The 133,451-nt window shown below is 62.5% G+C and overlaps 11 protein-coding genes across 13 annotated transcripts in view; 3 read left to right on the forward strand and 8 right to left on the reverse strand.

The window, feature by feature from the left end:
- Positions 1–4,298: 4,298 nt before the first annotated feature.
- C8G (complement C8 gamma chain) lies at positions 4,299–5,918 on the reverse strand. Its single transcript, XM_082842032.1, has 7 exons — positions 5,672–5,918; positions 5,455–5,591; positions 5,217–5,287; positions 5,038–5,145; positions 4,682–4,783; positions 4,557–4,595; positions 4,299–4,471 (listed from the first exon to the last, which is right to left on the reverse strand). Exons 1-7 carry the CDS (start codon positions 5,807–5,809, stop codon positions 4,458–4,460), a joined length of 609 nt encoding a protein of 202 aa, XP_082698158.1. The 5' UTR covers positions 5,810–5,918; the 3' UTR covers positions 4,299–4,457.
- Positions 5,919–6,481: 563 nt separating this feature from the next.
- Positions 6,482–10,885, forward strand: FBXW5 (F-box and WD repeat domain containing 5). The gene is made up of 9 exons (XM_082842956.1): positions 6,482–6,618; positions 7,453–7,668; positions 7,853–8,010; positions 8,365–8,539; positions 8,737–8,885; positions 8,958–9,363; positions 9,562–9,709; positions 9,777–9,989; positions 10,061–10,885. Exons 2-9 carry the CDS (start codon positions 7,476–7,478, stop codon positions 10,302–10,304), a joined length of 1,686 nt encoding a protein of 561 aa, XP_082699082.1. The 5' UTR covers positions 6,482–6,618; positions 7,453–7,475; the 3' UTR covers positions 10,305–10,885.
- Positions 10,886–17,979: 7,094 nt separating this feature from the next.
- TRAF2 (TNF receptor associated factor 2) lies at positions 17,980–30,765 on the reverse strand (the record flags this gene model as incomplete). Of its 2 annotated transcripts, none has more annotated exons than XM_082842483.1 (10): positions 17,980–19,320; positions 19,970–20,118; positions 20,666–20,843; positions 21,323–21,649; positions 23,084–23,158; positions 24,720–24,794; positions 25,537–25,698; positions 29,777–29,875; positions 30,040–30,118; positions 30,578–30,765. In XM_082842483.1, the coding sequence occupies 10 exons, from the start codon at positions 30,763–30,765 to the stop codon at positions 19,102–19,104; spliced, it is 1,551 nt and encodes a 516-aa protein (XP_082698609.1). In that variant the 3' UTR covers positions 17,980–19,101. The 2 variants fall into 2 exon arrangements, with proteins under 2 accessions (XP_082698609.1, XP_082698610.1); XM_082842484.1 differs by having other exon boundaries at positions 30,536–30,765.
- A 19,255-nt stretch (positions 30,766–50,020) lies between these two features.
- Positions 50,021–53,675, forward strand: EDF1 (endothelial differentiation related factor 1). Its single transcript, XM_082842424.1, has 5 exons — positions 50,021–50,193; positions 51,694–51,745; positions 52,118–52,278; positions 52,567–52,660; positions 53,222–53,675. The coding sequence occupies exons 1-5, from the start codon at positions 50,116–50,118 to the stop codon at positions 53,281–53,283; spliced, it is 447 nt and encodes a 148-aa protein (XP_082698550.1). The 5' UTR covers positions 50,021–50,115; the 3' UTR covers positions 53,284–53,675.
- A 1,070-nt stretch (positions 53,676–54,745) lies between these two features.
- Positions 54,746–62,744, reverse strand: MAMDC4 (MAM domain containing 4; the record flags this gene model as incomplete). Its single annotated transcript, XM_082843718.1, has 30 exons — positions 54,746–54,787; positions 54,916–55,094; positions 55,320–55,466; positions 55,618–55,726; positions 55,832–55,959; positions 56,059–56,193; positions 56,373–56,519; positions 56,673–56,763; positions 56,849–56,967; positions 57,074–57,211; positions 57,312–57,531; positions 57,602–57,738; positions 57,877–58,011; positions 58,178–58,294; positions 58,441–58,555; positions 58,641–58,765; positions 58,845–58,976; positions 59,137–59,262; positions 59,366–59,509; positions 59,601–59,715; positions 59,960–60,133; positions 60,219–60,307; positions 60,398–60,535; positions 60,708–60,833; positions 60,984–61,068; positions 61,152–61,282; positions 61,474–61,599; positions 61,679–61,852; positions 61,926–62,060; positions 62,699–62,744. The coding sequence occupies 30 exons, from the start codon at positions 62,742–62,744 to the stop codon at positions 54,746–54,748; spliced, it is 3,825 nt and encodes a 1,274-aa protein (XP_082699844.1).
- A 1,594-nt stretch (positions 62,745–64,338) lies between these two features.
- PHPT1 (phosphohistidine phosphatase 1) lies at positions 64,339–65,860 on the reverse strand. Its single transcript, XM_082842688.1, has 3 exons — positions 65,653–65,860; positions 65,158–65,282; positions 64,339–64,606 (listed from the first exon to the last, which is right to left on the reverse strand). The coding sequence occupies exons 1-3, from the start codon at positions 65,810–65,812 to the stop codon at positions 64,514–64,516; spliced, it is 378 nt and encodes a 125-aa protein (XP_082698814.1). The 5' UTR covers positions 65,813–65,860; the 3' UTR covers positions 64,339–64,513.
- Positions 65,861–68,172: 2,312 nt separating this feature from the next.
- AJM1 (apical junction component 1 homolog) lies at positions 68,173–71,103 on the reverse strand (the record flags this gene model as incomplete). The annotated part of the gene is made up of 1 exon (XM_082843320.1): positions 68,173–71,103. One exon carries the CDS (start codon positions 71,101–71,103, stop codon positions 68,173–68,175), a length of 2,931 nt encoding a protein of 976 aa, XP_082699446.1.
- Positions 71,104–74,384: 3,281 nt separating this feature from the next.
- RABL6 (RAB, member RAS oncogene family like 6) lies at positions 74,385–94,232 on the reverse strand. 2 transcript variants are annotated; one of them, XM_082842063.1, is made up of 16 exons: positions 93,901–94,232; positions 87,813–87,947; positions 86,559–86,606; positions 84,237–84,289; positions 83,204–83,295; positions 82,934–83,074; positions 82,277–82,382; positions 80,698–80,801; positions 78,290–78,609; positions 77,912–78,062; positions 77,239–77,292; positions 76,842–77,054; positions 76,538–76,760; positions 76,005–76,176; positions 75,168–75,226; positions 74,385–75,041 (listed from the first exon to the last, which is right to left on the reverse strand). In XM_082842063.1, the coding sequence occupies exons 1-16, from the start codon at positions 94,028–94,030 to the stop codon at positions 74,850–74,852; spliced, it is 2,193 nt and encodes a 730-aa protein (XP_082698189.1). In that variant the 5' UTR covers positions 94,031–94,232; the 3' UTR covers positions 74,385–74,849. The 2 variants fall into 2 exon arrangements, with proteins under 2 accessions (XP_082698189.1, XP_082698190.1); XM_082842064.1 differs by lacking the exon at positions 77,239–77,292.
- Positions 94,233–94,699: 467 nt separating this feature from the next.
- On the reverse strand, positions 94,700–103,537 carry CCDC183 (coiled-coil domain containing 183; the record flags this gene model as incomplete). The annotated part of the gene is given in 18 exon segments (XM_082843719.1): positions 94,700–94,810; positions 95,534–95,623; positions 95,694–95,804; positions 95,890–95,966; positions 95,969–96,125; positions 96,295–96,390; positions 97,001–97,030; positions 97,034–97,104; positions 97,595–97,599; positions 97,601–97,647; positions 97,726–97,836; positions 97,838–97,852; positions 98,959–99,081; positions 101,592–101,696; positions 101,894–102,061; positions 102,267–102,344; positions 102,810–102,931; positions 103,453–103,537. Coding segments are annotated over 18 exon segments (1,602 nt in total).
- Positions 103,538–105,714: 2,177 nt separating this feature from the next.
- On the reverse strand, positions 105,715–107,655 carry TMEM141 (transmembrane protein 141). The gene is made up of 5 exons (XM_082842225.1): positions 107,576–107,655; positions 107,232–107,298; positions 106,923–107,006; positions 106,555–106,662; positions 105,715–106,156 (listed from the first exon to the last, which is right to left on the reverse strand). Exons 1-5 carry the CDS (start codon positions 107,627–107,629, stop codon positions 106,143–106,145), a joined length of 327 nt encoding a protein of 108 aa, XP_082698351.1. The 5' UTR covers positions 107,630–107,655; the 3' UTR covers positions 105,715–106,142.
- A 25,576-nt stretch (positions 107,656–133,231) lies between these two features.
- LCN6 (lipocalin 6) overlaps positions 133,232–133,451 on the forward strand; it is a gene marked incomplete at both ends in the record, with an annotated part of 6,392 nt that continues 6,172 nt past the window's right edge. The window contains one exon of the mRNA XM_082843720.1: positions 133,232–133,321. Within this exon, the coding sequence (XP_082699846.1) occupies positions 133,232–133,321 (90 nt within the window). The remainder of the gene's footprint in view (positions 133,322–133,451) is intronic.

Raw genomic sequence — 133,451 nt, forward strand, 5'->3', positions numbered from 1 at the left:
TCATGTCTAAAACCCGCCCCTCTGCACTCCCCCCGGGCTGGGGGCGCTCTGCCCCCCTCAGGTGCTGCCCTCCCACTGGGTGCTCTGGGGAGATCTTGAGGGGCAGCAGTCGGCCCCTCCACAAGTACGCCCAGCCCTGCGACCACCTGGCCTTCCCTGGTCAGCACAGGCGCCTGCAGCAGCGGAGGCCAGGCGGGGTCCCCACCCCACCCGAGGCCTGAGTGGTGCCCTAGGCCCAGGGATCCCACCTCCAGGCCCTGTTCATCTCCCTGGTGTGGGGCCAGCAGAGCAGGGCAGTGCTGGGTGAGCGCAGGCAGCGTGGGATGACCCCCCGAAGGCCCCCCACGTGCTGGGGGAGCTGGAGGTCCCCTCTGCAGTGAGGGAAGTCTGGCCCCGTCCCCACATTCAGGGGCCTGGCCCGCCTGTCCACTGGAGCTGCTGTGTGGACAGGTGCCCAGCAAGAAGGGCCAAGCAGGGGCTTCCCTGGTGGCGCAGTGGTTGGGAGTCCGCCTGCCGATGCGGGGGACACGGGTTCGTGCCCCGGTCCGGGAAGATCCCACATGCTGCGGAGCGGCTGGGCCCGTGAGCCATGGCCGCTGAGCCTGCGCGTCCGGAGCCTGTGCTCCGCAACGGGAGAGGCCATAACAGTGAGAGGCCCGCGTACTGTAAAAAAAAAAAACAAAAAAAGAAGGGCCAGGCACAGGGAGTTCCCTGGTGGCCTAGTGGTTAGGATTCGGGACTTTCACTGCCGCGGCCCAGGTTCAATCCCTGGACTGGGAACTCCCGCAAGCCACGTGGCAAGAAAAAAAAAGAGAGAGAGAGAGAAGGGCTAAGCACAGAGCACCTGGTGGTCCCATGACAGGGCCAGCGATGCACCTGCTGTGGGACCACGGCGCCGGGGGCCTCGGACACGGCAGCCTCACGTCTGGGCGAGGCCAGTGTGCTCCAGGTCAGTGCTCCTTGGGCGTGAGCGGCCCCTCCACATTCCCCGACTAAGACTGCCAGTTAGAGAGTAGTTTCCATAGAGTTTTCAAGGTTTTTCTTTCTTCTAAGATATTAAAAACCACCTCTCATAATTAAAAGGCCCAAACAAATTATAATTAATAAATACCTTTACATAAAAATGATTCATCTGGGGCTTCTCTGGTGGCGCAGTGGTTAAGAATCCGCCTGACAATGCAGGGGACACGGGTTTGAGCCCTGGTCCGGGAAGATCCCACATGCCTCAGAGCAACTGAGCCCGTGTGCCACAACTACTGAGCCTGCGCTCTAGAGCCTGCGAGCCACAACTACTGAGCCCGCGAGCCACAACTACTGAAGCCCGCGTGCCTAGAGCCCGTGCTCTGCAACAAGAGAAGCCACCGCAATGAGAAGCCCACACATAACAAGGAAGAGTAGTCCCCACTCACCACAACTAGAGAAAGCCCACACGCAGCAACAAAGACCCAACGCAGCCAAAAATAAAAACAAATAAATAAATACATTTAAAACAAAAACGATTCATCTAGAGCTACAATTGTTTCACCCAGTTTTTGAAAATTTAATTAGAGCTTGTTAAACATTTTAGCAAAAGCAAAATGCGTCGCGACGGTAGCCCTCCGTTCCCCACCGCCCCCTCCCATGGAAGGAGCCAGCTGCGGGTGGGGCTGGCCTGCTCTGTGGCCTCGGCCCTTTGATCCCTTGAGAGGTCCTGGCGTGGTCCCTGGGATGCTCAGCTCTGCTGGAAGGACCCTTTCTTCCCCAGAAGCTCTGAGAGGGGCCTCTAAGGAGCCTGGCCTGCCCACACCCCAGAGCAGAGGCCCTCCTTTCTGTCTGGGGGATGCGGGGCCAGGCATACAGTGGTCTCTCTGGGGCCCGGCCAGCTCTGCGCTGCAGCCCATGTGACACAGGTGCCCGTGTGGCCTCCAGCTCTGCTCTGCGGGGTCTTTGTCTTCCCCTCTTCCCACCAGCCCTGTCTGCCCTTCTGGGAGTCTGGCGCCGAGGGACACCAGGTGGGCACGGCCCAGACTGGGGTGTCGGGCACAGTCCCTGCCCGCTGTGGACACACCAAGCCCTCCAGGGCTGCGGGCTCCTGCCAGCAACCGCCACCCCAGGCCTCCTGGTCCGGACTGGGCCAGCGGGTGCGGAGGGCAGGTGGGCATGCAGAGGTGGGGCCAGGGGCCTCTGACCCTGCTCTCCGGGGACCAGACGGTGGTCCCTCCCGTTCTGTGGCCTACGGCTCACCCACGGAGGCCTGGTCCTCCCCGCAGCCCAGGGAAAGAGGCTGCTGGGGGCCATGAAGTGGGGCTGGGGTGGGGGTCTCAGCCTCGCCATCGTCAGGGAACGGTGAGCACTGGACCTCAAGCTCCCAGGGGCAGGAACCTGCCACCTGTGTGCCCAGAGGCTGGCATGCAGTGGGCGTTTCAGGAATGCTCATCAGACAGACCCTAAGGCTCCCCAAACAGGGCGACTTGGGCCCTTCTCCCAGGCCCGGCTTTGGCCAAGCCAATGACACGCTCCCTGACCCTCCAGCCCCGGTCCGGCCCAAGCCGGGGGCTGCCATTTGCCCGGAAGCTCTCCCCAGGTTCTCTTGAGGGAGGCTGCCCCTTCTCCTGATTAGGGGGGCACAGTGGGAGGGGGACAGGCAGGCACACAGTGGTCTGGCCGGGCAGTGCGTGTACCAGGCACAGGCGTCCACAACGTCCCGGAGACAGCGCTGACTGGCCGTGGCTCTCGCCCAGCAGGGGCGGGGGCGGGGTGAGGGAGGGAGCGGGGCGGGCGTCCTGGGACCCAACAGGGCGCTGGGTGGGTGGGCGTGCGTGGGGGGCAGCACCCTCCCACGTCCCCAGCGCTGTGGGAATTGGCCGATGTCGTCAGCTGTTTAACAGGACAGGTCTGGACAGGCGAGCTCTCGTGGGCAGGGGCTGGAGCTGAGCCCACGTGGACCCTGGCACCGCAGACGAGAGCACTTCCCTCCCTACGGCCCCCGGCAGCTGTCCCTGCCGGTGGGAGCCCCGGGCAGACCCTGGCTGGAGGGACGGAAGGACAGCTGGATCCCAGAGTGATTTGCTCTGTACTCGCGCCCTTTGGTCTCTGTTTCTCGGGCATCGGATGGTTGCAACCACGGATTTTCTCTTTGGCGTTTCTTCCACTGTCAGGGACCCTTGGCGAGGGATGGGCGGGTCGGCCAGGACATTGGTGTGTGGAAGGGACGCGCAGTCTACGGGGGGTTGGGGGTGTGTGTGGACCTGTCCCAGCACTCGACCCCCTCCCAACGGTCCACAGTCACTCGGAGGGGCCCCTCCAGGCAGCGGTTGGGGGGGCGAGGACATCGTTTCCAGTCCCCGCCTGCCTCTCCCTGGGCCTCGGAGCTCCCACGTTCCAGAAAGGTCTTCTCTACAGGCCAGAGGTCATCTTGTGGGCCCTCATGGCTGGTGACCTTGGGCTGACACTGGGTGTGGGCTCCTGGGGGCAACCCAGTCTATCCAGGGGTCCCTCCCTCTGCACCTAGAGCCCCCGTGCTCACCCCAGTACTGGCAGGCCTGCTTCCCCCAGATTGGGGTACAGATCCCCCCACCTCTCTTTGTGCTTCCTGGCCGCTCACCCACATGATCTCCCCTCAGGGGCACCTGATGCCCGATGCCAGGAGTGGACTCAGCGCCGGGGGGGTCGGTCCCAATCGCGGGCCAGTCTTGTGCCCTGTCTGGCCCTGCCAGCCCCCGTGGTGGCTGTGAGGGGCAGCTCAGCCTCACGTCCTCCTAAGACAGATGCCAGCTCACCCCAGGCCCAGACACGACCCAGGAAATGGAACGGAGCCTCCCTGCCTGCCCCCTTGAAACTGCCTACCCTCCCCAAGGGCCTTTCCTGCCTTGGCCACAGGGCCCCCTGGGACTCTGGGCCCCTGCCTCCCAGGAGGGCGCTCAGTGGTCAGCAGGCGACAAAAAGGACCTGAGGGGCGGGTTCCGCATCCCTCTAGAAAAGGCCGACATGTCTGGACAAGGCGAGTTCAGGTCCTGGGCCCACCCGGGGCAGCCCAGCGAGGCCAGCAGGGCAGGCGTGCACAGAGTCAGGGAGCAGGAAAGACACGGACAACCACAGCGCGATGGCCAGAGGAGGGGACACTGGGGACAGGGAGTCTGGGCACTCTAGGCCTTGAGGAGGAGCCACTCCCCACCCCCACCTCCCTGGGGAGGGCTCTTCACCAGGAGACAAGCCGATGCCCTCCTGGCCCACCCGGGAAGCAGCCCCACGTGTCCGTGAGATGACAGGTGGGCAGAGACCCCGGCCGGGTCCAGCGTGGAAAGGAAGAATCCAGGAGCTGAGACTGACAGCGTTTAATGAAGGCAGCCCCCCGAGCTCCTGGCGGCGAGGCGCAGCTTCGGGGGCGGACGGGAGAGAGCCCCCCACTCAGCAAGGGGGCGGCGAGTGCCGCACCTCCAGGGCCCTGGTTGCTTGCTGGTGCAGGGCTGCCGCCGGCCTCACCTCCTCACTTCTGCAGCACAGACGAGACCCATCCAGGAGGGAGCCGCGCGCTGCCAGGCCCCTGCCACACCGCCCCACCGGCGCTGCCCACTCACCATCCAGGATGTGAAACTGGTCCGCGGCCTCGCAAAAACCTGGGGGCCGGGGCTGGGGTCAGGGGTGGCGGGGCCGGGGCGCGGGGGAGGGCGAGGTGGACCGCGGGAGACGCAGGGACACTCACCATACTTGGGGAAGAACAGGATGTGATCCTCGGTCAGGTTGGCACCCTGCACCCGCTGCTCAAACACACTCAGGAATGATTCGCTCACAGGGAGCGAGCGGGCTGTGTGCGGGACACACGGGGCTCCTGGGCGCCCGCTGGGTGGGTGCGGGCTGGGCGGGCAGGGCGCTCTGGGAGCTGGGCTGTGTGCCGGGGGCTGTGATCTGACCCCTGCCCCCCACCCCCGGTCTCCTCTCTGTCCCCACATCTGGGCCTAACGGCAAGGGCAGGGGAAAGGGAGGAGAGCGTCCATGTGCCCATCCGGGCCCACCCAGACGGCCCTGCGGGTGTGCAAACCCGGTCCCGCGGGGACGTACCATACAGCTTCACCGACAGCTGCCGCGCCCGCTCCAGGTACAGGATGGCGAAGCCCTGGTAGTCCGTCTCCCCAACGACCACGTCCACCGGCCCTCGGGCGCCTCGGGCTGGGCAGAGCCAGGTCAGGGTCAGCCTCACCCCCAGCCCTGAACCCTTGTCCCCATGGCCCGCACCTCACCTTGGAGCAGAAAGCGACCTGGGAGCCCCGTGTCACCGTAGAGCTGCCGCACCTGCCAGCAGATCCCATCCCTGGGGGTTGGGGGTGGGAGGAGGCACAGCAGGCTTGGGGACCCCAAACTGGGTGGGGCCTGCCGGGATCCTGGTCGCAGGGCCGCAGGCCGCAGCAGGGGTAAGGTTGGGGGCCGGGGTGGGAGTCGGGAGGCTGGGTGGGTGTGGGGCTCCGTGCCGGGACTCACAGCTTCCGCAAGGTGCTGACAGCCATGGCGGCACCCTGAGGAGTCACGTGCAGTGTGCTGGCCTCAGCCCGGTGGCCCTGCTCCTGCAGGGAGCGGCACGCAGAGGCCACGGCCACAAGGAACCAGGTCCCTGAAAACTGGAACAGGCCCCGTGAGGGCACGCGGGGACGGGGGCTGCAAAGCTGGGCGCGCGCCGCTCCAGCTCCCCCAAGCCTACCCGCTGCGCGTCGAAGTTGGCCTTGGGCTGGATGGCGCTGATGGGGGACGGGGGCCGAGGGGGTCTCTGAACCCTCTGACCCAAGGAGCCGACGGCCAGGAGCAGAGTCAGGAGGGATGCCGTCCTGGGGGGCAGCATGGCGACAGCAGCGACGGTGACAGGCCTGGGGGAGGCGCAGGGCAGGATGGTCAAGTCCCGGGTCGGAGTCCACTGCCCACTGCTGCCCAGCCGTCCGGCCCGGGAAGTCTGTGTGCATCCCCCACCCCCCCGGCCCTGGGCCAAGCAAACGGACCGCCCCCACCCCGGCCCTGCCCCTGCCCCGGCCTCCTCACGAACTCACCCTCACCCTGCACATCTGACCTCGGCCCTGCACTTCCCGGCAGGGCCCTGTCGCCATGTCCTGTGTACAAAGTCCGAGTTGACCTCTGGCTTCTTGCCCACAAGCCCCCACGTGACTTCCAGTGGGGCTGGTGCTCATCCCTTTGCACATTCATCTCCCTTAAACCGCCAACGGCTCCTTGAAGTACGGACTAGTCTCATCCCCACAGCGAAGAACACTTGTCCCCGACACTGGCAAGCGCCGGAGCCTAGTCTCGAACCGGAGATCTAGAGCCTCGCCCGCAGCCCCGCCCACGACCCACGGCGCTCGGCCGCCGCCCCTCCCGGCCGCCAGGGGCGCTGTTTCTGGAGAGACCGAGCAAACACAGGCGCACAAAGAAGCATCGCCCCGGGACGCGGGGCCTGAAGCGCAGGCGCAGTAACAGCCAACGCGGGCTGCTGGGCTCGGCCCTCGACGGCCATCGATGCGTCGGGGCTCGTGACGTTGGCCTGGCGGGTTCGGTCATAGAGACGCGACGGCCGGAGCGGCGACGGAGGGCGGAAGCGGGTCTGCGGGCAGAGGCCTGGCGCCGGGGCGGGGGCAGCGCAGCCGGGCGGAGGCGGCCGCGGTGAGTGGGGCCGGCCCGGGGAGCGTCGACACCAGCCATGTCCGAACCCCGGCCCGGACCCCAGCGCCCTGGCCCCGGGGAGCGTCGTCACCCCGCCCCGATCCCGGGCCCGGCCCCCCGGCCCCCGGCCCCAGCTCAGCCGGCAGTGGCCGCACTGGCCCGTCGCCCACCTGGCAGGGCTCTCCTAGGCCAGAGGGCAGAGCCCAGGGCCGGCTGGCGTCCCTGGCGGCGTCTGGGGCAGGCGGGCTGGCCCTCGTCCCGCCGCCCCAGGTCCCTCCCGAGAAGGATCCCTGTCCCATGTTGACAGCTCCGAAGCCTGGGGCAGCAAGGTCAGAGCGGCAGGGTGCCCAGGGGCCACCGACCCTGCGTTTCTCGGCCTCAGAGCGGTCACCAGCCCTGCCAGCCAGACGACTCCCTGGGATCCTGTGGGGGGCGGTCAGAGGGACCCGCCCAGGGCCCCACTCCGGACAGAAGGCCTGTCCCGAGGAGGGGGCTTTTGGGGTGAGGGTGGGTCTGGGGTCTCAGGGCCCGCCGCCAGTTCCGCCTCCGGCTGGACCAGGCCCGGAAGCTGCCTGTTCCGGGGATGACTTGGCCTTTCCGGGGACCCTCAGGAGTGCGGGGTCCAAGCAGCGTGGCTGTCCAGGGGGCTTGATGAAGCTCTTGGATCCTCGGCCGCGGGGGTTCTCCGCACAGGCTTAGCCCCTGGAATTCCCAGCGGGGCAGTCGGCGGGCTGCCTCAGCTCAGCCGCAGGCCCCTGCGCCTCTCCTTGGGCCTGGGGGCTGGTGTCCTCCCTGGTCCCGCTGGTGGCTAAGGGGACCGTGCATGGGTTTCAGGGCCGCCTGGGCAGAATGTCACGATGGACGAGGGGGGCCTACCCCTGCTCCCCGACAGCCTCGTTTACCAGATCTTCCTGAACTTGGGCCCGGCCGACGTGCTGGCCGCGGGGCTGGTGTGCCACCAGTGGCAGGCCGTGTCCCGGGATGAGTTCCTGTGGAGGGAGCAGTTCTACCGCTACTACCAGGTGGCCCGCAACGTGCCCCGACACCCAGGTCAGCACCTGCACTCCGCCCTGAAGCCCACTGGTCCTCGTGCTGGTCGAGGACAGCCAGGCTGTGCCTCAAAACACAGGGCCTGGGAGGGAGGCCGAAGGGTGGGCAGGGCTGGCCCCTGGCTGTCAGGGGCCTGGCCCTGAGGCGTGGGGCCCCAGTGTGACACGCCCGTACACACACACAGCGGCCACATCCTGGTACGAGGAGTTTCGGCGGCTCTATGACACAGTGCCCTGCGTGGAGGTGCAGACTCTCGAGGAGCACACCGACCAGGTCCTGCACCTTAGCTTCTCCCACTCAGGCTACCAGTTTGCTTCCTGCTCCAAGGACTGCACCGTGAAGGTGAGGGCGGCTAACCCTGTAGGGAGAGAGGGCCAGGCCACGAGCGACAGCTGGTCCGTTTGCTGCATCCGCATGGGGAGGCCCGGGACCTGGACCACTGGCCTGGGTCACCCGGGCTGGGAGGCTGGGGCTGGGCGGCCCTAACTGCCTACAGAGAGGAGAGGGTCCTGCTCGCAGCTGCTCCAGAGCCGGCCCCAAGCTCCACGTACTCACATCCCTCCGGCGGTCTGACAGCCAAAGACAAGGGGCCCGCACCGGATGGCGGTTTCCAAGACTGGCTCAGCCGAGCCGACCAGGAGAGGGGCCCCGTGCAGGGCGGGATCACGAGGTGCGCCTGCTCGGCTCCCCATGCAGATCTGGAACAATGACCTGACCATCTCGCTGCTGCACAGCGCAGACATGCGGCCCTACAACTGGAGCTACACCCAGTTCTCCCAGTTCAACCAGGACGATTCTCTGCTGCTGGCGTCCGGGGTGTTCCTGGGGCCCCACAACTCCTCCTCGGGCGAGATCGCCGTCATCAGCCTAGGTGAGAGTGGGCCGAGGGTGGGCGGCCCTCGCACCGGGGCTGTCCCACCCAGGCCCCTGCTCCATCTCCATCTCTGCCCCGACACCCCCGCCCCTAATGCCCAGCTCCGCCCCCCGCCTGGACAACCCCCCCATCCCTCCAGCCCCCAGCCCCGCCCCCCCCCACCCCGCCTCGCCCCATCCTGCTGCTCCCCGCAGACACCTTCGCCTTGCTGTCCCGCGTGCGCAACAAGCCCTACGACGTGTTCGGTTGCTGGCTCACGGACACCAGCCTGATCTCGGGAAACTTGCACCGCATCGGGGACATCACGTCGTGCTCTGTGCTCTGGCTTAACAACGCCTTCCAGGTGCGCGGGGGGGCCCTGCGGCCGGCGGCGGCCCCCAGCAGCCCGTGCCCACCCCTGCGCTCCTGCCCCCAGGACGTGGAGTCGGAGAACGTGAACGTGGTGAAGCGGCTCTTCAAGATCCAGAACCTGAACGCGAGCACCATCCGCACCGTCATGGTGGCTGACTGCAGCCGCTTCGACAGCCCGGAGCTCCTGCTGGACGCCGGCGCGCCTGGCGCAGGCCCCGGCCGTGTCTTTGACCTGAGCAGCGACAGCGAGGACCAGGCGGTCGACCCGGGCCCGGCCCGCGCCAAGGGCTTGCGGCGCGTCCTGGAGGGCCGGGCCCAGCCCCAGCCGTCAGAGTGCGCGCTGGAGACCAAGGCGGCCGAGCTGCTGGCCCAGGGCCACACCAAGCCCCCCGAGCGCAGCACGGCCGCCGCTGGCAACAAACTCCTCATCTTCACCACGGGCTGCTTCACCTACTCGCCGCACCAGATCGGTGAGGGGCCCGGGCGAGGCTTCCCGGGGCGGGGCGGGGCCCGTCTGTGCGCAGAGTGCCTTCCTCCCTTTGCCCTGGGGGTGAGCGCTTGTGCAGCCCCCCGGGGCGCACATTCGGATCCAGGGGCACAGGGCCGGTGGCGCCGCAGGCGTCTGGGCGCTCCCAGGCACCAAGGCGCTGCCCACCCGGCCCCCACAGGCATCAAGCAGATCCTGCCGCACCAGATGACCACGGCGGGGCCCGTGCTGGGCGAGGGCCGGGGCTCCGACGCTTTCTTCGACGCGCTCGACCACGTCATCGACGTGCACGGACACATCATTGGCATGGGCCTGTCCCCCGACAACAGGTGGGCGTCTGTTGGCAGCCCGGGTGGGGGCGTCCGCAGGCCCTTGCTGAGCAGCGTGCCCGTGCAGGTACCTGTACGTAAACAGCCGCGCCTGGCCCAGCGGCTCGGTGGTGGCCGACCCCATGCAGCCGCCACCGATCGCGGAGGAGATCGACCTGCTGGTGTTTGACCTCAAGACCATGCGGGAGGTGAAGCGGGCCCTGCGCGCCCACCGCGCCTACACGCCCAACGACGAGTGCTTCTTCATCTTCCTGGACGTCAGCAGGGACTTCGTGGCCAGGTCCGGGGGCGGAGCCGGGTGGGGAGGGGCCCCAGTGGGCGGTCGGGGGCTCATCCCAGGCGCTCTCGCAGTGGGGCAGAGGATCGGCACGGCTACATCTGGGACCGCCACTACAACATCTGCCTGGCCAAGCTGCGGCACCAGGACGTGGTCAACTCGGTGGTCTTCAGCCCCCAGGAGCAGGAGCTCCTGCTGACGGCCAGCGACGACGCCACCATCAAAGCCTGGCGCTCGCCACGCACGGTGCGTGTCCACCAGGCCCCGCGCCCGCGCCCACGCCCCTTCTTCTCCTGGTTCGCCAGCCAGAGGCGCTGAGGGGCGCCGGGACCCACCGAGGAGGCCACGGAGGCCCATGGCCCTTTTTCGGGGGTTGAGCTGCTGCCCAGAGCGCACGGGGGCAGAGAAGCTTGCTGCAGAAATGCCTTAGGAGGGGGGCCCCGCGAGGCCACGGCGGGGGACGGCCTGGCCCCCACCACGCTCGTGCACGCACACCGCCTCCCACAGCTGTGACGCTCAGCCTTGGGCAGCCGGGGCCGTCTCTGGCTGGCTTGGGCTGCACAGGACACTGGGCCCCCGCTCTTCACCCACCCCCTTCCCCTGGGCCTGGGCTCTGGGACAGTCTGCACAACACGTTCCCCTTGGCCAGCCCTGTGGGGCCCTGGCGGTGTTTGCTGGGCCCAGCCTTACCCAGGGAGCCCAGGCTCCCTCTTCTGGGAACTTCCCAGCGTCAGGGTCGAGATGCGGGTCAGGCTGCCGTGGGCCAGGCTGCCATGGGCCCAGGGGACCTGCATGTCACCGGTTCAAGGTCTGAATAAAAAGTTGGCAACAGCACAGCACCGACCAGTCTGTGCGGGGAGGGGCGTGGCATCCAGTGTGTGCAGGGAGGGCGTGGCATCTATACGGGCTCTCGTCGTGCCTGCTGGACGGAGCGGGTGCCCTAGGCCACATGCTAGGAGCTGCCCTGAACTGGGCAGCGGGACGCGAGTCTGCGTCCCCAGCCGCTGCCCCCGCTGCCTCTGTGGACAAGTTCCTGAGCGCAGACTCTGGAGCACGTCCGGCTCGTGTGCGCTCCCCGCCAGCAGGGGGCGCAGAGGGACACGGCCTGGCAAGTGCCAGGCACCGGGGACGGCAGGCGGGGCGGCGGCGGGGGCTGGGCCGGTTTCAGGGCTTGGAGTTCTCAAGGGGGTGCCCTGGCTGGGGCAGGGGCAGGGGCATACCTCTGGGGCCTGGCACGTGACAACGTGGACACAGCAGAGGTGGCAGCAGAGGGGCAGGGGTGGCCCCAACTGTACCCTCAGGCCTGGCCCAGGCCCATCCTGGGGGCTCACCTGGCCCACTTGTTCAGCTCGGGACACCCCGGGGTGGAGGTGCAGCCCGGCTGCACGTGGAGCGATGGTGCTGAACTGCCATCGGCTCCACACTTGGCACGCGCCAACGTGACGGTCGAGAAGACACGTGGATGGGCCTTGGGGGACAGCGTGTTTCTCCAGGCCAGAGGCAGCAGTGAGCAGAGGCTGTCCCGGTCGCCTGCAGGGTCGGAGCCAAGCTGGCCGCAGGCAGACGGGCTGGGCAGGGCCGGGTACAGACACGAGGTCGGGGAAGCTGACCCAGGAGGAGTTCGGAGGGCAAGGTGCCCGGAGGAGCCAGCCAGTGGCACAGCTGCGCCCCGAGGACAGAGCCCCAGCCCCACGGCTGCAGCGGGGAAGCCTGAGCCCCTGGGTCTGTCTCCAAACAACTGGACGGGTGAGAACAGGGAAGGGAGCCCAACAGCAGCGGAGCCCGAGCGCTCTGCCTGGGACCTGCCTGGAGCCGCAGCCCGGAGACCAAGCTCGGCCTCAGACAGGAGCCAGGAAACCCCACGGGTAGCTGCGAGGTGACGCGGTTTCTGGAAAAGACTGGAGATATGTTTAATTTAAAGCCATCAAGGAAACCTACAAAATCTATAAAACAAAAGCAGCTGAATCGGAATCAAAAACATGCAGAAATCGAAAAATTAGAAGGGAGCCAACAGAGGAGAGGGTGATTGGAACTAAATGCTTAACACACGGAAAGAAGGCTGGACCAGGCCCACCTGGTGTGAGGACTGGGAAGCGGGTGACAAAAAGCAGAGAAACAGAAACGTGCCAGAGGAGCGGGGAGGCCCGGGAGGCGGGGGTGGGGGTGGGGAGAGCAGGTGGAGGCGGGGTTGGAAGAGGACACCCATCCCCAGAGCACGCGAGCTGAGGTCTGATTGAGGGCAGCAGGCAGGCTCGAGCCTCCAAGCTCCATGGGAGGCGGGTGCAGGTGGGGAGGCGGGTGCAGGTGGGGAGGCGGGTGCAGGTAGGGAGCTGGCTCGGGGCCCTGCCCCTCCGGAGGTGTGGCCAGAAACCTGAGCAGAGGCTCAGGGCAGCTGAGGGCTCCGACAAGGGTGCCATGGCAGGCGGGGCAGGGGCAGTGGCAGCACTGGGGCCCCCAGCACTGGCACCTCTCACCGGTGCCCACCCTCAGTTCCTGGGCCTGCACACGGCACAGCCGCCAGCCTGCCATGGGGTCGGGAAAGGGGACTTGTGAAGCTGAGTGAGTGCAGAGAGGCCGGGTGATCCCCGGGGGCTGTGTGGCCCCAGGCACAGCCAGACTAAGGAGGGGCACGACAGAGCAGGGTTAACGGGAGTGCCAGCTTGCAGGCTGGAGGCCAGACGGGGTGCCAACAACCAGACCAGAGGGAGCAGCTTGAGAAACAGCCCGTGAAGTGGCTGTGACGCCCAAGACCACCCGTGAGCTGCCCGTGTGCTCCTCGGGCTCAGGCCAAGGCTCGGTGAGCTTGCAGAGCAGCACGCAGGAGCGGCCGGAAGAGCGTGGCTTTTGGGGCTGGGCTGACGTGGGGTCCAGCCCGCGGGTGGCAGTGGGAACGTGAGCCTGGGCCTAACCAGACCCACACCTGTAAGGTCAACGTCCAGAATCTAATCTACAGTTACCCAGTACACGAAGAGCTGGGAAACGTTCAACTCAAGGGAAGCCAAGGACGCTGAAGTTACCTGACACAGAGTGAGTGGCTATTGTAGAATGCCTGAGTGAGCAAACACATTCTGCAGTGGATGTTAAGATATAAACAAAAAAGGGAAATAACCCAAAATTTAAAACTCTAGACAAACTCCATAGCAGGATGGAGAAGTCAGAGGAAAGAGTCAGCGAACTTGACTGAAGACAGGACAACAGAGATGGTCCAACCTGAACAGGCGCGCAAAGGTCTAAGCGCAAAAGGAGAGGAGGAAGCGAGTTGAAGAAATGAGGGCTGAAAACGTCCCCAAATTTGGATATAAACCTACAGATTCAAGAGGTTGAGCAAAAGGACAAACTCAAGGACATCCACACCTGGACACATCTAAATCGGTGCTGAAAACCGAAGACAAAAGAAACCTGAAAGCAGCAGATGCACCTCGGCCCCCGGGGAACAGCCTGTGGTGACTACAGATTCCTCATTAGAAACCACGGAAGCCACAGGAAGTAGCACTTTTTTTTTTTTTTTTGGGGGTGCGCTGAGGGATCTTAGTTCCCTGACCAGGGATTGAACCTGGGCCCCGGCAGTGAAAGCCTGGCGTCCTACCCACTAGGCCACCAGGGAACTCCCAGAAGTAGCACATGTTTTAAGCGCTGGGGAAAAGGAAAGACTCAGCCCGGAGTTCTATATCCAGTGAAAATGATCTGCTCTAACAGAAATGCCGATGGGAACTCTTCCGACAGGAGGGAGATGGTGTCAGGAAACCTGGACGGTCAGCAGGGAGGGGACAGCAACAGAAACGGTGAACGCTCTCCTCTTGAGTTCTCCAAACACATTCGGCTGCTGAAAGGAAGTTTGTTATGGTGTCGTCTGGTGACGTGTCCAGCACACAGAGGTAAGGGGGGAACCACAAAGGGGCCTCCAGGGTGGTAAGGTTTCTATATCCCAGTTAAAGAGCAAACTACTGATTCCAGGTAGACTGGAACAACCACTAAAACCATAAAGAGAGAGAGTCAGTATCACAACAGATGAACTAAAACTGAATACTGGGACTTCCCTGGCAGTCCAGTGGTTAGGACTCCGCACTCCCAACGCAGGGGGCACGGGTTCGATCCCTGGTTGGGGAACTAAGATCCTGCATGCTGCATGGTCAAAAAAACAAAACAAGACAAGCAAACAAAAAACCCAGAGAGAACCAACAGAAAACAAACACAAAATGGTCAACTTATATCTAGCATATCAATAATTACATTATTGTCAACGTGAAACTTAAAAACAAAAAAACCTACAACCCAACTATGCCATCTTTAAGAAACTCAAATATAGTGTAGGTTAGTTAAAAGTAAAAGGATGGGAAAATGTATACCACAAAAATACCAATGAAAAGAAACAGGATGTTAATATCAGACAAAGTAAAGCACATTTCAGAAAAAGTCTGTTACCAAGAAAAAAGAGGGACATTACACACCGATACAAGAGTAAATTCACCAAGAAGATACAACAATCCTACATGTGTGTGCGCCTAACAACAGAGCCTCAGAATACACAAAGCAAGAAGTGACAGAATGAGAGGAGAAATAGATGCATCTGAAGTTACAGTTGGAGACTAGGTGCTCCTCTCTCAGTGAAGGTCAAACTAGTCACAGAGGCAGCAAAGTGCAGGCGAACTGAGCCCTCCCCTGTGTTAGCTTCCTGGGTGGCTGGAACAAAGTACCACAAACTGGGAAGTTTAAAACAACAGAAATGTATTGTCTCAAAGTTCTGGAGGCCGGAAGTCCAAGGTCAAGGTGCTGGCAGGGCCACTCTCTCTGGGGGAAGCCCTTCCTGGCCTCTTCCTGGGTTCTGGCGTTTGCCAGACATCAGGCGCTCCTGACCTGTAGACGCATCACTGCAGCCTTCTGTCTTCACGTGGCATCCGCCTCCGTGGGCCTGTTCACGTGCTCTTCCCTCTGTGCACGTCTGTGTCCACGTTTCCCCTTTTCAGAAGGACACCAGTCATATTGGATTGAGCCCACCCTAATGACCTCATTTTAACTTATCTCTGTAAAGACCGTATTTCCAAATAAGGTCACAGTCTGAGTTACTGAGGGTTAGCACTTCATATCTTTTGGGGAGTCACAATTCAATACATGACAACTATGAGCCAACTGAATCTAATCGATACGTGTGGAACACTCCCCTCACCGACAGCAGAAGACACGTTCTTTTCTCTTTTTATTTAATTAATTAATTAATTTATTTTTGGCTGCGTTGGGTCTTCGTTGCTGCGCGTGGGCTTTCTCTAGTTGCAGCGGGCGGGGGCTACTCTTCGTTGCGGTGCGCAGGCTTCTCATTGCGGTGGCTTCTCTTGTTGCGGAGCACGGGCTCCAGGCGCGTGGGCTTCAGTAGTTGTGGCACGCGGGTTCAGTAGTTGTGGCTCACGGGCTTAGTTGCTCCTCAGCATGTGGGATATTCCCGGACCAGGGCTCAAACCCGTGTCCCCTGCACCGGCAGGCGGATTCTTAACCACCGCGCCTCCAGGGAAGCCCTGACATGTTCTTTTCAAGTGCACATGAAACAGCCACCAACGTGGACCACAGCCTGCACCACAGAACGAGCCTCAGACACAGGAAGACGAGGGGGCACAAGTCAGCTGGGAGCAGACAGCACACATGATGCTGTCCCTCTACTTGAAGGTTTGTGGTTTTTTTGCCGCACTGCATCCATGCGGGATCTTAGTTCCCCAACCAGGGATCGAACTCGTCGTGCCCCCTTCAGTGGAAGCGCAGAGTCTTAACCATTGGACCACCAGGGAAGTCCCTACTTGATGTTTCTAAATGATTATTTTGTGCGTTGAAAAAATAAGATGGAACTAAAATTCTAGATAACATGGAAGACAAGGGAGTAGGAGGTCAAATAAAGGCATAAATTAAAACTCACATCCCAGTGGGAATGCCAGATGGTGCGGCCACTTCGGAAGGTAACTTGACAGCTCCTCCGATAGTTAAACACACGCCCCACAGCTCCCCTCGGAGGCATCTTCCAGGAGAGAGGGAAACACACGTCCATGCTAAGACTCGTACACAGTGCTCACAGCAGCCAAAGGCGGCCGCACCCACGAGTCCATTACTGCGTGTCCGTCCACACCGGAACGGCCATTCAGCTTGAGACTTCAGAACCTTGAAAACCTCATGCTTCAGGAAGCAGACGTCAAGGGCCAGGTTGTGCGACTCTGCTGATACGAGTGTCCAGCACAGGCAAATTGGTGGAGACGTGGGTCAGGGGTTGCCAGGGGCAGGGGGCGGGGGACGCGAACGTCCTAAACCAGGTTACAAGGCAGCGGCCCGCCCCCGGGTTCCTCCTCTGGAGCTCAGTTTCCCCCTGGAACCCTGGTTCCCTGGCAGAGGTGACTCCACAGCAGCTCACACTCCTCGAGGGCAGGGCCGGCGCCTGCAGTCCTGGCCGCAGACGCCCACTCCTCGCTCCATCGCAGGGCGGGCACCTGTCCCGAGCTCCTCTGGCAAGTCCCCCAGATGGAGACCCTTCCCGCTGCAGTCTCTGAGTCCACGCCCTTCCAGCGCTACCTTCTCCGGACCCTGGGCACCTCGGGGCAGCCACTCCCGTGCCCACGTCCCACCTTCCCAACGAACGGGCTCAAGTCTTCCTTCTGCTGTCACCTTCTTCCCGCTCCCTGTCCTTGTGGCTGAAGAGTACCTTTCTACGCCTCTCATTTTACTGTTCTGTTTCATTTTAAGGGTAAGGAAACAAACTCATTAATCTACTTGGTTTAACCTGAAGTGACCTGATGGAAACACACACACAAACACCATATATAAACAAACTTCAGACGTAAAAACCCAGTATGTTAAAAACAAACAGTATGTTTAAAACTATCAGAAGAGGACTTCCCTGGTGGTGCAGGGGTTAAGAATCCGCCTGCCAATGCAGGGCACACGGGTTCGAGCCCTGGTCCGGGAAGATCCCATGTGCCGCAGAGCAACTAAGCCTGTGCACCGTAACTACTGAGCCTGCGCTCTAGAGCCTGCAAGCCACAACTACTGAGCCTGTGAGCCACAGCTACTAAAGCCCACGCGCCTAGAGCCCGTGCTCCGCAACAAGAGAAGCCACCACGATGAGAAACCCACGCACCGCAACGAAGAGTAGCCCCCACTCCCTACAACTAGGGAAAGCCGGTGTGCAGCAATGAAGACTCAACGCAGCCATAAACAAATAAATAAATTTATTTATTTTACAAAACCCCAACCATCAGAAGAAAACAGTATTTGTCAGGCCGGTGGGGGCAGGGGGCTGGGACTTCTTGACTAAGGGGCCAGCGGCACTGTCCATGACCCGCGTGTGTACAAGCGCTCCATTTCTGTGCACACCTGCACACGCAGCCCGCACGTGCTCCACGGCCAGTTTCCGGGAATACCGGGAGCTCTCTCCGACCAGGAGGAAAACAGGACCAACACCCCAGCAGGCAGGCGGGCGGCAGGCAGGGGCCCTGGAGGAGCAACGAGCCTGCGCGCACGAGCAGCAGGGCTGGACGGGATGGGACAGGCGGCGGGATGCTCGGGACAGGCGGCGGCGGGATGCTCGGGACAGGCGGCGGCGGGATGCTCGGGACTGGCGGCGGCGGGATGCTCGGGACAGGCGGCGGGATGCTCGGGACAGGCGGCGGGATGCTCGGGACAGGCGGCGGGATGCTCGGGACAGGCGGCGGCGGGATGCTCGGGACAGGCGGCGGCGGGATGCTCGGGACAGGTTAGGGGGGCAGGGCAGGGAGGCATGTGCCCGAGGGAACGTGGAGGAGGGACACCGTCTGTGTCTGCGCCTCGCCGCCGTGCCATGCTCAGCACACCAGGCGTTCCCCTGGGGGAGGGGAAGAGGGATCTGCAGAGGACTGGGTACACGAGCCTTGCTTGTGGGTGACCGCAGAGACAGAAACTCAAACAGAAAAGGATCCGGACCCATGAGGGCGGAGCCTTGGCCAGTGAAGGAGGTGGTGAGAGGGAAAGGAAGAAGGACTTCAACTTTTCCGCAATGTTTCTCTTTAATTAAAATACAGAATTCAAAACGTGTACACGTGTTAATCCTGGACACACGGAGCTTATTACTCTGTGCCTTTCAATTCTTTAACTTCTCAAAACAGAGAAGCGACAACGTTGTCACGGTCCTCCGTAAGGACTCCAATCGAGCACCCAGTCCCGGTCACTAGTGCACCTGGGTGTGGCCAGCTCCCGGCCAGGACGCCGTGCCCATCCTGCAGCCCCGGGCTGAAGCCCTGACCGGGTCCAGCCGAGGTGCAAGCCTGTGCTCAGGCTGCCCGGGCTCTGCTGCTGTCGAGGAAACACCTGGAGGCCGGGCAAGTCCTGGTCCTGGGGAGATGCCACCTGTCAGGTCCCAAATGCAGACAAAGCCGTCGGCCACCCTTCCAGGCCCGTGGGCCCTGCACAGAGGGGCGGGGCAGGCCCAGAATCGGGGGCACGCACGTGGCACTGCTCTCCAGGGCAGACCCTGGGGAGCCTGAGGGACGAGGAGCTGCCCAGCTAGTAACATCACAGAAAAGAGAATGGCTGGCTTTACTGAGGCCCGCACCAGCCAGCCTGCAGTGTCAGGGAGCCCACGGAACCACTCAAGGAGCTGGCGACACACGGGGCGTGCAGGCCAGCAGGCCAGGAGGCCCTGGCCAAAGTCACTGATGGCCAGGACGAGAGCCAGATGGACACCACTCACCGCAGAGATTCAAGGGTTTAACAGCAACTCCTCCACACCCAACAGGGAAGCCAACGTGTCTTGCGGAGGCTGGGCAGGGGGGTGCTGGACGTGCGCCCTGCACGCGCCACGGGGCAGGGGACATGGGATGCCCTCCCCGCCTGCCGGCCTGATCAGACTGGCCCAGCAGGGCTCTCCCTGGAGTGGCAGCCGGGCCCGAGACCGTCCCTCCTCTCCAGCAGCTCCTCACTGTGGCCCCGGCCGCCCCGCTGCAGGCTGAGGGCTCCACACCTGCACAGCCCACCTGCTGGGGACACACGGGCCTACAGCCCACCCCGATGGCCTTGGGCTGCACCCCTTCCCGGGAGGCGGCCCCTGCCTCTGGGACGTGAGCTCGCAGGTGCCCGCCCAGCACAGTGGCCCTGCTCCCGTGGGCAGCAGCTAGAGCCCTGTCAGGTCCACTATGGCCTTGATGAAGATGGCGTCATCACGCACGTAGGAATTCTTGGCCTCCATCTTGGAGACGGGGCAGAAAAGCGGGCAGCCGCTCGCGATGTTCATGTCGCTGACCGGCCTCTGGAACGAGGATGAGGTCACGTCGGGCCTGAAGGCGTCAATCACATGCTCCCGGTTGTTCTGGTCCAGCAACATCAGGGTCACCTGGGAGGAGAGCGCCCAGGGGACAGCACGTGAGTCACAGCCTGCCCAGCCGGCGGGAGCCCGGTCTGCAGTCGCGTGCCAGGAGCACAGCCGCCACGGGTCTGCCCGGTCTGTCCGTCTGTGCCCGTCCCGGCGTCTTCTGTCCACTGACACCAGGATCCGAGGCTGAAGCCCAGGACCCCGCGCCACGTCCATTTGTGCTTTTTTCTGACAACACTTGTCTAAGGGACGTTTTCTCACCAAAGAGCTCACGCAGCTGTCCCCGCCCCCAGGAACAGCACCCCTCAGGGAGAAGCACGAGCCAGCCCCGCGCTCAGTGACGCCACCTCCTCCACGAGGGCCACGGGGCTGCCCAGCGTCGTCATGGCGTCTGTCCTGACTAGTGCCTGGGTCTCCGATTCCTCCCCCACGTGGGCTCTGGCTTCCCAAGGGTTGGGCCATGCCCTCAGATCAAGGCCCCCTGGCGGCCCCCCTTCCTTGGGACAAACTCTGAGGCAGCACCACCACTAACTGCTGGTCCCGAGTGGCTGACCAGCGGCATGGCCCAGGAGACAATGGACACTGCCCGAGCACTGAGGCGTGGTGACGCCGACACCTGTCACCCACGGGCTCCCGCGTGCCCGCACAGCCGGGGCAGGGCCTTGCGCACCTTCTGGTTGAAGGGCCAGTGCAGGAGGGCGTCGTGGGGGCCCTTCATCAGAACGAAGAAGAGGGACAGGTGCGTCCCGCGCCCAGTGCCATCTCCGTTCAGGTAGGCGCGCAGACACATCTTGTAGCCGTACCTGCTGGTGTAGAAGGCTGTGGGGAGGTGCTGGTGAGCGCCCAGGGCTCAGCCCATGCGGCCACCTCCCCCGGAAACACACACGCGCCACTCAGGGTGGAGGGCACAAGGAGGGAACGTTCTCCTCCAGGCACGCAGTTAGCTGCTCGTGCAAACAGACTTCTCTTGAAAATGGAAGTAGTAATCAGACACAGCACTTTTAAGAAACCCTAAATGCGACCCCGCACTGGCCCTGCTACCAACCGGGAAGGAACCTCAGGGGCTGGACTGAGACTTGAGCACCAGGCAGGGGCTCTGGGCAGAGGGGCTGCGGTTGGACTGAGCCCGACCTGGACAAGTCTCATGTCCAACGGGGAGCAGAGGGGGCGACCACGGACACGGTGGGCCTGCCGTTTAAGGAACGAGATGTGACCCTGACGTGAGGCTGGTGACTGTGGGCTGAGGAGCTGGCTCCGCCGGGGGGCCCTGCTGCTCCCGGCCGCAGCAGGGGGCAGACCCCAGCCCAGACATGCGGGGGCCCAGGGTGGCAGCAGCTCAGGGGGAGGGCAAGTTCCGGAAGAACACCTGGGGAGAAGATGGCGGGCGTGCGGCCAGCCACGGCTTCCTGGCGCTTCCTGGCGAAGTCCGGGATCTTCCAGATGAACACCCCGTCGAAGGTGGACGCCTCCATCTCGTGGACCTTCTGCTCCAGGTCGGCCATGGCCAGGTCCTTCAGGCCGATGCTCCTCTCCAGCTGCTGCACCTGGGGGCACGGGGCCCGTCAGGACGCGCCCCTGGGGCGCCGGGCCAGAGGGGCCTGGGGCTCACCCGCCTCCACAGAGACCAGCTTCCCTCTGGGAGGAACATGCTATGAAACGACCCCCGTGCCCAGTGCCTCAGCCTTGCTGGGTCAGCTGCTCTCGGATGGGCTCCATGCCCACGAGACCCCCGACCCCAGGAGGAAACGTGCTCGCTCGTGGGAGCCGCGTGAAGCTCCAGGCACGCTCCCCACGGCCGCCTCTGCCCCCAGTCAGAGGAGAGGCTCCACCAGCGGCCTCGCTGAGCCCCGCGTCGGGCCCTGCGGGAAGGGGCTCAGAGAAGAGCTCCGTTCAGGCCCAGCACGGAGAGCCGAGTGCCCGCTGGAAATGCAGGCGCTGTCCTCAAACTCCTGGCTCTGCAGCCCCCTGAGCCCCTGGCACCCGCCCGACGAGGCCTGGGCACCGCGGGCGAGCGGGCACAAACCTTATTACTCAGGGCTTCGATCCTGTCTTGGTCCAGCCGGTGCTGCCGGCCGCAGGCCTCGGCAGTCACGGCCACCCGCTCCACCTCCCGGTTCAGCACGCAGACGATGTTCTCGAAGGTGGCCGTCTTCCGCTCCAGGGCCTCGCACCTCTGCAGCAGCTCCGCCGCCTGGGAGGGCGCTGCCCCCGGGCCTGGCGTGCTGGCCCCCCAGCCCTGCTCGCCCTGGCTGAGGAGGGGGGGCCCGGCCTCCAGGAGGGCGCCCAGAAGCAGGGCCAGGTGCTCCCGGAGACGCTGCGCCTCGTGCTCCTGCAGCCTCTCGCCCTCCACCTGCCGAGGCACGACGCCCGCTTTCAGTCCCGGGGGCCCGCGGCCGCACACCTCGCTAGAGCACCGGAGCCCGGCGCGCGGCGGCGACACATGGGTGACCTGCCCTCTCGCTCACCTGCCAGCACTGCGTCTGTCACTGTCTGAACTCAACCACGTCTGCGAAACACAGACCTCCCTACGTGACTCACTCGTGTTTCAGGTGATGGGAGAAACACCGCGGCTGGGCGGGGGGAGGGGGATAGAACCATCTTAAATAGTCCCTACGGATCTGGCTTTGCAGCCACATCCCTTCCAAAGCTCCACGAGTTTGGAGGGTCAGACAGCCTCAAAAAGCCTAAAGTGGAAAGAAAGGGACGAACCTCCGTGTGAGGCCCAGCGCCCGGGAGCGCCCTGGGATGGCCGGGCACCTGAGGCTTCCGGAAGCTGGGCCGAGGCCAGCTGGATCCACAGGGTCAATAGGACACTCGTCCTCACTGGGACGTGAAGAGGCCGTGGCAGCGTGTGCCCTAGGCCCTTCCTCTGGCCTCTAACGTCCCCCACGCCAGGGATCCCCGGACCTGAGCGGGAAATGACCACACCGTGTTGCCCAGAAGCAGGATGTCAAACACAAACCCAGGAAACGGGAGGGGCACTGCCCTTGTTCACCCTCATTAGAAAAAACAAAGCAGGACACCGAGACCAAGTGTTGTGAAGTCACCAAGTGACAACACCGCCAGGACTGCTGCCACCGGAAATGCTGCTGGGGTGTCGCTGAGAGCAGAAGGCTGGTGTGCCGTATCTATAGAGCCAGCCTCCGCTTGCAGGGCCTGCACACGCCCAGCCCTCGGGGGCACAGAATAGGTGGGAAAGGAGGGCAAGGGCACATAAGCAGGGAGCTGCCCAGGCCCGAGGGAGCCGCACAGAAGCTGGTAGGTGCGGCGGGCAGACAGGAGGTGGGTCAGGGCCCGGGGCAAGTCAGCGTGCTGGAGGACAGCCAGGCCGGTGACCGGGGTGTGGTGACGCAGGAGGGCCACGCAGGCCACAGAGGTGAGGCGGGGAGGCAGAGAGGCTCCAGGACCCGTCTGCAGGCAGAACGGAGGCTCTTCTGGGAGACTGGATGTGATGGGAGAGACAGGAGGCAGCTCCAGAACGACCACTGCGCTTTTGGCCAGAAGAGCCGGGTGGAGCAAGGTGTGCTTTTTGGGTGAGGTGAGAGGACGGGCAGAGAGGCATCGCTAGACCTCAGGGGGCAGCGACACGCTGGGGGTTCCCAGCAGCTGGGCGGTCAAGGCTGGGCACCAGGGATCACCTGGGGGACGAGCGGACAGAGCCGGGACACCTGAGGGCCGGATTGGAGGTGGAGTGGAGACCGTGTCCGCACGGCGCGGTCACGTCCGCCGGCCTCTGCTTGGGAACCAGGAGCTCCCGGTGGTCCCGCCGCAGACCTGGACTCACCATCTCGGGGCAGCCGACAGCGTGGAACCTGCAGGGGACTCGGCATCTGCCACATGTCCTGACGTGGTCCTGAAACTGACGGGCCTGACATCAGACACCGGTCCCCCTCTGCTCCAGCCGCTCCCACACCGACTGGGTCAGCGTCCCATCAAAGGACCCTTGCACCCGCCCCACTGGCCTCTGCACGCTCGGGCCAGACAAAACCCCACAACCTGCTCCCAAAGCTGCGGTGCACACTCACGCACACACGCAAACACGTGTACGTGTGTGTTTGAGGCACGTGGGCCATCTGGGATCGCCTGCAGAGCCCGTCCCGCGCGTGGGCCTCTGCGTCCCAGAGAGCAGCCCTGCCCACCCCCTCCCTCACAGGCCGGTCTGAGGCCCTGGGGCCTGGGGGCCGACAGCCTGGGTTCCAAACGGAGCCAGGAGTGAGACCAGCAGCCTGACCAGGGATCAGACCCCACTGCTGACCCGGCGTGGCGCTGGCCCATGGCCACACTCAGCAGAGCAGAACCCATGACCCAGAGCGTGGCCAGGTGACCCAGCAGTGCCTGGGCCGAGGGAGACACAGCCAGACCGGCATTGCCAGGAGTGGGGGGAGGGGAAGGGGCAGCCACTGGCCTCCACCTGCCAGGGACCCAAAATGTGGGAAATCAGACTTACGCCTGCAGGAAACAGAATTTCCTCTGCACCTGGGAGCGGAGAACAATCCCAACTCTGGATCAAAATCCAGAGACAATGAGAAAAACCTTGCAAAGTGCCCCCAACACAGAAGCAAACCAAAAGCACCGTTAACTAAAAGGACAAACAACTGCAACTTACAGCCCTGATAGACAAAGAGCTCCAAAAACAGAGAAAACAGGACAAGTGCCCTGCCAAGAAACGCACGGGAGTCACAACTGCTCCCCAGGAAAGAAACGCAGGTGAAGTTCAGGCAGAAAGCTCGCGGTCACGCTCACAGCTTGAGAAATGCCGCCTAAACTAGCCTGGGTGCTGTTTTCACCCATCACGTGGGAGAGGCGTGCGCGACCGAGGACAGCTCGGGAGGGGTCCGCGCCCCACCAGCTTCCGGAAGCACCCTCTTCCCAGCTCTTGCCCTGGAGCACTGTAACCGTTGCACAAATCCACGAGGGCGCAACCTCAGAAGCTCAAAAGAAGAGACGAAGGGGCCTCATGGAACAAACTGCAGCTGCCTCCCCGGGGACCAGGCGCGGGCTTCCCACAGGCATGTGAGCATACGCCCTCCCTCTCTCCCAGAGCATGGAGGCCGCCTGGCCGCCACCACCACCACCGACTCAGCTCCCAGCACAGCCAGGGCGGGCCTGGGGGCCTGCCTGTGGAACCAGCGCCACAGCAGGAGCACAGACAAGCCACCGCCCTGTCCTCAGGGACAGAGTCCTCAGGGACAGAGACCTCCCGCAGCGAGAAGAGCCAGGTAAACAGTCCAACTGCCCAGATCCCCGCTCCCTGGGGCCAAGTGGCTCAGACGCAAGGCTGCGCAGCCGGAGGGGGGGGAGGGGGGTGGCGGGAAGAGGAGGAGCCTGCGACCCCACCCCTGGGAACCCCACCCCCAGAGCCGAGGTGTGGCCTGTCCTTTGAACACCACGCTGCTCAGGGGCACCAGGGGAGCGCTTACTTTCTCGCGTGTGATCTTCTTCTTGCCGCAGCCCTCGCAGGTCAAGGGGAACTTGGGGCAGACCTGGTGGTGCGCCTGGAAGAGACGGGGCAGCCGTCAGAGCTAGGGCCAGGCCAGCAACGCTCCTGAGCCCCGAGGTGGAGACGGCATGCGACACGGGGCTCTGCAGATTCAGGACCTGCCCTCGCCTGGCAGCCGCTGGGGCAACACCAGGAGGAGGAGCGCCCCAGCGCCCCGAGAGTACTGCCACCCGGGTGCCAGGCTGGCGGACTTCCTGGTGGTGGGGGACCCAAGCGGCCAGAGCACCTCCGAGACCCCTGACGAGATGCGCAGCGTGGGCGCCCCGAAGTCTCGGGCCCTGGGCTGCCTCTAGAGCTGAGCTTCCCGGGCGTGAAAAACACCTCAAGGACCCGACCAGCCAAATGCAGACTAACGGCCGGCTTCTTCAACAAACAAACGGCAGAGAGAAAAAGACACCCACAGGGAAAGGCTGAAGGTGAAGAGACCTGCAGACACCAGGGGGGCGTCTGGGTCCCGACCCAGCAGATCCACGTGACCCACACGGACAGACTCCAGAAACGTGGGCACCGAGCTCACTTGTGACCTCAGGAAGCGGGAAGGTGGCCCGCCCTTCACAAACAAGCGACGACTTCCAGATAAAGCCCCACGGCGTTCGGGGCCTGTTCAGCGTGAACCCAGGGAGGCTGCTGCCGAGCGAGAGAGAGGGTGGCGTGGCCGCACGCTGCCATCCCCCTGTGCAAGCGTGCCCCCGAGCCGGGGCCGCCAGGAGCCTCCGAGCCGCCAGGCGCGCGCTCACCTTCATGTCGGCCGAGCAGCAGGGCGCCCTGCAGTGCCGGCAGCTGAGGCTTCGCTCCGGGCACGCGTGCTCCAGGTGGTGTTCCTTCTCGCCCAGGCGCACCAGGCCTTTACACGCCGGGCACTCGGTCAGCACGAACGGGCAGTGTCCTTCGTGGCAGCTCTGGCAACGAAGGGAGCGAGGCGTCGGCGGAGCGCCCGTGGGGTTCTGGGCCACTGCCCCGCCGGCCGTGGACCGGTCTGGGTTCGTTCTTGGCGCTAGGCCACGGGGGCCACCGCGTTCACTCCACTACCCCTGCTCCAGCGCAGAGATCAGAACCCAGATCCAGCAGGCGGCACCCCGCCCTCGGGACACAGAGGGGACAATGAGAGGGGCTGCGGGAACAGGTTCTAAACGGACGGAGGGCAGAGAAGTGATGCCGTGGGGACCAGAGCGAGAAGCGGATGCAAACGCAGGCGCCCACCCGTCCCGACGCCCAGGCTGAGAGTCCCCGTTCCTGCCCTCCTGGAGCTGAGGACGTGCAGGGTGACGTGGCCAGGGAGGCAGGGGCCCAGCCTGGGCTTCCGAAGGGTCAGGCGGGGCCCAGGCGGAGCCCAGTAAAGCCAGCAGCGCGGGGAGGCCCCGACCCGGACAGGCGTGGCCCTGAGCAGCGCAGCACTTGGGGGGCCGCGGCAGCGGGCTGAGCGGAGGTGGCAGCGGCTGAAGAGGTGAGAAAGGGTGGGACCCGGAAACAGGGCTGCAAGCCTAGGGGACAGACAGAAGCTGTGCGCAGCTCTCAGGAAACGCACAGAGGGCGGGCCGGTAAGCAGAGAACGGGAGATGACGGTTTGTTTGCTGTTTTTTAAAAACTGTGGTCAAGTACGCATCACACAAAATCGACCCCTGGTGCCTGGGCACCGAGCACATCCACGCCGTGGGGTCAGCACCTCCACCAAGATTCAGGCTGGGCGCCTGACAAGCTGGGGCAGCTCAGGGCCCCCGCAGAGCTCGTAGAGCTCCGCCGCAGTGACCTTGAGGAAGGAGGAGCCTCACGCGGGCTCTGTCTCCACGTGGCCCACAGTCCGAGGCCGAGCGAACAGGCCGGCTGAGTCTCCACCCCATGCAGCAGGCTTGGCTGCCAGGGCCAAAGCTCACCATTCGGGGAGTGAGCAGTGCTGCCAGGTGAACCCCAGAGACATGGCACGTGTGGTGCTCTCCCAGCAGCCGGGGTGTGGAGACTTCAGATGTGGTGCCCGTGGCACTCCCACCTCCTCACAGGAACCCGGGCTCCACGTCTCCGCAGGGACACACGTCAGATGGAACTCGGCCTTCTCAGCAAGACTCCCCCGTGACCCCCCTCAACCCGACGGGGCTCTGTGGACGCTGCCGCAGAGGCCCGGCCCCAGGACACAGACCGGCCGTGCGGGTGGGCAGGACGCCACTAGGTACAGGGAGCAGAGGGGACACCTTCCCCGAGGGCTCCTGCTCCAGCGACAGCTCCTTAAAGGCTCCACGGCGGCCACGCCCGCGAGGAGCTTCCCTCGACCGCCAGGGCACCCCCAGCTTCCCCAGACAGGGCCCTGGTGTGGCCACACTGAGCACAGCCCGAACAACCACACCGAGCCACAGGGGAGCCCCGGAAACAACCAGGCTCGTGAAACAGAAACGACAGCACCCAGAGGGCACCTGGATCTGATCAGAGCCAAAGAACACGCTCAAGGTGAGCCCCGGGGCCACTGCACAACTGGAGAGCGACGCCCACGGCCAGCGCTGAGCGCCCGGCCCCACACGGCTCGCCACTCAGCGGGTGCCCCTGGGATTCAGAGCCCCGAAGCGCGCACCTGGCGCAGGAGCAGCAGCGCCCTCACAGGCTGGCACGGGCTCCGCGGGCTCCCACTGCCACCAGATGGCTCAGGGAATCAACACTTCAACCAGAGTTCAACCTAAATGCTCAGGCATTTCAACTTTGGATTCCCTGACACGTGAGCACATCCGACTGCTCACCTTTCAGCTGCAAAATGTCCCCATCAGCTGGTCCTCCCTCAGGTCCACGCGGACCCCTCCTCTGAAGCCCGAGGCCCCTTCTCCCTGCTGTTCCTTCCACGTAGCCCCTGCTTCTCGCTTCCAGAAAAGCAGTCCCCAGGGCTGCTATGTGTACTTGGCAGGCACTTCTAACACCTTCTAACTGAACTGGAGTCTTAATTCCCTGAGTTTTTAGAAAATACTAGACGTGGCTGCAAAGGAAAAGCTTATTCAAAGGCTGACCAGGATTTGCCCCACCTCGCCACACTCTCAGGAGCTCAGCCGCAGCCTCAGCATTTCCCAGCACCGCCCCAATTCTGAGCAACCCAAAGGGCAAACGTGTTGGTTCCGGGCTGGGAGCAGGGCCACCGCTGCAGCAAGGTGGCCACCCCACGCCCCGAGGTGGGGTCTCACCCCAGCTAGAAAGAGGTTTACCCGACGTCAAAGGCTGCACCGAGAGACCCAGAGCAGTGCCCGTCTCCCACGTGACCAACCCCAGGGACTTTCCTGAGTTCCCTGGGTGCAGCCAGGGACTTTCCAGCCCGCATGCCTGCAGGGCCGGCGCAGGGCCCACGGGCTGGCTGCAGTCCCAGGCCCTCGGCCAGGGGCCTGCGAAGCCACCACCCGCGCCAGCGGCCTGGAGACGGCAGAAACCCCAGAGGACGCGGGAGCTGGGGTTATTCCGCCTGTCCCTGGGGGTCTTTGGTCCCCTCAAAAGGCGACACAGTACCCGCTGCACTCCCTGCTGGGGCTCCCCACCCGCCCAGGAGAGACCCTGCCTTGAGGCCGGCTCTCCGGACAGCGCTGGGCAACGACAGCTCAGGCCCGTCTGCTGAGCAGGGCCTCGGTGGCAGCACCCCCTGCCTGCGCCCCTGCCCCACGGTGGCCCCTGGGCGTCGGAGGCCTCTGTCCACGGACTGCAGTCCTACTCCCCGGAAGGGCAGAGAGGCCTCTGCTTCCAGGCCCAGGCGCCCGTCAGAGGAAAGCCCAGCTTCTGTCCACCCGGCCACTGGCTCCTCCCCAGAGGCGGCCAAGCAGCTCCTCTGGCAAAACGCAACCGAGAGCCTGAAGCCCACGAAGTCGAGTCGGTCAAGACCAGAGGATGCCGCCGCGCAGCGCCCGGGACGGGAGGCGGGAGGAGCCCCAGGAACCCAGGACCCAGTTCCAGAGCCGACAGGCTCTCCCGTGTCGTGACTCAGTCGCAGCCCGGCGCCCACCCCATGGCAGGGAGGCTGCTCTGTGGCCTGGGCAGCCCTGGGCGTAGGCAAGCCGGGTCCCCTGCAAACAGCCCCTCCAGCCTCGCCAGCCTCGCCGCATGGGACAGCAACAAGGCCTCCCCACCTTAAGGACCCCGCCCATTACTCTGCACCACTGCACACGACCTCCCGGCCCGGGCAGCCTCCACTCCACCTCCTGTCTCACAGGGCTGGTTCCCGCACGTTCTGTCCTCCTCTGCTGGGCTCATCTCCCTGAGACCCCAAAGCTGATTGAGAGTGGCCTCAGCGTGATGTCCCCAAGGTCCGTCCCCGCTGTAGCCTGGGGCGGGGCTCCCTTCCTCTCATGACTGGACACTATTCCGCGGCACGACCAGCCCACATCTTGTGTGTCCCGCCCTCTGCCAGGGACACTTGGCTGCCGGGAACAGTGCTACTGGGAACACTCATGCGCAGGCACCTTGGAAACGGAAGTTTTTAAGGGCGTTTGATCACCAGGAAGAGTGTCCGGAGGGGCTCACAGCCGCAGGTTCAGCTGCCGGAGGCCCAGCACACAGGGACCCCAACTTGCCAGCCTTGCACGGCAGAGACAGGCCTGCAAGATACGCACCCGGCCACTGCCCTTGTCCCTGGCCAGATGCCTTCCTGTGACCCCAGAACGGACGTGCAAGCTACTCCCGCGTCTTCCAGTGGCAGCGCTATCCAAGTGAGGAAAGACAACGAAGTCCCGTCGGCGAGAAAGCTAGTTTCCTGCCTGCGCGGCGCTCTCAGGGCCGGACCAGGGTCCCCGCACACACCCCTGCTCACCGCCACCGCACTGTGGCTGGAGGACCGCGTCCACGGACACACCAGGAAACAGCCCAGACGGGGTGAGCACCCCACCCTGGGCCACACGCCCGGCTCCCCCGGCTCCAGAGTCTAGGTGGGCACGTCCGGAGCAGCAGCTGCACCCCCTTCCGCGGGACTCAGGCGGGCTTGAAGCTGCTCTGCGGGAGGGGCTTCAGCCAGCGCAGGGCAGCCCCTACCTCGTACTCCTTCAGGGTCCCCTTCCAGGTGCAGCCCTCGCTGGAACAGACGGCTGGCAGGCTCTCTACCTCCCTGCGGGCAGCATTGTCCGGGAAAGCCTGGGGAGAGAGCGTACCTTGGGTAAGCCCCCTCCCAGACGCCCACTCGCCTGGCGCCCCACACCACGAGCCTTGCGGGGAGGCTCGGGACCAGGGCGCCTCTCCCACGGCCGTTCCCAGGTTCCCTCTCCCCTCGACACCGTCAGCGTGGACGGCTCACTCACCGAGCTGCTCTCCAGGATAGAGACGCCTTCCTCGTAAATGCCCTCGTTCACGCAGGCGGCACAGTTCTGGGGCCCGGAGCTGGTGGGGAGAGGGGGAGGCCGCACTGTGAAACCCGCCATGGAGGGTGGGAGGCCCGCGGCCTCGCCAACACAGGCCCACGCCACGGCTCGGGCTCTGGAGCCTCTGTCGGCCACCGGCGTGGCCAGCAGACACGACGCACCGTGCGAGACACTCGGGGCCCAGCCCCAAACCCCGGCCCGTCTGAACGCGACCCGCGCAGACGGATGCCAGGACCAGGGGCTGCTGTCCTCCTGCTGACGGGCCGGAGGCCCCACCTCCCGACCCCGCAGGGACTCGGGCGCCCAGCGCAAAGGGAGCGGGAGCCTCCAGGCAATTTTAAACTGTCCACTTCCCACCAGAGACAAGGAGAAGCAGGGCAAACAGACTCTAAGGAGATGCTTGGCTTCACCCCACACCAAAGCAGCCCTGGGCCACGCGGGCGTCAGCGCCCGCTCCTGGCAGCCCCCGGCGCCCCACCTCAAGATGCTGCTCAGGCAGAAGGAACAGTAGCGGTGGCCACACTGGGCCTGGAAGGGCCTGCGCAGGACGTTCCTGCAGGCCGAGCACAGGTACTTGTCCTCTAGCTTGGTCCCCAGGAGGGTCTTGGAGAAGCCAGGCTGCAGCAGGTCCAGGGAGGCGGGAGGGGTCGCGCTGGCTGCAGCCATGAGCACCGCAGCCCCACCAAGGCCAAGCCCTAAGGGAGAGCACAGCGTGTCACGGCGGGTCCAGGGATGTGCAAGGCCTGGACCATTAGGCCTCTGAGAGGCAGGACGTCAGCGCTCCGGGGAGCCCAGCGCAGGCGGGGCTAAGGCTGAGACAGCGGGCACCCGCACGCCCGCCGCAGCCCTGGGCCCAGCGGGCTGTCCTTGTGGCCGCCCGGCCCGGGCCTCTGCTCCCAGGCCAGCTGGCCGGGCTCGCATCTGACCGTGATCGCGGACCCCAATCCTTGCGCCCTGCCATCTCCCCAAGGCTCCAGGTGCGAATGTGTCCTTAGAACATTGGACAGCTTGGCAGGCGACGGCCCCGGGCAGGCCCAAGGAGACAGCCGTACCAACCCTCAGCCCCAGGACAGGGGTGCGGCCTGCGTGCAGCTGCTGCTCTGCTTCCGTCCCCACAGCCAGGGTCCCTCTCGCTTCAGAGCTGCCCTTTGCCGTCCACCAGGCCTTGGTAAGGCCGCCACGCAAGGTACCCAGGATGGGCGAGCGGGCGGAGGGCCCCCCACAGCGCTCAGAGGCCTGCTCTTCGTCCGCTACCCTGGCAGGCCACCCCAGCCCTTCGTGCAAATCCCCGAAGAGCCATCCCTGCCCCCGCACGCCCCCAGCACACACGCCCACGTCTGCTCTGGGGTCTGGGCATGGTCAAGTCAGGACGCTATGAAACTCTGCCCCTTTCTGGGGCGCGGAGGCGGGGGGGTCTGCTTGGGCAGTGACCGTGCACAGGAGGCCACGTGCACTGTCCTAAGCTGGCCCGACACCGAGGGGACAGCACAGACGGTGTCGTCCCCTAGCTGCTGGGCAAAGCCACTCTCAATCAGCTGTGGGGTCTGTAACACAGGAGGCCTTACTCGGAGGGCCCTCCGCAGCTCCCAGGACGTTTCACAACCGACATTCTTGCCTCCAGCCACCAACAGAAGGGATGCTGTGCCCGGGCACCTCAGGAGGGCACACCTCTGCCTCTCTTGCGTTCTCTTCACACTGGCAGGCCTGGCCCCTGGAGGGGCCATCTGTCAATTCGACAGCTGGGGGATCTCATTCCTTCAAGCCCTCACAACACAGACGTGCAAGCATGAGAGGTGCCTTTATTAGTAAAACCTTTTGGTCGACGATGTGAACAAAAAGTCCCAAGAGCTCACGGACACGCCCCCAGTGTGGGCCAGGGCAGCTCAAGGTCAGGCTGTGGTGGCCACACGCGTGTGTGCGTCTGGAACACAGGCCCGTGAAGGTGCACTCCCTCCCGCGTGAGAGGCATCACGTTCCTAGCTTCCCTCTTTTTCTGGTCATGCTAACTAAATTGATTTCGTAACCTTGATGGTTTAAAATATCATGGCTCCAAACTACATGAGAAAGAGTTTTTATTTTTGAATATAACATGAAAAAAAAAAAGCCACCTTCTTTCAGTCGAAACTCTGTATTTGTTATAAGGTGTTAAATAAAATGAAATGTGGGAATTCCCTGGCGGTCCACTCATCAGGGCTTCACACCTTCATTGCCGAGGGCGCGGGTTCAATCCCTGGTTGGGGAAACTAAGATCCCACGAGCCGAGCCGCGCGCGGCCATAAATAAATAAATAGACAAACAAAATAAACAAGATGAAACGCAAAGGCCTCTGTGGCTGCAGCCATGTTTTACACAGGCAGGACCAGAAAGCAAAATAAAAAATGGAGCTCGTGCAAGGCGTAAGGATGAGGGTGACGCTTTTCTCGCTGCCAACCTCAAGCACAGTCTCCAGCGGACCTGTCAGGAGAGACTTTCTTCTTTTGCGATGACTTTCCGCCCGAATGTGGCCGGCCTGGGGGAAACACTTTCTGGCCGACTGACCACACCTTCTGTGGCAGATTGAGCCCATTTTATTAATCCATGGACCTTTACTCCTGTTGGACATAAAAGAACCACAAACGGTCTCTTTCTTGAGCAATAAAGAAGGAAAAGGCCCCAACACACAGCAGGCCTCGTCTTCCCCGCTCAGCGGTCACAGCTACCTGGCGCAGCAGGAGGGTGGGCGGCCACGCGGTCAGAGGGCGCCCCCGCCACGCCCTAGGAGGTCTCAGTGCTTAAGGCCTTAAATGTCTTATTCAAGTCACAGTTATACACTTGAACCCTCAAGAACCGTAATGGAAAACATCATACAGACTCTAAAGTGCCGTGCCCAAACTCAGCGCTGAAAGCCACCCGACCTGCCCGAACATCAGAAGAAACCTCCGCGTCTCTGGCCCTTTCGGACCCTCCTGGCACCACACACTCCACCCACCTGCAGTCACACAGGGCTGGGGGCTGGGCGACCGGCAGCCTTTGTACTTAGGGGTCAGATGTTACAAGCCTCCAATATGGAACCAAACCCCCCTACTGGTCCTTCCAAGCTTCCAGTTTATCTTCCAAATCCTGACTCTCAGGTGACGTGGTAAAAAGCAAGAACTACATCCATTCACACGACTCACCAGGGAGTGTGAACGAGTATTCCCACACGGCCGGCCCTGGTCTCACACTTACCTCACTCCCCAAATACGCTCCAGACGGGAATGCACTAACTTTATACAACAAACTTGCATTTTGTTGAAACGACATTTCTACTAGACACAAAACATCATTTACAGGATAATTTCAGTTACGTGAAGCTCGAGGATAGGCGAAACTAACCTATGACAATAGAAGTTAGAACAGCAGTTACCCTTGGGGTTGGGAACTGGGATACAACAGACGTTGGGTCTTCGTCCTGGTTCTTGGCGCAAAGCACCCAGAACCCCTGGGGCTTCCTGAGCCATGGGGACAGAGGAGCATCTCCGCGGTGGGGGGCGGGGGCGGCGACACTGGCCATTGACTTAATCACCAGTGATTCAATCAATCCTGCCTTCAGAACCGAGCCCCGGTGAAAACCCGAAACGACCGGGTTTGGAGAGCTTCTGGGTTGAACACGTGGAGATGCTGGGAAGGGGGGGCTGGAGAGGGCATGGAGGCTCCGCGTCCCTCCCTGTACCTGGCCCTGTGTCTCTCCCCCAGCGGGCTGTTACGCATGTTTCTCTGAGCCCTTCTAGCAAATTACTGACCCCAAGGAGGGGGTCATGGGGACCCTCAATTTACAGTCTGTCAGTCAGAAGTATGGGAGGTCCCGCCTCCCCACTGGCATCTGAAGTGGGGTGGGGGCAGCCTTGTGCAACCAAACCCTTAACACAAGGGGTCTGTGCTAACTCCAGACGGCCAGTGTCAGAACTGAATTAAACTGCAGGATGCCCAGTCAGCATCTATCAAGAAAGGTAGGGCTTCCCTGGTGGCGCGGTGGTTGAGAGTCTGCCTGCCAATGCAGGGGACGCGGGTTCGTGCCCCGGTCCGGGAGGATCCCGTGTGCCACGGAGCGGCTGGGCCCGTGAGCCATGGCCGCTGAGCCTGCGCGTCCGGAGCCTGTGCTCCGCAATGGGAGAGCGGGAGAGGCCACAGCAGTGAGAGGCCCGCGTACTGCAAAGAAAAAAAAACAAAAGCCAGGCAGAACTGCTTGGTGTGGGGAAACCCACACATCTGGAGTCAGAAATCCCGTGAGACGCGAAACAGAGAAGCTTTCCATGTGGGAGGGTCAGTGCTGCCTGAGGGATGTGAGGGCTTCCGGAAGGCAAGGCACGACTGTATATGTGGACACAGGCGCATCTGCCTGTACATTTAGGACTTGTGCATTTTGCTGTATGTATGCCTCATTTTAAAAAGAAAGAGATGGGGTTTCTATTCCCGAGAGTCGAAAGAAAGATGGTGAAATCCCTAATTATGGTACACCCATGCACGTTTATCCAGAATAACCCTGCTTCATAGTATTAACAATGGCAGAATAACCTCAAAAACCGGTTTTAACACAAAAGAAGCCCCCCAGGTGGGGCTGCATCTCCCTCCTGCCTCCCCACCCCCAGGAGAGTGGGGGGCATCTGGCACCCCACCGCTGTTCTGCCATTTCCTGTGCCCCCTTCCCAAGCCCAGGTCCCGCCTGGGTACACATCAGGAGGACCCCGGGAAAGAGCCGTCCCTGTGAGAAATCACAGAGACCCCCGACTGAGCCGGAGGCCGCTGGGCAGCTGGGCTCCATCGTCCTCAGCCTGGTGTGTGGGGGTCAGGGACTAATTCTCAGAAGGCTACGTTGCTGCCCAAACCAACATCACATCAGGTGTCGGAGCACTTGGCTGCCGGGGGCCACCTGTTGCCAGCAGACACACGGGTTCAACCCAGGAGCTTCCCTCTGGGATGCCCCAATGCAAGGACCAAACTCCCCCAAATCCACGCTCCACTGAAAGCTGCCCCTGCTGCACGCCACGCTGGGCCCCCAGGTCCGAGACTCCTGAAGCAACTCCCGGGGACCTGCGACCGCACACAGCGTGTGTCCTCATCCACGTGAACGTTAGCGCTGACACTACCTTCAACTTCGTTCAAGCTCAACGTGATGCCAAGCGGTCTGGTACCAACTTAACGCCCAACAACCGTTTACACTAAAGCACACAGCAAACGCTGCGCCGTCCCTCCCGCCCGCGCCCACTCACGGCTACTCGTGCCACCAACACACCCAGATTCTTATGAAAACCTGGGGCCATCAACAGGGAGACGCTGATCAATGACGCAGCGCTTCGGCCCCTTTGAGGCCTCAGCCCCACCTCACGCCCACCTCAAACGGGCCAGGAAATCCACTGGCTCTACCCGCTACAAACATCCAGGACCTGACCACACTGCTACCACTGGGCCCGGCCACCGTCCACTGTGACCTGACTCACCGCAGGAGCCTCCCGAGGCCCTTAAGTACGAGCTGGGGACTTGGGCTCCTCCCTCAGACCCCCAGGCTTCCAGGGCCTCTGCTGCACGGCTTCCTGAACAACCCTCGCCTCCCCGCACCGTTCCTCGGCCCGGGCAGCATCGCGGGCCTGGAGGCAGGGAGGAGGGACCCGGGCCCATGGGAGGCGCAGGGTGCCCTCCGTGCTCCCAAGGCTCCCGCCGGTCACTGGCTCCTACACCCGTGTCTGACCCTTCCTCCGTGCTGCACCACTGGCCCAGCCGGGCACCACCCCACCACAAAGCAGGGCACCCCAATCCTGGAGCCCGCACTGTAGTCACCTCCACTACTCACCTCCTACCCCCACCGCTGCTGTGTCCTCGCCTCCCTAAATCACAGCCAGTCCCCAAGAACACCTGCCCCAAACGCCATCTCCACCGCCTGCTGGCCCTGCAGGGAACACGGTGGCCACTCTGTTCCTGCTCAGAGCCAGGGGACAGCTTCCGCGGAGCCTGCCCCCCTCACTCCCCGAGGCTCAGCCGCCCAGGCCTTTGGGGGTGATCCTCACCCACCTCCGTGAAGGAGCAGGCCCAGGACACAGGGAGGACAGCTGTGGACACAGGAACAGACGGAAGGGGTGCACCCCATTCTTGGCATGATCTGTGGAACCTGTGGGTCATTTTTTCTGGGTTTTCTTCTCTGGACCTTCCTCCCCTTGCCCGTGTGTGCGCTGCCCTGTGGTGGAAACCCACCTGCCGGACCGTGCCCAGTCCACGCTGGTGTGCTGACCGTGCGGGCGGGCGGGCAGGCGGGCTGGCGTCTCTCACTGCCAGAGGGGGGCCCACACCTGGCTCAGAACTAAGTCAGAAGGCCTTTTCTTCCCAGAGAAAACATTTTCTCCAGCACCAAGTGATGGCTGTAAATTCCGTGCTCTAGTCCACAGTTTACGACCACTGTTGAAACAACCCATTTCTTCAGGTCCCCAGAGGAATGATGTGTGTGTTTGTCTCCCCAGAGGGCGCGAGCCTGTGATGTACATACGGGACCTGCGCTCTGTCGCTCCGCATGGATGTTTCCAGGCCCCTGCTGTGCATCACGCGTGGAGCTGGGGAGACTGGGCAGCACCGTTACCGATGCGGCCAACAGGCGAGGGCCACAGGGCACAACGCAACCGCAGGTGGCACAGGTCTGGGACGCAGGGGGGACACCGGAAGGGCCCATGGCGCGGCCTGGGTGTGTCAGGAGGTGCGCTCAGGGCTGTCCCAGGCCAAAGGACCAGAGAGCACAGAGGCCCAAATCACAGCTCCGGCCTTTGGGAGCTGCAGCCTCACGGGGGCTGGGCTGTGTCCCCAGGCGTGGGCTGAGGTGGGGGACCGGCCAGGCTGGGGCCTGGAATCAGAGACAGCGGCTGCTCGAATGTGTGAAGATGCTACTGCTGAAAGCACTGAAAGCTGCTACTCCTCAGAAAAGCTTTCAAAAAACCACTGCTTAGGATTTTGTTTGTTTGAAATTCAAGGCTGAGTTCTGCGGTATGTAAATTACACTGCAATAAAGCTGTTAAAAATAACTCAAACAACAATTCTGGGCTCTTGGGACCCCCACCTAGAGCCAGTAACTGAGTGGCTAAACGCTGTGGTCCTCGCCGGGGACATGTGGTCCCTGAGTCACGCGCGGCCCGGCGTCAGGCCTGGCACGCCCCCTGCTCTGCTAGACTCAAGGCCGGGCGGAGCGGCTGCTGTCACAGGCGCAGCTGTCCCCACCGTCCAGTCCACGAGGAGCCCGCTCTGCCTCCAAGGAGCGTCTGGCCCGCACACACAGCAGTTTCCCGAGTCCCCACGCCAGGCTCCGTCCGCCCCGGCAGCTCCCTGGACCCCTGCATCCTCCCCATCCACCTCGGGGCTCGGTGTCACCGTCGGACAAGGCCCAAGCTCGGGGGGTCGGAGACACGGGGACAGGGCCCGGGGCAGCAAGCGACAAGCGGCGACCCCCGAGGTCCAGGCCGCCCGCGGAGCCCGTCCGGACCCCGAGCGGGGCAGGAAGCCCCTCGGGGGCAAGAAGGGGTGGGGCACCGCAGCCGAGGCTCGGGGGCGGCCCGGGGGGCGTGGACCCCGCGCGGACCCGGGCCGGCCGCCGTGGACGCCCCGCCGTTCGCGAACTTTCCTGTGAGGGGCCCGCTCCGACTTTCAGTTTCCGGCTCCGAGAAATCCCCTCAGGCCCGCGCGCCGCGGCGGCCGTGCCTCCCGCCGGACCTCCTGGCACCGCGCGCCCCCCCGCCCCCGCCCCTCGACCTAGACCCCGAGCCCCAACCCCAATCCCCGCGGCGCGACTCACCAACCGCCGCCGCGCGCCCGGAACTGCCTGCCCGCCTGCCGCCGCCGCCGCCGCCGCCGCCGCCGCCCCGCCCACGAGCCCGCCTGATGGACTGATGTGGAGACCTACCAGGAGAGAGCAGGAAGCCACACAGGGCCCCGATTGACCAGCTTTCTCCCCCGCCCCCTGCTTCGGGCCCTCCCTCCTGACGGACTGACACAAAAGCCTACCAAGTGCCCGCAGAGAGCCACAGCGGGCGTCGATTGGTCAGCTTTCTCCCCCGCCCCTCCCACCTGGGCCCTCACTACTGACTGACTGACACAACAGCCTACCAAAAGCGCGCAGGGAGCCGCAGCGGGCGCCGATTGGGCGGAGCTGACGCGGCTAGGGTACTTAAGTCGCCCGCGGACGCTCTCTAGGCAGAGTCCGCCTTCGCGGGCGCGGCTCACTGGCTGGAGGGTGTGGTCCCGCTGTTCCCGCAGAGGGTTAGCTCCAGGCGCAGGGCACCACGGCGATACCCGGCGCAGGGCTGGGCCCCAGTGTGGGTTACATTTATGAGAAAAAGTACAAATAGACGCCGCTCACCTAAAGGGTAGGAAGGCCTTAGAGGTCTCCTTTCGGAGTAAATGTTCTAGATCTAGGTAGTGGCGACGGTTGCCCGACATTACAAAGTACAAATGACACTGAATTGTAAGCTTTAAAACGGTTTAAACGGTGAATTTTATCTTATGTGAATTTCACCACCAAACAAAACAATATGCACAGCCTATGGCACATGGACACACACAAGTGGAAATATTTAGAAAGGAAGCGCTGGTCTTGACCAGAAAAAAGGGGCGGCACCCTGCCGCTAAGTGTGTGACCTGAGGACAAGCCGTTTCTCATCTGCTAAAGGAGAGTGGGGACAATTTGGATTCTCTCCTGTGGAATACAGCTTTCTAAATACCTGAGAACAGCGTCTCATCTGATACCAGCACCCGGAAATGGGGACGGCCCTCCCCATTTTGCAGAAAAGGAAAGATTACGAGAGGCAAGATTCCTTACCCAGGTCACACAGCACACTGGGCACCCCCGCTCCAGCGGGAGCATCTGAAGCCACGCAGACTGTTCAAGGACAGAGTAAACGACACAGGCAGGCTGTGAAGCCACATGATGTAAAGGGTCCACGCTGTGTCCAGAAGTACTCACATCACACTGCATAAATCATTACTAGGTTTGGAGTCAGAATTCCCCGATCGCAAACGCCACATCCCCGGAATACAGCAGCAAGGCCCCTAGGCCTCCATTACAAGTTCCGTGAACTTCAAGGCTGAGTTTGCCACCAGCAGCCGTGGAAACCTCCTCAGTCCCCACCTACGCGTTCCATGAGGTTTCCCTCAAGGCCCATAACTAACCGAGCTCTCAGGTGTAAGGAGGTTTCTCCTCCCGGGGTCTGGGGGGCCGAGGCCATCCTGTGAACCCACTGGCAGCACGGAAGGAAGTGGCTCTTGCTGCAGAGAGGAGGTCCCCCCTCAGCAGCACCCCTCTTTCTTCAGGGTAAAGTGGAAGTTGTTTGCCGGCCTTCTGCACTGATTCCCTGGGGAGGGTCAGACCTCACTCACCCTTCCAGCATCGGGGACAGCACAGGAGCGCTGGGCTCAGGGCCCCCTCAGCCCACCCTGCATCCCGAAGAGATTTCCTGGACGAAGGTCTTGCTTCCCGGGAAGGAGGCTGCCTGCAGCCCTCGGCACTGACAGGGCTGAGCCCATCTCGAAGGACCTGGCGATGCTTCCAGCATGAAAATGATTTCATCTCTCTCAGACTGCCAGTTTCAGAGGATTTTCCTGAATACATTGTGTGTGTGTGTGTGTGTGTGTGTGTGTGAGAGAGAGAGAGAGAGAGAGAGAGAGAGAGAGATTCTGACAACAGGCCCCCGAGTTGAGACTGGGTAGAGGGAGCCTCGGCAGGGAGGGGCTGCTGACTGAGACGCGGCCAGCCCACCCCCGCCTGCCAGCTCAGAAGGGTGACACCTCGATCCAGGCGGGCTGGAAAAGGGATGACTCACTCTGGTCGTCGGGCAACTCAGGGGATTCCCACGCGGGTTCCTTCCTGCCAAAAAGAAAGCAAAACTCAGCCTCTGAGGCAGCCATGCGGGGAGGTGGCTGGGACAGCCCCGAGCAGACCCTAGAGGGGGCCTGCGTCATCCACCTGCTCCCTGAGGGCTGGGGTCTAGGGCCTCTGTCCTGTGCCTCAGTGCCCCCCAGAGAGAGGCGTGGGCCTGGCTACAGATCCGGGTCGATGCTGCGGTGGACGCTGGCTTTTCACAGCTCGCCGGCCAGGCAGGAGAGGCCCCAGCAGCTGCCCACTGGGCCTGCAGACCCCGGGGGAGGTGCTGCCGCGGCCACGCACTCTGCCCCAAGGCCCCCTCTCCCGGGCCCCTGGCGCCTGCCCCGCCCCCTTGGCTTTCCTCCCTCGGGTCCTGGTCTGCGCCCAGGACATTTCTGAATGCTGGCGGTACCTCCGCTCCCCACTGGCATGGCCAGTCCCCTTGGACATCTCACCTCCCATCCTTTACTCACCCAGGCCTCTGGGAGACAGCACTCAGGGCCAGGAGGCAGGAAGGCCAACATGGGCCCCCACTTAGGACCCTGGCCATGGGCTGCCCCTCCTGTGCCGGTGCTGTCCCCAGAGCAGAGGCCGGCACTGAGCAGAGCCAGCCTCCCAGTACAGCCCACTTCCCGTCCTGAGAGCTCGGCCCCGCTTCTTTTCTCGCTTTTCAGACATTTGAAGGTCAACCGCGGGCTGCAGCTTCTGAAAGGAGCTGGTTTCACTCTCACTGTGTAATCACCTGATGGATGCGTTTCCAGAAAGGCCGGCCTCCAGCTCTGCCCAGAATTCCCCTGCCCGGGAGTCAGCCACAAGGGGCTCCCCCACTCCCCCTCCTGGAACTGCACAGCCAGCACCGTCCCTCCCCAAGAAAAGGAGAAAGACGAGGCTGGTGAGACCCCGCAGCTGACTTCATGGCAGCAGCCAGTGCTCTGGGACCAGGACCGCCCACGCCCAGGCCCTAATGAGGTGCAGAGAGCACGGTGGTGACAGCGTGCACATAGCGCTGCGTCCTCTGTAAGCAAAGGTGGAAAAGAATGGTTTCCGTGTCTGTTTGTACTCTCTGTAGACTTGGGAAGGGTGCAGGAGAAAGTAATCAACGTGATGGGGGCCAAGGAGCAGGCCGTGGTCACTGTACACCATCCCACAGTGTTTAAACCACCTGATGATACCACCGATTCAAAAGCATTTGGTTTTAAACAACAGAAGGTCATTTCGGAAGCTCTGGAAAACACAGAAAAGTACCAGGAAGAAGGCAAAGATCACCCCAAATTCCCCCACCCTGCCCAGATTCCCCACTCAACACCCACCTCCCTTCAGCCGATCTCAGAAAACGGACGCCACCCCACACCCGGAACCAAAGGCCTGGGGGACAACCTCACATGCAGAATCACAGGTGCCCGGGCTTCCCTGGCCAACCCTGGCCTCCGATCGCCAGGCCGACCCGGCCCCAGGGCCTTTACACCGGCCAGTGCCTTGCCGGGACCAGCTCCCTCACTCCCCGGGGCGGGGCTCAGCCTGGGCCCTCTGCAGGTCCTAGGGTCTCAGATAGAGAAGGTCTCTCCTGCTGGCCCTGTGTTAAGTGGGTCCCCCCACACACACAGCCCGTGGGACTAGACTCGGTTTGTGTGCCCGTGTCCTCTGCCAGCTGGGTCATTGAAGGGCAGCGGCCTTTTCGGCCTCATTGGGGAGCAGCGGCGGGTCCGCGCGCGCCCTCTGCCGGCCACATCCGGAACTGCCGCTCTGGCCCCTTGACTCCGGCCGGACCTCCCGCCCAGGCACCGCGCCCCTGCTCCCTGTGGGGACCTTGCTCCACCGCCTCACTTCGGACCCGCAAACCGTAAGATGGCTCTGCTCACACTCGGACCCAGCAAGTGATCACCTGGCCAAGGTCCGCAACTCTGTGTCGGAGAGGCTCGGGGTGGCCCTCAGGGGTCTCCCAGCACCCCACCGCAGCAGGCATTCCCCGCCACACCACTGCCACCCTCTTCCATGGGGCTCCCACCTGTCCAGGACCCAGCATTCTTCAGCTCAGCTGGGACCTCTGACCCTGGTTCTGCCAGCTGTCAACCGTACCTCCTTGCTTCCCCAAACCCCAGGCCCATCCTTGGCAGCCCCCACTCTCCAGCCGGCCCCCTCCCCTCCCGTGGCCATCTGTAGAGGCCCTGCACCCGGCTCAGTCTAAGTGGTCCTGCTTTCTGCAGCTGAAGGAAGTGGCCACCAGTGCGCAGGAGAAGCTGGCAGCCTCCTCCACTGCCCAGTCCAGCCACTCACCCTCCTGGACCACAGCCCATCCTCTCCTCCCGCACACCTGGCCTTTCCAGTGCTCGCTGGGGACGCCCAGTGGATCTTTTAACTCCCCTTCTCCATGGGACCAAGTGTTTTCGGTGACAACGGCAATGGCTGAGAAGAAAAGCAAGCTGTGAAAATATTTTCTTGCTGAACTTCATGTACACAATCATGTGAATAAAAAGTAAATACATTCGATAAACAGTACAAAAAAGGGGAAAGTGATGGATCAAAACTTGCTTTACATTATGTATTTTCTCAAAAACAAGGGGAATACTTACACCGACATATCCATTTTTCACATTAATGAATAACAGTATAGACCAGTTTCTGTTTTTGAGTCTTAATATCTGCAAATTTCACAGTGCTTTTGTCACCATCAGTCTTTTTTCTTCTTGTCATGTTCAATAGAGTATCCAGCCATATTTGTCCATCTATTTTCACTCGTAGTTGATCAAAGAATACTTTTTATTGACCTTAATAAACTCGTGGTACTTTTCTCTCACTTGAAACCACAGACGCACCAAGTTAGGAAGAACCGTACGTTACCTCCTGCAAATTGTGATCCTCTTAGTGGCTTTGGTCAAAGCCGATCCCTGGTGCCTTTCAGACATCCCCGCAGTTGAAAAATTGTGAATTCCAATGGAAACTCTGAGTGGCTGTATAGAACGACAGGGTTGAAGTAAGTCGGGCGCAGTGGCGGTGCTAATGTCACCTGCTTTGCTGTTTAAATGCAAGAGCGCAGAGTTCTGCCAGGGCTGGAAGTACACATGACACCCAAATGTTAGGAACATCCCCCCCGAAACACAGGGTGTAGCTGATTTCCAGGTAGGATACAAAGTGTGCTGGAGTTTGCCGGTGCCAGCAGCCGACAGGAGACATTTTGAGGAGGAGTATTTGTATTTTATCACTGACATCATTTAGGATCACTACATGAACCTTCAGCTAATTGCATCATATACGATCTACCCTTTGGGTCCCAGAGTGAGGGGGGTCATCAGAGGCTAGCTGCGCTGGCTCCAGGCAAACCCAGAGGCCCCGGCCCCTGAGCAGGCTGGGCTGCAGGGAGGGGCTGAACACTGTGTAGGGACGGCTGGACCCCAGATCCCGTCTCCAACCCACACAGCCAGGAAACTTCCCTCTCCTCACTGCTATGGAAGGCAGGAGGTGATGAATCCAAGGGCTCTCTAGCCTAGGGACGCCGGGCTCAGTTCTTCCCCTTGGCGGCCACCTGGCTGGCAGTCAGGCTAAGGAGGAAACAGTGGGTTGGCCACGTGTTGCTCTTTGGGACCCTCAGACGAAATGGCTCTGTCCCACCCTGATCACCCCAAAGAGAAGCCCACCCTGGCAAGTCCTGCCATGCACGTGAGGCTCCCAGCTGCTCCCAAGGGCCACCCTCTTGGATGAGACAGACAGCCAAGGGTTGGGACAGTTGCGCGAAAGAGATCAAAACAGATGAAAGGAGGGGGAGGGAGGGTGCAGGTACCTGAAAAAAAAACATGACCAGAACTAAACTTGGTAACCTCAGAGGGACAGAGAGAAGAATATGTGGAACAGGGTGCTATAAATTTCAGTGCCGTAGAAGGAGCAGATAGACTGGAGCAGGGAGCACTTAGAAAATAAAAATGTGACACCAAATTAAAGAAGAAAGTCAGTGAAAGGGTGGTAAGTTGAGGAAATCTCCCAAAAGTGGAGCAGAAAGAAAAGGAGTTAAAAATAGAAAAGATAAGGACATTCACAGCCCCAGGAGGGAATCTAAGATCTTAGTGATAGGAATTCTAGAAAGTGGAAACAAGCAACGAAGGGAGTTAGTTATTGAGGAAAGAGCACAAGAAAACATTCTCAAACTGAAGGGCCTTATTGTCCAAACTTAGGGGGTCTAGAGTGTGGAGCACATGGTGGGGAAGCACACCAAGGCCATCACCCTGAGGTTGCAGAGAAAGGAGGGCAAGTAGAAGGTCCTAAAACTTCCAGATGGGGGGAGGGGGGAGGGAAGGGAGAGGAGAAGGAGGGAGAGACAGAGACAGAGGCAAAGAGAGAGAGGAGGAAGCCCACACAAAGCAGGTCATAAATAAAGGACTGACAACAAGAAAGACATGGGACTTCTCAACAGTAATATGGAAACTAGAAGACAATAGAGGCTGACTTTGAAATTCTAAGAGAAAACATATTCCAACCTGTAATTTGTTGCTCTAAGTATCAATCAATCACCCTGAGAGTTGATGATGGGATAAAGACATTTTCAAACATGCTGTCTCAAAAAATTTTCCTCCCATGTAGTCTTGGTCTGAAAGTTACTAGAGCCTGTCCACCAAGATAACAGTGAAAGGAAAGAAGATGCTGGCATTGGCTCCAGGAGACAGAAGAAACTCCTCAAAAGACAGTTCCAGGCTCGGGTCTGGACGAAGCCCACCCAACTTTGCTGGGGAGAACAGGCTGCAGAGGATGAGGCTTGGGAAACACAGGGATGGCCAGTCACCTGATGGGTGGAGAGGAGATCTGCAGCCCCGACAGACAGTCTGGGGCTGAATTAATGGGGGTAAATAAAAATGAAGTGAATTAACATGCAGCTAATCAAAAAAATTAGAGACACTTGTCAACACAAGGAAAAAGTGATGGGGGAAAGGAAGTAGAATCCTAATGCATTATGTAGATCTGCTGTGAACAATACTTGTACAGTCATATTCATCAGAATACTAACAAAGGATGTAACCAATAACTTTTAAGTTAACAATGAGTAACAAGTAGCTTGTTGGTCTGTTGATCCAACCTGACATAGTTAGCTTCCATAGGGTGTTCAGCCCCTCTCAGCCCCCTGACCACTCCTTTTGCCCTGGTCAGTCCAATTCACTGCCCATACTCCCCTGAGCACTGCCTTCACCCCATGTTCAGACCCCCATCCTCCACACTGGCCAGAGGGCTCTTCCCCAAAGGAAAACCTCAGTGGGTTACTCCTAATCCCCAAAGGCTCCTTCTTTTCAGAAAGTGCCTGTCCAGGGACTTCCATGGTGGTGCAGTGGTTAAGAATCCTCCTGTCAATGCAGGGGACACGGGTTCGAGCCCTGGTCTGGGAAGATCCCAAATACTGCAGAGCAGCTAAGCCCGTGCACCACAACTACTGAGCCTGTGCTGTAGAGCCCGCGAGCCACAACTACTAAGCCTGCATGCCACAAGTTCTGAAGCCCACGTACCTAGAGCCCCTGCTCTGCAACGAGAAGCCACCGCAATGAGAAGCCTGCGCACCGCAACAAAGAGTAGCCCCTGCTCGTCGCAACTAGAGAAAGCCCGTGCACACAGCAACGAAGACCCAATGCAGCCATAAATAAATAAATAAATAAAATATTTGACTACTAGTGAAATTTTTCCCAATTTTTTTTTTTTTTGCCACACCTTGTGTCATGTGGGATCTTAGTTCCCTGAGCAGGGATCGAACCTGCACCCCCTGCATTGGAAGTGCATTGTCTTAACCACTGGACCACCAGGGAAGTCCCAAATTTTTCCCAATTTGATGAAAAATATTAATATATAGATCCAAGAAGCTCAGCAAACCCAAGGAGGATAAATATGAAGAATGGTATAATTGGGCACATAATAGGAACCCCCTCCCCCCACCCCCCAAAAAAGAGAAAATCTTGAAACAGCCAGAGAACATGTCACATTACATGCAGGGCACAATGATCAAAATAGATATGAACGACGGATGATTTATCATTGGAAACAATGGAGGTCAGAACACAATGGGACAATATTTATAAAAGACATCCTTCAAAAATAAACACGGCAATTCCTCAAAAAATTAAAACTAGAGTCACCACATGATCGACAATTCCATTTCTGGGTACATATCCAAATAACTGAAATCAGGGTCTAGAAAAGATACGTGTACATCCACGTTCACAGTAGCACTACTCACAGTAGCTAAATACGGAAGCAACCTGTGTTCATCAATGGCTGAATGGATAAGCAAAATGTGGTATGTACGTGCAATGGACTATTATTCAGCCTTGAAAAAGAAAGTTCTGACACAGGCTACAACATGGAGGAAACTTGAGGACGTCATGCTGAATGAAATAAGCTAGTCACAGAAGGACAAATATTGTAGGATTCCATTTATATGAGGTTCCTAGAATAGTTAAAGTCAGAAAGTCCAAAAGTAGAGTGGTGGGTGCCGAGGGCTGGGGGAGAGGAGGAATAGGGAATTAGTGTTTCATGGGAACAGAGTTTCAGTTTTACAAAATAAAGAGTTCTGGAGATGGATTATGGGTGATGGTTTCACAGTATCATAAATGTATTTAATGCCACTGAACTCTACACTTTAAAAATGGCTAAGATGGTAATTTTTATGTTAAGTGTATTTTTATCACAATAAAAAATGCTTTTTTACAGAGGGGAAAGGGATGACACAAAAGCTGGGCTGCCAGGAAGTGCGATCCTTGGGGCCACCTCAAGGGCTGTTGGCCATGGTAATCATGAGCTGCCTTTAAATGTGTGAGTAACCCCTCCTTCGTGAGGTGTACAGACCTTTACGTTTACTAGATTTTACTGGATAGTATTTAGTTGATAACTTTTAATGCTAATTTTCACCAGGGAGGGACTTCCCTGGCAGTCCAGTGGTTAAGACTTCGCCTTCCAATGCAAGGGTTGCGGGTTCGAGCCCTGCTCAGGGAGCTAAGATCCCACATGCCTCACGTCCAAAAAACCAAAACGTAAAACAGAAGCAATATTGTAACAAATTCAATAAAGACTTTAAAAATGGTCCACATCAAAAAAAAATCTAATTTTCATCAGGGATACAATATTCAAGTTAATATCTTTATTTGGGAAATAGAGAAATAGCCATGTTTTATCTTTGTTTTCCAGAAGGCTACAGAATTCTCTTTTCCCTTCTCCATGAATGGAGATGTGTGACACTGGTTACTTTAGTGAAGGCAAGCAGGGGATTCATTAAACAGCAGTGGTGTGGCGCCTCAGAGATGTGAGCTGCTCACCTGGCCTCTTGAAGCTGATTCTCCATGCCACCTGCTGCAGCTTCGCCCCCAAAGCTACTCTCCCGTGGACCCTGAGTAAATCAGGAGCACCCAGAGCCAGGAGGGGGTGCGCACGGGTGACCCGACAGGGAATGGGTCGGGGGGAGGGGCACAGACACCTGTACCACCTGTGCCCTGGTGGTAGCTCATGCCACAAGGACGGGGGCTGCAGAGGTCTCTGTGGCATCAGACCTGGACTCCTGACCAAGGGCCAGATGTGATGATGGCTATCCTGGCAGACACCTGCATGGACAGAAGACACCAGGGTCTAGGATGCCCCCTCTCTGGGCTGAGCCAACCAGGGCAGATGCAACACCACGGAGCTGATGCAACTTCTCCTTTGGGGATCACAGCCCTCAAGAGAGGGCCTCACTCGAGGGTTCACATGGCCGGGTGTTGCTTAAGTTCCAGGAGTAGGAGATCTTGACTTAAAGAGGTTAAGACCGCCGTCTCTTTCTAAGCAGCCTCCTCTCTCTTCGCACTCTTCCTGGGCCCACTGCAGTGACCACAGGCATTTTTGGGACCCCACTAAGAGGAGCTTGAGTTGGGATGCACTTAGTTGGGGTACATGGGATATTTTTATGCTGTTCACAGTCTTGCTGGCCTGTCCTGGGGGAGGTACATCTTCTACATCTGCCAACTACTACCCGCACAGTGCCCGGAACTGGAAGTACGTGGAGCAAAGGAGAAACAAGGTTTGTCGTATGAACCAAAAGGGAGTCTGTGCAAAATTGTTAGCAGAGGACTCGGCTGTCCTGACTCCTGGAGAGAACGTGTGGATTTAATTACAGAAAACTCAGCCAAAGTTGGAATCGTTCCGGGACTGGCCTGTACGGTGTGCCCTCATGCCTGCCATGCATGTCAATTACCCCAAACAGGAAGAGATCTCTGCCTACATCTTGGGCAGGAAGGTGCCTCTACTTACCGTCAGGCAGGAGGAAGGAAACTTCCCTCCACCCCCCAACAGCCCAGCCAATCAGAGACTGCAGCAGTCCAGCAAACAAGAAGCCTCCATTGGACCCCCAGCTCCCCAAACTCTTTGGTTATCACAGCCTGTCCCAACTCCCCCTTCTCCCTATAAAAGCAAGTTCTTCCTGTTCTCCCGATTTGCCTATGGTCTGCCACAGTTTTACTATTCTGAACTGTAATTCCTAAATATACTTGCTTTTGCTGGTAAGATAACTAGATGTTATATTATTAAAGTGTACACATTTATCAGAATTCCTGTGTTGTGGAGCATAAACCTGTAAGAATGCTACAAAGAGTGAGCACATCTGTGCGAAGCGCTAGTATTACCCAAACCGAGGTCAACGCTAACAATCAGAGACAAATTTGATCACACAGGTTAGAAAAATGTCTGAATTGTCTTCCTGTTCTTTCCGTAAAACAATTCTGCAAAGTCATGATGTGGCATTCAATGAGGATACAGCCAAAAATGTAAGCAAAAGCATTAGAGATGCATTCATTAATTCATACAAACGTTATTTTTCTGAATTTTGTGATGTGTGGAGTTTGTCAGTTTTTTTAAATTTATAATTTATTGACTTATTTTCTCATTATACAAGATTATCACAGGGCTTCCCTGGTGGCGCAGTAGTTGAGAGTCCGCCTGCAGATGCAGGGGACGTGGGTTAGTGTCCCCGTCCGGGAAGATCCCACATGCCACGGAGCGGCTGGGCCCGTGAGCCATGGCCGCTGGGCCTGCACGTCCGGAGCCTGTGCTCCGCAACGGGAGAGGCCACAACAGTGCGAGGCCCGCGTACCGGAAAAAAAAAAAAAAAAAAAAAAAAGATTATCATAAAATAACTATAAAATATTACAAAGTTATTGTAAAATAACTTATTCACGTTATATTATGTATACATATATTACATATTGTAAAATTATGTATATATTATATTATTCAAAATATACATGTCATACAAAAACATTCTCTTTTGTAACTAATTTTTTTTATAATTTTATATATTTCCTTGGAGTCCTCCCACAAAATATATTTGCTTCAGGCCCCACCTAACCCGCACTCTGGCCCCCATCATCTTTGCATCACGTGAGCAGAACTCCAGAGAAACAGAACTTCCATTTGCGTGCCAGGTGACCAAAAAAGGCATGAAACAGAAACTAACCTCAACTACAGGAAGATCGATGAGGCTACCTTTCCCTTGCATCCAGTCTGCGCGCCCACCTTGCCCGCGAGGGGCCAGGCCAGGCCGGGGCTGCTCGATCCCCATCCCCAAAGCTGCGACCAGGAAGCCAGGTGTGGACCCCAGTCTCCCTCCCCCTACCTGCTCCTCCCCCGAGTCCCCTCTTCTCCCCTTCTCGCCCCGGCGCACAGCACCCGCTACTCGCATTTCCCCTTCCCCTCCCAGTACCCCTCTTCACGTCCTGCGCCCCGACCCCGTTCCAGAGCCACCCTGCGCCGCCTCCCCAAGCCGGGTTCCCCTTCCTCCCACCCCCTCATCCTCTCGCCTCCCCGCCCACGGCCCCTGTACCTCTCATTGCCCCACATGCCCCTCATCACCCCCCAGCGCTCCCAAGCGCCCCTCCAGCTGCCCCTGGCGCCCCCCCCCCGGCCACCCCCACACACAACGCCCCCCAGCGGCCGCACGCCCCGGCCGCGACTTCTCCCGCCCCACGTCACGCACCTCTGGCGTTTCCACAGACGAGCCGGGCACGGATTGGCCCCGAGCCGCGGGAAGTGCCCGCCCCCAGAGCCGCCGGCCAATGGGAGGAGGGGGAGGGCCCGAGGCGGGCGCCGGAAGCGCTCGAGCGACTAGGGGGTCATCGCGTCGCCGGGTTTCGAGCAGCTGCCGCGGAGCCGCCGGACGGACCGCCAGCGTCGCCTGCCCCGCCATGGCTGAGAGTGACTGGGACACGGTAACGGTGCTGCGCAAAAAGGGCCCCACGGCCGCCCAGGCCAAGTCCAAGCAGGTGCGGGCTCAGCGCGGGCCTCGGGGCCCAGGAGCGGCCGGGCGGGCGGGGCGGACGCGGGGCCGGGGGCGGGGAGGACGCGGGGCTGGGGGCGGGGAGTGGGGACTGGAGCTGGGACCGGGTGGGAGCGGAGCGGGGACAGGGGGCGGCGACGGGGCGGGGGCCGGGGGCAGGAGTGGGAGACAGGGGCGGGGCGGGGGTGGAAGGGTCCGGATGGTCTTAGGGCAGTGACACAGGCCTGCGGGCGAGGCGCTGGACCTCTTGGTGGGGACAGGTACATAGGGACTGGAGGGGAGCGGGGCGAGGTTAGCGGGGTGGACCTCGGGGCGCAGATGGGGGATGGAGCGCAGATAGGTGGTGGGTCGAGGGAAGGGATGGGACAGGGGCACGGTTGCCTGGCACCCCCGCCCCAGGGTCTCCTTCCCGCTTCTGCGGGCTGCCGGGTGCCTGGCCAGTCCGCTGCCGCCTGTGGAGCCCACTGAAGCACATTGCCGGTCATAGGGAGTCCCTGGCCCCAGGCTGAGGTGGCCTAGGACCCTGCGTCCCCAGCTTGCAAGGGTAGCTGGCATGCCCTGAGGGGTACTTGGGGCAGAAGGTTCCCTGGCTAGTCCGTCCGGGGTTCATCTGTGAGTCGATGTGAGGGAAAAGGGGAAGGGCAGTTTAGTCCCCACCCCTGCTTGATTCTGCTCTCAGGCCGCCTTGGGCCAGCCTTAGACACGCAGTGCCAGGTCTGGGCCAGGACTAGCTTTGGCACTGGTGATCAGCATTCATTGACCTGCCCAGGACTTCTCAGCTAGTCAAAACCAAACTCACTCTTTTTTTTTTTCCCCAAAGGAAACTTAATAGCCACAAGCTAGGAATCATGTGAACAGCTCTAGAAAGCATCTGTGCACCTGTCACACTGAGAATGTCGCACAGTCATGTCTCTGAGGTGTCAGAAGCTTCAAGAAATACACTACATTAATACTCGGGGACTGTAGATCAGGGGGTGTCGCTGTCTTTGCTGATGCTGGGGACGGGGGCTGCAGGCTTTGTGCGACGTACTGTCTTTTATCAGGAGCCGGATTGGCTGAGGAAGGCCAGACCAGGTCCTCACTTGACGTTCCTTCCTGCTTTTGCAGGAGAGTGTACTAGAGAGGTAAATCTATTTCAAGTGTGGGTTTCCGAAAGGAATCCATTAGCACGTTGTTTTCAGCAGCCAAGACGTGAGCTCTTTCTGTTTTCCTTAGCAGGAGTTTATTGAGAGTTGCCTGGATATTTGGTTGTAGAGGGATTTGTATAACGGGCTTTGGTTTAAACCCAGCATTTGCTTGTCAGTGCTTGGAAAAGCATCAGGTACTAAGCACGTAGCACTGCGCTTAGGGGCATGAGCTCGGAGCTCACGGGCTCAAAAAGCGCCAGGCGTTAGCAGTGCGCTGACTGGCTGACAGCAGCCTAAACCGGTGTTTGCCAAATACTGCAAAGCTAATTTTGACCGAAAAACACTTGCTAATTTTCCAGGCCATCTTAGCAGCTCAGAGACGAGGAGAAGATGTGGAGACTTCCAAGAAATGTAGGTACTCGTGTGTCCACTCGCAAGACCGGGGGGGGGGGGTGCTCTTGGGGTTCGTACCTGCAGACGCGTGAGTGCTGCCCCCGGGCTGTCGGGTGGCTGCTGGCGGCTGAAGCCGCCGCAGAGCTGGGCGACGTCAGGGATCTTGTGAGAGCAGCTGTGGTTGGCGTAGGTCAGGAGAGATTGTTCTCCTCCTTAGTCCACAGATTCTGGACTTGTCCTTTGCGTGCTCTTGTCCCCACTTTGGGTGGCCTGGCCTAGCACGTCACCCTGGGCACAGGGCGCCTCTTGGGCCTGGTTCCCGCTCTGAAACGGCTCTCCTTCGACTTCATTGCAAACCCTCTCCTCTGCTCTTGCCTCATGCCGGTCCAGGGGCCGCCGGCCAGAACAAACAGCATTCGATCACCAAGAACACAGCCAAGCTGGACCGGGAGACCGAGGAGCTGCACCACGACCGGGTGACCCTGGAGGTGGGCAAGGTGATCCAGCAGGGCCGGCAGGGCAAAGGACTGACGCAGAAGGACCTGGCGACGGTGAGCGCGGCGGGTCCCCTCCTCCCGGGCCGTGGTCGGGCAGGCGGGAGGCGTGGGCTCCGCTCGCCTGGTGACTTGAGGGCTTCAGTTCGCTCTTGCCCCGGGAGCCCTGAGCCCTCTCGGGGGGGCCCCACGAGTCAGCTGTAGCTTCCTGAGCTGCTATCCGCTCAGACCCTCGGCCTGCACAGTGCCCCGGGGGTCGGTGCCTGAGGCGCCTCGCCTGGATGTGTTCTAGTCTCCCAGCATCTCCTTCTGGAACTGACGTGTGCAAATACACGTTCTCTTTAGAAAATCAACGAAAAGCCACAGGTCATCGCGGACTATGAGAGTGGCCGGGCCATTCCTAACAACCAGGTTCTGGGCAAGATCGAGAGAGCCATCGGTGAGTGTCCCGCCATCCTTCAGTGGGTCTCGGCTGCCGCTGCCTGACCGCGCGCGGTACGGCCGCCCCTCCTGGGTGGGCTTGGTGAGGAGGGGCGCAGGAAGGCCCCTGGGGCCCTGGAATTCTCCGGCGCCTGAAGAAAATTCCCACGAGCATGTAGCGTCTGGGCGCCTCCCCCTCTGGCATCTCCCCGAGCCCCCTGTGCTGTGGGCCTCGCTCTCCCTGCCCCGCCCCCAGCATTGGCGGCAGCGTGGCTCCCAGAGCGAGGAGGCCTGGTTCTGGGGAGGGGCGTCCTCTGTCCCCATGAAGACGGGCAGGCACGTGCTGTTCAGAGTCAGGCGTGGAAGCTAGCGTGGTGGGCGTGGTGCTCATCGGTTTCCCGCCCCTCCACACACGCGCCCACTGCCCCCCGCCTCCGGTGGAGCCTGGGAGCTGCGCTCAAGGGTCGGTGCTGGTGCCGCTGCCCCCTCCGGGGCAGTGGGTAGTGGTGCTGTGGAGCTGCCCTGTGCCTTGGAGACCCAGGGGCGAGCTGCAGTGGTCATGGGCCGGTGGCTCTTTCAGGCCTCAAGCTCCGGGGGAGAGACATTGGGAAGCCGATCGAGAAGGGGCCGAGGGCGAAATGAGCACGAAGCCTCGAAATCGGTGCGTCCGGCTGGCCCCGGCTGGCCGGCTCCCCTTGGCCACCAGCGCCAGCGCCAGCGCGGGTCTCCTCACCGGCCGTGCGGAACACAGGGCGGCAGCCTGCCCGGGGACCCCCTCTACCCGCACCTGCTGTCAAACTAACAAAACCTTGCAGCGTGTTTGCTTCTCCTGATTGTTTTCCTTCCTGTCCCGTCCCTCACGTGGGGTGCAGAGCGCTGCCTTCCTCTCCCCCGGGCTCTGCCCTGTCACGGCTGTGGCTCCAGGGAGCTCGGAGGGGGGACCGCCTCGCACGCGGTGGGCAGCCACCGTCTGGGAGAGGAGCTGCGTGTCCGGCCCGGCTCGTAGAGAAGCTAATAAACGTTTGTCGCCCTTCCTGCTGGTGCTGAATCCTTGCTGTCCGGCCTCGCCTCTTGTGCCCGCAGCTCCCCCTCCCTCTGGCCCCCAGTGTGGCGAAGGGCTGTTTGCATGCAGCACTGTGGGGGAGTCTGCGGGCCAGGAGGGTCGCTCTGCAGGCTGTTGCTCGTCACCTCTGCTGGGACGGTTAGTGGGCGTCCATCAGCTTCTTGGCGCCAAACCCTGGCCCTCCCCGGCACTGAGTCCCTGGTCACATCGTTCCGTGCAGAGCCCAGTGGGCCGGGGTGGCAAGGTGGAGCCACCTGGGCTGGAGTCCAGGGTACCTGGCCATGCAGGTGTGGCCGTCACCCCCTCCCCTAGGACAGCCATGCCCGGGGGGCCTTCCAGACCTGGCGGGTGGTGTCTGAATCTCCCTCATGGAAGACCAGAGCCTGGGACTGTCCCTAGGTCAGAAAGACTCAGCTCCATTTTATTAGATGAGGGTGGCGTGTGGGCGGGGACCTTGACCATGGGAGGGTGGACACGGTGACCTTTATTTGGGACAGGGGACATCAGGGCATTCCTCCTACAAGTCCAGCTCCATGCCACCTTGGTTGGACCCAGTTAAGTGTCTGCTCCTAAGTCTGTCACCGGCAGCTCTGGGGATTTCTCACTGTCTTAAATCAGATGCAGAATCGCCCGGTGAGGTGGGGCCCCTGATGGGCCTGGGTCGGAGTCCCACTAGGCTGGCCAGAGGCTCGCTCGGCCTGGGGCAGGGGCTTCTCAGGTCCCGCTGCGCCTCCCTCCTGGTGCCCCTAGCCCCTGGCGCCGTCTCCGGGGACTGCCTGTTTCCAGTCTCCTGAGCCACTGAGGCACGTGGGAGGGGCCCCCAAGCACATCCTCTTGGGCAGGTCGGGGAGCCCGGGGAGCCCCCGCTTCCTGCTGGCCTCAACCTTGGCTGGCCAGCGGGGGGTCCCTTGTGGGCCGGGCCACTTATTGCTGGGGTATGTAGCTGCGGCCCCTGTGAGGGTGAGGGATGCAGGGGCTCGACGCGTCCTGGGGGGTGGGAAAGGTGTTGGTCCCTGGGCCACGGGGTCTTCTCTGCGTCATCTACTGGTCATTGGTGACCGATGCTGGCAGGGTGACATGGCCCTAGGAGGAAGGAGGAGATCTGTGGCCACCGGGCAGCGGTGGCCCCGCGTGTGGGAGGGTCCTGTTCACCGTCCAGCTGAGTGCAGGGCTCAGGGGCTCCTGCCCGCCACCCCCCCCAGGGCTCCTACCGCGTTGAAGAGAATGTTGTCAAAGCTGGGGGCCACGGTGTCCGTCTCCCCCCAGAAGGGGCAGCCCCCCCTGTTCTGCAGCCAGCGCCGTCCCGCAAGTCCAAGCAACACCAGCAGCATGAGGAGGAGGAGGGTGCCACCAACCACCGCTGGCACTGACGTGGCCACTGCTGTGTCTCCTGTGGGTGTGGGGCACGTGACCCGGGATCCGAGCCCTCCCTGTCAGCCCCACGCCCGGGCACGGCCGTCCCCACAGCCCTGAGGACTTCTGCGCCCCCCCGCTAAAGGAGGGGCGCCGGTCGTGCCCACACAAGGCTCCCAGCTGAGGCCGGGCCCTGGTGGGCAGGTGGCTGCCAGCTGCGGAGCTGGGGGAATCGAAGCCCCAGGCTAGGGCCCCACCCCGCCTTTGTCACGGAACACCAGCAACCGCAGGTGCTGCAGCAAGAGGCTGGCTGTGGCCTCTGGCCTGACCGGAAGTGGGGGCGCGGAGTGCAGAGGCCGGGGAGGGGCACCCCAGTCCTGAGCGAACAGGGGCCAGGGGCGGCCCAGCCCTGCATGGGGCACAGCGGGCGAGCGAGGGGACGGTGCAGGGCCCGGCCCGGTGGCTCTCCTGGTCTCTTGGGCCAGGAGCAGGCCGCTGGCAGCCACGTGGGTCATGAATCACCGAAGCTGGTGGAGGCCCAGACCCGGGGCAGGGCTTACCCTGGCTGGGTGTAGGCAGCTCGCAACGTTGTCCGGCCAGGTACTCAACGTCATCCAGGGCAATGGGCCCCAGGGCTGGCTGGCCGCCCAGAGTGGCTTCAAACACGATCTGACCGGGAGGGAGAAGAGGCTGGGTGGGCCCGAGGAGGAGGATGGCCCCTCCTGAGCTCCTGAGCCCCCTGAGGTCCCCCGGCTCTGGGCGGTCCGGCCTCACCTGGAACTCCTCGGCGCTGGCCACTTCCACCTGGCCTTCCAGCCACTGGTGCCGCAGGCGCCCGCCCGCGCCCCACACGGCCAGCTGACCCCGGGCGCTGCTCAGGAGTACCCTCAGCTCACCCTTGTCTGAGAGCAGGGGGCCAGGTGTCAGACCCCCGACCCGGCGGGAGGCGGGGCTGCCCCCGTGCCCGGTGCCCCCACCACCTCGCTGCCGGCCCGACTCACAGAAATGCTCAGGAAAGCCCATGTGGTACCAGAAGCAGAGGCAGGAGGCCTCGGTGGCGGGCAGTGGCTGGCTGCGCAGCCAGGCCGCTCGGCCCCCCGGGCCCAGCACGCCCGTTTCGAAGAGAGCAAAGTGGCCTGGCAACGAGAGAGGGCACGGTGCCCCGTGGACCGGATGGAGCCAGGCCCCCCTGACCTTTGGCCTCTGACCCTGGCGGGAGCCTGGCTGGGCTGGCCGGTTGGCCCGGACTGGGGTGAGTGAGGTGTGTGGCCGGGGGTGTGTATGGCGCTGGGGTCCCTTCCCGACTCAGACCCACCTGCCTCTGTGCCCAGGGTGTGGTCCACAGGCGGCTGGGGGTAGCGGGAGGGCGTGGCTCCACTGCTCCAGTCCCAGCTGTACCCGCCCAGGCCAGGCCAGGGCAGATGGTTCCAGCCACACAGACCAGCCTCAAAGTCACAGGAAGCTGCAAGGGACTTGGGCAATAAGCGGTGCTGCCCCCGTCCCCGGGGCACCACTGCTGCGGGGGATAGAGGTCAGGCCAGGCGTCTCGGGGGAGGCACGGAGCTGGTACCACCAGGAGCCAGGCAGGTCCCAGAGCCAGGCCACGGGCTCCCACCTGGCCGAGGGCAGGGCCCGTCCTGGAGGAGCAGGTCGTCCAGCGCGATGTAGGAGCGCTCCACGCCGGCAGCCACGGCCTCAAACACCACCTGGGCGGGCACAGGGCGGGGGGGCTCGCTTCCGGTCGGCACTGGATGGCCCTTGGGGGTGAGGAAGGCCCTCCACCCCGCTTACCCTCCAGGCCCGCTCGGCCTGCAAGTCCACGCTGCCCAGGCGCCAGGCAAACCCTCCATCGGTGCCGATGCTGAGCACCTGCCTCCTCCCAGCCTCCTCCACGTGGACCCTCAGCGTGCCTGCCGCCCAAGCAGCCACAGCCCCGGTCAGCGGCAGGGCGGCTCCCGAGCGGCCGCCAGCAGGGGCCTGAGGGACCCACGGGCCCCGCTCCCGGCAGCCCCTCACCTGGGTTGCGGAGGCTCAGGTGGTACCAGAAGGTCAGGCAGGCGACCTGGGCCAGGGGCCTGTGCTCCTCCGAAATCAGGGAAGCCACGTGGCCACGGGGCAGGGCCTGCGGGCTCATGTCCACCACCATGTAGTGCCCTGGGGGGTGCCAGCGTCAGCCTGCCGGCCCCCCCGCCCCGCCCCTGCCCCCCAGCTCCCCACCCCCACCCCACGCCTCTGCCCCACTCCCTGCCGGCACCCTGAGCCGTCTCTGTGGTGTGGTCTGCAGGGGGGCCCCGGGCCGCCTGGCCCGTGGCATTGGCCTGGCGTGTCCAGAGGCCCCAGCCCCCCGTGGAGAAGCCGCAGGCCGAGTCCTCGAAGGAGCAGCGCTTGGGGGCCCAGCAGGGCCCGGGCCGCACAGTCATGTCGTCCAGCGCCATGGTGCCGTGGTACCCGTCCCGGAGGCCCTCGAACAGCAGCTGGGGGACAGCGGGGGGTCAGCTGTCTGGGGCCTTGCCCTGCCCACCTCTGCCGGGCACCGGGCCTCACTTGGTACTTGGCGCTGGAGTCCTGCGGGTGGTGGAGGGTGGCCCAGGCCTCATGCCAGCGGTTGCCGTGGGTGCCAGACCGCGACCACAGGTGCCTTTCTCTCTCCCCTTCTCGCCTCATTGCCAGGCGCAGAGTCCCTAGGGGGAGGCAGGGTTTGGAGGGGACAAGACCCCGACTCCTGCCTCTCACCCCTCCTAGAGCCCCGACGGGCCCAGAGACAGAACTCGGGCCCCCCGTGGGCCTCCACCGCGGCCCCGCCCAGCACGGGGTCTCACCGATCTGGGGCCCATAGAGGTGGTACCAGAAGGAGAGGCACTCCTGAGCGGCCGCGGGTGACTGGGGCCAGGTGAGCAGGTGAGCACCGGGGCCCTGGGCTGGGGGTTCCGTGGGGTCTAGGAGCATGAAGTGGCCTGCAGGCGGGCCGTGGGGCTGAGCCGCAGAGACGCCAGGCTGGGGACACTCAGCCCAGAGCTCCCCTCTGCCCCCTGGGAGTCCGGTCTGGGAGGCCCCCGGGGTGGGTATGGGAGGCCGCTCCGAGTCTGAGAGCTGCCCCCAGGTCGGGGCGCCCCGCCTCACCTTGGCCTGTGGTGTGGTCGTACCCAGGGCCACGGCTCTCGACTCGGTGCCAGTGGGCATCGGTGAGGTGGCCAGTGTGCCAGCCGCAGGTGCCCCGCTCAAAGTTACAGGAGATCTCTGGGGGTAAGGCACTGGGGGGTCAGCAGCCCCCGCACCCCTCCTGAGCCCCGAGAGGGTGGGAGAGACTTGCTCCTGGACTGGGGACTCCCGGGGGTTCCTCGAGGAGGCCTGGGTGGGAGGCCCCTGGGTGGGGACTGGGCCACGGTGGTCACCTTTCTCGGTGACCGCCGCAGGGCTGCAGTCCTTCAGGGTCACGCCGTCCACCCCAGCGCCCTGCTGGCCAGGGCCATCCAGGTCCAGCAGCCCAACGAACTCCAGCTTTACGGGGGCGCAGGGGACGGGCCGGTAAGTCAGGGCCGGCTCCGCGTGCCCCTCGCCCCCCGCCCCAGGCTGCCCGCCTCACCCGGAAGGGCCGGTGGCGAGCCCCGAGAAGGACTGTGTCCACTTTCCAGCCCCCGGAGCTGCTGCCCGCGGCCCGCCACACCAGCTCACGGCTGCTGCCTTCCACCACGACCAGCTCCAGGAAGCCTGGTAAGGGGTCACTGTGGGCTGGCCCGCCCCACCTCCGCCCCAGGGCTGGGCAGAGGGCCTGGAGGGACAGCGGTACCTTGGGGGTGACTCTGAAAATAGTAAGCCATGTGGAGTTCACAGCGGGGGCCAGAGGGGCCCAGGGTGGGTGTGAGGACGCGGGCCTGCTCTGCCAGCTGCCCCCAGGCCCTCTGCACGGACAGGAAGTGCCCTGGGGAAGAGCAGGCGTCTCAGAGCTGATTCCTGAGAATGGGGGACACCCCCCAATTCAGAGACCCTCCCCGGTGAAAAGAAGCAGAGCGGGGACCCTTGTGCGGGTGCAGTTGGAAGGCAGGCTGCAGGCTGCCCTGGGCGGGGCACTCGGGCCTCACCAGCGGCCCCGCTGGCGTCCATGCCAGGGCTCCCGCTGTCCGGGGCCGGGAGACGCACCCACTGCAGCCGCCCCACACTGGCATCCTCCCAGCCCCCGGCCGAGGGGAACTCGAAGTCCGTGGTGCCTGCAATGGCAGCCGGTGTGAACGGTCCCGCCCGCCACTGCGAGCGGGGCTGGTCTGGGGGAAGGGAGGTGAGGGCTCCCCCGCACCCAGCTCCGCCTCTTACCGCATTCCTGCTCGTCCTCGCCCCCAGGGCACTGCTGCTGGAAGTCACACAGCTGCTCCGGGGGGACACACAGCTCCCCACACAAGAGATGTCCGGGCTCGCAGAAATTCCAGGGCTGCAGGCTGGACAGCTGGGACCGGGGACCTGGAGCCCAGAGCCCAGGAGGTGGGCCAGCCACCTCTGTGGGGGCAGAGCAGGGATCAGGCAGGTGGGTGGGGGCTGTGCCTCTCCTCACGGGGGGCGGGGGGGTGCCCAGCAGGCTCACCTGGGACTGGTTTGCAGTGGTCAGACAGGATGAGGTCATCCAGGCCCACGACGCCCCCCGGGCCCGTCTGCCCGGCCAGGAGGATCTGAGGGCGGGGGCGGCTCTGTCATCCCTGGGTCTGCTCCCTCGAGCCCTCTCCCCACGACCCACACCTCGTACCTGTCTATCGCTGGACGCTCCCTCCCGTCACCACCCCAGCCCTGCAGAAGGGCCTCGGCGGGCAGCCCCTCCTCCCCTCTGGCTTGCCTTCCTGCTGAGACAGACCGGCCTCCCTGAGGGCCCCTGGACCTCCCCACGCCCCTGCATGGTGCTGCCCTCGCCAGCCTCACCCGAAAGGGATGCTTGCTCTGGATGTCAACGCGGTCCCGGACCCAGGCGGCCCCCAGTTCCCCGTGGCGCCTGCGCAGCAGGACAGCGGCCTGGGGGGCGCCAGCGCTCCGCGTCTGCAGGAACACCTGGAGGCAGCCGGCCTCGGACCCGTGCAGGTAGTGATAGAAGGTGAGCTGGAAGGGGAGTGAGCATGTCAGGGGAGGCTCTCCAGGGCCTGGGCGATCAGGGTGGCCACCCTGTGTCCTCCACCCGCCTCACCGAGCACTTCTCGGGGGCCGAGGCCTGGAACTCGGGGCTGGAGAGGATGGCTGGGGCGCCGGGCTCTGCCACGGCCACCAGGAAGGAGCCTGGGGAGACAGCAGGCGTGAGCCGGGCTGGCAGGGGTGCTGTGGCCGAGCGTGGCCCGGGTGGCGGCCGGGGTCCCCGGGGGGCCTCACCCTGCGCGCTGTTCCGGCTGTGGTCACGGTGCGGCCAGGCGGGGTGCTGCGGGCCGCCTGCGCTGTGGTTCCGGGCCCAGCCCTCTGAGCGGTTCCACAGGCCCAGGCCCCTCTCAAAGTCGGTGGCCATGTGGTGGTCTAGGGCGGGAAGCGGGGCTCCGGCTACCACGCGGGGCCTCCTCCCTGGGCCCCCCGCCTCCCCGGGCCTGTGCTGATGGCCCCAGCTCCAGGTGGACAGGAGCTGCCTCACCCCCAGAAGGACCGTGCCAAGGGACAACCCCCGCCCGTGGCCCCGCCAGCCCCGGCTCACTGCAGGTGGGCGTGTCTTCATCTGAACCGTCGCCGCAGTTGTCCTCCCCGTCGCACAGCTGGTGGGGCTCCACGCAGGCCTTGTTCTGGCAATGGTGATGCCCAAGGGGGCAGTGCGCCTGCGGGGCTAGGGTGGGGGAGGGTTAACCCACCACCCCACCCCAAGGCTCCGGGTCAGGGCAGCTTGGGGAGAGGCTCAAGGCCGGAATGAGGGGACCACGGGCTCCTGCTAACCCCTCCCCCACCCAGGGGTGTGTTCACGGCCTGGGGACCTTACTGGGCAACCCACAGCTCCAGAAGGCCACGTCGTCCAAGGCCACAGCACCCCTGCGGGTGGCGTTTCGGGTGGCAGAGAAGGTCACCTGAAGAGAGCGAGGTCCCTGGGATCTCAGGCAGAGCTCAGACCCTCCTCGCTGCCCCCACCATGCGACCGTCCCCGTCTCACCCTGAAGTCACCCTGGATGCGGCCGGTGGGCACCACCAGCTCCTGCCAGCCTGGGACCCAGGGCCCCGAGCTCCGCCACAGGGTCAGTGTCTCCACACCGTGGGTCAGCTCCAGCCGCAGCTCGGCCACACCTGCAGTGGGGCGTCCCAGGCATCTCAGGCCCCGGGACCCCTCCCCCTGCCCGGTGGCTGCTGCGCCCTGCCCCAGGACCCCTGCCCGTCCCGTCCTGGGGGCGCCCTCCCGTCTCTGCGGCAGCTCCCCTTCCTTTCCCGGTCCCTCCCCTCGGGACCCACACGCGGGGCGCACGGTCCTGGGCCCGCACCTCCAGAGGCCACGTGGTACCAGAGGCTCAGCTCACAGGAGGGGGCTGCCTCACGCAGGGTTGGGGAGCGCAGGGCTGCGGTGGCCACCTCTCTCCCACGGTGTGTGCCAGCAGCCGCGTACCAGCCTGGCCGGGCCGAGAGGTCAGGAGACCGGGCAGGAAGCACAGAGGGGAGGGCTAGTGTGGAGACCCGCCCAGGCCTCACCGAGGTCAGTGCCCAGAGTGTGGTCCGAGCGCGGCCCTGGACCCTCCGGCGTGGCCCCTGCCCGGTCTCGGAGCCAGCTGTAGCCCGAGGTGCTTATGTCCCGCCAGCCACAGGAGTCCTGCTCGAAGTCGCAGGCGAAGGGGGCGCCCAGGGTGGGTGAGGCCCCATGGTAACCTGCAGGGCAGGTGGTCAGGTGGGGTGCCTGCAGGCGCCGGCCCTGCCCGCTCCCCGCCCGGCCCCGGCTCACCGCACTGGGCCTCGTCGGGGCAGCCCCTGCAGTCACACACAAAGTTGCACACGGCCTCGCGGGGGGGTCTGCAGCGGCTGGGGCCCCAGGCCCAGCCCGGGGACCTTGCTGCCAGCAGAGAGCCAGCCAGGTGGCCTGGGGTAGGGAGACACCACATCCCAGTTTGCCTGGGACTGTTCCATGGCCCAGAAACTGCTCAGACTCGGGCGTCCCGGGACATAGGTCACACTGCTTTGGGGTCCAGGCCAGGAAGTCATGCAGGGAGGGGGCTGGGTCTGTGTCTGGGGGCCTGGAACCCAGAGAACTGCCACCTGGGGGGTCCCTGTCAGGGCCAAGCAGAGAATGACTGAACCTGGGGAGGCTGCCTGCGTGCCAGGATGGGGGGTGCATGGGCGAGCGAGGGACCAAGGACCCCTGATGTGGGACACTCCCTGGGGAAGAGAACAGGAGCCCAGCAAGAAACCGGAGGGGCTGCCAGCAGGGGGCCCCCTCAGGGGCTGCATCGACGGGTGGCCCAGGCCCCCCAGAGCTCTGTCCAGGTCAAGAGTGGCTGACTACCATCTGCCTTCAGGGTCCTCTCACCTGGGAGCCCAGGTGGACATGGAGGCCAGGGAGAGCAGCTCCCTTCCCCGGCGGGGCCATCCCCAGGACCCCAAGGGCTCGCCTGCGTCCCCCACTGCAGGCCGTCCAGGGCCTGAACCCCTCCTTCTCTGTAGGCCCAGCACCCGAGCCCCCGGACACTCCTGCTTCGGGAGCCAGACCCGACGACTCACCCAGGAGCAGGACCAAGACGGGCAGGAGGTGGCCGGGCAGAGACATGGTCAGGCCAGAGGAAGGGAGACCAAGGGGCAGTGTGTGCACCGGCCAGCCTGGTGGGCACTTTTCCTGGTCATCAGCCCGAGGCCCCACCGGCTGACTCTGCTCTAATCGGAGAGTGGGGCTCAGCCCCATCTGTACCTGCGGCCCCTCGCCTGGCCCCGCCCTGCGCTGACAAGGACGGGCACCCGGCTGTAAAAGCATCCAGGAGAGGGGCCCCTGGCCTAGGTGGGCTCCCACCTGCCTGGCTCCTTCAGGCCAAAGGTCAGGCTCCGACCATCATGCCCACTGCTGCCCAGCCCTGCCGGGTGGAGGCCCCACTGGAGACAGCACCGAGTGACACCGGCCTCGGCCGCTTCTCCTGGGGTCTCTGACCCCACACCTGCTGGGAATTCAACTCAGCCTGGCCCGGGTCGCCAGTAGGAAGCCAGCTTGTGCAACGCCCCATCCAGCCCCTGAGTTCCCTGCACGGGTTGGGGCAGCCCTAGCAACCCGGGGCGTTGGCCTCCATAGCTCAGCCTGTGGGTTCCTCTTCACTTGCTCTTACAAACGATGGACAGACTATTCGTCAGCAAGTGTCCTGAACGGTGTGGGCTGGACGCTGCCAGGCACAGGGTCCAGAGGAACCTAGAGACTCTGGGGCTTGTGGCACCGACCCCCCTGGAGGATTTGGAGCCAGGCTCCACCCGCAGTTTACTACCGTGCAGCCTGGGGAGCTTGTCTCACCTGAGCCTCAGTTTCCTCATCTTTGTTTTAAAATTTATTTATTTATTGGCTGCGTCAGGTCTTAGTTGCTGCACGTGGGATCTTTTGTTATGGCGCACGGGCTCAGTAGTTGCGGTGCGTGGGCTTAGCTGCCCTGCAGCACGTGGGATCTTAGCTCCCCGACCAGGGGTCGAACCCGCTTTCCCTGCATTGCAAGACGGATTCTTAACCACTGGACCACCGGGGAAGTCTTTCCTCGTTTTCAAACGCGGCCACAATGGTGCCTGCCTGGACAGGCTCCCGTGAGGGCCCTGGAGGCTCACAGGAGGCTGGCACGGCAGGGTCACAGCCTCGGCAAGGGGCACCTCCGCTCCCCACAGCCCTGCGCCAAGAGAAGGGTCTTGGGAGAGGGGCTCCCAGCTCCAAGTCTGAAGCCCTGCCTGTTTACTTGGAGCAGAGCCTGTGGCTGCGGCGCAGTGCCGTGGGACCTGACCTTGGAGTCGAGGGGTCGTAGACTGCCTGACTCATGACCTCAGTTGGCAGCTGGCCAGGAGGGTGGTTGCTGGCGCCTGCCCTCCCTGCACACTGGGATGGGTCCCCGCCTCGGCAGGCCCGAGGGACTCAGCCCTAGCTCCTTGCGTAAGGGCTCGTCAGGCCTCCTCCCAGATGTCCTTGGGGATAGCAGGTGCGTGGAGAAGCAATCAGGCCATAAACGGGGGCAGCAGCCCAGGGGCCCCCTTATCAGGCCCCAAAGGGCTGAGTGTGCACTGCCACTCCCGGGGCCCCCAGGGGTGGAGCGGGGTGAGGGGCAGCCAGGAGTGACCCGCTGCCCCAACTCTAGTCAGGGGTACAGAGAGGTGACCTAGGAACAGAGAAGCCAAGACACACAGCATTCAGGGACCAGCAGAGGTGACGATGCTTTTAATTCTCCCCAGAGAGGTAACCCCGGGCACTGAGGCCTGGCCAGGGTGGCAAAGTGCCAGGGGGTGCAGCCCAGCCTCTTGGGAGGTGGCCTTGAGAACAGAGTTCCAAGTGGGTCGCTGGAGGTGGCTGGTCTCAGGTGGGCCTCAGTAGCCGTCGTCGGCCCAGGTGACCTCGTAGTCAGGGTACCTGGCTTTGATCTTCCCAGTGGAGACGGAGTGCTGGGCGCGACCGTAACCCTGAAGGGAGAAGGCAGCTCTCACAGCCCTGTCCTGGCTCTGGGCGCCCGGTCAGCAGGGACACCAGGGGCCAGCTCAGGAGGGGGCTGTCATCCCCTCCGACCACACCAGGGCGCTCTCCTGTGGAAGCGTGGCCACCAGGGTGAGCAGATCTTGAGGGAGGTTCCTTTAGCTGGAGGCCCAGACCCCTCTAGGTGCCCCCGTGTATCTGCTGGTAGCTTGGTGAAGGGAGGGACAGGGGCCTCTTAGTTTCACCCCAGCACTGATGGCCTCAAAGCACTAAAGGATGACGGCCAGTCAGGCTTTTGGACCAGGAACAGCACGCAGACCGTCAGAGCAGAGGGGCAGGGGGCGGCTCCCTCCCACCCTGTGTGCTTCCTGTGTCATGCCACGTGAGAAATGGGGAGCCTACAGGCCCCGGATGGGGGGGGTTCTGCCGCCGAGAAGGGCCGGAAAACTGAGCACCCCAGGTCAGGCAGCTTGGAGGGCCAGGTCTCCCCAAGCCAGGACTGGGGCCCTCGGCCCACCCAGGCCCGAGGCTGTGGGCTCACCATGGAGTAGCCGTACACATGGATCTTCTTGTCCTGGCTCTGGTGGGAGATGCGCCCGCCCCCCAGGCACACGCAGTCATAGCCTTTCTTCTGCATCTCGCCTGATACCTTGTCATAGATGTCCGCTGGGATAGGAAGGGGGGCTCAGCACGCGCCCTGGCTGCCCTTGAAGGCTGAAGGGGTCTGAAGCCCCGCTCTGAGCAGCTCCCTCCCCAGGAGAGGAGACCCTCTGGGAAGGGATGAAATGGAGGAGGGGGTGCACCCGGGCAGGGGCGCTGGGACTAGGAGGGAGGAGTCGGGCCATGACAGCCCCTCGTCTCCAGAACCATCTGGGTACTCCAGACTCTGGGTACTCCACGCTCCTCTGGGCCAGCCAGGGATGAAACCGGGTACAGGATCACCTCCCACTACGCCCCTCGGCCCCGCCCTCACCGTGGCTAGTCCCGCCCACAGACGCCGGAGACCCCGCCCCCTGGCCCTCCGCCCCGCCCTCACCGTGGTACTCGGCCCACTTGTAGCCGCGAACGATCTCTTTGCTCTCCCCCGCCGGGGCCCCGGAGGGCGGCACCGCGTGGACTCGAATCAGCACATACTTGAAGACGCCGTCGGAGTCGATGTCCACGTCGGGAATCTGGGAGAGGTCCGCCGCCGTCATGTTCCCGGAGCGCACTCACCCCCTGCGGCCCGCGGCCCTTCCCCCACGCGACCCGGGGCTGCGCCGACAGTGCGGGAGGCGGGGCCTGGGAGCCCGTGACCAATCCTGCGGGGTCATGCTGCCCGAGCCCAGTGCCTCAGCCAACCACGCGGCAACCCGCGGCACAGACTGGCCAATCGCGATCCAGCTCCTTGCAGCCCAGACACCACGCCGGCTCCACTTAAAGAGGAACTTGGGACCGGGAGTAGGTGGTGACTCAATCCAGCCCCCGTAAAAGTTCCTTTCCAGGGAGCTTGCGGGGAGGAGGGGGGTGTGACAGGCCCCTTTGGTGGGGGTTAGGAGGCCCATGAGGCCCAAGGGACGCGCGCCGGCCCTGGCGCCGTCCCCCACGTGACCGAAGGCCTCCCTTCCCCTACACCGATCCTGCTGTCCGCTCCCGCTGTCCCTTGGCTTCCCTCCGGGTTCCCCCCACCCCGTGCCCGAGGGCCTCCCTCCCCAGTCCCCCACCGAGGCCGAGGGCCTCTCTCTCCTGCTTCCCACTCCGTGTTGCTCCATGGTGTCCCTCCCAGGTTTCCGAAGGCCCCCCCCCCCCACGCCTCCGAAAGTTTCCGTCCCCCGTGCCACCCACTCCCCCGCACAAAGAATGAGGCAGCAATGGCTACATTCGAGTTTTATTTTCCTTGGTTCGAAAGCGCTCGCCCTCTGGAAATAATCCCGGCCCAGGGTCCTTCCTGGAGGGCCGGCCCTCAGGCGCGGGGCAGAAGGCGGAGGCACCCAGGCCGGGGGGCGCGGCGGCCAGTTTGGGAGGCCGCGAAGGCGGGTGGGGCAAGCGGGGCGCGTGGCCGGTGCAAATGCGCGGAGCCGAGGTGGGCGCACAGGCATTTAGGGGAGGGAGATGGGCGCGGGTGCACGGTCAGGGGCGAGGGCCGGGAACAGAGGCGGGGTTTGGGGGGGGGAGGTCCACAATTTAATTCAGTCGATGCCCCACCTGGCCCCAATGGGGGACTGGGGGCTACAGGAGGGCCCTTCCGGGCTCCCGGCCTTGCCCCCTCTCCAGGTTACTCGCCATCCTTGGAGCCCGGGCCAGGGCCAGCGGGCACCCCGGGGTAGGGCGGGGAAGGACGGACACTCGAGCGTGCGCTCCCGAGGGCCGGAGCCGGGCCCCCTGGCCGCACCACAGGGCACGGCTAGAGCGAGCGTTCGGGGGCGTTTGTTTAATCGCGCCCCCACCCCTCCGGTGGACCACCGCCCTGGCGAACCTGCTCCCATCCACGCTTTCCCCGCCCTGCTCCAAACTGGGAACGCCCCTCTTCTTTGGTCCTCCCTGTGCCTAGGAATAGGGTCCCTGCTGGACGGCCTCCTCGGCCCCTCCCGCAAATCCATCCTGTGCACCTGCTTCCTGCCTCCCTGTATACCTGCTTCCTGCCTCCCTGTGTGGTTAGGGCCTGCGCTGCCGTTTGCACCCCGGGTCTGCCCTGGCACACGCCTAGGGCCATCCTGTCGGGTGAGGGCAGGCAGCCCGACTCACGCCCAGCCAGGTCTCAGGTCTGGCCAGCGGCCCTACCCATACGTCCGCTCTGCTTCCCCCACCCAGGACTCCCTTCCCTCTGGCTGGGTGTCTTGCACCTTGGCTGAGGACCCCCGAGTACCCCTTCACTGCTGCTTGCCCAACCCCTGCAGCAGGGCGGGCAGCGCCGTCAGTTTGCCATGGTCCGGCACAGCAGGGATGGGGGCCAGCGGAGACACCACGCGCAGGTCCCCGCCGGCCCTGCCCATCAGGCCAGGACGTGCTTGGGATGCGGACACACCGAGGCCAATCAGGGTGTCCTCTAGAGGGGAAAGGCCTCTGAGCAGGACGCATCCCAGACCACAGGAGGCGGGTGGGGAGTGTGTTTAAAGGGACGGGACTAGGCTTTGGTCGACTCGGGCTCCTGGACCAGGGCGAGCCGGGGTTGGAGAGGTTCCAGGGAGGCCCTGCAGACGGACAGGGGTCGGACGAACCGATTATGCGCGGTGGGATCTGCAGCAGTGACCCCTCCGCGTAAAGGCAGGGCGGGCTGGTCCTCAGACCCACCCCGCCTCCCAGCGGGGAGCACCAAGTGGCCGAGGACCGGCCCTTGGGGAGGCCCGAAGGCGAGCTGGGGGAGAGGGAGCCGGGCGGGACTGGTCTGGGGGTTGGGGGGGAAGGGGGTTCGCAGGAAGGCGGAGGGAAAGGCGGAGCCTGTGGAGAACGCAATGGGGCGGAGCTTTTGGCGAGCTGGGCGGGGCCTGAGTGGACTGGGCAGGGCTCGGGTGGACTGGATGGGGTTCGAGGGTGGGCCCTGGGTGGACTGGGCGGGCCCCGGGCGCGCCCTCGCAGCTCACATAATGTCATCCAACAGGTTGGCACTGGCCACCCAGTCTAGCGCGCGTGGCTCGGAGGCGGCCATGATCATGCACATGAAGGGACGGCCTGTGCGCCGGTCCGTGGGGTAGATGGTGGTGGGTGTGAAGCGCCGGTTGGCTTCGACGAACTCGCAGAGCTGCTCGTAGACGCGCGGGAACTCGTGGCGTAGGAAGACGCCGCGGAGCCGCAGCTCTCGCTGGATGTGGATGAAGGCCACCTCGCGTGCTCGCCGGCCCGCCTCGCCGTCCTGGTCCAGGCCCGCAGTGCCGGGCGGCGGCGTCAGGATCAACGTCTCCATGTCGGGTTCGCGGCCCCGCGCCGGGGGCGGCCGTGCTGGGCTGCCGGCCGCCAGCGCCACTTTGGCGAACTTGCGCACCGTGGGTCCGGGGCTGCGCGGCGCGGGAGCTGGCCGGGCAGGGGCGCCGGGTGGCACAGCGCCGGGGCCCACGGCCACGGACACGCTGAGCAGGAAGCACTCCGCCGGCTCGTAGAGGCGGCCGGCGGCCGCCAGCTCCCGAGCATAGCTGCCCAGTGGCGCCGCGTGCATGGCCAGCTCGCGCAGCGACAGGTAGGTGGGCGACAGCAGCAGCCCCTCGAGGCCGAAGCGCAGGAAGTTGTCTGCGGAGCCGGGACTCGGGAAGCCCAGGAAGAGAACGCCGCGGCCGCGCGACAAGAAGCCGACGCGCGCGATGCGCGAGAAGGCGCGGTGCACTGGGCCGCTGTCGCGGCAGAATTGCAACACGTGGCGGCACACGCTGCCCACGCGGCCGTACACGCAGCGCACCTTGTGCGCGTCCCAATCCTCGCGGCGACAGAGGCGCGAGCAGTAGTAGGTGTAGCAGCTATGGCAGGACTTGAAGTAGAGGCAGGCGTTGAACATGGTCTCGGTGCGCCCGCAGCGCGCATTGGAGCACGTCATCAGGTCATCCTCGTCGGCGCTGGGCTCCGGGGACGCGTCGGCCGCCTGACCCGGGCCCGCGGGCTCCTCAGCGCTGCCGGCAGACAGGGGTGGCGAGCGCGGTGCCCGCGTCGGGACCCCGGCGCCCGAGGGTCGCGAGTCTAGCAGGCGCCGCAGCTGGCGGCCCAGGCCGTCGGACGCGGGCTCGGGCGCTTGGCCGGCTGGGGGCCGCGAGTCGATGACCAGATCGGTGATGAGCTCGTCCAGCTGTTCGAGGCTGCGCTGGCGGCCAGAGGCGGGGCCATCGGGGACGGCGGGCGGAGGCGGCCGCGGGCGACTCCCCAGCAGCTCCCAGCTCCTGGCGCTCGGGCGCTCAGCCGCGCGCAGGTCGTTGTCGGTGATGGTGATCTCCGGCGTGACGTACCAGTTTCGGGCCAGGCCCTCGCCCATACGGCCCTTCTCCGACAGCGACGTCTCGGACAGCGACAGCGCCGCGTAGCGTCTGGGCGAGGTGGACAGGTTCACTATGACGGGCGGACGCCGGCCTTCGGGGGATGTGCCCCGCGGCTCCCGTGCCTCGCGCCCCAGCAGGTTCTCGTAGCTGCGGCCGCGGCCCAGTGGGTCTTCGCGGCGCGGCGCGGGCGCCAGGATGTTGTCCCAGGAGCGCGAGTAGTGGCGGCTGTCGGTCGCTAGCCGGGGTGGGCTGGTGCCGGTGCCGCCGTGCCACGAGGCGAGCAACGGGCCGGGGTCCGGGGGAGGAGGCGCCACCTGCAGGGTGCGGTAAGGCCTCGGGCCCCAGTCGCCCCAGGCCGGGCTGCTGCGCGGGTGCGGGTAAGTCCGCGTCAGGGCGTCTCGATTGCGGTACCGCCCGAAGTCCTCAGTGTAAAAGGGGCGGGCGGCGGGGTGAGCCCGGGGCTCTTCGGGGGCGTAGCGGGGGCCGCAGGGCGGGCCGTAGGCTCGGGGGGCCTCCCCGTAGTAGGAACGGGAGGGTGGTTCTTGGACGGGGAAGGTGCGAACTTCCCCCGCATAGTAGATGCCCCCGTGTCTTGGACTGGGCCCGGGTGGCTCTTCGGACAGAAAGGGCCTGGGGTAGTAGCTGTCGAAGGGCGGTCCAGGGCTGGCCATGAAGCCACCGGGGTGGCCCTCGGGTTCCTCGGTGTAGAAGAATTGGGTGGGGCCCGGCGGGGTGGTGAAGGGCAGACTCCGGCGCTCCGCGTAGTCTCGCGGCCCGAGAAGGGGCCCATCGCAGTACAGCGCCCGGGGGTCGGCGCAGTATGAGTCACTGGGGGTGGGGGTGAGCGAAAGCCCCACGTGGCGAGGCCCGGGCACCGTGAGGCCGTGGAGCTGCGGGGCGGCGCGGGGCCAGGGCGCGGTCTCGGTGGGCCCGCAGGGCCTCGAACTCCGGGCGGCATGCTGCAGCACCGCGTCGTCGGGCTTGACGTCCAGGCGGCAGCGGACGTGGGGGGCCGGCCCCGCGGGTGGCTCGGCCGGGGCACAGCGGTTGGCGGCGGCGCACAGGGGTGCCATGCGGCCCGGGCCGCCCCGCTGAGGCTGCAGCTTGATGGGGTGCAGCTCGTTGGCGAGCGCGCGCAGCGCGGGGTACGCGGGCTCCCGGCGGGGCGATGCGTCGGCCGGCGCCGCCCGCTGGGCCTCCCGGCCTCGGCGCGGCGGCACAGGCGGCGAGGCGGGTGCGGGCGCCAGGCCCGGGGCCGCACGGGGTGCGCTCTTGGAGCGGGCGCGGCGCCGTGGCTCGCCGTCGCGGGATCGGGCGCGCGGCGCGGCGGGCTCCGGAGGCGGCGGCTCCGGACGGGCCTCCATGGCCTCCCGGTCCAGTGCCTCCAGGAAATCGAAACTGCGGCAGTGGCGCTTGTTGAAAGGCGCGGGCGCAGCAGGCCGGGCCATTGGGCGCTCACATGGCGGGGGCCTCGACACGGGCCCCGGGGCCGCCACCTTGATGTCCTGGTACACGGTCGACACCAGCAGGTCCGGCGGGTCCGTGCGGGTCATCTTAAAAGAGGCCTCCAGGCTGCAGCTCACTCGGCCTTTTGGGGCTTTCGCCCTGAGGGGAGACGCGGGTCAGGGCGGCCCCTCTGTAGCCCAGGCCCCGCTAACCCCCAGCGCTGGCCCGGCTTACCTGGGGCACAGTGGGTGGGGCAGCCCTGGCCACGGGCCTTGGCCGAGGCCGCAGGGACTTGCTCCATGCTGGCGTCAGAAGCACCTGCAGGAGGAAGCCAGCTGTCCGGCCACTCAGGTCCCGCCCCCTCATCCAGACCATCCTTTCTGTGCCACTTTCTGTTGGGATGAGGCGGGTCAGCCAGAACAGGGATGTCATTGCAGTGGTTCCCGAACTTCTGCGCCCACTAGTGACCACTGGGCAGGCTTGGGTAGACCCCCTTTCCTGGGACAGGCCAGCAGCGGGGTAGGAAGAGCGGGGGTGTGATCCCAGGACCACCACCGTGGTGCCCACTGCTGGAGCAACTGGGTACTCCTTTGGGGCCTTCACAGACTTCTCCACAGAGCAGGAGGCTGAAGCCCCCTCCTTAAGACCCAGTGCAGAGCGAGCCCTCCACTGCTGCAGTGTGAGGTCCCGGCCCCGGCCTTCAGCAGCTCCACTCAGTCACCTGATCGTCCCGCCCCACCTGCTGGCTAGGCTGGACAGGCAGTCCTCCCCCAGCGCTGTGTCAGGCCCCAGGTGCTGAAGCGGCCCCACCGGGTCCAGGCATCTCGGCTCGTGGACTTGCCGGCCCCACCCTCAACTCTCCGTGTGGCCCAGGCCAGAGTAATGCTTCCAAAGGTCACAGTGGACCCTAAAGCTCCCTTTCCTTTGCAGAAACATCCTTTGACTCTCCCTCATCTTGGGGTGGCGAAACCCACTAAGATCTTTGGGGCTGTCACGAAAAGCCCGGGAGAGCGACCCCCCATCTTTGCAGTGAGTACACTGCAGCCGGCGACCGGGCCCTGGTTGCAGGACCACGTGGGGGCTTGTGACCAGGAGCTCAAGGCTGCCCCTGGGCCCCTGAGCAAAGCACCAGGCCAGGAGGCTGCCAGCCGGGGAAGCAGGGCGGTGGGTGGGTAAAGCCCCCGCCGCCCCCGGTTCTCAGGCAGGCCCTCCCCACAGCCGCTCGGGAAGGCGCCATGGAAACCTGAGGTTCCGTGCCCCCGCATGCAGGCTGAGCTGGGGTCCAGCCCTCCGTACCAGGCTCACGTTCAGACCTGAGCCACCGGCTTCACTGGGTACCCAGAGCCTGGACAGGCTGGGAGGAGCTCAGACAGCGGTACAGGTCCCCACTTCCTCACACAGGCTGGGGGAGCGTGCTCCAGGGTGAGCTGGGTCCTCACCTGGTAGGACCTCTGGTCTGGTTGACCCTCTGTGTCCCGGGTGTGCCAGGGGCTTCCTGCCGGCAGGGCTGCCCTCCTGGGTCAAGGCCACCCAGGCCCAGTGCCTGCCCCCAGCTCGGCCTCAGGCGCACCCCAACTGCCCCTGGTTTGCAGGACCACCCCCTCCCACTCCCTTCCATCTTAAAGCTAGGCCGGAATTGGGGGCTGGATGACGGGGTGTGAGGCTCCGCCCCAGGGAGGTGACAGCCAGGCCTTGGTGCTGCTGTGATGAGGAGCTAGACCGGGCGACACCCCTGCCCGTGGGGATGGGACAGTCCGCCCTCGCCGGGGTCCTAGGCCTAATGAGCCCGGCGGGTGGCCTCCCCGCCAAGCAGCCCGGCCCCTGCCCCGAGCGCCCGGGTGGGGGGCCGGCGTCCTCCAGGGGCGGCACCCCCATCCTTGCAGGTGCCGCACCTGCGAAAGACCCGCGGGGCAGCGGCCTCGACCCCTTACCTGGGCGGTGCTCCCCCACCTTGCCCGGTGGGCTGCGCAGGCCCGGCGAGCTCTGCCGTCCCCCGCGCTGCCGCCGCGTCCCCGGCACCAGCAGAAGCTTCCAGGCAGCGGCGCGAGGCCGCCGGGCCGCTCAGTGCTGCCCCCAATGGCGACTGGCAGGACTGCACTTAAAGGGGCCGCGCCGTGGGCCTGGGACGCGTGTGCCCCGCTGGCTCCAGGTTGGGGCTGTGGCTGGGCGCGAGGTGACGGGTTCTCTGCAGCCTCAAGGGCAGGCCTGGGGTCTAACGAGGGGATCCGGGTCCAGGGGGCACCTGGCCGGTCCTGCCAGCCCCCATCTCCAGGACACCTGCCCAAGGGCAGCTGGTGGCCTGGCAGGCCTTGGAGCTGAAGCCTGGAGAAAGCCCAAGCCCTGGCCCGCACAGCAGACAGCTCCCGGAATTCAAGCCTCGGTTCAGCCCGGGCAGGAGCAGATGGGCGGCTCCCCGCCCTGCTGGCCTCTGTGCTGCAGTGCTGGAGGTGCCAAGCCCTCCCCAGGTACCTGGGTCCAGATGGGCACCACCTGAGTGCCTGCAGCCTCCTGTCCCCAGGATGTCCAGCTTCGCTTCCCCATGCAAGGGCACGCTCTTGCGCTCCCCACCTCCAATGTCCAGAGGCTGCTGCTGCTGCTCTGGGCAGCTCTGCACACCCATGAACTGCATGGTGACAGCCTCCCTCCAGGCCCCTCCCACACACGATGCTGAGCAGGAAATATTCTAGCTTGGCAGAGGGGCAGGTCACCTGGCAGAGGAGCAGGTCACCGATGCCCTTGGCTCTGAAGGCCGGGACCTGCCACACTGTGGGTCCGTCAGATGAGGGGCCCTGGGCAGTATGGTCAGTATGGTCCCCACGTTAGCAGGTACTACAGGGACAGTCGACCTCACAAACTCTGGGCTAAAGGGAGCCCCTAAGGTATCTGGGGTCCAGCCCCCAACACCTGCCCAGTGACCGATGGCCCACGGCCTCGTGGATGCGAAGCTCTCTAGGCACAGCAACTGGGGAGGGGGAGGCCCGGCCACCAGGCCCCGCTTCCGCCCGCACGCCCTCGGAGGGAGCAGTCCTCTGGGCACCTGTGGGGTTGGGGGCGGGGCAGGGCCCTGCTGACAGCTGGCGGGGAGTGGCCTGTGGGGTTAGGGTTGGGTGTCAGGTGGGAGCAGGGACACACAGCTGCCCTCAGAGGGCTGGACCGGGCACACAGGATGGTGGCCGTGCTGGTCCCACCTGGATAGGGCATGGCACACGGAGGGCTGGGCCTGCTGGAGGCTTCCTACCCCCAAGGGTAGTCATCCCTCAGGGGAAAAGGGCTCCGGGGCCTGAAGGTAGGGTGCTAGGACCTTCCTGCCCACCCACGCCGACCGGGGGCTGGGGGCAGGTGGGCCCGTCCCAGCCGGGCAGGGGCCCCGCAGCAGCATACACAGATGCGCAGTAAAACAGGAGAGCTTTATGGTCCGAGTGGTGCGCAAGGACAACAAAAGAACACGAGTGTCGTGGGCCTCCCCGCTTGGCCCGCGCACGCCCGAGCTCAGGTGCGGGTGCAAAGCCGGTCGCCGTGCCTGGAAAGAGCTGCCCCCAGAGACGCGCCAGCGCCGCCTGCCCTCTGCGCACAGGTGCCCCAAGGGTCTGGGGACCAGAGGTCTGCAGAGCCGGCGCAGCTGAAGCGGAGGCCGCTGCATGCAGCGGGCCTGGGTGAGTGCGTGCGGCGGGCCGAGGGCAAGCAGGGGCCGGGCGGGCGACGGGAACATTGCCCCAACCCTGCAAACAGCCTCACGGGCTTCCTCGGCCTCAGTCCCGTCCCTGAGAAGCGCTGGGGGCCGGCTGCCCCTCCCCGCAGGGCAGGCCCAGCGCCCCCAGCACACGCGGAGCGCCCTGCGGCCTGCGCGCCAGGCCTAGAGCTCCTCGTAATCGCCGCCCCCGCGGAGGTGGCCGCCCGGGGCCCCGCCCCCCAGGAAGGCCTCCAGCTCGTCGACCGCAGGCCTCTCTGTGCCCCGCCGCCGCCGCCGCTCCTCCCGACCCTTGTCCTCCGCCTGGTCCCTGCTCTTCTTCCGCCGGCTCTTTTTCTTTGCGGCCTTCTCTTCCTCCTGGGGGCGGGGGGGGGGGGGGGGGGGGGGAGGCGTGCAGCGTCACCCGGGGGCTGGGAGAGCTGGGCCCGCCCTGGGGCCCACGCTGCCCAGGAGCACCCGGGAGGGCTCAGGGAGCATGTGTACCTCTCTGGCCTTCTTCTTCTTTTTCTTCTTCTCCTTCGAGGGAGGCCTGCCCTCCTTATCTGCACGGATGAGACACAGCCTCAGCTCCCCGTGGACCAGAGGCCAGGCCCTCCCCGGGCCTCCCGGACTGGTGTGAGCCTGGGAGTGGGCGGGTCTAGCAGAGGCCCTGAGCCGGGGTCCCAGTGTGAGCACAGCCCCGAGTGAACACCCAGCACCTCAAGCCTCTGCCCTGGGTCTGGGTGGGGCCCTGGCTACAAAGGCAACAGGAGCCGCTCCTGTGGACGGGCCGACACTTCAGCACCAGGACAGGCCCAGGAAGGTCCTTTCCTCCCCACTTTGGGGACGAGGCAGTTCCAGGACCGGCCCAGGTGACGCTGCTGGGCTCGAGCTGCCCAGGGTGGAGGCTGGGGATGAGGCAGGGAGCGGCGGAGCTGGCCAGGGTCGTCACGGAGCACATGGGGGCTCAGTAACGCAGGGCCGGACTGAGGGTTCAGAAGAGCTTGTGGCCGCGCTGCCCACGCCGCCAAACGCCTCCCCCGTGGCCGCTCGGTCAGCTGCCTCAGCTGCCCATCCTTCCAGCCTGGTCCTGGCCTGAAAGCCTGGGATGTTGTCAGAACACAGCCGGACCCCAAGCAGGACAGAGAAAAAAGGAGGGACTGGGCTTCCGGCCCCGCGGGATGGCCTCGCTGCTTGTGCTCCTGTGCTCTGGGGCCCCCAGGTTCAAACGCACAGGTAAGGGGGTCAGAAACATGGCCCCTGGCTGGGACACAGTACAAGTCACCAGTGCCGACGCTGTTGGATGGGGAGGGAGGGACAGGCGTGTCGCCCCGCAGCTACCTTCCTCGCTGCTCTCCTTGCGGCCTGTGTTCTCCAGCCCCAACCCAAAGAGATCCGAGTCGTTCTTCAGTCTGAAGGAGGGGGCAGGGGGTTTGGGGGGTGGGGGCGGCTGGACAGGGCCGGCTTCCTCATCCGTCACGTCCGAGAGGTCCTCTCGCACCGGGAACTCACCCTGGAGAAGGAGCGGGCAGGTGGGCCGCTGAGCCCCTCCCCAGTTCCCTGTCACGTGACTCCGTAAGGAGGCTCCTGCGCCGGCCCCGCACCACGGGCTCACCCAGAGTGACGACAGCCCGAGTGGGGCAGCCCAGCCGTGACGCCGAGGCCCTCCACCACACCCTCCCCAGAACGGGGGCAGCCTGGGCCTGGCACACGCAGCCCCCTGCGGGGCAGCCCTCCCGGCTCAGCCAGGCTGCCCTGACTCACGCCCCGCGAGACCCCTGCTGCGTTCTCGTGCCTCCCGTGCCTTTCTGCCATTCCCCACCCACCACTCGCCCTGGACTCGGAGGCAGCGTGGTGCCAAGATCGGTCCTCACCACTCTCCGCTGAGCATCTGAGTCACTCTCAAAGTCAGGGTCGTCCATGACAAAGGAGAGCATCTGGGCGGCAATAGGCCCCTCGGGGTCACTCTCTGACGACACCGGCTTGTCCCCCCCGTCCTCCAGCCCCGGAGAGGAGCCCTCAGTGCCGCCTGGCCAGTGGGGCTCTGTGGCCTTGGGAGCTGCGTCCTGGTGTGGCCTCGAGGCCTTCGTGGAGGAACTGCAGGACACACAGGAGGGTCACGGAGCCTGAGGCTGCCCTCCCCCGCGGGACACCCCTCCCTTCCCACCCCCAAAATACCGTTTGGTCCCTGGTTCAGAGCACTTCTGGGGGGCCAGGACGGTGGCCTCGTGGCGCCCTGCCGCCACCTCTTCCTCCTCGCTCGACAGAGTGATGTGCTCCCTGGGGATGGGGCCCATGGGGGGCAGGGGCCTACTAGGCGGCTTATCTTCAAGGTCCACGTCGTCCTGGAAACCCGCCACCATTGGGTTCCCCCCTGGGGCCTCCCCATCACTGCAAAGAACAGGCAGGGCAGTCAGAGGTCACGAGTGGGGTACGGAGCACCCACCCTGATCACCAGGCCGCTCTGTGCCAGGCAAGGGCCCTGACGGTGGGGTTGTCCACCCTTGCATGGATGCAGCAAAGGGGGATGCACTTCGAGGGTGGCCTTGGGGGCTGTCCCGTGTAGGGGACCCACCACACTGCAGCAGAGCTGTGGCAGAGGTCGACAGGAGAGCAGGCGTGAGGTGGGCTGAGGAGAGGACAGAGATGCCCCTGTGCGGCGGGAAGCCACGGCGGGGCCCGCGGGTGGACACCTGAAGTGGGTGCCCTCCCGTGGGGCGGTGGGGTGAGGGGTTTGGGGCCCAGGGTGATGAGGGGCTCAGTGATGCCGGGGCCCTCCCTTGGCAGGGGCACAGTGCTGGCTTCGGCCTGGTATTTTGCACTTTGGGACACGCGGTGATGGTGGAGGCGGAGCGGCGGGCCTCACTCGGGCTCAGCACCGGGAAGGGAGAGTGTGCGCCGGGCCTCGAGCCTCTCCCGTGCGGCCCTGACCGGCCGCCTGCTGCGGGAGAAGCTGACAGCAGCTCTTTGGCCCCAGGGTTCCTCCTTCCACCCGGCCAAGGCTCTCAAGTGGCATCAGCCCGAGGAAGTCACTGACAGGAAGATGCCGCAGACAGGCGGGTCACCGGCTCCCTGCTCCCTCCCTGCAGGTGTGAGGCTGCCCTTCCCTCAGCTCCTCAGGCCCAGCTCTGCTTCTGTCCCCTCCGCCCGCCCAGTGCCAGGGAGGCAGGAGTCCACACCTGACGGGCCGAGGGCCAAGGCTGAGGACGGCAGCAGCTACCCGCCTGCCTTCCAGGCCCCGCCCTTACCTGTCACTGTCCTGCGGGACCTTGGCTCCAACTTTCTTTTCATCCTTTGGGGGGGCTACGTCCTCCAGGAAGCTGCGGTCAAGACTGTCGTCAGGAACAAAGTCCTCCACGTTCTGGACTCTTGCCGGGGCCTCTGAAGCTGGGGCCGGCTCTGTGGACAGCACGCACCAACTCTTGCCCAGCGCCCAGCCCAGCCGGGTCCACCCCAGGCTGGGCCACAAGCAGGATGCTGTGTGGCTAGGCTGTGGGGCTGCCTGCCCAGCAGGAAGAAGGGGGACCCCATCGTGGCCGGCAAGGGCTCCCAGGGCCAGGGAGACAGGGCTGTGCCCCACTTGGGATGCCTGTGCCCACCTCCCGAGGGCTGCTTCTGGGGCCTACCTGGGGGTGAAGGGGCCACCTCGGCCGCCGGCGAGGTCCCGAACAGCCGCGAGATGATGCTGCGCCGCGGGGGTGCGGCGGGGACCAGGGGGTGCGCAGGGGCTGGCGGCGCCTCCGAGGGGCAGGGGGGCCCCGGGCAAGCCGAGGGGGCCTGGAGGGGTGGCTGCGGAGCTGGCTGGGGTGTGCTGGGGCTGGAGCTCCCCGTGGACACTGCACTCAGAGGCACCACAGGAGATGGGGAGCCCGAGGATGGACTCTGCCCGTTGGTGGCCAGCGGGGACGCGTGACCACGGCTGCGGGCCTCCATCATCTCGAGGAAGCTGGGGGCAAACAGGGCAAGGGGTGAGAAAGCCACCTCCCCGCGCCTCCTCCTCTGAGGCTCCTCAGAGGCTGCTGCTGCTGTGCTGGTGGGGACGGGGTGTCCCCGCTCTCAGGCTCAGAGCCCCTACCTGCCTTCCCAGGTTTCCCAGCGCAGGCTGGTGGCAAACACTGCAAGCGCCCCCAGGGCGGGGAGTGACAGGTGCGAACACAAACACTGGCTGGGAGTCTCTTCCCTCAAGGGGAAGGGTGCGTGTGTGCAGACAGGCAGGCTTTGCTGTGCCCCCGCCCTATGCCCCCGACCCTGTTTCTAGAACCCACCTACAGGGACAGGCTGCAACCCTCCCAGACAGGGAGGGGCCTAGACCCGGGCAGCCTGGGCCCGACCGTCCCACTGGCTGAGGACCCTGGTGTCACCTAGGCCTGTAGCAGGGCCCTCCTCCCGTGGGGTGGGCTTTCAAACAGAAGGTGTGGAATGGAGAGCCGGCCTGTGCTTGTGGGCCGGGGTCCCGGGGGGCTGGGGTGTCCGGGCCGGCCGGCCTCACCTCTAGGTTGGTATTTGGGTGAGGGGGTGGGGGGTGGAAGGACGGGCAAGGCACTGGGTCCTGGGGCAGGCTGGGAGCGGATCCGCCCCAGACCTCGTCCGGTCCCCCAGCTGCTCAGGGGAGGTCACAGGGACACCACAGCCGAGCCCCCCCATGGTGCCGCCTTCTTCCAATGGCCTGGTCCCGGGGGCTGGCTGGGGACGGACGCTGTGGGGAGGCTCCAGATGCCACCTCCCCAGGGACCCTATGCTTGGTGACGCCGGGCGCCCAAGCTCTCCGTCAGAGGACACCTTGCAGGAGCTGGTCAGCCCCAGGGTGGCATCCACAGCAAGGCCAGCCTGGCAGACGGAGCAGGTGAACTCCCCCCAAAATAACTCCTGCTGCCCCCCCTCCCTCTCACTGTTCCAGGACCAGCAGCTGGATCTTTCTCGGGAGACCCAAAGGCCCTTCCTCGAGTCCCTCTGGGGCAGCTGGGAGGTGCGAGGGTCCTGCCTGGGCCGCAGCCAGAGCCCGTGCTCCAGGCCGTGGGTACAGGTGGGGCAGCAGCCTGCGCCCCACCCCCTGGCCCCAACATTTGGATAATTCAACAAAACAAAGGAAGCACCTGTTTTTAGGGGTGGTTCAGGGTTAGGCCTTCCCCCACGAGCTGTGGAAGGCGGACAGGCCTGCTACCTGCTCTGGGCGCCCCAAGACCCTGCGAGGGCAGAGGAGGGCCTGCCCGGGGGCTGCTCCCCGCCCGCTCGGCTGTCCTGCTGGAAGTGGCAGGACAACACCCCTTCCTCCACTATCAAGGGCCAGGAGATTTCGTTCCCACCCAACACGCCTTCCCAAGGTCAAGGAGCTCTCTCCACTGGCATCAACCTCGGAAACCTATGTCAAAACAGGGACGGGCCTCGGCTGGAAAACGCCAGGGTGGCCGGTCTTCCTGGGGCCTGCGGTGGACACGTGGCCGGGTCAGCGGCTCCCCCTTCTGCATGCCAGGTGGCCGACAGGCGGGCCGGTCTGGACAGAGGCAGGCGGGGGCCGGGCAGCTAGAGCGCCTACAGCCGCACCGGGCCCGCACGCCGTGTTCCCTCCACCCCCGCAAGGCACGCAACTGTCTGAGGGCAGCAGCTGCAGAAGCACCTCCGTGAACTGCCGGCCACGCTGTGTGCCCGTCACACCCGGTTAAAGCAGGCCGGGCCCGAAGTGCTCAGTGGGCGGGGGCGGCAGGGCCCTGGGGTGTCCAACCTCACATCCTCAGGGCCAGCAGGAGCCCGGTATCTGCTTCCCAAGAAGAGCCGAGGCCTGACAGCGTGGAGAGAGCCACCCTCGCCCCCTTCCCATGGGGCCTGGACCACATTCAAAGCTGAAATGACTCCATTTCTTTGAGCAGCACATCTCCACGCGGACAGATCTACCCGGGTGGGTGGCACTCAGGCTGCGGGCCCGCTGAGCGCACACCCGAGCTCAGAGGGAGGCCTGGCCCACAGGGCGCACGTGCCACCTGCCCGCAGAGCCCCGCCTGCAGGGTCTAAATGCTGAGGGCAGCCGCGGCCGACATACATGTCGTAGTTCTGGTCCTCGGTCTCCTGCTGCACGGACAACTCCTCCAGCGTGGCATCGATGTCCAGCTGGTTCGTCTCCAGCTGCCGCAGCAGCGTCTCTCTCTACAGAAAGGAAGCAGACACCTGAGCCGGGACCGTCGCTGCGGTGAGCCACCCCTTCAGCCTGGCGCCCCTCTCGGCGGGCCCTTGATGGACAAAACCACCTGAAGCTGAGTGCCTGGAGCCGGGAGCCCGCACGGCCTCGCCCAGGGGGGCATGATGCCTCGGCTGCTCTGCAGGGCTCCAGGGGCAGAGGTCGTGATGCGAGCGAACCGCCCAGAGAGACAGCGCCCTGTTCACACAAGGTACCCCAAAGTGTAAGAAGCCCCAACACTTGCTGAAAACCACGCGCTTCCTGCCAGCCCCAGGCTCAGGACCAGCAGTGGCTTCCAGCTTCCATCCTGCCCAATGCCACCCCCCAAACCACGCTGCGGGCGTTTTCCTGCGAGTTGTGTGCACGTTTTACTTGGACAGAAGGTTAAAGGGACTCCTTCAGGCGACGAGGATCAACACCCAGGAAAGGGTGGCCAGCACGTCTGCGAGGTCTGGACACCCTGAAAACGCCCGCCGCCCTGGCCTGCAGAGGCCTCATCCCTTCAAAAGAAGGCGAGAGGAAAGGAAAGAGCCGCTCGCCCGAGTAAGTTCCACATCCTTCTGGAGAAGGGCCACGGGTCAATGTCCCAGTGACAAGCCGCGTGGGTGACACGTGTCCCCGCCATGTGATGAGCAGGGCAGTCACCTCTGGGGTCTCGCGCACAAAAGCCCATCGCCCATCTGAGGTCAGACAGACCCTGAGCCAGGCACGTCTGAAGAACTGTCACAGCCCAGCGCAGCCGCGGAAGAGTGACCAGCACGTGTGGGGTGGGCTGGGTGGGGCCCAGGACAGAGGGCCAGCGGGAGGTGCCGACAAAGCCTGGTTCTGTGGTCTTGATCGGAACGCGTGGGAATGTGAGGCTGCAATCGGGGAACTGAACCGGGGCACGGAACCCTCTGCGCTCTCTGCAAACCTACAACTGTTCCCAAATACGAAGGTCAATAACACCAAGAGCAAAGGGCTGCACAGTAGGCAGGGGCCCGAGGCAGGGGCTTCTCGGGCCCATCCCGGCACCTGTCGCCAGAGAGGGGCCAGGTCCACAGCGGGGCCACAGCGGCACGGCCACAGGGAGGATCTGAGGCGTCCTGATCTGGGTGCCGGGGCCGAGTGCACCTCCTCGGTGAGGACGGACACACGAGGGCCCCAGCAGGGGTCAGCGCAGAGGGTCGCAGCTCCCGGGAAGAACATGCAAGGACACCCATGTTCTCCCGCAGCTGGTGGGTCCGTGGCTCCAGACAGGCCCAGGTCCCAGACCACCAGGCAAGGGGAGGGGACAGGGTGGGCCATCCAGGGGCCGCCAGCATCCGCACACGGCATCCTAACTGATGGCCTCGCTCCAACCAAACCACCAAGCTGCCTGCCCGCCCGCTCGGGCCCCGTCCCTGCGCCACAGCGGCCCTGGCAGATCAAGCCCCACCCCCTGCACCCTGCCGGCAGGGCTCACCTGGAGCTGCAGGAATGGGATGTTGAAGAACCTGTGCAGGTACTTGAGCCCGAAGCTGTTCTTCATGGAGGACTCGGCGTAGCGGAAGTAAGAAGACCCTGGGGGCCTGTTCGTGAAAAGCACGGAGACATGAGACACGGTGGTGGCAGCGGGCAGCGTGGCCTGGCCCCTCCGGGCCGGGCCACCCTTGGCGCCAGCACCCCCTTGCAGGGCTGAGTCGCCTCCTGTGGGTGACGGGCTCATGGTCCACAGGCGGAGACCTGAAGCTCAGAGGGCTCTGCTTAGCTGGGCGCCCACCAGGGGATGCCTGGACCAGGAAGGTGCTGCCTGCCTGCCCCGGCAGGACCTCGAGGCACCATCCCCAGTGCCCGGCCCCGGCCTCAGAGATGGAGGGAGGCCGCCCCCACCTGGCACCTGGGACTGCTCGGTGCCAGGAAGCCAGGTGCCCACCCTCGGTCCTGCCCACCCACACCCCGCCCTCCAGGTCTGCATCCCCATCCCGGAGGGGCAGGGAAGCCGGGGGAGCTGGCGCACCTGGGGACCCGGGGTCGTGCAGCTGGGTGGGCGGCCAGGGCTCGAGGCAGAGGAGGGCGCAAGCAGGAGCGTCCCAGGCGGACAGGCCGACCGCAGCAGCCGCACCTGCGAGCTGGCACCCACCTGTCCAGGTTGTCGATAAAGTCTCGCGCGTCGTCGGGCAGGATGACGCGGTGCTCGCCCATGTCGCGGTAGTTCCCCAGCACGCACACAGGCACGTGCGTCGGCACTTTGGGAAGCTCCCGGAGAATGTAGTTGAAGGTCCTTGGGAGGCGCATGTGGGGAGAGACCCGCCTTAGCTTCCGTCCCCAGGGAACAGCGTGGCTGAATGGCCAGCATGCACACTGCCCACGGCCAGCCCTCAAGAAGCACTGAGTGGGCCAGCGCCCTCACCACTGCTTGGTGATGTCGAACATCATGACCACCCCGTTGCAGTTCTTGTACACGTCCAGGAACTCGGCATCCAGGGCCATCTCGGACTCCGCCTAGGGATGGGGGAATCGGGCCTCAGAGACGGTGCCCCAGGCCAGGTCCCACAGGCGAGCACCCGCCAGCTCCTGGGAAAGGCTGAACAGGACTTTTACAACTGAAAAGACAATGGCTATTTTCATTTTGGGAAAAAGAAACATAGACGCAAGGTTATCCGGGGTGGAGGCCACATCGTGCCTGCCCTCAGCTGAGGGTCTCCCGCATTGGCCGTCGGTGGCGTCCTGACCTTGGGGCTCACAGACGCTCCACTCTGGGACAACTGAGCTGAAGAAATGCGTCGCAGAGCTGACGATGCATGTCCCAGAGAACCTTCCAGAGCACACACACCAGGGAGGCTGCAGTGCTGGGGGCGGTGGCAACATGCCCACAAAGACCACACAGACCTGGGCCAGGCGGTCACTGGATCTTCCTATCCTAAAAGGGAACCCTAAAGGCTGCCCGCCGTCAGGAGGCCGTCTACGGACAGGAGGACCCGGAGAGAAGGGCCCTTGGAAGCCGTCAGAAAGCTTTGCAGCTGGCCCCTGAATTCTTTGTGTCGAGGTGGCGGCCGTGGTGAGAGCCCTCTCGGAGCCACACTCATGCCCACGTGTGCCTGGGGCCACACCTGAAGGTGTGCCTATGCTTTTAATGGCTGAGGCCTTTGTAACACGTATATAAAATTTGGCCACTTCACCTAAATACCTCTCAGGTCACCCCAACTCCGAGTTGGGTCTGACGGGCATCCCTGACACAGAGCAGCAGCTCAGGTGACCCCAGCCACCCCAACGCGACCAAGGGCAGCACAGGAGTGGCCACTGAGTGCACCTGAGTCCACCAGCACAGATGGAGTCCTCAGGAGGGCCAGGCCAGGCGGGAGGCAGAGGGGTCTGAAGAACAGATGCCTGCTCACAACCCCCCACCCGAAAGAGTGGGCCACGTGGGAACAGACGCAGCTCACCTCCTGGGGTTCATTCTCCATCTTCAAGGCATCGCCTCGCTTCTTGCATTTTCCTTAAGAAAAGACACAAAGTCACGGGGTGGAAATGCTGGGCCCAAGGATGGCCTGAGGGGGTAGCAGCCCCTCCTTGTGTCCCACTGCCCCCCATGCCCCTGCCCCCGCCTCCAGTAGGTGCCTTACGGACTGGGGTTGGAGCCGCCGGGACCCTAGGGCAGGACATGGCCAGGACCCCAGGGAGGCCACGGAGGCTCCCTGAGCCGGTGCTGAGGGTGGACGAGCTGGGCTTGGGGCCAGGAAGCCGTGGAACCACCTGAGCAGTAAGAGCTCCCATGCCCAGCCTCCCTTCCCTCCATCTCAGACATTTCTGACAGGGGAGAAAGGACCACTCGTCACCCTAGGGTCCTGGGGCCCTCAGTCTCAGAGCAGCGGGCTAAGTGAAACCAACAAACCGGGGTTCGTTTATTAGAAGGCCGCCCTCTGCCTCTTCCACAGCCTCTCCCAGAACCTCTCACCACCCTCTGGTCCCGTCTCTGGAGGTGCCCAGCTCAACAGACGCTGGCCACCTCGCGCCCTCCCAGTGGATGCCTGGGGCCATGGGGTCGAGGCCCGAGCACCACGACTGCCGACAGGTGTGGCCAAAGCCCAGGACGTGCCACCACCACCCAGCTGCGAGCAGAGCGGAACCTGGGCCGGTGCTCCTGGGAGGAGGGCCGGGCAGCCAGAGTTACGCCGCGCCCACGCCCGCCACGAGGGGCACCATTTCTCAGCCGCTGCCACCCCCCTCCAACTCGATGCCCTTTGCTGCTGTGGACGAGCCTCGGACCGTGTCCGACAGGGGACCAGTCAGGGTGGTAGAGAAGGCACGTTTCCTCCCCACTCTGCAGATGACACCAGATGACGGAGCCGTGGGGATGCTGAACGCTCATACGGAATGCTGCCCCTGCCCCTGGCCGCCAGCACACGAGCAAGCCTCCTCTCCACGCCGCAAGGAGCTCTGTGGTGAACAGCCACCCAGGGAACTGTGGCCAGCCCATCACTGCCCTTCCATGGGCGGGAAGTGGGGTGCTCGGAGGTTCCCAGAACAGGGCAGTGCCTGCCTCTGTACCATGAGGCCGTTCCCCCCACTGAAGACACGACATGCTGCTGCATGGAAGGGGTCCCGTCAGCAAAGACAGAGTCCATTCTGGACATGTGCATCCCGTCCCGAATGAGTGCAGACCCAGGGAGTCGGAGCCAGGCACGCGGGGCAGGGGTGCGGGATGTGCCGGGGCACGGAGGGCAGCCTGGCCCGAGCGACGGCTCCCCCTCACATCCGGGATGGCGGCTGGGCTGCAAGGGGCTGCTTCCTAGTGCTACCCGGCCACACGCACACAGGACGCAGTGCAAGCACGCTTTGGAGCACGAGGCCCCTCCAGGCCCTGTGGGGTTTAAGGCATCCTGGGGGCAGTAGCCCCAGCATGGCGCTCGGGCTCAGGGCAGCAGCGTCCTCACCTGGCTCGATGGGCCCTCGGGACCCAAACCCACCTCCAAAGAACGTGGTGTAGGAGAGAGTGCGTGTCCTGCACCAGAAATCACAAGCTCGTAGAAGACAACGTCCCTTTGTCCCTGAAGGACGGGAGGAGCTATAGCAGGCCTGCGGGGTCCGAGGCCGGGCCTGGGGGTCGGAGGTCAAACCTGCGAGGCCAGACCACGGTGTGCACGGGGCACTGGCCCCAGGAAGGAACACGAGCATCACACAGGAGGGGCCTGTGGCCTGTGTGCGAGGAGGAGATGAATGGGATGAGACGCTGGGGGCGAACGTGCCACGCCCCCACCCCGGCCCGCCTGCTGCACACAGGCACGGCCATTTGGGGTCTGTGTGCGTGCTGGGGTCCCTGAAAGCTCAAGCCACCTCAGAAGCCAAGGACCCTTGGCCCTGGGCCCAGGGGCAGGAACAAGTGGGCTGCCACACCCATGGTGCTGCAGGAAGGGCTCCCTGAACAGCCCCACAGAGCCTCTGCGTGTGGTCCGTGTCTGCCCTCCATGGCCACGTGCTCAGCTCAAGTGGGTGGAACAGGTGTTTCAAGAGCAAAGACCATGGCGCCCCGACTGGTCAGCACCGGGCGCTCCATCCTGGACCACACACCCGGAGCCCGACGGCACGCTCAGCACAGAGCCAGGCCTCCGATGGCCCCTGTGCCCAGGAACCAGAGTCAAGGGAACGAGGCGCCAGGAGGCGGCAGAGGAGGGGCCGCCAGCGAGGGAGAGAGGACAGCTGTTCTCCTCCACAGCACAAGCAAAGCTTGAAAGAGAAAAGCACACTCGTAGGAGGATCTGACTTACCTTTGTCAACCACATCCCAGACTTCAACTTTCACGATATCATCAGTGGCTAGAATAGGGGGGAAACAGTAAGGTGAGCATCCAGTGTGAACTGCCGGTTTCACAGATGGGCCGCGCAGATGTCACTGTCCCCACTCGGTGCCTCCCAAGGGCCCCTGCTCCCGCCCAGGCTGGCGGGTGCTGTGCCCAGGACACCCCCTCCCTGGAAGGCAGGGAGCAATCTGGACACTGCCTCCGCTGACATGACCCCGTATCCCGAAGGGTCCCTGGGGCAGGCTCGCCCCCAGCCTGAACCCGGCCCCCGCTGGCCCCCGGCTTCTGCGGGAAGGCCCAGTCCCAGTGATCCTGCCCTGCTCCTTGGCAGAGGCCTCGGCTCCGCTGCTTGCGGGGGGCCAGGGCAGCAGGCTCTGGGATGGGCCAGTCTGGCGTCAGGGCCTGTGCACGTGCCCGGGCCGTCAGCGGGTCCACCCACCACCCCAGGGATTCCGTGGGGAAAGGGGAGAGGCGGGGAACTGCCGGGCACCTGCCGGGCACCTGCCACCAAGCTGCAGGGCACAAGAAGTGCGCTGTCCCCGCCAACTTCACCCAGACCGGGAAGGGGTGCCCTGGGGGGGAGGCTTCCCTGTGCAGCTGGTGGGCAGGGCAGCACGAATGCACACAGCTGTGCTAGTCACGGCCTGGCCGTCCCCAGGAGCGAGCCGGAACGTCTACAGAGGCCCGTGTGCCCTGCTGTTGGCCCGCTGGATTTTTTTTTCAGCGAAAAGGAATGTTTAAAATGGCTCAAAGGCTTTTGCTTTCTGGCTCCTGGGCACGCAGAGTGGATTCGCTCCCTCCCAGCAGGGCGCCCCGTGGCCGCTGTCCCCAGGCGCGGAGTGGAGGTGCTGCCATTCTGCCTCCGGCCGGTGGCCGCCAGGTGTGTTCTGCCCATCAGGCAGCCTCGCCAACAAACGCCCTCCCAGGACCCCGTGGGGACGGCACCTCACAACTGCCGCCGAGAGCCGGGCTCCAAGGCCCAAGGGGCCTCTGTCTGCCGCGGCCCAGCACGCGCTGTGGCCGGGACGCTCCCTGCCCGGAGGCTCTGCCCCTGGGAGGTGGACCGAGTCTCCCACAGGACAGGGGACTTCAGGGCCACCCCAAAGCGGCTCTGATGAGCCCCGAGTTCACGCGTGTGCGGTGTTCCTGTGGCGACCCCAGGCTGGGGGCGGGCGAGGGAGGAAGGCCCTACCCAGCAGGCCCCGCCCCCCCGCCGCCTCACTTTTGTAGCTCCAGTGGATACTGGTGACCTGGATCTCCTGCGTGGGGATGTACTCCTCCACGAACTTCTTGCCCTGCAGCCGGTGCCACAGGGCTGTCTTGCCCGTGTTCCTGTCCCCTCGGATCACGATCTTCACTGCGGGGAGAAAGCACAGATGAGGCAGACAGTCAAGGCAAAAGGCAAGCTTTCATCCCCCGAGCGAGTCCACGCATGGCTTCTCGTGCACAGACGTGGCCAGGGTGGCTGGCGAGCCAGGAGAGCTGGGTGAGGTGGGCTGGCCGGGAGCCCCCGGAGGGACGAGGCCGTGGGCACACGTTCGCTCCCTCAGGGCACCGGCAGCCCTGCTCTCCCCCAGGCCCCCGACGGACTTCCTCCGGGGCAGGTGGTCGACCTCGGGACTCTGCACTCGGGAATGCAGTGCTCCAGAGCTGGGTGCCCGTGGGGCAGGTTGGGGCAGGCTGTGCTCACCTCTGCAGGCCCCACGATGCCCACGTCCGCTCTCACCCTCCTCTCCCAGAGCCCTGGCATCTTCGGGGCAGGACTCTGCAGGACGCAGGGCTCCTCAAGACCACATCTGGAGGACAACAGGAAACCTGGGCTCGACTCTGCTTGCTCAGCCGGTTTAGGAGCGTGTGCACGTGGAGGGCGGGGGGCCGCGTCTCCCCCACTGGCACCGGGCACCGGGCAGGGCCGGCGTGGACTCCGTGTCTCTCACCCGGTCGTCCTGTAGGGCGCCGTCTCCTAAGTTTTCAATGTCTGGCACAAAGTCATCCGTGACATTTTATGTTCTAGGCTTCGTGGTTGCTGCTGCGTACTCTTCATCCTCCCCGATATTTGTTTTGTCTTTCTAATTAACCTTCCCAGAGGTTCGTCTACTTGACCAGTCACGCACACACACCCTGTGTGTTTTGCTGGACGCCTCCACTGACCCTTCTTAGAAACCACTTGCTCCTGCGTTTTTCTTTGTCGTTTACTTCCTTTTGCTTTCTTGAGGTTTCTCCTGTTCTTCTCCTGGGTTTCACACCGCATTCTCGGGTCGACCAGCACAAGTGTGTGGGCTGTTCATTGTCACTGGATTACAGATACTTCTCTGACCCATAAATTACTGAGAAATATTTTTAAGTTTCCCCCGAAAAGTTGTACTTTTTGTTATTCCCATCCAGTTTGACTCACTGTGGCCACAGAATGTGGTTTTTATGGTACATACCCTTGGGGTCTGCTCGGAGGGTCGGTTTTAGGAACGCTCCTTGGTGTGAGCGGGGCTGGGCGCAGACGCCTGCTCTTCACTGAGTCTTCCTCTCGCCCGGCCGGCTGTCTGAGCTGCACCCAGCGTGAGTCCCCACAGCTCCGGCACGAGGACCCCACGGGTGCGGCTTCCTCGTGGCTGATACTGACCCACCGCGTGGTTCCACGACCCTGCCTTCAACCTTTCTATGCCATCGTGTGTTGGACGTGTCTCTTACACATCACACAGCCAGAAAGAAATCAAATCGCAGTCTCTCTTTCACTGGTGCGTCTGCCTGTTCACATTCCCTGGTTGCCAACAGCGGCGGGTTACCCCCTCCGCCACGTGCGGTCATTTCCAGTCACTGCCGGGGCTCCCTCCCCTCTTTTCTGCCTCTTTCATGTTGGACGAGGGTTTTTTTAATTCCCCTTTTGCCTGGTATTTATTTGGAGGGTTTGAGATCTATTTCCTTTCTTAAATCTTTAACACACACCTTTGCTGCAGTGAAGCCTGAAGTTAACACGTGTCCTTGGCTCCCACTTAAACACACTGGTCAGCGCCATCGTGGGTTACACACTGATTGCTAGCGTCTGGCTCCTCCTGCGTTCCCCACGGTAGTCACGATGCTTGTTCACCCATTTCCGTGCTGACCTGTGCCTTGCAAACCTCCTCCATCTCCCGAGCTCCCTCTCCATCTGTCTGGAGTACCTCCTCCGGGATTTATTTCAGCAGGAACCTTCGCACAGAAACTGTCCAGCTTAGACCGGAGAGGGGCTTAATCGCACTCACTCACTTGGCGTAGATTTCTAGGCCGACCAGGATTTCCCCACAGGAACATCTCCACCACCATCACTGTCAGCGTGTTGTCAGGCTCCTGGCTGTCCCTCTGCTTGCACTGGTCGCTTCTACAATTCTCCTCTTTGACTTTGCTGTCCCGAAATTCCCATGATGTGTCCAACTCTGGGAGTCTGAAAGCCCTGGCCTTGGGTTTCTTGGAGTTTCACGTACTCCGGGAACTCCGGGAAGTCCTAGCCTGCATTTCTGCAGTAACTACCTCTTCTCCACCCCTGCTATTCTTTCCTTCTGAGACTCAGATCACATGTGTGTGGGCATCGCTCAGTTCTGGGCCCGCATCCCCCTGCCAGGTGCCAACTCCACCTTCAGCTATTACGCTGCTTCGCCCACCTGCCGGCTTTTTGTTTGCGTGACCGTGCTCTTTCATTTCTGGAGGGTCTCTTTGGTTCTTTTTTCAAACACGGCTTGTCTGTCCAGAGTCTTGATATAATCTTAGAACTGCTTCCTTCTTTTATATCTTTACCAATTTTAACATGTATTGATATTTGTTTTCTATTCTGTTTTGAGAATGAAAAGTCTTAATTTTCTCTCTCTTCAACTGAAATCCTTTTAAAATTTGAAATTTACTCTTCAAAAAAGTTAATTAGAAGAAACCGTACAACGTCAGAAATAAATAAAATGACCTGCTTTCATCCATTAAAAAAAGGAATTGGCCTCTACTTTTAAATTAAAAAGTCCAATCAATCTCAGAACCTTGGACACTGGCTCAGATAAGCTAAATAAGTGATCCACTGAAAAACCTGTAATTAAGATTCTCCCAAGAAGCGACGAGGAGCCCTTACTTAGGAAGCATGTGGCGCTTTACGCCAGGCGTTTTACTAAACAGAATAACCCTATTTCTATTCTACGTCTTTTCTTTTATTCTAAGTAAAGCTACAACGCAGAAGACACAGGGATCTACTACAGGACCCAAGAATCTCTTCTACTCCGATTCAACAGTAATTCACTCACACTGCCACACGTTTCCTGCAAGATCGGGAATCTCGTTTTTGCGTTTTCATACAACCAAAAAAAGTGCTTTATCTTGGATGCAAATGATGCAATCAATCACTCTGCAGGAGGCACAACTGAAATCCAGCGATGCCCTTTCTCCGTACCACCAGCAGGGGTCACTAGACACACGCCCAGCTGGCCACCTCCTCCTGGGCAGCCCCTCACCCCCACCGCAGCAGTGGCTCCTCTGCTCAGAGCCCTCTGAGGTGTCCCGTTCACAGAGTCCCCAGGACGGTGTGAGGGCCGCACTTCTGCGGCTTGGCCCCCCGTGCTTGTCTCCTGATCTCGCTCCGCTGTGACCCCTCGGCCCTTCTCCACGAGGCCCGCCCTGACCTTCTACGTAAAGTCCCAACCCCAGCCCCCACCCTGCTCCGTTCCTCCACCCTTCAGATGGGTGATATGGTTACCGCCTCATCATGCTTAGTGCCCACAGTCTGCCTTTCCACCCCCACTAGAATGGAAGCTCCACAAGGCAGAGACTGCCGTCTGGGTTTTCACTGATCTACGCTCAGTAAATATTTGCTAAGTAAATGAACGCTAGGGAAGGAAAACCTATAAATGAAAACGTGGCAGATCACGGGCAGCAAAGGCTCGGGAATTTGCAAATCGGCCCTGCTGGGGCAGGTCAAATAGTTTGCCAAACACAGCTGTTTATTTCCGAAAGAAGAAGCTCTCTTACCCAGAAAGCAGCCTTTCAAAGGTTTCTTGGCAAGGAGGTGTTTAACTGCATTTTAAGTTCTAGCACGAAATCCGACTGGCCAGGACTCTGGCTGCCCCAGCGTCTGGAGGCTTTCTCAGTAAGGAATGCAGCCTGGAGCAAGGGCACTCTGGACGAAACGCACAAGAGCGGGCCTCCTCACTGGACCCAACACGGGTAGAAAGAGCAGACCAACACAGGTAGCATCCTTCCACTCAACACGCGAATGACTTCCAAACCATGGACAACGTCCAATGTCTCATTTGGGTTTTGACTCTAAACGGGATGTGTATGCTGGGACTCTGCATGGGTGTCACTCCTTATCGTCATAGCAATTTAAAAGAAAACGACTTATCTGCCCCAGGAGGACAAGGTTCTGTAAGAGACAATCATCAATTCTTACCCATAAAAGTCCTGAGTCTATAACTATCATATTGCTGGTTTGCTCTCCTAAGTAAGATGTTTTGGGAAATAAATGTTAGAAATGTTCTATTCTACTGACTAATAAAAAAATTTTAAAGTTTCAAAATTGCAGTATTAGCCAACTACAGGGGCAGCATCACCCTGAAATGTCCTGTGGGCACAGCACCCCGTTTCTCTCAACTGCACCACCTTTCGTTCATTTTGTTCCAGATAAGAATCTGTCCCCCCTCTCCCCAACTTCCTGAGGCGGGTCTCTTCTCTGGAAGGACTCCAATGTCCTTTCTACTTTTTTTTTTTTTTTTTGCGGTACGCGGGCCTCTCAGTGTTGTGGCCTCTCCCGTTGCGGAGCACAGGCTCCGGACGCGCAGGCTCAGCGGCCATGGCTCACGGGCCCAGCCGCTCCGCGGCATGTGGGATCTTCCCGGACCGGGGCACGAACCCGTGTCCTCTTCATCGGCAGGCGGACTCTCAACCACTGCGCCACCAGGGAAGCCCCATCCTTTCTACTTTTTACTCCCGTCCACCCAGGACCAGGGGGTGTGCCCACCAGGGAGTGCTTTTCCAAAGGTGAACATTTTTCAGGTCCAGTTTCCAAAGGACTAAGATTAAGTTTTAAAAAATAATACCATAAATAATAAAATTAAATAAGGGAACCAAAGGTGGATTGTAAAGACTTGTGTAAATGAGTATTTTGACTTACTGTTATTCTCTTCTTGGAATGTGAGAGAAATACACACAAAATTGGGTAAAATACATGCAAAACGATCCGTCTTTTAAACCCAAAGTCTTTCCAATCAGTTTCTTAATATGGTACATTGTTACCAAAATCTGGGTCATCACAGAGACTGAAAGGCTCCCCTGAAAGTAGCAAAGGGAGGAATGTCCAGTATCTTGTAGCAATATATAGAAATACTTAAAAAGGAAAACAATTTAAAAGCAGAGAACATTAAAAAATCTTTAAATACCGCTAGCAAAAAGCCAGCAAGATGGAAAAACTTTAAAGAGGTCAAGAGGACGGTCAGCCTCTAGGAGCTACACAATTTACATAATTTATAACTGAGGACTGGAAACGACCTGGGCTTTCAGGGCATCTGGTAAATAACTCCTCTTTCCCGTAGGAGAAAAGAAATCTCTACAATAACAAGTAAGAGAGTAAGAGCCTGTGCCTTCTGGAGCTTTTCTAAATATATCCCTTACAAATGCTTCTTTTTTTAAAAAAAAAGGGGGGGGGCAAGAACGTGCGGTGTAGCTGACATTCCGTCTTCAAACGGGGTTCGAAGTCTACAAAGAAAAATCCCATAGCTCAAACTACCGAAGACGGCGGAGTCCTCCGCTCTCTTCTCTTGCGGGTGACCCCACGGTTCATGGATGGAGAGCTCCACCACCCACTTTAAGAAGCGTCATACACCACAGACTCTCCCCACGTTATGTAAGAATCCCTCTTAGACGAGGTCACCTGGGCCAATGAGGGTACCACAGACGCACCAGGAACCGCCTAGACCAATTTCACTCGAATGTCCCACCGTGCCAGCATTCCTCGGGAATGACCCACAGGTCAGAGGGGAGCGCCGCGGGCCGAGGAGTCCACCTTCTGGCCCTGGGGTCCTCTAGGACCTCCTCTCCGGCCCGCATCACCTCCCAACCCCAAGGGAACGCCCCTGGGGCACCCGCAACGTGCCCGGCACAGGTAAGGGCTCAGCTCACCTGCACACAGACGGCGAGGCCCTCGGAGCGCGACGGGTCCCCCAGCGCTTCCCGGGCGAGGCCCGCCCCGGTTACCACAAGTCCTGGACGGCGCGGCTGGGGCCTGCGGACCCCGCGGGACGGCGCCCGCTGCACCCGTGCCCCCACTTTCCACGTGCCCCCGCTGGAACCCCACGCCGGGCTACACTCACTGTTGTACTGCACCCCCTTGGCGAAGCGCCTCTGCAGCGCCTGGTTCATGGACTGCAGCCCAGCCGGGATGTTCTTGTCGCGGCCCGGAGCCTGCTCCGACCCCACCAGCTTCTTGAGCGCGGAAAACATCTTCCCGCTCCCACGTCCAAGCCCGGCGCGGCTCCCGAGTTCAGCGGCAGCGGCGGCGGCTGCGCGGCGCGGATCGCACCATGTCCCGGGCCCCGGCGACTGGGCGCCTGCCTCGAGGGCGGCTCAGGGGCTCAGCCGCGGAGGATCAGCTTCGTCCCCCGCGGACCCCGGCGCGGCCGCTCTGCACTCGTCAGCGCCGCCATCTTGGCGCCGGCTCGGCGGGGCGCGCGGCTACGGGGCACCGCGAGGGCCATAGGAGTGCGGCGCGCGGACGGGTGCGCGTGCGCAGAGCGCTGCGGTCGCGGGGCGTGCGGCTACGGGGCGCCGCGAGGGCCACGGGCGGGTGGCGCGCGGAGGTGCGCTCTTGAGCCGGGCGGTGTAGGTGCGGGGCTTTGGACTCCGCAGTCCCGCCTTACGAACTGCCCCCAGGGTTTCAGCTCAGCTCAGACCCCCGTCCGCATCCCCGCCCGGACCCCCTACTCACTCTTACCCTGCACCCTCGGGCCCAGATCCACACCGAGCACCCCACTTCGCCGCAGACTTCCCAACTCTGTCCCCCACATCTGCGTCCCCTCAGGTGCCCCGCAGTCCTGGAAAATTGTTTATTTGTGTAACCAATGACAGCATGGGGGCGGGGTGTGCTGGCGAGGCGGGTTCTTCCTCTTCCGGTCACTTCTTCTTGGCTACCTTGAGCTTCCCCTCTATCAGCCGCTGGCCCTGCCTCTTGATCTCGGCCCGCGAGGGCACGTAACTGTGGTCCACGTCGGCGAACTGGAAGGTCTCTGCAAAGGAGCGGGGGGGCGGGTGGCAGCCGCGCCCGCAGCCCGTCTGCCCCGCGAGGGTCCCCAGATCCTGGATTGTCCCCTGGCGTCCGTTCACCGCAGGGCCAATTGTACCAACGACGTATATTTCTTACTTTCTGTGTCCCTGATGCTCTGGCATTTGGGGTCTCGCACATCCGGGGAGAGAGACAGACCAGGGCTCACCCAGCCCTTCCAGAGCCCACACTCGACCACCTCTGTCTAACGCACACCCCAAGCCTGAATCACCCAGGGCCAGGTGCCAGGCAACTGGGGACAGCCCCTGTGCCCCAAACCTGCTGGAATTATTTGAACGGGCAGATCTTAAGCGGTGTGTCCCCTGCCTTGCCCTTCCCACAGAAACTCCAATAAGCGCCCTGACCAAGGCCTTCCCCCCTGCCTGCCTACCGGCACTGGTGCCTCCCTGTGTCACTAAAGGTGGTAAGTTCTTTCAATGGCATTAACTTCACCAAGTCACCTCCATAAATTAAAAATCCTGTGGGTGCAACTGACACACCCTTTCCATCCCTTTAGCCCCTGTGCCTCCAGGCCGCCCTGGTCAGATGCGGCAAGCGCCGTCCCCAGCCTCTGCCTCTGCACAGCTCAGGCCCACCGCCGGCTGCTGGGCGGCCCGTGCCTGCGACATCCTCCCCCACACAGCTCAGGCCCACCGCCAGCTGCTGGGCGGCCCGTGCCTGCGACATCCTCCCCCCCTCTCCTCAAAGCTGATCCTGGTGTTCTGCTTCTCCTTCAGGGCCGAGGGCTCCAGGGCATGCCTCACCTTCGTGTGGACCTGCAGGGCATGGGGACTGTCAGCTCTGAGGGCACACGGGGCGTGTGGGCACCCCCCGGGCCAGGGCTACCTCCTCTGTCCTGGGCAGCATCTGCGCTCGGTCAGCCAGGTACAGCAGCTTCCCCTCGCAGTATGCCAGCTTGCTGTACACATCCAGGGTGTCGGAGGGCAGCGCTTCTTTCTGTGGCCAGGAGGAAAAAGTCGTCTCCCTCTGGCCCCTCCAGGGGACCCTCTGTACTGGGGGCCCCTCCACGCTTCCCTGGTACCTGGGCCGTGGGCAGGGGGACGCCCATCAGGCGGATGTGGAGGTTGTCGATGCCAGTTTGGATGGTCAGCAGCAGCTCTGGCTCTTGGCCATGTTGGCGTGGGCCAGCTGCAGCCGGGCTTCCTCCTCCTTCAGCATGTCCTTCATTTTCTTCTCAACAGACTTCAAGCTGTTGAGGATGAGGGAGGTGGGTAGCGGACTGAGGGCAAGGTCGCGGAGTCCCGAGCGGGCGCTGTGCTGATTCGGGCTCAGGAGCTCACACGCGGGCACTTGGGGCCCCTCGGCAGTGGGTGCGCTCAGCTCCGAGCCTGGTGCCAGCCATGGGGCTGTCAGTGAGGAGGAGGTCAGGGGCTCCCGGGTGCCTGATGGAGCTGGGCATCACGCCCTCCGTTGCCAGCTTCGTCACGGCCTCCAGCTGCGCCCGCCTCCCCTCACCGCCCGCCACCTGCAGCGCCAGGTTCTCCTCCGTGCTCCTCTGAGCCAGGAAGCGGCCGGCGATGTCTTGGTGGGGCCGGTGGGGCGAGGAGCAGGTGTGAGCCAGGAGGGAGCTTGTTCTTCTGGCTTCCGGTGGTCAGTAACATTGACCGTGGCTGGGTGTTGAGGACCTGTGAGGCCCTCTGTGTGTGTCACCCTCGTGACAGGCAGAGGGGCCAGATGACCCCAAGGAAGAGCCAGAGAGACCACCGCCACGAGACTGCGAGGCTTTGAGTCACTCGTCCAAGGGTGGACAAGCTTATGTCAGGACCATGGACAGGAGCTCAAGGCTTACTGATGATAAATCCAGGGCGGATTAAAATAAAGGGGGTGGGGCGGAGAGGCAGCTGCTCACACGATGCTGTTGGTTTGGGAAGGGGAAGGAGTTAAGAGGTGAAGGCCGCCTCCTCGGGGTTTGAGATCCTCAAATTCCAGCGGGCTCTGTGCAGCCCCTGGAACACGGCTCGGATTTGCCATCTGCGTCCCTGGAGTGCCCGCTACTCTGAGCTGTGGGGCCGCTGCTTTGTGTGTCCATTCATGCAGAAGGTGTCTGCAGAGCCTGGCCCAGCTCAGCTGGGCCTTGGGCTGGGGCAGGGTCCCCACCCGTCCTTCTGCCCACACCCCAGGAGTGCCAGTACCCAGAGGTGAGAGCACCACCGCACAGCAGTCTAGACTTTCTCCACCAAAGCCGTCACGTCCGTCTGGTATTCGATATCAGCCTTGAAGGTCTCCCTCCTCCTCACTGGGCACAGCAGAGGGGAAGGTCAGCCGGCATGCAGGAATGCTGTGGGAGCTCTGCGCAGGGCCGTCGGATGCCCCCGTACGTCGTCAGGGGAGGCCACCCAAGAGCTGGGTACCCGTCAGAGTCGCCTTCACCTTAACTGGCTCCCTGCTCGGCCAGCCCTCGAGGGATTTCCCAAGGCAGCGCCATCCGCAGGAGGACCAAAAGCGGCCTGGCACAGTGGGGCTCAGCGGGGCTTCTCAGAGGCGGCTCAGGGGTGCATTTTACAGCTGAGAAGCCGGGGGCTCAGCCACCCCTGGCCAAGAGCCCAGAGCCGGCAGCAGCACCTTGAAGCATGCGCTGTGACTGTTGGTGTGCTCCGGTGCAGGTCTAGCCAGGGAGGGGCCGGGGCTCGTCGGTCTCCCTCACCCCGGCCCCCGCAGGTTACCCCCACCTCACGGTGACCCACCTCTCGGGACCCTGGCTGGGGCGGCAGGAGCTGAGCGCTCACCTTTCAGTTTCGGGACCCATCAGGCTGGAGGGGAAGTGCAAGTCCCGCCGGCCCTGAGCGCGGAGGGGGAGGAGGTGAGAGGTGTCCTCTGTGGCACAGGGGCTGCTGTGCCTGGCGTGGCCCGGACGCACCCAGTGGTATTTCCCGCTGGTCTCCTTGGAGTGGATCTTGTCAGTGAGCTGCTTCTGCTGGTTGAGCCGGTCCTCCCATGCCTGGCGTTCCTCGATGAAGGTGGCCTCCCCTTTGCCTCATGTTCATCTGGGGACACAGGAAGGGGGCGGGGGTCTGTCCCACCAAGGCCACCCGGGGTGCTGACCCAGCGTTAGCGTCAGTCCCCGCCTTCCCGATTTGGGACGCTCCACCTGCGACCATCACCCTCACCCTTGCGTTCTGCCCTCCTCTGGGACGCCCCCCTCCTGCCTGGCCTCTGAGCCTTCCCTCGCGTTACGCCCCTCCAGCTGGGGTTGCTCCGGCTACAGCCATAGGCTCAGGGACCGCCTGGGACACGCCTCACAGATTTTCCTCTCCAGCCCCGGTCCTCCGCTGCCTCTGCCAGCTCCCCTTACAACTCACTAGAGTGGATTCCGCATGTTGAAACACAAACTCATCATCTTCCCCCAGACCTCCTGTCTCCTGGCACATCCTGCTCTGGTGGCTAAATCCACTGTCTGGGCCTGCTCACGTGGCCTGGATGCCACGCTCTGCCCTTGCCTGCACGTCTCACTCGCCCCGCCCCTCATCGGGGTGACCTCCTAAAGGCTTCTCGGCTCCGTCCGAGTTCGGCCACCCATCTCCACCACTGGTCTGGCCCAAGTGACCAGTGTCTTGGCCCTGGTCCCCTCCAGTCTCTGCAGCCAGAGCACACCCGTTTGGAGACACGAATCTGATCCCATCTCCCCCCATCTCCTCCCAGGGCTCCAGGTTAGGAGGGCTGCCACTGCAGCCCCGCCACCTGCTGCCCACACAGGCTCCAGCCCCCACGCCTCCTTTTGGCCCTGTTACACCCCAAGACTCTGTGGCCCAACCTCCAACCCCCAGAATCCGCCATTCACTGCCTTCCTGAGAAGGTCCGAACCCCAGGGTGGCCCCACTGCGTGAGGAGGGAGCAGGCTGGCCTGGCAGGGGCCTCGGCACAGAGTGGGTGAAGGGTGGCACCTGACCCGTCCAGGTCAATTCTCTGCCTTCTCTGTCTACCTCTGCCCAGGCTCACAGGTGGTAAGGCAAGCAGGCCGGCAGGGCAGCCACTGGACTCCTCCAGTGATGACGGGGGGTGTGGGCATGGGGGTGTCCCGACGGACCCTGGGCCAGACAGGTTCAAGAGATAGCCCTGCAGGGAGGGCCCCCAGCCTGGGACCTGCTCTCACCTTGACCTCATCCGTAATCATCATGGCATCTTGGGACATGACTGTCATGTCCGACAGTTCCGAGCAGTAGTCAACCACGAGATTCTGCAGCTTGTCCAGCTCTGTGGGGTATCCTGCCAGCTTCTGCAGCAGAAGGGCAAGGGCAGGTGGGCACAGAGCCTGACAGTCTAGGGACTGCGGGCCAACCACAGGCTCCCCTGGCCCCTCCCTCGTTCTCTTCTGGCCCCCAAAGTGGACCACGTCTACTCCCCACCCCTCACCCCGGACTGTGCAAGTCCAGGGGACAAGTATAACCTGGCCTGTGGCCCCAGCCGGGCCCAAAGCAGGTGAAAGGACATGTTTGGTGAGGGAAGACAGCATCTTCCTGGTGGATTCTCTCACTGCCCAGGGCCAGAGTCCAGAGACACTTCCAAAGAAGTTGTGATGGGATGTCCCACAGCGTGAGCGGTGACTGTGAAACGCCGGAGGCTGGCTGCTGTAAGTGAAGAAGAGGGTCTCAAAACACTGGTGTGGGGTCAGAGACTCAGGACTCAAGGCCAAGGCTGTAACCTGACCAGCTAGCGTGGGGCCTTAGGAAAGCCTGGGTTTTGCCATGTGTAAAGGTAAGGTAATAACGGCTCTTTCAGGAGGTCGCTATCAGGATGGATTGAGAAGGTATAATGATGTATATTTAGCACAGGGTCAGGTTCATAAATGTCCAATATATCTTGGCTCTTAGTATTTTGTTGTTGATAACTACAACGTAGAATCTTCACTTTTTTTTTTTTTTTTTTTTGCGGTACATGGGCCTCTCACTGTTGTGGCCTCTCCCATTGCGGAGCACAGGCTCCGGACGCGTAGGCTCAGCGGCCATGGCTCACGGGTGCAGCCGCTCCGCGGCATGTGGGATCTTTCCAGACCGGGGCACGAACCCCTGTCCCCTGCATCGGCAGGCGGACCTCTCAACCACTGCGCCACCAGGGAAGCCCTTTTTTTTTTTTTTTTTTTTTTTTTTAATGCAAGGGAGACTTCCCTGGTGTTCCAGTGATTAAAACTCGGCACAGGGGGCACGGGTTCGATCCCCAGTCAGGGAACTAAGAACCCGCATGCTGTGCCATGCAGCCCAAAAAAAAAAAAAAAAAAATGCAGATGACCACAGGAGTTATTTTTTTTTAGTGCATATGTTCTGAAAAGATAAGCAAGTACCACTGGGAGGACATGATGCATACAAGTGAAGGAGGGGCTGGACCCCAGGGTGCAGTCGGAGTGGGAAGGGGTGTGGGTAGGAGGAGTGGGCCCGGGAAGGACACGTGGGCAGGGCCACAAGGTGAGTCTCCAGGACCCGGGGCCTGAGGCAAGAGGGACAGGCTGGAGGACAAAGCTGCGTGCTGCTGGGCTCTGGGCACCGTGGGCAGGATTTGGGGGGCATGACCCCAGCTGCGAAGAGCTGCAATGCCCACCCATCCCACACCCTCCTCCAAATGCATTTCTACCTGTCACCCTCCCGGCCACACTGCCCTCCAGGGCTTCCCCTCCCCCAGCCCCAGCATGAAGGTGGGGTCTTCCCTCTCTCTCTCGGCCCCCCCTGCCAAGCTGCTCCTCTTTGCAGCCTGGCACCCAGCCTCCAGCCCTCCTCTCCAACTGTCCTCATCCTCACCATCTTCCACCACCGGGCCTGTGGCGGGTGCCTGTGCTCTTCTGTGTGGGGGCCAAAGGGGGCCGCCAGTGAAGGGGGCTTGCCTCACAGCAGGGCTCACGGCCCCTGGGGACTTCCCCCTGGCCTTCTCGGCAGGGAGCAGGGTGGCTGGCTTGGAAGAGGTGGGCAGCAAGCGGAGGTTACTGACCTGCTCAGAGGCAGCTTGCCCTGGATGATGTTAGGGGACTTCTGAGGGTGCAGGACCCATCTCTTGGCCTCAGAAGCCAGGGGATGAGAGACGATGGGGCAAAGAAAAAACAACACTAAACCATCAACTAAGAACCCAAACAGGGCCTCCCTGGCGGCGCAGTGCTTAAGAATCCGCCTGCCCATGCAGGGGACACGGGTTCGAGCCCTGGTCTGGGAAGATCCCACATGCTGCGAAGCAACTCAGCCCATGCACCACAGCTACTGAGCCTGCACTCCGGAGCCCGCGAGCCACAACTACTGAGCCCGCGAGCCACGACTACTGAGGCTCACAAGCCACAACTACTGAGGCCCGCGCACCTAGAGCCCGTGCTCCGCAACAAGAGAAGCCACTGCAGTGAGAAGCCTGCACACCGCAACGAAGAGTAGCCCTGCTCGCCGCAACTAGAGAAAGCCCGCACGCAGCGACGAATACCCAAGCAGCCAAAAATAAATAAGTCAATAAATCACTAAATTTATAAAAAACCAAAAAACAAACAATTCTGATGTAGCACATGATATGCCTTTTTGGAATAGCAAATAAATTCTTGAAAGAACGTTTCCCACCTACAAGGTGCCGCTGCTCAGCTTGGTGCCCAAAGCGGGGCTCAGCCTTTCTCGGGGTCACCCGGCCTGGAGGAGAGCTGCGCGCCGGCGGGGCAGCCTAACCCGGAGGGCACGCCCCCGCCGAGATTCCCGCCCTTCCTGGCCAGCTGGGCGCCCTGGGACCGGGATGCGGTCTCGGTCTCCGGGTGTGGGTTGAGGGGCTCACTTGTTTCAGGTGGTCCAGCAGGTCCACGTACAGCAGGTGGATATTCTGGCTAGTGGTGATCTTGACCATCGTCTTTTCTATGTTGTTCTCCAGCTGACGGATGACCTGGGCGGGGAGGAAGGGCACATTGAGAGTGCGTGGGGACAGGCCGCCTGGGCGTGCAGAGGCCGGCGGGGGCGGGGCTGGGCTTTCTTCCAAGGGGGCCTCATTCATCTAGCCCCGCCCTCCCACAGAGCCCCGCCCCTCCCCCTGTGGTCCCGCCCCCATCGCCCTGGAGGTCCCGCCCCGCTCCCCGCCGCCACCTGCAGCGTGCGCGGCTCCTCCTTGGTGGCCTCGGGCTGGTTCTTAAGGCTGGCCAGCTCCAGCTGCATGCTTTCCAGCTTCTGCTCGCGCCGCCGCACCAGGTCGATCAGCACGTTGTGCATATTCACGCGGTCGAAGACGTACTTGCGCAGCTTCTCCCGCGCCACCTGGGTCGGGGAGGGCACGGCCCGCGCGTGGGTGCTCAGGGGCCACGGAGCGCGCCTGCAGCTGGGCGGGCGGGGAGGGACCCGCGGCAACGCCACACGGACGCTGGGGCTGGGAACTCGCTCTGCTCCCCACCGGCTCCACATCGTAGTTTAGTTGGGGTGCACTGGCTGGGCGGGGCTGACGGGTCCCCCCCTGCTGCCTTACCTCCGTGGTGCAGCGGCTGTGCGCCAGGCTCATGGGCACGTCCTTTCCGCAGGCCTTGGAGGTGGTCCGCTGGTCATACTGTGGGGCGCGGCGGCTGAGCTGGGGGCTCGGCCCCTCTGCGTTCCCCCCCGCGGGCCGCCGGCCCCTCCAGGAATTCTCCCCGGGTTTCCTCTGCCCTGTGCTAGCCCAGCAGCAAGACCCCAGCTCCTGGGGCCACAAGGGGCAGAGCGCTGAAGGACTCCATCCGGGCCATCCCTGCTCCGATGTGATGGGGGTCCAGAGAGGTGGGTCCCTGGCTCCCATATATGGCTGCTGCAGAGGGTAGCCCAGGAAAGGGACCTCTGTCGGGCCCCTGGCCCTGCCCTCTGAGGTGGGTGGTGGGGAAACTGCCCCCCTCCACCCAGTTTCAGAATGGTTGGGGTTAGAGTGGGGAAAGGAGAGGAGGTGCCAGCTGTCCACCTGTGTTGGGGGAAGGGCTGTTTCAGCACGTGCCCCGCCCCCCACCCCCAGCCAGCAGGTAGCAGGGAGGGTCCCGCCGTCCACCTTCTTGGCCAAAGCCCCCTCGTGGGACCCGCGGCGAATGTTGCTGCGCAGGACAGCCAGCGTGGCCTCGTTCTTGAACGTGGTCTCCTTCACCGCCTGGATCTGCAGCGCCCGACGTTGTTCTGTGTGGAGGGGCAGGGCAGCCCGGATGTAGGCCAAGGGCCAAGGGCCTGGCCGGGATACCCGGGTGGGGTAGGCTCCACGCCGGAGGGGACAGAGGTGGGGGCGTGAGTTTGCTGTCTCCAAGGCCGCGCTCCTTCCTCCCAGCCTGCATGGGGCCAGCTTCGCTGCTCAGCAGCGCTCATCTGGACGGCTCTCAGTGGACAGCAGTGCTGGGAGGTGGGGAGGGCGGGGTGCAAGCCAGGGACGGGCAGGCCTGTGATTTCTTCCAGACCCTCTAGCCACAGAAGTGGGTGGATCCCCTCCTGTCCCCTCTGGCTTTGAGCCCACCGTGCTTACAAATCTCCTTGAAGCCCCCAGCTTCTCCTCCCCCGGGCCCCTGCATGGCAGACCCCTCCGATCCCTTCCTCCCAGCTCTGTTTGGGGGTGAGCAGTAGAGCGGCCCCCAGTCCATATGCCCTGGACCGTCCGTGTGTTAAGATCGTAAGTCCTGCCCCCAAGAGCCCCGGAGGCCCTGGGTCACCCCAGCGGCAGCTGTACCCTTGAGCCGAGTGACAGCCTTCAGCTCCTGGATCTGCCTCCACCTCCGCCTCACTACGGATCTTCATGGCGGCCCACGGCGCCCTCTGGGGCCGTCCGCACCTCCCACCCTCTCTGTGCTGAGCCTGCCCCGCAGAACCACAGTTCAGATTGCCCCTGGAATCTCGGCCCATTGGGACGGGAGCGGAGGTTCTCAACGCCCAGGGAACCCGGGAATTCCTGGCCCACCCCGACGACCCCACCCTCTGCCCCCAGCCAGCCTCGGGGTTGCTCTCCTGGACACGAGTCTCGTGGCTGCTCTCCTAAAACTTCTGACCTCTCACTGCCTACAGGGTCTCCATTCCCTTACCCCACCCCAAGTTCAAACTCCAACCCTGGTGACCTGGCTCGTAAGACCCCCAGCCTCGGCCCTGACTACCCCATCTCTCCCTGACCTTCCCTGCTCCACGCCCACTTCCCTGGGGAAGTCCTGGGTCCAGCTTTACCTGTCACTTACTCCAGGAGGAGTCAGTCCCCTCCCTCTGCACCCCCAGCACAAGCTTCCCTTCCAGCCATGTGGCCCAAGCCTGGGATTCCAGGGGTGCACATCAGATGGGTTACTTCTTCCAACCTGCATGAGTTTGCCAACAAAGCACCACAGACCGGGCAGCTTAAACAACAGAAATTTATTGTCTCACATCCTGGAGGCTTGAAGTCTGAGATCAAGGTGTCGGCAGGGCTGGCTTCTCCTGAGGCGTCTCTCCCAGGCTTGTGGACGGCCGTGTCCTCGTGGGGTCTTTCCCCTGTACTCATCTGTGTCCTAATCACTTTCTCTTATAAGCACACCAGTCAGACTGGATGAGGGCCCATCCCCATTTTAACTTAATCACCCCTTCAAAGGTCCTGTCTCCAAATGCAGAGTCATATTCTGAGGTCCTGGGGGCTGCAAACTGTGAGTTTGTGGGAGACACAGTTCAGCCATAACAACAGTCTTCACCCGTGCGCTGTTACAGCACCCATCTTTCTCTGTGACCTCTCGAACAGATCCTTTACTTTTCTGGTCACTCTCTTTTTGAAAAGTGAGTCCAGTCCCCTCTGAAACTCAAAGTTCACCCTCTGCCCTCCCTCTGAGCCCAGGTCTTTCCCTCAGGGGGGTGGGAGGGCCTGCCGTGGGCAGGGTCTATTCCCTTGATGCCCGTGTTCTCCCAGGGTGTGAGGCAGAGCCTGTGCCCCAATACTGGTTCTCCTTTCCTCAGATGGAGAACCCCTGAATTTTAGTGGGCACGAGGCTGCCCAGAGCAAGCTGCCCTCCTAGGTGCCTTTGCACTAGGCGTCCCACATGACTTAGTTCTAGCCAATGCAGTGTTCAGAGAAGTGAGTGAACTGCCCTCCTCCTCCCCCTTTCTCTTTCCTGTTGACAGGGATGAAGACCTGATGGCCGGAGCCAGCACAGCTGCCTGGGACCATGAGGTGGATTTGGAATGAGGGCTGTTACAGCACAGAACACGCTAAAAGAAGCCTGGGTCCCTGACTCCATGCAGCCCCAGGCCACCCACTTGAGCTTCTCCATGAAAGAAACTGAAAACTCTAGCTTGCTTGTGCCGTGGTTGTCTTGGGCTTCCTGTCGTCTTGCCTTCCCACGAACAGATTCCCCGGTGCATAGCGAGCGCGCAGTAGACGTTCTTTTGCGGGACTGGCTAGGTCGGCAGGCGCGGGGGCGGGGCTGGGGCTGGAGCAGCGCGGCCCTGTGTGCCTTCAGTGTTACCGGGAAGCCTGCTATAAAGGACGGTGGATTTGCCCAGGTGTTATATAATCTCTGCCTCTCCCTCTGTTGGGGGTGGGTGAGGTGGGCAGTCTTGCCCACCCAGGAACACTCCTCCATGTGGACAGAGCTCCAGTAAGCTGACTCTGGCCTCCTGAACCACTCACTTCCTCCTCCCCAGGGGAGAAGTGACTTAATCTGATAGGTGGGTTTGGAATGATAGGCAGGTGGGCGTGGCCACTTCCTGTCCCTTGTCTCCTGGAAGCCAGGTGCTGCCTGGCTGCACACCGTCTGCTCTGCTTCTCTGTGCCAGGCGGTACAGAAGCACCCCCGCATGGAGGGCCCATGGGGGCTGCCCAGAGTGTCTAATCCTGGGGTTCGGTGTTAGGAACAGCCCTGGCACCTCCTCCAATCAGCTGTATGGTACCGAGGTGACATTTCTCTCATCTTCTTACTGCGCTGACTTGTTTCCCAACTGCTTTAGAACTCAGGCGGGAAACGGGAAACAGGAAAAGGCGTTTATTAGTCCCACAACCCCCAGCGGCAGCTATCAGCTCTGACTGGGGTGGGCGGGGGGGATGCAGGGGTCAGAAAGGGCATATCAGCAGCAGGAAGTGCAGAAGGCCCAACCCCCCACCCCAGAGCTGCCACCCCCAAATATGCATGAGACAGGCCTGGTCTTCTCCAGCTCTGTGTCCACCACGTTTCTCACTGCCCTGCAGGAGGCCAGCCACCCAGGGGCAGCACGTCCTGGTCTGACCTTCTGGGCGTCCAGGCTGGGCAGGAGCAGTTTGCACAGGTCTGACAGAGCTGGCCATGCATGTGTGCAGGGGACATGGGTGTGGGGAGGCCAGCCTGGGGTGCAGAGGTGCTGAGGGCTGTGTTCTAGAACTCTCCGGCCCCAGGTCCTCTGTGCCCTGGCTGGAGCTCTCCTAGCTGTGCCGATCTGTAAGAGGCAAAGGGAGACAGCTAGAACCACACCCCAAAGCTGCGCCCGGTCCCTGTGCCCATTTTACCGGGGCAAAAACTGAGGCCTGCAACAGGAGGGATGCAGGCAGTGGAGGCCAGGCTTGAGATCAATCAGCTTGATGTCCACTGCGGCGCCTCTCAATCCGGCCGCTCTTCTCGGGGTGCCCACCCTCCTCGCTCTGCACTCGCCCCTCCCAGGGCCACCCAGACCCTCCTGGGTCTTCCTCCTGCACAAGGGCCTGGAAGTTCTGTCTGCCGCAGGCCCCCTCCCTCCCGCCCCCACCCCCATGCGCGTGTCAAGGGGACAGGCCTGTCCCGCCTACGCCCGGGGAATGGAGCCTCGGTTCCGCGTCCTGCTGCCCCCGGGACCCTCACCTGTGTCCATGTCTTTGGGGAGCTGCCCTGTCTCCAGGAAGAGCCAGAGGTTGCTGCATTTCTGCGACTCCACTCGGGTCACCCAGTAGCTGGCCACTGAGCCTGCGACTGGGGAGAGGCGGGCAGGGGCCAGTGGGCAGGGGGGCGGGGCCTCTGCACTTGTCAGGGGAAGGGAGCAGGGTGCAGGTTTCTTCCTGGGAGCGGTGGGGTCCAGCAGGGCTCCCACTGAGAACTGGAGCCCCATCCCCGGAGGCAGGGATGCCCGGAACCACAGCCCCCCACCCCTAGTGGGATCCACTTCTGCTGAAGAGCCAGCGGCAACAGGGGTGCATTTCAGGGGCGCCAGGCACCAGTCCTGGAGTACCCACCCACGGCCACCAGCACGTTCCACTGAAAGGGGTACGGAAACTTCTTCTGAACGAGCATCTGCAGGCCGACGGTCGCCCCGGTGCCTGCCAAGAGCCATGGTCCGCGTCAGCCAGCCCGTCCACGGGGCTTGCCAGGGGACCACGGGGCTCGCCAGGGGACCACGGGGCTCTCGGCCGAAGTGCTCGCGACACCTGCCAGGCTCTGAGCACTGCGGGCTGGCGACCTGGCGCCACCTGCTGGGGAGTCAGGGTGAGACAGGAGGGTGAGGTCTCTTCACACCCCAGGACAGACACCTGGACCCAGCCTACCTGTGACAAAGGTGAAAATGCCCTTCATGAAGGCGTTCGACTGGCACGCGGCATACTCCCCGAGTCCCTGGGATGGGGGAGGGGGTTGAAGGCTCAGTTCCCCGTCCCTCCTTTGGGCACACTCCGGCCCTGGGGTAGGGGACCACTCATCGTGAGGCCCTGGGGGCCTGGACACATCCCACCTGCCCCCATGCCCACCCAGGATGCCTCGATCTCCACAGCAACAGGGTCCCCCACCTCTGTCCCTCTTCTCTTCCCTGATAAGGGCACTCCCACCGAGGCCCCCGCCCCGCTCAGGTCAGCTTCTGAGGTCAGGGGCCCGCGTCCCAGGCCAGCCTTCTCACCGGGTGCTTGCTGGCCACGGCGTCGTCCACCCGGGACAGGCCCAGGTTCACCATGGCTGGCGGGGCGCGGGGAGCCGGCGGGGCAGGGCGGCGCCGGACCGGGCGGAGGGGCGGGGCCGGATGGGGCGGGGCGGGGCCTGGAGGGGCGGGGCCTGGCGGGCGGAGGGCCGGGCGGAGGGCCGGGCGCGTAGCCGGCCGCGCGCTCCCCAGGCCCAGCTCTGTGACGTTGGGTGGCCAGGCGGCGGCGCTAAGGCGGCCGCCGGCTAGCGCTCCTCCCCGCGGGCCCGGCCTGGGTCGTCCACCTCGTTTCCAGGCTCTCAGAGACATAATGATTAGTTAGTATTATTTGTGGGGGTGGGGCTTTGCTTACGGCATTACATCTACTGAAAACGACCACGGAATAGTGTATCCGAAGATGATATAGCGAGTTAATTCCAAAAACACCGTAAGCGCGTACTTGGCGCCAGTTCTGTGCTAGGAGCTGGGGGTCCCACGGAGGAGTCAGAGCTCCTAGCCCTCATAGAGCAGACAGGTAAACAGACCTGGGAGGAGGTCAGGAAAACAAAATGGGTAAAGCGTATGGAGAGAGGCCAGGGCCTGTGTGTACGTGTGTGCGCGCGTGCGCCCGCCCTCAAGGAGAGACCTGCGTGGGAGGGTCAGGCAGACCCTCAAGCTTCAACCTTGGGCTGCTGTGTGGGACTAAGCGTGGCCTATTTGCATAAGCTTCAGGAGGCCCATGTGGCTGGATGTGAGGGCGAGAGGCAAGGGTTGGGCTGTGCCTTGAAGCCTGGTGGGAACTTAAGTTCCTCTGATTGCGCACAGCCAGGCACAGCCAGGGATGTCAGCTCAGTGGACATCTTGCTGTCCCTGCGCGGTGCGGGGCCAGCCTTCCAGGAGGGCAGCTGCTAGGGTTTAGAGAGTGTTTCAGCAGTGGAGCAGGCAGGGGTGCTGTCATGGTGCAGCACGCTGTCAGGATATCGGGGGCTACTGGGGTGCAAGAGCGCTGTCAGGGTGCTCTTGGGGTGTGTTTGGAGGCTGCACGAACAGGCCTTGGCATTGGGTTGGAGGTGCCAGCGAGGAAGGAAGGGGACCCAGGCTGGCCTCCAGTGCTTGCCCTGAGCACAGGTGGGCACAGCAGTGCGGGGCTGAGGGGAGCTGATGGTGTGGGGCACACTGGGAGGTGGTTTGGGCTCTGTCGGGTCTGAGATGTCTGGAGACAGGAGAGTGGGATGTGTGAATTTGGAACCCAGTGGGGAGGTCAAGGTTGTAGTTAAAAATGCTTTCTCTAAAGAAAAATTTATTATTGCTTGTTAATGAAAATAGTGTATATTCCATATAAAAATTAAAGCTGTGCAGATGCTCCTAAAGTAAAATGCACGTCCCCCACCACCAACGTGGGCGCTGGCCGGGACGTTCCCGGTGCAAGTGGGTGATGGATGGGGGGAGACGTGGGGTGTTGAAGAGACACAGGGTGCAGCCGTTCCCAGCGCCTGCTCCTTCCCAGGGCTCTGGAGAGAAGTGCCCAGGGCGCCCTCAGGGCGGGCTGGAGGGGACAGGGCGATTTCACCAGGTGCAGTGTGATCCGAAGTCACCACTGCCTCTGTGACAAGGTGTGGCTGGTTCACTGCTACTCCAGTTAAACCCAAAGTCGCTGCTTGTTAGTGGGTGTCTTTGGAAGTATCACCACGAAGTGGGTCAACAACTTACTGCTGAAGTCACTTGAGGAAACTGGCTTTCAAGCCTAAGCAGAGGGTGCAATGCTCTCTTAGTACAGAGTCATCAGGACTGACTGGCAGCCATTTCCCACCCTCGGCTGACGCTTTGATAATCTTAGTATTTAGTTTCTCAGACAAGCCACCTACAGACTCCTGTAGATCAGCTTGGGAAGTCTAGAATACATGAACTCAGAGAGCCGTTTCATCTTCTCTGTGTTGAAGAGACAGTGTGGAAATTCTACTGACATATGAAATATTCTTTTGCTTCAAAATCTATTGCCTTGGGACTTCCCTGGTGGGCAGTGGCAAGGAATCCACCTGCCAGTGCAGGGGAAGTGGGTTCGAGCCCTGGTCGGGGAACTAAGATCCCACATGCCGCAGGACAACTAAGCCCCCGTGCCACAACTACAGAGCTCGCATGCCGCAAACTGCAGAGCCCATGGGCCACAACTAGAGAGAGAAAACCTGCACGCCACAGCTAGAGAGAAGCCCACGCGCCCCGACGAAGTGCCCATGCGCCGCAACAAAAAAGATCCTGCACGCCTCAACAAAGATCCCGCGTGCCGCAACTAAGATCCCGCGTGCCGCAACTGAGATCCCGCGTGCCGCAACTAAGACTCGACACAGCCAAAGAAACCAAAAACCAAAACACACACAAAAAACTATTGTCTTTCCCAAATTCCCTTTTTGTACCATTCATTTCTTCTTGGCTCCATAATCTGAAGGTGGACTGAATTGTTGAAGTTTACCATTTTCTTCGAACAGCTCTTTTGACTTACAAATAGGTCAGCGGGTTGGGGCCTGGGCCTCTGCACTTCTCAGGGAAAGGGCACAACCGATACATTTCAGGCTGAACCTTGCAGAAGCGTTCCTGCCAAATGCTTCATCTTCAGGAAGAAGCCCCACCCAGGTATCGCTAACCTATCCATGTTCCACCAAGCTCCAAGGAACAGACACTTGGAGTCACGCGTCACATCTGAAAAAGCACCAACCCCTGACTGGAGCTGCATACCATCTGGTGACCTGAAAGTAAAGATTTCCAGGAATTAAAGCAGGTGACATCTGACCTGACAGTTTTCCCAAGATGTCTGGACCAGGCCTGTGCGCCCTTTTCTCACTGTTGCTGCTTCTCTCTCTCTTTCACGGGAAGACAACACCCTTGTCCACATTTCCCAAACCCTTGTGAAAGGGGGAGACCTCTTCTTTTGATTATGGCTTTTTGGAAACAGCCTTATCATGATCCCGTGACAAATTAATCTTTTACTTGCCTTTTGGGAAGCGTTGGATGGTTCAGGATTCAGTCTTTATTTCATCTGAACTATTAACTGACTCTGGTTCTTATCTACACTCTCTGAATTTGCAAACTTACAGGCTGTATTTTTCATAATATAATTGGTTCCAAACAGTTCTTTTGAGATAATGATACTATTTTTAATAGATCTTTGAAGTTTTGCTCCTTTTGCAGAGCTCATCAGCTATTGCTTCACGTTTATTTCTGTGCTGTTTCTTCCCAACGTACTCAGGTAATTCTTTCAGTTTGAGTGTGCTCCTTCTGTATTTACTGTTCTATTTTCTCCTCATAACAAAACGGAAGCCTCCCATTGATCCACTTTACTAAACCTTCATGGATGCCTAAGTGGGAACTTCCAGGAGGCATATTTGACTCCAGATTTCCCTCCATGGGGAGAGCCTTTTTCCCTTGGGTCAGAGTAAGTACCAATGAAAAATGACCAGAAAAGTGGAAACTCGGGAATTCCCTGGTGGTCCAGTGGTTAGGATTCAGTGCTTTCACTGCCGGGGAGCCCAGGTTCAATCCCTAGTCAGGGAAATAAGATCCCACGAGACACGTGGCACGGCCAGGAAAAAAAAAAAAAAAGTGGAAACTCAACTTCATAGAATCAGGCATAGCTGCAAGTCTCACCTGCCTCTCTGTGGTCCTTTGATTTGTTCAGTTGGCCACCTTCAGGCATAAGGTCCGTGTTTGGAACCATCACACAATTTAGAGTTGTCATGTTACTCTTAATTCTGTTTTGTATGAATATTTTAAATTCTGCATTTTGTTGCCTGTCAAACTTTTGTAAAAGTGATGTGTCCTGGGACTTCCCTGGCAGTCCGGTGGCTAAGACTTCACCTTCCAATGCAGAGGGTGCGGGTTCGATCCCTGGTCAGGGAGCTAAGATCCCACATGCCTCAGGACCAAAAAACCAAAACATAAAACAGAAGTAATATTGTAACAAATTCAATAAAGACTTTAAAAATGGTTCATGTCAAAAAAAATTTAAAAAGAAAACAATGTAGCCAATAAAGTGATACTGGCTCAACATTTCAAAATAATCTCCCTTGGCCTTAATAAAACAGCAACATGGGTTTATTCGGGAACAGTAAAGAACTACAATTCAGGACAAGCAATCTAGGGCAAACCACAAGCAAGTGCAGAGAACAAAGGAGAGGAAACTCTTTTATAGAGGAGAAGGGGGAGTTGGGAGGGGCTGTTCTAAACAAAGTGTCCGTTGGAGGAAACTGGGAGTTCGCAGTGTGGTGACTTTTCCTCGGCTGAACGGTGATGGTCTCTCATTGGCTGGGTTGTTGCTGGGCTGAGAGAAAATCTTCCTTCCTCCTGCTGGGCAGTAAGTAGTAACCTTCCCGTTGGGTCTGCAATTGAGGCTGCACGGCAGGGTGTGAGAGCTCCCCCTTCTGGCCTCCTGACTGCAGTTTACTGAGGGTTCCCTTTATTAATTTTCACATAAAGGAGAGGCCTGAGGGTCCAGAGGGAAACCACCCCATGCCTCCGAGAATGCTGCAGCTCCCTGGCTCCAGACCTGGACCTCCCACCCCCACCAAGGGACCCTGCTCACTAACGAGGTGCAGGGATGACCCCGCCCCTGCCTGGCTGGGCCTCCCATTCCTCACAGCTCAGCTTTTCTCCACAGAAATGGAACCCAAGTCATGTGCAAACACACCACTTCCCTGACCTTGGCTAGCTTCACTCATCTGTGCCCCTAGACCCTTCTCCAACAGGAGGGCAGGCACCTCGCCCGACCCCACCCAAGGTGCTTCCGAGAATCACGGGCGGCTGGACACATGCCCTGTGACAATTGGCCCAAATGGGCAGGACTTGAACGATAACGAACAATAATTTCTGTCCCCATCTTCAACTCAGGACCAACTGCAGAAAGACAAATATGCCCCCTAAACAACCACAGGGGGTGCCTGCCTGTTCTCATTTTGTGGTCTTCATTTATTTCCACTGTTGTAATCGGTCTTTTATGTTTTTCATCTTTTTTGTTATTAAAAAAGAAATTCTAAATATTCCTATAGAAAACGGATTAATCTTTATCAGGTTTACCTTTTCTGGTTTTCGTAGACTTGGTCCATACCAAATTAAAAATTTTTTTCCTACAAACACTGTTAAATTTCATTTTTATGTGGAAATCTGATCCATTTAAGTTTATTTTGATGTAAGGAGTGGGGTGGTGATCTAGCTATGTATGTATTTTCTAAATGGTCCCTAGTGGTGACAGTTTTGTTGACTGCGTATTCAAGTTTTCTCCACAGACGGAAACATGTCCTCATCGTATGCTGAATTCCCCTGTCATTTGTGTCTCTTCCCATTGTTTCTAGATTCTTCTGTTATTCTATTTATAATCACGCTCTTACTGCTCATGATCTTATAACAGGTTTTCATGTCTTGTAGAACTAGTTGCCTGTGTTTATTTTTCCTTTGTAGGGGGGAGGGGAGGGGGAGGCGAGCGGCCGGGCAGCGGGGAGGCGCAGGGCAGCCAGGTCAATCCCAGCTCACCCCCTATGCCAGCACCAGGCTGACCGTTGCCAGTGCCCTGAGTGCAGCTCCTGCCCTGAGGGGCCCTCCCTGGCCTGGCGTCCACCCTGTCAGTCCAACCTCCCCAGCGAAGAGTGCTGGGAGGGGCTCTGGTTCCTGCCTCCTAGGCAGTCGTCCTTCAGCCCCTGCCCTCTGGTGCCCTGGGCCTCTTCTATGGAGGGTGTGGGGAGCCACCCCTGCCCCTGGCGGGCTATCTGTGCCTGAGGGCCTGGCCCCTGGGTTTGTCCGCTTCGCGGGCCCTTGTGATCTGAGCTGGAACAGGGTGGGGTGGGGTGGAGGGCTTCATGTGTACTTTTTTTTTTTTCCTGAAATTAAGTCTCTGGCACTGGCAGCATCACAACTTCTGTCCTTAATGAAAAGTGGAATAGTGGTTGGCAGTTGGCAGTGGGCTTTATTTCCAGAAGCCTTATTGAGATTTAATTCAGGGACCGTATAGTTCACCCATATAAGTGTACAGTTCAGTGGGTTTTAGTGCATTCATAGAGTTGTGCGACCATCACCACCATCAACTCTAGAACATTTCCCTGACCCCACAGGGAGAGCCTATGCCCATTAAACGGCTGCTCCCCACTGCCCCAGGACCTGGTAACCAGTAATCTCCTTTCTGTCTCCACGAACTTGCCTCTCTGCACGTTGCGTACAGGGGGGTTCCTACACCACGTGGCCTTTGGGGCCTGGTCTCTCACCCAGCACCCTGTCTTCACGGTTCATCCTGTTCCTTGTCATACGGACAACTTTCTGACGTGTGGATAGACCCTGTTTGTTTATCCATTCATTGGTAGCAGGTTTGAAGCTTGGAAACCCTGCAACGGACCCCACTTCAATATAAGGTGACCTTCCTGCTCGGGGACCCCTCCCCAGCCCCAGCGGGCGCGAAGCCCCATGGAAGCCCTTCTGCCAGCCCGGCAAGCAGGGTCCCTTTGCTGCCACCCTGTGGCCATTTCTGGGACCACACCTGCTGTGCTTGGGTCCAGGGCCTTGCCAGCTCTGGCCTGACCACTGCCCACACCTCTCCTGCCAGTGCCCCCGTCCACGTCCTGAGCCCCCTCCTGTGCACTCTTCCTAGTCTCCTCCAGGGGGCTGAGGCCGGCAGGAAGCGATGGAGGCCCTGGCAGCGGCGCCCCTGCACTGCGGGGAGGGGGGGCGGGGCTCCCACTGACCCGCTGCTATCTGGGCCTGCAGTGCCAGCTGCGCCCACGGACCATGCAGGCCAGATGTGGCCACACAAACTCTGCCCCGGCAGCAAACGTGCTGTGAAGATCGCAGTTTAGCAGACCTGCGGGTCAAAGCGACTTGGCCCCTGTCCTTTATTCATTCACAAGCATTAACGAGCCCCTTCCACCGCCAGGCCCTGCGCTCCAGGCTGGGGAAACAGACGCCAACAGGCTGCCAGCAGGCCGGTACAGCTCCTCTTGTCACGGGGTTTACAGTGTGTGCGGGAGAGCAGACCACAAATAAACACAGCAGAGAATTCGGATGGTGCTAAAGCCGCCAGAAAACGACCGGCAGGTGCAGGCTGGGGTTTGAGGAAGGCTGCTTGGAGGATGCGGAGGCTGAGAAGTAGCCCGAGGAGCAGGGGGCTCCAGTGAGGGGGCTGGAAGGGACCACCGGAGGGCCGCTGGGGGGGAGGGTGCAAGGAAGAGGCCTGGGGTGGGGCGGGGGCTGCTGGGCGGACCGCCGGGGAGCTGGGCTGGGCACAGGGGTGGGCTGGGTGCGGGTTTTGCGCTCAGGGCCACGATGACTCGGCAGCATCTCAAGCAGGGACACGTCAGACTGATGCTTTACAAGCTTTGCTCCACCTACTTTGTGGAGAGGGGACTTGGGGGGTGAGGGTGAGTGGGGAGGCCAGGAGATGGCCGGGCATTGAAGACTCGCAACGGAGAGAACCCAGACCACGGCCGGGGACACACCGGTGGCAGGTCCTCCACAGCTTGGCAGGCTGCCCTGCACCTCTGAGGCTCCGAGGGGTCCCCGGAGGGGTCTGCAGGTTGTTCATCCGGCCCCCCGCATGGCACTTGGTCACTTCCACTTTCTAGGGATTGTCAGTAAAACCACATGACCAGCCGCCGGCAGATTCTGTGTGTGTCTCGTTTCTCTTGGGTAAACACCTAGGCGTGCGAGCGTCCTCGAACCGTATGGTAATGAATGTTTACCTTCATAAGAATCTGCGAAACCATTTCCCAGGGTGTTGCTCCCTCTCGTTTTCTCCATCCCAGTGGTGACAGCCTTGATTTAGAAGCAGTCGCCATCCTGCTGGTGTGTAGCCGCGTCTCCTTACGACAAGCGCCCGCGAGCCTCTCTGCGTGGGCTTGCTTTGTGTCTGGGAATCTTTTCAAACCTTTTGTCTGTTTTTAAAAAAAAATTTATTTTTTAATTGAGTCTTGAGAGTTCCCTACAGGTTCAGGATTGAAGTCCTTTATCAGATAGATGTGTGTTTCGTAAATATTTTCACGGGAAGGCTTTCACTGCATTCTGTCCAATGACTCTGGGACCTGACTGAAAGGCGTGGCTTGAAAGCCAGTGGAGGCTGCGAGCAGAGCCCTCGGCTCTGCCCCTCCCTCCCTGCTGGCCGCTGGGGTCTTTCTCTGACTCTGAACCCACTTCCACTCCAGAGCGCAGTGCTGGCTTTCCCTGGGCACCCCTGCCTCTGACCCGAGGCCTCGGGGTGGTGGGTCCCAGGTCACACGCTGCTCCTCAGAGTGTCTCTGGGGCCCTCTGAGTGGACATGAGAGGTCGCCTGCAGAGGCCTCGGCAGCTCAAGCCCCCTCCAGCCCGCGGAGCCACCGGGAGACGCTCTGGTCCACACACTTATGCAACCAGGGATAAGGTGGCCGGACACCCTAACCCACCCTAAGTGGCAGCCCAGACCCACCCTCCTCTCGGGCTGCTGGAGGCCCAGCTGGGGGTCTGGAGTGAGGGGTGCCCAGGCTTCTGACGTCACCTCTGTCATCCCAAGACGAGGTCCGGAGGCCTGGCCAATGGGGGCTCCACTCCCGTGCGAGGAGTGGGGACTCTGGGGGCTCGGAGGGGAGCTCACTGGTTGGGGCAACCCGACTGGCTGAGCCGTGGTCACGGAGGTGGCCGGGACACGAGCCAGGTGAGGGCCGGGCTCTCTGGATCCTCCGGGAAACGACTCCCGGAGCAGGTGCGGACACTCGAGCGATTGTGCCGGACAGTGAGCAAAGAGGGCCTGGAGCTTCCGGAGCTGCTCATCGCCGAGCCCCGCTGCCGGGCCGGGCTGCAAAGCTGGGCCGGCGGCGCGCAGGCGGACTGGGCGCCAGGGGCCAGAGGACTGGCCTGGGGATGGAGGCCACCCTGCTGAGCTGTGTCCTGGCGCTGCTCTGAGCGTCCTCGGCACAGGCTGAGGTCCTGGGGCAGCCAGATTTTGATGCCAGAGAGGTATCGGAGGCCTCTGAGCTATGCCACGCGGGTGGGGGTCTGGGCTGAGCCCCCACTGGAAACAATAGTGACGATGTGATAACAGTACCTCCTGCCTTCCACCGAGCACTTGGTGCCTTGGGCTGCACACCCTTTAGAGCCGCTCTCCACTTAATCCTGAAACAGCCATGTGTGTGGGTAATTACCGACCCACTTCACGGTTGGGAGAACTGAGGCTCACAGTGGCCATGAGACCTGCCCCAGGTGAGTGGGAGAGCAGGGACCCAGACCCAAGAGATGGACACTCCGGAGACCCCCGGCTGTGTGTCTTCGGAGAAACCTGTGGTCCTTGTGGCCCAGGGTCCCGGTGCCCGGAGGATCGGGCCTGAGGTCACTGAGCTGTCTTGCAGTTCTCAGGCCTCTGGTACGGGGTGCCCATGGTCTCTGACTGCAAGGTCTTCAGGGACAAGAAGGGCCACCTGCTGACGTCCACCAGCAACATCAAGGGCGTGGCGGAGGGCAGCCTCTGCGTCCACATGCAGCTCCCCGGGTGAGTGCGGCGCTCCGGGAGCGGTCGGGTGGGCGGGGCCGAGAGTGAGCCCGGCTGTGCACCCCCAGGGCTGAAGGCTGTAACCAGATGGGTGCCGAGTAGCTGAGGGAGGGCTGCCAGGGGCACATCTGAGTCCCGAGTAGGTGTCCTCCCTCCCTTCTCCATGGGGTGACATGGGACCATCCTTCTACCCGGGACCCTCCCCCACGCCCCCCATCTCCTGCCCCTCCCCTCCCTCAGCCCCTCCCCTGCCTTGGCCCCCCCTCCCCTCCCCACCTGGCTGCCTTTTCAGGCCTTGTCCCCATCTCTTCTCCTGCCCCCCCCATCACACACTCCCAGGTCAAGGTGGGGGTGGTCAAACCCCAAAGCACTTTGGTCGGGTAGGGATCGACTGGAGGGGCCTCCGAGGGCTGGGCACTCAGGCCAAAGCTCATGCGTCCCTCCGGCTGGGGACCCGCGCTCGCCTGCTTGGCCCGCTGCCTCACACCCTGAGCGGGGGCCCAGGTACTATTTTGCTTTCATTTCTGGGGGGCTTGGTAGAGCGAACCGGGGGGGCTCCCCAAGGAGAGAGGCTGGAGTGAGGGCTGGAGGCTGGCATTGGGAGCTGCAGGTAAGGATGACTGAAGGGGGCGGGCCCAGGGGAACCTGGTCCTGGAGGACAGCCAGGCCACCCCAACCTCCCAGGTGCGGCTGTGTGAATCAGGAAAGGGCGCTCCTCTGGGCAGCTGCCGTCCCCGCTTGTCCCTCGGCCAGGCAGGTACTTTCATGCAGTGCACAAGCGGCCCAGCCCCGGCTGGCGGCCCTGTTGTCAGCCTTCAAGAAAGTGCAGTGAGGCCAGGAGACCCTCATCTGCCCTTCTCTCTCACCTCTGTGAGCCACAGGGGTTCACAGGCACCCCTGCTCTGCCCCAGGCCGGACCCAGGAAGCGAGCCCCCAGGCTTGAAGGCCTTCCAGGACTTCTACCTGACGGTGGGGCTGCCGGAGGACACGGCGGTCACGCTGCCCAAGTCAGGTACCCGCCGAGCCCCGTCCTGTGGGAAACCCCGCCCACCAAGCCCCGCCCCGCCCCCTTTCCGGAGTCCTGGGAGGCACAGGCAGGAGGTGGCCTTCTCTTCTAAGGATGGGTTGGCAGCCCTTCCAGGCACTCTTCTTCACACCCCGCCCTTCCCCTTAACACACATGAGGGAGATGTTTGGGACAGTCGGGGCCCGAGGGCCCCACGCTCTGGGGGGGGCTGTCCTGGGCAGGTCCCAGGAGCAAGTGGGCAGTCCCAGCCAACCCAGCCTCTCACAGACCCTCTGCCTTTCTACAGATGCGTGCTCCTCGGGGGAAAGGAAGCACGCTGACAGCTCGGGAGACCCACCGTGGCCCTTCCTAGGTGGGGGCCAGGGTCGCTCCCCCCTCCCGTCCTCCAGGGCCTGTGCGTGTGGGCTGCCCCTTCTCGCCATGCCTCCTGCCCGCTCACCTTCTGAGGGCTGCAGGTGCAGATCCCGCCAACATCCATTGTTCTGCCTGGACACTCACCTGTGTGCTCCAGGCCTCAGCTTACACATCACCTCTTCCAGGGAGCCTCTCCTGATTACCTAGGGCTGCCATAACAAACTACCACAAACTGGGGGGGCTTAAAGCAACAGAAATTTACTCTCTCACAGTCTAGAGGCCAGAGGTCCAGAATCAAGTTGTGGGCAGGGCTGGTCCCGTCTGGAGGCTGTAGGGGAGAATCCCGGCCTCTTCCACCTTCTAGTGGTGCTGGTGAGCCTTGGTGTTCCTCGACCTGTAGACCATCACTCCCATCTCTGCGTCCGTTGTTGCCTGGCCAGATTTCCCTCTTCTTATAAGGACATCAGTCATTGGATGTAGGGCCCACCCTAAATCTAGGGTTATCTCATCTCGAGATCCTTAACTAATTACATCTGCAAAGACCTTATTTCCAAATAAGATCACTTTCAGAATTCCAAGTGGACTTGAATTTGGGGGCACACGGTCCAACCCAGTACATTCTGTGTCCCCCTAGCCCCTGGCTTACCCGTGGGACACTGGGTCCTGCCTTGGAATCCCCTGTCCTCGTTCGCTTCCTGAGGGTCCCACGAGGCAGTCTTCTGGGTTGCTGCCATCACAGGGCTGGGTCCACAGGAGCTCTTGGGACACGGATGCAGGTGGGCTCTTGGGGACACCTTCTCCCAAAGTGGACACCAGGAAACCATTGGGCCCCTCACCCGTGTTCATCGTGAAGAATTTGGGAACCTATGTAAAACAATAAATAATGGACACGACGTGACAGTCACCGGCATTGGGAGGTGCCCCTGCAGCCTCTCCTGGCAGGATTAGATGTCGCTCGGTGGGGGCTTCCTGAGTGGCCCGTGGGCAGTGTCCCTCCAGCCTTCACCGCATTCTGCTCTCCTGGCCGGGCTGGGTTTACCCAGTGCTGTGCTGGGGCCGCCGGGGCTGCCGCATCTTTCCATGGGTCTGAATGACACTGTCCAGGATCCCCGCCCTGTCTCCTGTCACGTGAGTGCTTGTTTCAGCAATGTTACTGGGTGGGAGAAGGGCGATCAGGGATCGCGTCACATCCCCCTCAGGAAGGTTCGAGCTGCGGAAAGTGTGAACCTGTCTTCCTGCTCTGTGCCCCACCCTCCAGGATTATCTTAGAAAAAAGCAGCTTTCGGAGTAAAGTGCCCCATGTGGACCCCCTCTCAGGTGCTGAGTCTGTGGGGTTCAGCATGGTTTAGTGGCCATTCTGGGGCTTTCTTGCCACGCCAGCCCCTCACTGCTAACCAGGGAGTGAGCGAGGCCCTGGGGAGAGTGGCTGGGTCCCCAGAAGCCCGGGGCAGGGGCGGCCTCCAGCCTGGGCCCCCGGGGGGTGGGGGCAGCACTGAGGGTGTGTTTCCACATTTGCAGAAGTTTGGGCGGCAGGATCCACTCGCACTGGCCTTTCTGGTGATGAGGAAATTGGGGGGCCCTGCTGCGTGAGGGGGGCAGCTTGGGGTGTTCCAGGAGTGACCAGACCTCTCCTGTCTATGCAGGGTGAGCCGGAACAGCAGGCCGTGTCATGCGGAGCCGTCTGGACCCAAGGCCCTCCTGGCCCCCGCACCTCCCCATCCGCGGTGCTCTGCCGGCAGCTCCTTGGGCCTCCCCCTGGCACTCAATAAACAGATTCTGCAGTTTTGAGGCCCCTCGCCTCTCTGGAGAGACCGTCAAGGAGGGCACAGCGGGCCAGGCACTGAGGCAGGGAGGCTCGGGGCTGAGGGCAGGAGGCGCCAGCCGAGGGTGGCACCTGTGGGGGCTGCCACCACAGGCAGTGTCCGGTGCCCCCTGCCCAGCCCCTGTGGGTTCATGGCACCCACCGAGGTGCCCTGTGCCGCCCAGCCCTGTGGCTGGCTCTCCTCCAGGTGCACAGGTTCCCCTCCACAGGCCCGGAGGCAGAGCGGCTGCTGGCTCCCTGGCGTCTGTAGAGGCTCACGGGGCCTGGTGCGACCCCACTGCGCCCCACTGCCACCTCCCGTGGGCCCTCCCCTCCCACTGGGCCTCTGTGCCTTTCAGGCACTGCTCCCTCTGCAGGGAACGACCTTTCCCACGCAAGCTTCGCACCGCCCGCCGTCGTTTCCCCCACCCGGGGGAGGAACCCCCCACCCGGCTCTGCGGTCCAGGCCCGTGGAGCGTATGTCCACTTGTCCCAAGAGCCATCGGAAAGAGCCTGAAAACCACCGTGTGTCCTGGGAGGAGGGCCCGGGAGTGCGTGCGGAGCTCTGAGCCCCTGGGGGTCTGGGCTTGGTGTATCCATCCCATTAGTGCCCCCGGGGTGGGAGATGCCGTCCTGGGTCACCCCCATGCAGGTGGGGGGGGCCTTGTCCTGCTCTCAGGCCCCCAGGTGGGCCCCGCCGCAGTGTCCACCATCATCCCCAGGCCAGGCAGCGGGTGGCGCCGGCATCTCTAGTCCAGGCCAGCCCCCCTCGGCCCCTCCCCAGGGCTGTGGGTGTCACGGGGCCCGGATGCACGCCCCGTGAGCATTTGGAGGCCAAGTTCGCCGAGGACACCCTTGGGTGATTGCGCCACCCACCAGATCTCCCTCCCGATATAAACCCGGGTGCGGGGGGAAAAGGTGCGGGGAGCACAGACCCTCCACGGAGGCCGGGCTGCTGAGCGCCGTCCTGGGCATTATCCTGGTGCAGGTGGAAATGACCACGCAGCACCTGGACCTGCAGAAGGTGGCTTTCTTTCTGGGCCCCGGGAGGAGGTGGGGCGGGGAGGGGCCTGCGTGTGCAGCTACTCCAGGCCCCGCCGCTGCCCCAGCTGGTGCTGGGCAGCTGCATCGGGGACCCCAGGACTCACCCAGGCCAGCCCCATGAGGGCGGGTGGCGGAGTGTCTGAGCTCAGCCCTGCCTGGCCTCCCCTCTCCTAGCGAGTGGGTGTGAGGCAAGTGGCCAGGGCCGCGCAGGGGCGGCGCCCTCCCTCAGGGCCTCCTGTGGTCTCCAGGGTGTGGGGTCCCCGCTGTACCCTCTGACCCCGCACACTGTAGGAGCCAGAGGAGGAGGCTTTCCGGGTGTGGAGACCTGGGCTGCGGGCTCTGGTTTCCAGCCCGATGCTTCTTTGCCCGAGTTCCTTCTTCGCTGGCTCTGTGTCGGCTGTTGGGCCAGGAGCACATCAGCAGGCTCAGAAGTGACAGATGTCAGACACGGATGCGTTTCTCTTGCAAAAATGATCAGTTTTCAAAAGTTTCAGATGGAAGGTCTGGGCTCTGGGTGCCGTTTCTGTGGCAGGCGCTCGCTCCCCCAGCCTGGCTGGGCAGAGCCGGGCCTCTTCCGCGGGGGAGGGCTGCTGGCCACCGCTCCACAGCGGCTTTCACACTCGGCTGGCCCTCTCCAGCCCCCCTCTCTCAGGCTCTAACCACCTCCGCCCCTGGCGTCCCATCCCCAAGGACAGGCAGCAGCAAGGCTGGTTCTCCTTGGAGACAGATCCAGCCCTGTGGCAACTGCAGACAGGCCTGTGCGGGGAGGGCTCGCCCTGTCGCCCCCAAAGGGACCCCTCAGAAGGCCGACGGCTGCTGCTTCAGAGCCTGCCAGCTCCCTGCCTGGGAGTTCCGGGGAGAGGCGTCTGCCTCCTGGGGCCCAGGGGTGGGGTCTCTGTCCGTCTGCCCGAGACGGGCTTGGCCCCGGCCCCTTTCTCTAGATTGCAGGGTTCTGGCGGGAAGTTGGGGTGGCCTCCAGACAAAACCTGGCACTGCAGACCCCAAAGAGGCTGGCGGCCTTGTTCCTGACCTTGAGTGGGGAGGAGCTGACCGTGAAGGCTGCGTATAACAGGTAAAGGGCCTGGGCAGAGCCCGGCTGTACCGGCCGCAGCTGTGGATGTGGACTTTACTGTCACTTGGGTGGACCAGCCCTCCCTGCGTCTATCTTGACCCGCCCCTGAGACCAGACCCCCAGGCTCCTAGAGCTGCATCTTCTCCCAAATAAAAGCACAGGGTCTTAATGAAGCCGCATCAGTTTGCAAGAAAGGAAAATGGACTTAGGGGCAGGCGGCTCTCTGGAGGTCACAGAATCCTTGGGTGAGGCTGGCACGGCCCCATCCTGTGCCTCTGCCGTCCTTGCCCTGCCCCAGGCTCGCCTGGGGGTGGACACACTGCCAGAGCCCTTCCTGAAGACACGCACCCCCCACCCCCCCCCCCCGCCCTGGGATGTGCCCAGCAGAAGGAATGCAGGCTGGCGTTTTCCTAATGAGTACTTTCCTACCTCTCAGTTCAGGAAGCTGTGAGACTGAACAAATAGTGAGCTCAGAAATAAATGTTTCGGGGAAATTTGTTTTCCTGGTAAGAGCCGTTCCCTTGCTGCTGCAGCCACAGCCTTCTGGCCCTGCGCACCAGCTCTGCTTGGCCTCGCTGTTCCCCGTCCTGCGCGCGCCCCAGACGCCCGTTCTCTCACCAAGACACTGGTCATCCTGCCAGGGCCGCTCTAGTCCTCCCCTACCCCACCCTGGCATCCCCAGAGGGTCCCGGCTGGGTGGGGAGAGGATGGAGTCAGGCCCTGCTGACCCTGGCCTCTGAGGTCCACCCACCCCGAGGGTGCCCGGTCTGCCCATGCCTGTCTCTCCCACCTGCTTGCACAGGCCACAGGGAGATCCAGGTGACAGACACAGACTACGAATAGTACGCCATCCTGAGGGTGTCCCTCCACTGGTGGGACAAGGAATTCCACGTGCTCAAGTATTTCAGTAAGCTGCCCCTGGGGTGGGGCGGGGCCGCTGTGGTCCTCCTGGGGACCACCCAGCCCAGGCCCCTGTGCTCCCACAGTTAGGAGCCTTGAGGGCGAGTATGAACCAGGCTTCTGGAAGTTCCGGGAGTTGACCACAGACACGGGACTGTACCTGGTGGCCCGGCACGGTGAGCCCCAGACCTTGGGGTGGGTGCTGGGCTAGGGACCCCCCCGGGTGGGGTCCGGGCGCCTGTCCCGCAGCCCCTCACACTGTCCCGTCCCACAGGGAGGTGTGCCAAGCTCCTGAAGGAGGTGAGCCTTTGCCTGAGGGGAGCCCGAGGGGAGCCCCTGGGCCTCCAGGGTGGTGACACCAGGCTGCCAGGAGGGGACACTGGAGGCTGGGAGGGGTGGGCAGGGCTGGGCGGGGAGGGGAGGAGGCTGGCCCTCGTCCCCCATTTCCATCCAGCAGGGTCCTGCCGGGGGCGGTGGGGTAGGCGCAGGCCCTGTGGGCCCCTTCTCGGGCTCCCCGGGTCCCCCACTGGGCTAACACGTCAGCTGCACGACCCCCTCTGTCTCAACGGCCCCGAGAGGTTGGGACAATTACCCCGCTTTGCAGGTAGAGAAACTGAGGCCCAGGCCACACAGCTAGGACACCCACTCCTGGCCGTGGCTCCAACCACTGCCCCCCAGGGTCCTCGGAGGCCGGGTGGCGCCCTGAGGCCCAGGCCTTCTGTGTCACAGGAGCTGATCGAGGGGAGCCCCCGCCCCCATCCGGGATGCTGGGAGCCCCGCCCACCCGGGCTCCCCTGGCCGCCCAGCCCTGGGGGGCCCGCCTGCACCTGCTCTGAATAAACTCTACTGCCAAGCCCGCTGCCCGAGTCTTTCCTGGGGCCGAGGGGTGACAGGTGGGGGTGGCGGGGTCAACAGCGGAGCTTCTGCCATGAGGAGGTGGGGTGAGTTGGGCACCGTGAGGCCCTGCTCCATCTGCAGGGGCACAACCGCTCAGCTCTCCTTGGAGCCGGGACCCCAAGAGTCGTTTCCGCATTCCGTGTGCCTCTCTCCCACCCTGCCCCCTTGTATTCTCTCTCGGTCTCTCTGTCTCGGCCTCTCTGTGTCTATCTCTCTCTCTGTTTCTGTTCCTCTGTCTCTCCCCGTCTCTGTTCCTCTGTCTCTCCCCCACCCCTCTGACTTGGCTGCTGTCTGCTGTGTGCTGGGAAGCCCTCACCCGGCCGGTCTACCTGTGAGGACGGCTGTGGCACTTGGAGGTGGGGTGGGGTCAAGGGCAAAGGAGGGCCGCCGCGTGTGTGCTGTGTGGACTTGGACAAGTGCCTTCCGCCCTCCGCTCAGGAAGCTCTTCACCCGTAAGATGGGGAGACGCTGTCCCCGCCTGGGGGAACGACACTGTGGGTGAAAAGCGAGTACCAGCAGGCGGGGCTGCCTTTGGCCGCCGTCTGGTCGGTGGGATGCTGCTGGTTGGCCAACTCAGCCGGCCAGCAGGGCTGGAGGCGTCAGGGCTGCCCGCAGCCCGGGGGGGCTGGGCTACACAGAGTCAGCGTCGCGTGGGCACCCATGTCCCTGGTGCTGCCCCACTGAGTGGGCCCACGCTTACGCAGCTGGCAGGCCCTGGGGGGCACGCGCCCACGTCCTGAGCATGCCTGGGGCTCCTGGGTGGGCCGTGTACTGGGAGCTGCTGAGGGCTCCTACTGGAGCCTTCCGGGCAGCTGCCGGGTCCTGGTGCTGTGAGGGGCCCTGCCCGGCGAACTCCCTCAGCACACATTCCCAAAGTGCTTCCCAGAGCACCTCGTGCCCTTTCATGTCCCCATCCCCTCACCCTGGAGCCTGGGGGCCCTGGAGGCCCCTCTGGCAATGGGATGTGGTCTGAGCACCTGGGCGGCCTGGGGCCCAGCCTGCAGGCGAGCGGATCAGGCGAATGAACACAGGAGGGAACCTGGGCGACACCCGCGCCCCATGGGTGGGTCCCCCTCGGGTCTAGCCCCGCCGGCTGGTGGGCAGGCAGCCGCGTGAGCTGCCGGACGGCGTAATGAAGCCAGCCTGTGCCTTCCCCGATGCCCACAGGGAAGGGTATGAGCCTGGACTGGTGCCGAGGCCCGTGTCCTGCGGCTTTGGGGAGCTGGCCCCAGCCCCTGCCTGCCAGACATGAGGGGCGAGGTGATCGCAGCCCTGCTGGGGCTGTTCTTGGCGCTGGCGGATGGTGAGGAGGACTTGAGCCTGAACGACTTCGACTTTGCCCAGGTGGCCGGGTCAGGGCGCCTGCCGTTGGGGACGGGCCCGTCCCGGCAAGCCTGGGAGACCCTGCAGGACCTGCTGCCTCTGGAGCCCCCTGCTAGCTCCGCAGCGTGCGGGGCCCTGGAATTTCCCAGAACACTGCCCTGCTCTGTGGTCGGGGGGGTGGCCCTTGATCCCGGCTGCGGCTTCCCCGGGGCAGTCCCCCTCCAGCTCTCCATCCCCCCAGTTTTCAGGTATCTGGTACGAGATTGCCTTCGCTCCAACCTGGAGCCCCAGGGCTCGCCCCGGATGAAGAAGATGGGGGCCGTAATGGTGCAGTAGGAGGGGCCCCACCTGGCCCTGACCTCCGTGTCTGACCAGTGAGTGGCGCCTCTCTCCCCGTGCCACGCGGTCACCCTGCTGGGATGAGGGTGGGTTTTGGGCCGAAGGACACTGGGGGTACCACCCTTTCCAGATGAGGGGTCCACAGAGCAGAGCAGGAGTGCGGGGGGCCGTCATTCTCAGACGGCGGAGGAGGTGACCCTCAGCCTCAGGGCCAGTGCAGGCTGGGGCTCGGCCTCTGGCCCCACCGCCCGGGACCCCTCCCTGCCGGGTGTCGGGGCCTCCCTGCGAGGCTGCCCCAGCCCAGGCACTGTGGATGAGCCCACGCTGTCTGTGGGCTCGCACGCCCACGGCCTGGCCACCTCCCCTAGAACGTGTACGGGCTGGGGAGGTGTCTCTGGCCTCTCCGAGGACCCCGAGTTGGAGCCTCAGAGGGGGACACACTTTCACTGCAGGAGAAGTTTGTTCCCAGAGGGCGGTCTCCTCCTGCCCAGCCGGGAGGCTGGGGGCTCCTGGGTGGTCTCGGGGCTGCCCCTGGTCCAGAGCAATGGCGTGGCGGGGCTGGAGGCTGCTGGGCTGACAGGCGTCTGCTCCTGGCAGCACGAGCGCTGTGTGGAGGAGAACAGCCAGGCTGTGAAGGGGTCGCCCCCGGGAAGTTCAAGCTTCCTATGGAGTCTGGTAAGAGCCGCCTGCGGGGGCCCTGCACTCCGCTCAGCCTGGAGGCCAACGTGGTGCCCGGTAGGCTGGGGCCCTCTAGCCGTGCCTTCCCTGCGGACTGGACCAGGTGGGGACGCTGTGTCCCGCCACATGCGGCCCTTGCTCAGTCACACCGGGCACCGAGGGTCTTCCCGTGGGGACCCGGCCTCAGTGGGGTGCTACTGGTCACCCGGCCCAGAGCCCTCGGCATGGGGCTCAGTGCAAAGCCCGTGCGGAAGCCCCCCAGCCACCGTCTCCAGTCCCCAGGCTCTGGCCTCAGCTGCCCGGACTTCCTCTCTGAAATCCTTGACAATGTCACTCAGACGTCTTCCGGTCCTGGTCAGCCGGGTTCCCTGCCCACCGTGTGTGTGTGTCCTTTACAAGGCGGGGGTGGGCCCGGGGGCGTGGCCTGGGGGAGGTCCCCACCCAGAGCCTGGGAGGCCCGTGTTTGGTTCATTTCCCAGGAGGCAAAGAGGTCACTGTGGTGGCCACGGACTACGAGACGTACAGTATCATGAACACTGTCTTCCACAAAGGAGGGAAGGCCCACAGTGTCCTGAAACTTCACAGTGAGCCCACGGGGGAGTCTCTACTCTACCTCTGCCCTGTCCCAGCCCAGAGAGGGGGCAGGAGAGGGCTAGGAGGTGGATGGGATGGGCGGGACAGGCAGGGAAAGGGACAGGACGGGGAGGGGGACGGGGTAGGGCAGAAAGGGGCACAGGACAGGGCAGGGAGTGTGTCTGTGGCTCCAGTCTCCGCCTGTGCCCCCCAGCCAGCGGCAACCCTTCCTCGCAGGCCGGATGGTGGAACACGACGAAAGAGCCGTGGACAGGTTCCTCGTAAAGGCCGTGGAGCACAGGCTGTCAGCAGGGGATGTGCAGCTGCTCTCCAGGGACTGTGAGTGTCCGGGCCCCCGGGGCAGGCCTCTCTCCTGGCACCCATCTCCCCGCGTCACCGTCTTCTCTTCTCCACAGTGACCTACGTGAACTTGCTGCGCTAGGTGGTGAGTTCCTGCCCCCACTCTGAGGCTGGGGCTCCGTCCACCAGGCCTTCCCATCACACCTGGAAGAGGAGTCTGGGGTCCGAGGGCTGGTGGGACTGTCTGGGGCAGACAGAGCAGAGGTCCAGACAGTGGGCCGAGCCGTGAGGGGCTGCCTGAGGGTCGAGGCCGTCAGCGGTCTGCCCTGGACCAGCTCCTCCTCTGGTCACAGAGGCTGCGCTGAGACTGCGGTCCGGGCACCTGTCCTGCAGCCCCTCACGCTGTCCCGTCCTACCGGGAGGTAAGCCTTTTCCCCGGTCTGAGCCCCACCCGAGTCCTGGCCTGAGGGGAGCCCCGGCTCGCTCTAGTTCCTGGGCCTCCGGGGTGGTGACACCAGGCTGCCAGAAGGGGACCCTGGAGGCTGGGAGGGGAGGGCAGGGCTGGGCGGGGGAGGGGCGGAGGCTGGCCCTCGTCCCCCATTTCCATCCAGCAGGGTCCTGCGGGGGTGGGGGGGTAGGCGCAGGCCCTGTGGGCCCCTTCTCGGGCTCCCCGGGTCCCCCACTGTGCTAGCATGTCAGCTGCACGACCCCCTCTGTCTCAACGGCCCCGAGAGGTTGGGACAATTACCCCGCTTTGCAGGTAGAGAAACTGAGGCCCAGGCCACACAGCTAGGACACCCACTCCTGGCCGTGGCTCCAACCACTGCCCCCCAGGGTCCTCGGAGGCCGGGTGGCGCCCTGAGGCCCAGGCCTTCTGTGTCACAGGAGCTGATCGAGGGGAGCCCCCGCCCCCATCCGGGATGCTGGGAGCCCCGCCCACCCGGGCTCCCCTGGCCGCCCAGCCCTGGGGGGCCCGTCTGCACCTGCTCTGAATAAACTCTACTGCCAAACCCGCTGCCCCAAGTCTTTCCTGGGGCCGAGGGGTGACAGGTGGGGGTGGCGGGGTGTGTTTTCTGTGACTGCCCTAAAAAGGACAGCAAACCCAACTCTCAGGTGGCCTGGGTTTACTGTGACCACGTCTGGCCCACCCCTGGCTGGGCCTCCCCCTGCAGGGGGCTGAGTCAGCTGCAGGCCAGGCTGCCCTGGGGGTGGTGCGGGGGTAGGGGGACGGGGGCGCCATCTGCCACACTCCTAGGGTCTTCTCTGGTCCCTGAGAGCCAGAGGCAGCCCCAGGCCGGGCTCCCTGAGCAGAGCTCCTCTCAAATGAAAGGTGACCACAGCCGGCGCCTGTCTACCTTCGCCCATGGCTCCCTACTGCCCCGAACTCAAATCCACGGGCACTGGGTCCAAGGCCCTCAACCACGGCTGCCCTCCGGCTCCCCCTGGCTCGTACCCACAGGTCAGCCCAGCCTCGTCAGTGCCTGGGGTCACCCTGCATTCTCTCACCCCAGGACCTGCACTGTGATGTGTGATTCCCCCTCTCCTTCCATCGGCGGGGGCAGGGTAGAGAATGTGGGCGGGTGTCAGCCCCCTACCCACGTGCAGAGCAGCGTGACCGGGCTTCCAAGCACGGCTGGGGGGCTGGGGTGCTGGTCCAGCCAGAGAGGAGAGACCCTGCTGACCCTCAGGCGTCCAGCCAGCCACCAGTAAGCCCTGCAGGAGTAAAGACCAGCCCTGAGGGAGGACCCACCTGGGACTCACCTTAGCAAATCCTGAACCATCCCAACAGACCCACAGGGGAGATGCTTGGAGACCGAATTCTGACACATTCGAGGTGCTTGGGGAGCATTTGGACTTTTCCCCAGATCTGTCAGGCCAGAGCGCGAGGTAGCATGGTCGTCTGCCTCAGGGGAATTCCCCATAGAAGATTCTAGGATGTCTGCTTGGTTACCCGTAACACAGAACCCTGCTGGGCATGGTGCAGAAACAACAGTTCACTTTCTCAGGTTCCTGGAGGCTGGAAGCCTGAGATTAGGGTGCTGAGAGGGCTGGAGTCTGGTGAGACCCCCCTGTTGGCTTGTGGACGGTGGCCTTCCCGCTGTGTCCCCCGCTGGCCTCTTCTCTGCACACACACGGTGTCCTTCCCTCTTCTGAGGGCGCTAGCCCTACCGGATCAGGGTCATACCCTTATGACCTCACTTAAACTTATCACCCCCTAAAAGGCCCTAATGCCCAATACGGCCACATCGGGCCATGAGGACTTTAGCACAGGAACTTGGGTTGGGGGGGGACACAAATCAGAGGGTGATAATGGAGACCAGGGCTTCTACCTGCGTCAACAGTAACGTCGAGCACAGAAGTTACTACACATACAAAGAAAGAGGAAAATACGACCTATGGTTAAAAAACAAGAAGTTAATAAAAAGTGATCCTGAGAAGGGCCAGAGCTGGATTTGGAAGGTGAAGGTCTAACTAAAGCAGCCTTTGCATTCTGAACTTGTACTCTGCTCCACTGTCCCGTCTATTCACGCGTGGATACCATTCTGCCATCCATTAGTCTAGTCCTTCCTCATAGCTTCTGTTTTATCTCTATCATCTATCTATCTATCTATCTATCTATCTATCTATCATCTATCTATCATCTATCTACTATCTATCTATAGATCTAGCTCTTTGTCTAATAGGGTAAATTTTGGCAAACTGAATTTTCCTGTAACATTATCCATGTCATTGAGGACTTCAAAGTGATTTGCTTAGAGGTCAGCAAAGTACTTTCTGTTGATGAAACATTTTTTTCTTCTGTCCCAAAGGTCATTTCCCCCTTTTGTCACTTCTTACTTCATGTATTTATGGTCTCTCCATCTTTTCTTATTCATGTTAGTTAATTCTGTTATTTTTATAAAGAATACTAATGATTTTGTTAATAATTCTGCAAATTAACAGAAAAATTCTGTTCATTTTTCCAAGGATGAGGACTTTGGTTCATTAATTGTATCTGCTGTTCTCTATACTCTATTATATCCCGCTTTTATCATTATTATTTCCTCCCTCGTGGCATCCTACGGTTTATTTTGCTCTTTGTCTAGCTCTTAGAGTTGGGAATTTAATGCATTTAGTTTCATTCTTTTTTTTTTTTATTTTATGTTGTTGTTTGTTTTTTGCGGTACGCGGGCCTCTCACTGTTGTGGCCTCTCCCGTTGCGGAGCACAGGCTCCGGATGCGCAGGCTCAGCGGCCATGGCTCACGGGCCCAGCCGCTCCGCGGCACGTGGGATCCTCCCGGACCGGGGCACGAACCCGCGTCCCCTGCATCGGCAGGCGGACTCTCAACCACTGCGCCACCAGGGAAGCCCCTCATTCTTTTATTTTTAATGGTGTGTTTAAGGTTATGATGTTTCCTCTGACCCTGAATTACATGGTATTTTTATATTTATTTTAAATAAATTCTGTAATTTCAGTTTGTATTTTTCCTTTCATCCAATAGTATTTTTTAAAATAGAAAGTTAAAAAAAATCTAGTTTTATTGTATTTTGTTTTGTTTGGGGGGTTTTTTTGGCCGCGCTGCACGGCATGTGGGATCTTAGTTCCCCGACCAGGGACCGAACCCACATGCCCTGCATTGGAAGCACAGAGTCTTAACCCCGGGACTGCCCGGGAAGTCCCAGTTTTATTGTATTTTGGCCAGAGAACGTTGTTTGTAATATTTCTACTTTGTGGAACTCTTCAATGCTTTCTCTGTGACCAATCAATTTTGTGCATGTTTTGCTCTGTGTTATCAAGAGTACAATTATAGGGCTTCCCTGGCGGCGCAGTGGTTGGGGGTCCGCCTGCCGATGCAGGGGACGCGGGTTCGTGCCCCGGTCCGGGAAGATCCCACATGCCGCGGAGCGGCTGGGCCCGTGAGCCATGGCCGCTGAGCCTGCGCGTCCGGAGCCTGTGCTCCGCAACAGGAGAGGCCATAATGGTGAGAGGCCCGCGTACCGCAAAAAAAAAAAAAAAAGTTAGAACTATGAGAAATAAATGTCTGTTGTTTACAAGCTGCCGGCCTATGGTTTTCTGTTATTTCAGCCCCAACGGACTAAACAGCCTGCCTTTAATTCCCGCGTAGGAAGCATCGCCCATGGGTCTCTTCTGGCGTCTGTTTTTCCTGCTGCTTCTTACTCACATTGTCTTCGTCTCCCAAGTGTTTTTTTAGGAAACTGAACTTGAAAAAATAACGAACGAGGTTAATGTCAAGGTCGGGATGATGTTTTTGTCTTTTATTGTCATTTTCTCCCGTCAGGCATCCGGGAGGCCGGTGGTCAGGGACCACCCCCATCCAAGCTCAGGCTTGAGGCTCTCTGGGCCCTGAGGCAGGGCAAGGCTTAGCTGCAAGTCTGTGTGCAGCGGGCTTACTTTCATCCCCTTTCCTGCAGGGCTCATCTCCCAAGCAGGGCTGGGGTGCTGGCTTGGCCGAGGTCCCTCCTGGGAAGGCCCGGCAGGACAGATGGCTTCATCTGTCCTCACCTTCCAAACCCTGCCTGTTCTGTGTCCACAGCACCCCTGGAAGCCAACCAGCAGAGGGGTCTGGGAGCTGTGGCGTGCAGGGTCCCCCACCCCGGCGAAGCATCTTCCCAGTTACTTCCGCCTGGGTTTCGGGGGCTCAGACAGATCCTGCCGAGCCCCCTGCCCTTCACTCCCAGGCAGGGTCTCCGATGACCCAGGGCGGGCAGCCCAGGCCCAGGGAGAGCTCCCATGCGGCCTTGGGGGCCTGGCCAGGGTCATGGTGAGCAGGGGTAGGAGGCAGCAGGGTGAGGCTGCCAGAGAGTGGGCAGGTCCAGACAGGCGAGCGGCGGGCGGAAGGAACTGGGTGTTCCGCTGGGTGTTGCCGTGATGGGGCAGGAGCCCGCAGCCCGCAGAGCAGGAGGGTTGCTGGGCCGGGAGGAGGTGGGAGCTTTCCAAAGAGCTGCGCGGGGACTTTTCATACTTTTAAGGATGAAAACAAAAGCTGTGCACAGCTGCAGCTTCTGCAGGGGCTGCTTGTTCTTGACGCTCTCCTCAGACATGACCTTGGCCTGGGTTCAAGGGCAGGGTCCCTGGCCCGCCCAGACTGAGCCAGAGACTGTTGGCTCCCCGGAGAGGAGGGGAGGGGAGGGGATGGTGCGGCTGAGGGCTGGATGCTCCTTCTGGAACCTTCCAAGTGAGAGAAGCGGGGATGGCACGAATGTGTCTACGTAGGAGGGGCTTCGCACACGCTCCCCAGGGCCCACGGCCCCCCCTCCGGCACGTCTGGAGGTTAATTCCCCCGCCCCCCCGCCTCCCCCCCCGCCTCCCCCCCCGCCTCCCCTCCCCCACCGCCCCCCCGCCTCCCCTCCCCCACCGCCCCCCCCCCGCCTCCCACCGCCTCCCCTCCCCCACCGCCCCCGCCTCCCCCCCGCCTCCCCCCCGCCTCCCCTCCCCCACCGCCCCCCGCCTCCCCCCGCCTCCCCTCCCCCACCGCCCCCCCGCCTCCCCCCGCCTCCCCTCCCCCACCGCCCCCCGCCTCCCCCCCCCCGCCTCCCCGCCTCCCCACCGCCTCCCCTCCCCCACCGCCCCCCCCCGCCTCCCCCCGCCTCCCCTCCCCCCGCCTCCCCCCCGCCTCCCCCCCGCCCCCCCGCCTCCCCCCCCCGCCTCCTCCCCGCCTCCCCTCCCCCCCGCCCCCCCGCCCCCCCCCACCCCCCCGCCCCCCGCCTCCCCGGCACTTTCGCCACCTCGCGAGGAGAGGCCAGGATGGTGCCCGGCGGTTCGCGGCCGCCCACAGCAGTGCATTCCGAGCCTTTAAAGAGGCTCCCAGGGGCTGGAGGGCTCGCTCACCCCGCGCAGGTGTGCTGGTGTGCAGGCCTCTGCGAGGATGAGGGCTGTGCTGCTGGCCGCCCTTCTGGCTTTGGTCTTGGTGCCCAGGGCCCGGGCCGTGTGGCTGGGGAGGCTGGACCCTCGGCAGGTGACAGCCCTCTGTGCCAGCACACGCCTTGGGGCCGCACGGCCTCTGGGCTCTCCCAGTGCCAGTCCAGACCACGGGGGCTGTGGGTGGATGGGCTAGCCTGCGTCAGGGCCCCCAGATCAAGAGGATG

This window comes from Leucopleurus acutus, assembly GCF_964270905.1.
Source record: "Leucopleurus acutus genome assembly, chromosome: 7".
Taxonomy (NCBI): domain Eukaryota; kingdom Metazoa; phylum Chordata; class Mammalia; order Artiodactyla; family Delphinidae; genus Leucopleurus; species Leucopleurus acutus.

Coding starts and splice junctions, on each gene's coding strand:
- C8G (XM_082842032.1), bottom strand. CDS start 5,809: ATGCTGCCCCCCAGGACGGCATCCCTCCTGACTCTGCTCCTGGCCGTC. Junction 5,146..5,216: donor AGGTCGCTTTCTGCTCCAAG/GTGAGGTGCGGG, acceptor GGCTCTGCCCAG/CCCGAGGCGCCCGAGGGCCG. Junction 4,784..5,037: donor GCTGTCGGTGAAGCTGTATG/GTACGTCCCCGC, acceptor TCCCGCACACAG/CCCGCTCGCTCCCTGTGAGC.
- FBXW5 (XM_082842956.1), top strand. CDS start 7,476: ATGGACGAGGGGGGCCTACCCCTGCTCCCCGACAGCCTCGTTTACCAG. Junction 8,011..8,364: donor CCAAGGACTGCACCGTGAAG/GTGAGGGCGGCT, acceptor CTCCCCATGCAG/ATCTGGAACAATGACCTGAC. Junction 8,886..8,957: donor GGCTTAACAACGCCTTCCAG/GTGCGCGGGGGG, acceptor TCCTGCCCCCAG/GACGTGGAGTCGGAGAACGT.
- RABL6 (XM_082842063.1), bottom strand. CDS start 94,030: ATGTTTTCCGCGCTCAAGAAGCTGGTGGGGTCGGAGCAGGCTCCGGGC. Junction 82,383..82,933: donor TTTATCGACAACCTGGACAG/GTGGGTGCCAGC, acceptor TTTCACGAACAG/GCCCCCAGGGTCTTCTTACT. Junction 78,063..78,289: donor GGTGGCCCCTTCACCCCCAG/GTAGGCCCCAGA, acceptor TGCTGTCCACAG/AGCCGGCCCCAGCTTCAGAG.
- TMEM141 (XM_082842225.1), bottom strand. CDS start 107,629: ATGGTGAACCTGGGCCTGTCCCGGGTGGACGACGCCGTGGCCAGCAAG. Junction 107,007..107,231: donor CATTTTCACCTTTGTCACAG/GTAGGCTGGGTC, acceptor GGCTCTTGGCAG/GCACCGGGGCGACCGTCGGC. Junction 106,663..106,922: donor GAACGTGCTGGTGGCCGTGG/GTGGGTACTCCA, acceptor GCCTCTCCCCAG/TCGCAGGCTCAGTGGCCAGC.
- PHPT1 (XM_082842688.1), bottom strand. CDS start 65,812: ATGACGGCGGCGGACCTCTCCCAGATTCCCGACGTGGACATCGACTCC. Junction 65,283..65,652: donor CAAGTGGGCCGAGTACCACG/GTGAGGGCGGGG, acceptor TTCCTATCCCAG/CGGACATCTATGACAAGGTA. Junction 64,607..65,157: donor ATGTGTACGGCTACTCCATG/GTGAGCCCACAG, acceptor TTCTCCCTTCAG/GGTTACGGTCGCGCCCAGCA.
- EDF1 (XM_082842424.1), top strand. CDS start 50,116: ATGGCTGAGAGTGACTGGGACACGGTAACGGTGCTGCGCAAAAAGGGC. Junction 52,279..52,566: donor CGCAGAAGGACCTGGCGACG/GTGAGCGCGGCG, acceptor CGTTCTCTTTAG/AAAATCAACGAAAAGCCACA. Junction 52,661..53,221: donor CAAGATCGAGAGAGCCATCG/GTGAGTGTCCCG, acceptor TGGCTCTTTCAG/GCCTCAAGCTCCGGGGGAGA.